This window comes from Scyliorhinus torazame, chromosome 15 (assembly GCF_047496885.1).
Source record: "Scyliorhinus torazame isolate Kashiwa2021f chromosome 15, sScyTor2.1, whole genome shotgun sequence".
In the NCBI taxonomy this organism is placed as follows: Eukaryota; Metazoa; Chordata; class Chondrichthyes; order Carcharhiniformes; family Scyliorhinidae; genus Scyliorhinus; species Scyliorhinus torazame.
Window position 1 is genome coordinate 118,879,444 of NC_092721.1, and position 114,130 is coordinate 118,993,573.

The 114,130-nt window shown below is 50.4% G+C and overlaps 1 protein-coding gene across 1 annotated transcript; it reads left to right on the plus strand.

The window, feature by feature from the left end:
* The first annotated feature begins 22,841 nt into the window (after positions 1 to 22,841).
* Positions 22,842 to 103,682, plus strand: LOC140391772 (interleukin-18 receptor accessory protein-like). The gene is made up of 10 exons (XM_072476634.1): positions 22,842 to 22,915; positions 32,347 to 32,596; positions 33,526 to 33,703; positions 46,657 to 46,831; positions 60,645 to 60,713; positions 69,517 to 69,643; positions 84,459 to 84,604; positions 91,703 to 91,852; positions 94,383 to 94,565; positions 101,932 to 103,682. The coding sequence occupies exons 1-10, from the start codon at positions 22,867 to 22,869 to the stop codon at positions 102,261 to 102,263; spliced, it is 1,659 nt and encodes a 552-aa protein (XP_072332735.1). The 5' UTR covers positions 22,842 to 22,866; the 3' UTR covers positions 102,264 to 103,682.
* The last annotated feature ends 10,448 nt before the right edge of the window (positions 103,683 to 114,130 follow it).

Below are 114,130 nucleotides of genomic sequence, written 5' to 3' on the forward strand. Positions count from 1 at the left end.
TCAATAGTTAGGGGAATAGATAGGAGATTCTGTGGTCGCGAGCGAGACTCCCGGAAGGTATGTTGCCTCCTGGGTGCCAGGGCCAGGAATGTCTCGGATCGTATCTTCAGGATCCTTAAGGGAGAGGGTGAGCAGCCAGAAGTCGTGGTGAACATTGGTACCAACGACGTAGGTAGGAAAAGGTGTGTGGAGGTAATAAACAAGTTTAGGGAGTTAGGCTGGAAGTTAAAAGCCAGGACAGACAGAGTTGTCATCCCTGGTTTGTTGCCGGTGCTACGTGATAGTGAGGCTAGGAATAGTGAGAGAGTGCAGCTGAACACGTGGCTGCAGGAATGGTGTAGGAGGGAGGGCTTCAGGTATTTGGATAATTGGAGCGCATTCTTGGCAAGGTGGGACCAGAACAAGCAGGACAGGTTGCATCTGAACCAGAGGGGCACCAATATCCTGGGAGGGAGGTTTTCTAGTACACTTCGGGAGGGTTTAAACTAATTTGCAGGGGACTGGGAACCGGATTTGTAGTCCAGCAACTAAGCTAGCCGATATTCAGGACGCCAAAGCGTGTAGTGAGGCAGTGGGGAAGGGAACACTGACAAAGGAGAGTACTTGCAGGCACGAAGGTGGGTTGAAATGTGTATACTTCAACGCAAGAAGCATCAGAATAAGGTGGGTGAACCTAAGGCGTGGATCGGTACTTGGGACTACGATGTGGTGGCCATCACGGAAACTTGGATAGAAGAGGGGCAGAAATGGTTGTTGGAGGTCCCTGGTTATAGATGTTTCAATAAGATTAGGGAGGGTGGTAAAAGAGGTGGGGGGGGGGGGGGGGGGGGCATTGTTAATTAGAGATAGTATAACAGCTGCAGAAAGGCAGTTCGAGGAGTATCTGCCTACTGAGGTAGTATGGGTTGAAGTCAGAAATAGGAAAGGAGCAGTCACCTTGTTAGGAGTTTTCTATAGGCCCCCCAATAGTAGCAGAGATGTGGAGGAACAGATTGGGAAACAGATTTTGGAAAGGTGCAGAAGTCACAGGGTAGTAGTCATGGGTGACTTTAACTTCCCAAACATTGAGTGGAAACTCTTTAGATCAAATAGTTTGGATGGGGTGGTGTTTGTGCAGTGTGTCCAGGAAGCTTTTCTAACACAGTATGTAGATTGTCTGACCAGAGGGGGGGCAATATTGGATTTGGTACTTGGTAATGAACCAGGGCAAGTGATAGATTTGTTAGTGGGGGAGCATTTTGGAGATAGTGAGCACAATTCTGTGACTTTCACTTTAGTAATGGAGAGGGATAGGTGTATGCAACAGGGCAAGGTTTACAATTGGGGGAAGGGTAAATACGATGTTGTCAGACAAGAATTGAAGTGCATAAGTTGGGAACATAGGCTGTCAGGGAAGGACAAGTGAAATGTGGAACTTGTTCAAGGAACAGGTACTACGTGTCCTTGATATGTCTGTCCCTGTCAGGCAGGGAAGAGATGGTCGAGTGAGGGAACCATGGTTGACAAGAGAGGTTGAATGTCTTGTTAAGAGTAAGAAGGAGACTTATGTAAGGCTGAGGAAACAAGGTTGAGACATGGCGCTGGAGGGATACAAGATAGCCAGGAGGGAACTGAAGAAAGGGATTAGGAGAGCTAAGAGAGGACATGAAAAATCTTTGGCGGGTAGGATCAAGGAAAACCCCAAGGCCTTTTACACATATGTGAGAAATATGAGAATGACTAGAGCGAGGGTAGGTCCGATCAAGGACAGTAGCGGGAGATTGTGTATTGAGTCTGAAGAGATAGGAGAGGTCTTGAACGAGTACTTTTCTTCTGTATTTACAAATGAGAGGGGCCATATTGTTGGAGAGGACAGTGTGAAACAGACTGGTAAGCTCGAGGAAATACTTGTTAGGAAGGAAGATGTGTTGGGCATTTTGAAAAACTTGAGGATAGACAAGTCCCCCGGGCCTGACGGGATATATCCAAGGATTCTATGGGAAGCAAGAGATGAAATTGCAGAGCCGTTGGCAATGATCTTTTCGTCCTCACTGCCAACAGGGGTGGTACCAGGGGATTGGAGAGTGGCAAATGTCGTGCCCCTACTCAAAAAGGGAATAGGGATAACCCTGGGAATTACAGGCCAGTTAGTCTTACTTCGGTGGTAGGCAAAGTAATGGAAAGGGTACTGAGGGATAGGATTTCTGAGCATCTGGAAAGACACTGCTTGATAGGGATAGTCAGCACGGATGTGTGAGGGGTAGGTCTTGCCTCACAAGTCTTATTGAATTCTTTGAGGAGGTGACCAAGCACATGGGTGAAGGTAAAGCAGTGGATGTAGTGTACATGGATTTTAGTAAGGCATTTGATAAGGTTCCCCATGGTAGGCTTATGCAGAAAGTAAGGAGGCATGGGATAGTGGGAAATTTGGCCAGTTGGATAACGAACTGGCTAACCGATAGAAGTCAGAGAGTGGTGGTGGATGGCAAATATTCAGCCTATAGCCTAGTTACCAGTGGTGTACCACAGGGATCAGTTCTGGGTCCTCTGCTGTTTGTAATTTTCATTAATGACTTGGATGAGGGAGTTGAAGGGTGGGTCAGTAAATTTGCAGATGATACGAAGATTGGTGGAGTTGTGGATAGTGAGGAGGGCTGTTGTCGGCTGCAAAGAGACATAGATAGGATGCAGAGCTGGGCTGAGAAGTGGCAGATGGAGTTTAATTCTGAAAAGTGTGAGGTTGTCCATTTTGGAAGGACAAATATGAATGCGGAATACAGGGTTAACGGTAGGGTTCTTGCCAATGTGGAGGAGCAGAGAGATCTTGGGGTCTATGTTCATAGATCTTTGAAAGTTGCCACTCAAGTGGATAGAGCTGTGAAGAAGGCCTATGGTGTGCTAGCGTTCATTAGCAGAGGGATTGAATTTAAGAGCCGTGAGGTGATGATGCAGCTGTACAAAACCTTGGTACTGCCACATTTGGAGTACTGTGTGCAGTCCTGGTCGCCTCATTTTAGGGAGGATGTGGAAGCTTTGGAAAAGGTGCAAAGGAGATTTACCAGGATGTTGCCTGGAATGGAGAGTAGGTCTTACGAGGAAAGGTTGAGGGTGCTAGGCCTTTTCTCATTAGAACCGAGAAGGACAAGGGGCGACTTGATAGAGGTTTATAAGATGATCAGGAGAATAGATAGAGTAGACAGTCGGAGACTTTTTCCCCGGGTGGAACAAACCATTACAAGGGGACATAACTTTGAGGTGAATGTTGGAAGATATAGGGGGGATGTCAGAGGTAGGTTCTTTACCCAGAGAGTAGTGGGGGCATGGAATGCACTGCCTGTGGAAGTAGTTGAGTCGGAAACATTAGGGACCTTCAAGAGGCTATTGGATAGGTACAGGGATTATGGTAGAATGATGGGGTGTAGATTAATTTGTTCTTAAACTAGGACAAAAGTTCGGCACAACATCGTGGGCCGAAGGGCCTGTTCTGTGCTGTATTTTTCTATGTTGTATATTCTATGTTTTTTCCAACACTTGTAGCGGCAGGGACAAACCTGCTATCAGACAGCACTTTGTTATTTTTCAGACCTCAGCAGGGAAGGTACCACCAATGCTGTAGTCAGTCGCATTTCCTGCACTGAGGAGCACCGTTTGCCCTGACGCGACCCCCGGATTCCCCCCAATGGCCAAACCACCACTGTTGGGGGTCCTTGAGCCCCCTTGCACCCCATCTCATACAGGTAGGGCACCCCCGGACCCGATCACCGGTGCGGGCAAAAGCCACCTGGGCATCTTGACACTGCCGGCCTGGCAGTGCACCTGCCGGCCTGGCAGTGCCACCTGGACACCTTGGCAGTGCCAGGTACCAACCCACCCTGGGGCCTCTGATTGACAGGGAAATTCCCCTCCCAAATGCTGTTCCACCTGACCCCATTTGTGGGGCCTGGCTGGAGTGTCTGTGGCGAGGCCGGGATCCTGGGGCCGGATAGATGTGGCATAGGCATAGTTAAGTGAGCAGTCAAGCTCACTTAACTATGCAAGCCTCGATCCCGTACATTGTGGGACTGATCCAAATTGCGATGTCTCGCGAGGTCGTCGGAAATCCCAGAAGAGGCCTCTCGCTGGATCTACTGACCGAGTCACATTCCGTTATTCGCGGGAGGCGGCCAGTAAATCGTGCCCCAAGTTCTTCAGTTAGCTCATCCCATTTCACTAGATTTCCAAGAAAATTGAAAGAGTAATCAAACCATTATCCTTCCAGGCTGGTACTGCTTTCACAGGGCTTCACTGAGAAGTCATAGAATCAACAGTACAGAAGGAGGCCATTCGGCCCATTGAGTCTGCACCAGCCCTTACAAAGAGCAACCTACTGAAGCCCACGTATCTACCCTATCCCCGTGACCCCCACTTAACATATTTTGGACACTAAGGGCAATTTAGCATGGCCAATCCACCTAACCCACACATCTTTGGACTGTGGGAGGAAACCGGAGCACCCGGAGGAAACCCACACAGACACAGGGAGAACGTGCAGACTCCACACAAACAGTAACCCAGCCGGGAATCGAACCTGGGACCCTGGAGCTGTGAAGCAACTGAGCTAACCACTATGCTACCGTGCTGCCCACGGTAGTCCTGAAGATGAAAATGGATTGTCATTTAGAGTCAAACAGATTTAACAGGAACAGAGTTTGCACATTCTCCCCATGTCTGCGTGGGTCTCACCCCCACAACCCAAAGATGTGCAGGGTAGGTAGACTGGCCACGCTAAATTATCCCTTAATTGGGAAAAAATAATTGGGTACTCTAAATTTATTTTTTAAATTAACAGGAACAGAGGAGTTAGTAAACGATGAACTATTTTTCTTGTTTCATTAAACAAGAAGCCCTTCAGCTTCTAGGTCACTCGAAACACAACAACTGAACTATAGCCTGATAAACATAGTCATGGTCTCAAGAATATGTGACTCCTTTCTAACAAAATTGTGGTTGATTCTTCCTTGCTTAATTGAGGTTCGATGACAAATAGTGGTCTGGCCAGTGACACCCGCACTCATACCCAGCACTATAACTTTAACACAACCCAATACTGTGCGGTTCAAAAAATGGTCAATTCGCCACACCTCTGAGGATTATGCCTCAGGCTGGCAGAGAGATCTGATCAAATTTATTTTCATCAATGTAACTGGAGAACAAACTGGGCAATTTATTTTGCAGTTGAACACTGTGACCCATCTGATTTTCCAACATTTGCTGTGCTCAAAAAGTCTTCTGTATAAGGGCACAGAAAACCTCCTTGCTCTGCCAAAGAATTTAACTACTTCATTGCTCAATTGTACAGCACAGTTGGGCTGAACCCTGCTGGTGCATTTAAATACTCCCCTAGCAAATATCTGCCAGTCTTTCTCTTAGAGCTGATTGCCAAGGGTTCAGACGTTTCACAGACAACAGGGTTTTTTTTTAAAAGGACGTTTTGCTATCAACTTTGATCATCTTTTTCTGAACGGAATACAGTGTAGGAAGTGCCAAAGCAAAAAGTCCTGGCATTTTTGGTCTGTTGATTGGTTTTCTGCCAGTTTTATCAGCCCTCTATGTCACCTTTACAAGTTGAACAGTAGCAGGAAACACACCTACACTGTCACTGATGTTTGAGAATGGAAAATCCCTGTTCTGATTGCAAACATTTTGTTGAAGCTCTTAAACCAAGAGGATAAAGGTGTTTACATTCTCAATGACATTAATCAAGGTGGGAATGGGAAAACAACGAAGAGGAATACAGATCGCGTTATTAGAGGAGTGGGAAACTAGAGAAATAAATGAGATGTCACTGGCATTAACATTAAGAAACTCTTAAGAGAGGTTTCATTGGGCAAATTATAATTGGGTAAGGGAATTTCACAGGCTTGTAGGGGTTGAGTAATATGGTTCGACATTTTAAAGAAATAACGACCGTGTGATAGCAGACTTCCTGTGAGGAAACATACTCACGGCATGTGCTAATTACAACAGGCTTAAAATCCAAGAAAACCTTTAAAAATTAAGAAGCTATTTTCAGAGTAGTGGACTAATGTTGCTATCGAAAATAAATCAAGTAATTAATAAGTTAATGATAGAATCTTACTACATTCATTCTAAACATATCAGTTTTCAGCTGAATTTGTAATATGAAGGCAAATGCAGACAAGGGATGATGGAGGGGTAAATAGGAAGAGACAAAATGGTATCAGCACATGTTATTGAGGTGAATTGTTATCTGTTTTGTTTTCTCTTCTGTTACTCTCATTCTCTAAACATGATTTGTCACAATGATGAAGTGCTACACATCTGGCAAATTAACATTTTTGCTGAAAATATTTCTTCACAATAAACATTTCTTGGTGCTTCCTCACATTGCATTGGTGGGCTGGGCATTAGCCTGAATCTCCCTGTTTGGGTTAGCAATTTGAGCAGCCAGTTAATTGGGGACATGGATTCCTGGCTCCCTCTCTCTCTTTGCCCTTGCTTTATGCCATCTGGGAGTATTTCTTTTTAAAGTGTGCCCACATTAGACCTTGTCCCCACAGGAAATTGAAAATCAAATGCAATGGGCGGAATTCTCTGTTTGCTGATGCCAAAATCACAAACCGCGATTGGGCGGAGAATAGGTTCTGATGCTTAAATCATGGCGGGCGCCGACTTTACGCCAAATTGCAATTCTCCATCACCTCGACAGCAGCATCAATGCAATCCGGAATGCATGTACAGTAAACATCGTTTGTATGTCATTCGTGGTCCTGACCCGGTATTCTCCGGGGCCTCCGCAATTCTCCGGCTCCGATGGGCCGAGTTCCCGACGGCAAGGTTCACTAGTGTTTCTTTAAATCGCGAAACCGGCATCGTGGCTGCTGAGGGAGAGAGAGGGGGCTACGGAAAGTGTCCAACATCACCTTGGTTTGCTGACAGTTGTGTCGCTGGCCAGGGGGTTTCTGCCAGGGCCGTGGGGAGTAGCTGGGGGTGGTCAGGAGGTGGACTGTGGGGTTGGGGTGGATGAGCATGGAACACCATTGCTGCAGCCAGCAAAACAGCCATGCAACTGCACACGCTGCTAACAGCCCACTGTGATCATGGGTCGTATAGATGTTCCCCAGGCCACCTCCCCAAGTGCCCTCTGGCCCAGCCGACCCATCAGCTGTATGGGCGCGCACCAGCACAACCAGTGTCATCTTGATGGCTGTGTGAGTGTGTGTGGGGATTGTAATGTGTATATGTGTCTGCAGCTTGTCAGCCTGCCGATGTCAATCACGGGCACGGCGAATCCCGCACTGTTTTTCATTGGAATCGATTGTGTTCCACGTGGCGCCGGTGCGTGATCCTCCACAGTTGCTGAATCGATCCAGGTCCGCCGCCAGTTTTGCTGTCGTGAAAGTCCACAAATTCTGCGTCGGCGTCAATACTAAGGGCAGGATTCTCCATTGCCCGACACTGATATCGTAATCACCAATTGGGCAGAGAAACCCTTTTGACGCCAAAATCAGGGGCGGCCTGTTTTCGGATACTTCGCCCTCTCCAAAACGGCATTATCAGGGAGTACGCGCACAGGGTTGGGACGACCTGAGGACGTCACCTGAAGACCCTCCCCAGATGCTCCACCCCCGATGGGCCGACTTCCCGAGGGCACAGGGCATGTCTGCTCTGGGTTTTCGTCAACCTCGCTTGGTGGCTGTGGACTGTGTCCAGCGCCGCCACAGTCGGGGGGGCGGGAGCCGTTCCGCTGGCCAAAGGGGAGGCTTCGGCGGGGGCTGGGGGGAGTGGTCAGGAGGTGGCAAGGGGGCTACAGGTGGGCACTATCAGGCAGGCCGGGTCTGCGCGCGGCTGGCGCCATGTTGGACGGCGCGACTGCTGCAGGTCATCGTCGTGCGCAGCCACGGACTAGGCAATTCTCCAGCCATTTATGTCGGGAACGCCGGGAGTTTTACGTTGCATGGCTGCTAGCCCCCCACCAGGCGGAGCGTCGGTGCGGGGGCGGTGCTGACTTTTTTATCGTAAGACGAGAAATTCCTCAGGACATAGCCTCAAAATCGGAGACTCCAGCCCTTAGTCTCGGAAACGGAGAATCCCACCCAATGGGCAGAATGGGGCTTTGTCTCCACACCCGTGAAAAAATGGGAGCGAATCACTCTGGACTTTCCTGGAGAAAGTCCAGAGTGATTCTCCATTTTAAAGAGGGCTTGCAGTGCCCCAGAGAGCTCCACGCAACTCCGGCTGCCGATACGGTGCCCTGCACTCCCGGCCGCGGGTCCCCGCATGCGCGCAGCGACCGCCAGTGGCGGCGGCCCCGCGCAACAGCAAGCCGGCCCCAACAATATAGGCCCCTCCCCCCGGGATCACACGCGCCCGCCGATTTGTGGCCCCTGATCGGAACCCAGGCCGTAATGGAGGGCCCCCCCAGTGACGGTTCCCCGCCCGCCCCCCACCAGAGCGGCCGCGGACTAGGTCTGCAGCCGCCACTTCGAGTGCCTGCCGGGTGGAACCATGAGTGAACCATGCCGGCGGGAACTTGGCCAGCTGCCGGTGGAGAATCACTGCAGGGGCCTCTTTCAATGGCCCCCGACCGGCGGTGCATTGCCCACGTGCGCGCGACTGGTGGCGATTCTCCAGTCCGTGGAAAATCACGGGAATGCGTTGGACCCGATCGCGGGTCTAACGCCCCATTTTCCGCCCCTCCGCTGAGCGCGATTTCGGTGCGGATGCTCTGAGAATGATCTCTACTTACCCATTCACCTGAAAACCTGGATTCTCTGCCCCGACCCGCCGGCGGGATTCTCGGTTACGCCAACTGGTCAATGGGGTTTCCCATTATGGGGCAGCCTCACGCCGTCAGGAAACCCCTGGGCGCCGGCAAAACTGAGCATCCCGCCAGCGGAGAATCCCACCCCCCTTCAGTTTTTTCTCATTCTGCTATCTTCAGGCTTTTAGAATTCATGCTTGGTGTCATTAAATTACTACTTCTGCATTTAATGTTTTTTGTTCCATTCTTTTCTAACCCATGGTTCCCTGCACTGTGAGACCCGACCCCTCACTGATGGTTTATCTTCCATTCGGATAAATGAGTGTTTTGTTATAAATTTAGAGTACCTAATTCATTTTTTTCCAATTAAGGGACAATTTAGCGTGGTCAATCCATCTACCCTGCACATCTTTGGGTTGTGGGGGTGAGACCCACGCAGACACGGGGAGAATGTGCAAACTCCACACTGACAGTGACCCGGGCCGGGATCGAACTCGGGTCCTCGGTGCCGTCAGACTGCGCCACCGTGCCACCCCTCCATTAGGATAAATGACTATTTTGTGGATGTGGAATATAAATAATAATAGACTCACAATGATACATTCATTTGCTGGAAATTTGCTCACAGATTCTCCGAATCAACTTCTTTCATGGGAATAGGCATTGCAGTCCGTAATTACTCTCGAACTGAGTGGCATTTTAAAGAGTCAACCACATTGCTGTGGATCTGGAGTCACACGTACCCCAGACCAGGTAAGGACAGCAGATTTCCTTCACTAAAGGACATCAGAAAACCAGATGGGTTTTTCCTAAAATGCTTTCATTGTCATCATTAGACTTTAAATTCTAGATGTTTTATTGACTTCAAAATTCACCATCTAGCATGGCACAATTCGAACCCAGGTCCCGAGAGCATTACCCTGGGTATCTGGATTAGTAGTCCAGCGACAATACCATTACACCACCCCTACTATAACTTTGACAGATTAACAATATAAATGCCAGCAGAAATATAAATAAGTAGAAGCAATAATTTGGCAGCTAACCCTTCATAACGCACTCTTAGTTATGAATATGTAAATCCGTGTTTGTGTGGGTTTTGCCCCCACAACCCAAAGATGTGCAGTGGATTGACCATGCTAAATTGCCCTTTAATTGGAAAAATGAATTGAGTACTCCAAATTTATTTTTAAAAATAAATATGTAAATCAAACACAGGAAATCCAGAAATTGTCTCCTGCTGCAGACGTCAGGTGCGATTTAATAGCCTTGTGGCACCCGACTTGGTGATGTGACAAAGCCGTTGAATCTCATGTGAGACTTCCACGAGATTAGTGATGCTCGAAACACAGCACAAGGTTTAACAAAATCATGCGACACGTCGCAATCTACAGTGCAGAAGGAGACCATTGAATATGCACCGACTCTGCTATAGGTTACCCCACCCAGGCTCACTCCCCCACCCTATCCCTGTAACCACACCTAATCTTGAGACACTAAGGGGCAATTTAGCATGGCCAACCCACAACCTGCACACCTTTGGAATGTGAGAGAAAACCAGAGCACCCCTAGAGGAAACCCACACACTCACGGGGAGAAAGTGCAAACTCCACACAGACTGTCACCCAAGGTCGGAATAGAACCGTGGTCCCTGGTGCTGTGATTCAGCAGTGCTAACCACTGTGCCACCATGCTGCTGGGCGTGATCCAGATTAATATATTTAAGTAAGCCATTAGGGGCCAGGAATTAAAGGCCTTGGACTAGATTCTCCGCTGTCGGGATTCTCCGTTGCGCCGGCAGCGTGCCCACGCCTGGAGATTTCCCGGTGGCGCGGGGCTGCCCACAATGGGAAGCCCCATTGACCACTGGTGAGATGGAAAATGCCGCCACCAGCGTGATGGAGATTCCCATCCCTTGTCTGGGAGACCTCGCCATGGTGCCATTTAGTACTGTGGACCAGATGTAATGGTACCTAGGGGGGGGGGGGGGGGTCTCACAGGCCGTTAGAGATGCCTGGGTGGTTGGGCTCTGGGCAGGGTGGTGCCCTCACACCCCTGCTGGCACCCTGGCACTGCCACCTTGGCAGTGATACCCCGGGTGCCCAGGCTGTACATCCTGGCATTTCACAGGTGCCCAGGTGGCATTGCTATGGTGCCAGGCTGGCTGTGCCAAGGTGCCCAGGTGTCAGGTTGTCCAGGTCAGGGATCTGGCCAGGGTGTGCCTTGCCCTTATTAGGTGGAGTGAGGGCGGCGGTTTGAGGGCCCTATAAGAGGTAAATTGGGAGCAGTGGGGGGGGGGGTTCTGGAGGAGCAATGGGGATCGAACGATTGGGGCAGCATTTATAAATGCAAATACTCTTCCTGCACTGGCGAGGGGGATGTTCCTCGCCGAGGCCAAAAAAAACAGCAAAGTTCATTAAACAGCATTGTAGATCTTGACACTGCAGGTGCCAAGAATCACCCTGTAAATGCGCCCAAAATGGGACTCTGTTTCTGTCCCATTAAATCATGCTCATCATCCCTGGAATTCTCCAAATTCTTCAAGCGCACAAATTCCCTGCTCCCACGGTCTCCATTTATAATTCCTTACAATTCATATTCATACAACAGGGCTGGTACAGGGTCTCTGGGCCTCCACTCCAAGGCTTTGAAATCCTGCAGTAAGAAACAGAAACATCTTGTGCGGAGTCTGCACGTTCTTCCCGTGTGTGCGTGGGTTTCCTCCGAAGGCTCCGGTTTCCTTCCACAGTCCAAAGATGTGAGGGTTAGGTGGATTGGCCATGCTAAATTGCCCTTAGTGTCCAAAAAGGTTAAGTGGGGTTACTGGGATAGGTGGAGGTGTGGGCTTGGGTAGGGTGCTCTTTCCGAGAGCCAGTGCAGACTCGATGGGCCGAATGGCCTCCTTCAGCACTGCAAATTCTATGAAGAAGGGGCCCTGAAGTGGGCACTGGATAAAAGCAAATTACTGCGGATGCTGGAATCTGAAACCAAAGAGAAAATGCTGGAAAATCTCAGCAGGTCTGGCAGCATCTGTAGGGAGAGAAAAGAGCTGACGTTTTGAGTCCAGGTGACCCTTTGTCAAAGCTAAAGACAGTGAAAGTGGGAAATATTTATACTGTTGAGTGAGAATGAAAGATGAGTCATAGCCACAGAAACCCTGGGAAACAGGGTGCTAATAGCCACAGAAACGAAGGGGAAAGAGTGCTAATGGCAGTCCCCAGAGAGAACAAAAGGTGTGTAAGGTCAAACTGCAGAGAAACTAGTATCAGAGGGTAAAAAAATGGTAAAAGACAGTTAAAATGAAATGGGGTGAAAACAAATGGGTTGACGTGGGGTAGTGCTGATCATCTGAAGTTGTTGAATTCGATGTTGAGACCGGAAGGCTGTAACGTGCCTAACCGGAAGTTGAGATGCTGTTCCTCCAGTTTGCATTGAGCTTCACTGGAACATTGCAGCAGGCCAAGAACAGACATGTGGACATGGGAGCAGGTTCTTGTGTTAAATTGGCAAGGTACGGGAAGGTCAAGGTCCTGAATGCACACAGACCGAAGATGCTCAGCAAAGCAATCACCCAGTCTGCGTTTGGTCTCTCCGATACAGAGGAGACCACATTGGGAGCAGCGAATGCAGTAGACCAAATTGGAAGAGATGCAAGTGAAACGCTGCTTAACCTGGAATGAGTGTTTTGGGCCTGGGATGTTAAGCATGGACGAGGTAAAGGGGCAGGTGTTACACCTTCTGCGTTTGCATGGGAAGGTCCCCTGGATGATGGGAGAGGTGTTGGGAGTGGTGGAGGAGTGGACTAGATTATCTCGGAGGGAACGGTCTCTGTGGAATGCTGACAGAGGGGGTGAAGGGAAGGTGTGTTTGGTAGTGATATCACGCTGGAGTTGGCGAAAATGGCGGAGGATTATGCTTTGCATACGGAGGCCGGTGGGATGAAATATGAGAACGAGGGGGACTCTAATCTTGTTCTGGGAGGGAGCGAGGGTAGTGGCGCGGGAGATGGACCGCACACTGTTGAGGGCCCGGTCAACAACTATAGGTGGGAAATCACGGTTGAGGAAGAAGGAACACATTTTCGATGCACCGTTTTGGAAAGTGGCATCAACAGAACAAATGCGATGGAGGTGAAGGAGTTGAGAGAAAAGGATGGAGTCCTTACAGGGTGTAGGGTGCAAAGAGCTGTAGTCCAGATAGCTGTGGGAGTCAATGGGCTTGTAGTGGATATTAGTAGATAGAGACAGAAAGATCAAGGAAGGGAAGTGGGCACTAATTAGCTGTTGAATTGTCCAAGGGTAGTGTAATGATCCACAGGAGGCAGGGGTTCTGTCACCACACCAGTATTTATTTGCAATAACTTATATACAAGAGCAGCTCCAAACAGTGCTGCTAGCATTCCAGTCAACCTAAGACTGGTTCACAAAGCCTACACAGGTGCTTATATGGGCCCCCTCAATGAGCTATCATTGAGGGAGCTCATACTCCAATTGGCCAACCAATAATGCCAATTGGAGGTCATTACACCCCTCCCCCCCCCCAAGGTCAGAGGAATTCCTGCCAGTTGGCATTCCTCTGAGCTTCTTCCTGCTCCTCCTGTCCGGGTCTGTCACCTGTGTCGTCCGCCGAGTCGTTCTCCGACGTGGGTGGGGTGTACCTTATAGGTGCCCGTCTTTTCCTGGAGGACCTCCTTGGAAGTTGTTCTTCCTCCTCGTCGGGGAGAGATGCGGCGGCCTCGTCGAACGTGTCCATCTCCGACTCTGACGACTAGATGATGGGGTCTGGCGAAATTGCTCGGGGCTGGGGTGTGGGTATCTTTCCCGTCTGAGCTATCCCAGCTTGAGGCTGTCCTGCTTCGACTGCCTCCAGGTGTGGTTCCGCTGCCCTTATTTGGTCTAGGTGTTTCTTCAGCACCTTACCTCCTATCAGAACTTTATATGATGTGGGCCCTGTTTGGGACTCTACCGTGCCTTTGACCCACGTTTGTCCATTCCCATAATTCTTGACCCAAACCGGTGCCTCCACCTGGAAATGTCTCTGCTGCCGACTATTATCATGCCCCCTGCGTTGGACCTACTGTTGTTTCTCCACTTTCCCCGTTAAATTTGGGAAAAGGAGACTCTGCCTCATTCGCAGCCGCCTGCCCATTAAGAGTTCAGCTGGCGGTATGCCCGTTGTGGAATGCGGTGTGGTCCTGTAATCAAACAGCCAGTGGGAGAGCTTTGTGCCCACTGAAGCTGCCGGCTGCTTCTAGAGTTCCACTTTTAGTGTCTGGACCGCTCTCTCTGCCAGGCCGTTGGACGCTGGATGGTAAGGGACCGTTTTGATGTGGCGGACTCCGTTTCCCTTTAGGAATTTTCCAAATTCCCCACTTGTGAATGCCGTTCCATTGTCCGACACCAATACCTCTGGAAGTCCATGTGTTACAAACGAGGTACTGAGCTTTTCAATTGTCAATGCTGTGCTTGCCGCGTTTACCCGGTGGACGTCCAACCATTTGGAGTGGGCGTCCACTATCACCAAAAACATTGAGCCCATGAAAAGGGCCGGCGTGGTCAATGTGCAGGCGGGTCCACGGTCTGCCTGGCCATTCCCACGGGTGCAATGGTGCAGCTGGTGGCACTCTTTGCCCCTGTTGGCACTCCTGGCACCGACGTACCAAGGCTGCTATGTCTGTGTCCAATCCTGGCCACCAAACGTAGCTTCGAGCTAGCATCTTCATTTTAGACACCCCTGGGTGTCCGTGATGTAACTCGGTTAAGATTGCCCGACGGCCCTGAACTGGCACTATTACCCGGGCTCCCCATAATAGGATACAGTCTTCTACGGTTATTTGGTCCCTTCTGCTCCAGTATGGGTGCATCTGGGGCTCCACTGGTCTCTCCAGTTCCCCTGTTAGCAGTAAATGCTTCATCTTGGCTAAAACTGGGTCTTTTTGCGTCCACAACCGAATATGTTGTGCGTCCACTGGTAGGGTGTCCAAAAAATTTAGTCATGACTGTCTCCTCTACTTTCGGTATTAGCGGTGGGGTGTCTGGGAGGGGAAGTCTGCTCAAAGAATCTGCATTTGCTACTCGCGTTCCCGGTCTGTGCTCCAGAATGTATCTATACGCCGCCAGTAGCAACGGCCAGCGTTGGATTCTAGCTGATGCAATCGGGGGTATTGACTTGTCTTCTTTTAATAACCCTAATAACGGCTTATGGTCCGTCACTATGGTGAATGTCCGCCTGTACAGATACTGGTGAAATTTTTTTGCTGCAAATATCACCGCCAGTCCTTCCTTCTCGATTTGGGCGTACTTTCTCTCAGCCATCTCCAAGGTCCTCTAAGCATAGGCTATTGGCCGTTCTTCCCCATTCCTTCCTCTATGGGCTAAGATGGCTCCTACCCCGTAAGGTGATGCATCACACGTGACCACCAACTCCTTCCTTGGGTCATAATGCTCCAGGACATTTTCGGATGACAGCTGTTACTTAAATGTCCCTAAATGCTCAGGTTTGGCGGGCGGACCATTTCCATTCTTGTCCCTTTTTTAGTAGCTGGTGGAGGGGTTCTAGGATGGATGCCCTATTTTCAATAAATTTGCCATAATATGTTACCAATCCTAGAAATGATTGTAGCTCCTGGACTGTGGTGGGAGCTGGAGCTTCTTTTATTGCCCTCACTCGGTCTTCCAATGGGTGTCAGCCCGACTAGTCTACTTTATATCCCAGGTACGTCACTTGTGGGGCCAGAAAAACACATTTTTCTCTTTACAGCCATACGCCTGCCTTTGCGAAACGCCTGAGCACTTCCTCCAGGTTCCTTAAGTGTTCTCGGTTTGTCCTACCCGGTGATTAAGACATCATCCAAATAAATCGCCACCTGCAGTAGTCCCTGCAGAATATTTTCCATCGTACGCTGGAGTATAGCGCAGGCTGATGACACTCCGAAGGGTAGCCTAGTATAACGAAAAAGTCCCTTCAGGGTGTTGATCGTAGCGAACTTCTGGGAGTCCTTGTCCAGTTTTAACTGCAGGTAGGCTTGGCTCATGTCCAGTTTCGTGAACAAAAGCCCACCTGCCAATTTGCCATATAGGTCGTCTATTTTCAGGATCGAGTATTTGTCCAGCAGTGCATATTTGTTTACCGTCTGTTTGAAATCTCCACAGAGACGTATCGCGCCACCTGGCTTCAAAATTGGTACCACCGGTGCTGCCCATTCCGAGAACTGTACTGGTCTGATAATGCCGTCGCGCCGTAACCTTTCTATTTCGACATCTACTTTCTTCCTTAAATGCAAAAGGTACCGGCCTGGCCTTACAAAATTTCGGAAGGGCTTCTGGGTCCACGTGCAAAGTTGCTTTGGCGCCTATAATTTCGCCCAAACCTTCTTGGAAGACCTCCGGGTATTTTTGGAATACTCCACTCAACTGCCCACTTCCACTCTGGAAAATCTTCATCCAATCTGAGTTTAGGTCTTTCAGCCAGTTCCGTCCTATCAAGTTCGGTCCGGAGCCCTCTACTATCGTCAATGGTAATCTGAGCAATTGTTTGTCATATTCCACAGGTACATGAGTCGTTCCTAGAACTTCCAGGGGTTCCCCCGTGTAGGTTTTAAGTTTCGTCGATGTTTCTGTTGAGCTCCAGCCACTAACCCTATCTTTGATTTTTTAAAAATGCTGCCACTCCCATTACGGATACGGCCGCACCCGTGTCTATTTCCATTATTGTCGGCCGACCGTTCACCCGTGGGGTAATCTTAATAGGTTCTGCTTTCTTCGTCGCAATATTATATAACTGTTCCCCTTCGGAGGAGGATGGGGCATCTAGGTTGTGTACTTCCCTGCGGGCCCACCTGCTATTCCTCTTTTGCCACCTCCTTTTAGGGTTTCTGTCGCTGTTACCCCACTCTGTCTGGTGCCAGAAACGGTCCTTCTCTGTTGGGGGAGCCTCAGCCGGTAGTTCCCTCTGTCTCCAGTTAGTCCTAGCAGACTTGGGGGCAGTTCTGGGGTTTTCCTTTGGCCCTCTGTTCCTCAGGCTTTTCCTGAGGGCGGCTATCTGGTAGCTGGACCCATTGTGGTAGTCCCTCTCCCAGGTATCTACCTCCATTGGCGTGCCCTGTGGTTCCTGCGCCCCACTTGCTGCCATTTCTAGGGACAGTGCGAGCTGTAATGCCTGCCTGCAGTCTAGCTGCGTTTCCGCCAACAGGCACTTCTGTATTTGGAGGTAATTTATGCCACACACTAACCGGTCCCGAAGCATTTCATTTAGCGTCAGGCCGAACTCACATTTTTCCGCCAGCCTTCTCAGGCGGGTCAAGAAATTCGTGACGGACTCTCTGTCTTCCCACTTCGTTGAGTAGAATCTGTACCTACGCAAAATGAGGGGTGGTTTTGGGTCATAGTGCTCTTCCACCAATTTCGTTAATTCTTGGAAAGGTATCGTGTCCGGCATATTGGGATAAGTTAGACTATGTATAATGGCGAAGGCTGAGGATCCGCACGCCATCAGCAGTATAACCCGTTTCCTTCCGTCCTCCGTTATCTCATTGGCCTGGAAAAAGTAACACATTCTCTCCACATACTGGGACCAGTCCTCAATAGTCAGGTCAAATGTATCCAACTTCCCAAAAAGAGGCATTTTTGAAATAGCAAGGCTTACCCTCCGAGTGCGGCAGTTGGTCTCTGCTAGGTTCTTTGTTTACCTCATCGCCATTGTAATAGTCCACAGGAGGCAGGGGTTCCGTCACCACACCACTATTTATTTGCAATAGCTTATATACAAGAGCAGCTCCAAACAGTGCTGCTAGCATTCCAGTCAACTTAAGACTCCTCATAAAGCCTACACAGGTGCTTATATGGGCCCCCTCAATGAGCTATCATTGGGGGAGCTCATACTCCAATTGGCCAACCAGTAATGCCAATTGGAGGTCATTACAGGTAGGTGGGGAATGAGCTCAAGGGTTGGTGGGGTGGTGCCCCAGCACACCTGCCAACACTCCTGCTGTAGATAAAATTGTGGTGGGGCTGGGATAAGTCAGCTAAGCAGGCACCGCCAAAGACAACTATATAATTCTGCCTATTTTATGCCCCACCCCCCCCCCTTATCCACCTCACAACCCATTCTGGGGAAATGTAAAATTCTGCCCCAAAATCATTGATGCTGAAAGATAGATACATAAAATGCTGCATGTTAGAAAACTGCTGCTAATTATTTGGCAAAGGAGGCCTTCTCACACCCTAAATGTGACAAATAATCCTTAATATCAAAGCCTAATTTTTCTCCTCAGTATCCCACACACTGTAATTTCCAGTTGTCAGATTCTAACACACCAAATAGAACAGAAACAACTTCAAAAATGTGAAAGAATGACAGAAGGAACCGAGTTCCAAATTTCTCACAAAATAAAACAATGATTTTCTTCCAGAGCCTATATACTATAGGCTAACAAATAAATGAAAAATAAATTTGAAGATGGTGTCTGTCTGCCTCATTTTCTTTTATTGCTGCATCAACTTTAGAACTAAAGCTGTAAAACATGTTTGGGGCTTTCTTATATAAAATGTGTAAAGTTACCACAGGAAACAGTAAATGTAACTTTTTTTTTCCCTCTTTGGGTGTTATTTTACAGAGGAAAATCACAAATATATCTTTTTTAAAATAAATTTAGAGTACCCAATTCATTTTTTCCAATTAAGGGGCAATTTAGCATGTCCTATCCACCTATCCTGCACATCCTTGGGTTGTGGGGGCGAAACCCACGCAAACACGGGGAGAATGTGCAAACTGCACATGGACAGTGACCCAGAGCCGGGATTGAACCTGGGACCTCAGCGCCGTGAGGCAGCAATGCAAACCACTGCGTCACCGTGCTGCCCTTTCACAAATATATCTTATCTTAATGCAGTGACTGATAAGGCATGAAAATTAAATGTGAAAAGATGTTGAAAAATGTACATTTCACTTGCTTTAGTTATTGTCACTACTTAGAAAAGGAGTCACATATCTAACAATGTTTTGTAGAAACTTTGGTTAATTCCCAGACCTTATTGTACTGATGAACAGGAAACCACACAAACTATTTTAAACCTTTGTGGCTTGGGGGCTGGCTCTGTAGTTCAAGGTTAGAGTCCACGTAAAGGAAACAGACTTAGATGAAAGTTTGAAACTGCCAGTGCTTCAGATGGAAAAACAGCTAAAGTAAGTATCCTCCATAATTTGAACATGCTTAAAATCTGTAGTTATTTAGCATTGCTGCCTCGCGGCGCTGAGGTCCCAGGTACGATCCCGGCTCTGGGTCACTGGCCGTGTGGAGTTTGCACATTCTCCCTGTGCTTGCGTGGGTTTCGCCCCCACAACCTAAAGATGTGCAGGGTAGGTGGATTGGCCATGCTAAATTGCCCTTTAAGTGGAAAAAATGAATTGGGTACACTACATTTATAAAAATAAATCTGTGGTTATTTGTTAATTGTTCTTTGGAAGCAAGATGATCAACTGAATCTAGAAAAACCCAAGACCCACAGATATTTTTCGCAGATTAAGTTTAGTTATTAGCTGTATCAATAAATTATCTTTTTTTGCTACTGAATTTGGAATGATTCTATTCACTGTTGTCAATTCAATTAATAACTTAGTAACTTACTTTTCTTGATTGCGTAACCATTTCAATAAAAGTCTCATTTTGGTAAGACCAGGTTAAAGATTTAAAGGGGTACTGTCGTTCAAGAGTAATCTTACTTGGCAAAACCATTCTTGTTTATAACAGCTACTTGAAATAGCATTTGAATGCATTGTAGTGTGACTGATCTGTGACAGTATTGTTCAAAAATGGTACATGGTATTCCAGCTATCCTCCCTCTCCACAAAAGATATTTTTTATCTTGATGATGACGTCCCTTTAAATTAAAAGTTGCTATGAAGTTGATAGATTTAGCTCTGGGACCAGAGCAAACTGAGAACTTGCCAAGCCTGCACTCCAGAATGATGACCTTGCCAGATAATGTGAGTTAATGGTGCCAAGCAGGTTATTATGCTTGGGAGCACCTTGGAAATTTAAGGTTGGTATGTCAGGTACCAGGTTTTATTTCTTAAGGTGGAAACCCCTTTGATGAATTACCCATCAGTCAGATGAAGCAGACTCAATGTTAGACCATCACATCAACGTATCATCCAGGTAAAAGTGTTATTTTGATATTTCAGGAATGAAATTGACCGCTGGTTTTTAACCCCACCTGACTTTCTTTTCTATTCAGAAAAAGTGAATCAAATTCCTGTCTTAGTTAACTTTCACAAAGAAACAAAGGTTAGGAATGTTGGGCACAATGCAGCGACCCTGTTGTAATGGGTAATTTGCGTGCGAGCCCCAAATCAGGCTCACCATTGGGCACCGGGCTAATCGCAAGTCACCCGACTCGCTCCTCTCCACACAATCTGGATCTCACCTTCGCGGGGCCATCTAAATACCCGGACATCGGATTCACCCGGTGCTAGGACTCAATAGCCGCGCCTGGGAGACCTCGCAAGCGCACCATTTAGTACTGGGCCACATGAACATGGACCAGTCGTAATGGCACATTGGCGTCACCCAGGCCATTGGAGAACCCTGGGTGCTCGGGGGCAGGGCAGGGTGGCACCCTGGCACTCCTCCTGGCACCTGGACATCTTGGCAGTGCCACCCTGGTAACCTGACACTCCGGCTTGAGCTCGCTAGCAGAAAATCCCTCTAATTGCAGCCTTGGTGGAGAGAATCTCTGCAAGGTCAAAAAAAAACAGCTAAGTGCCATTGGCTAGCGGAGCATTTTCAGCACTACAGCCAGCAATAAACAGCCCACTAAATGTGTCTTTCAGTGGGCTTTAACTTGCGTCTGCTGAATCGGGCCTGATATAACTGAAAACAACCTCATGAGCAAGTGTCAGTATCCATTAAAATTACATTTGTGTGAAACTTTCTTTCCATGACACAATTGATGAGCCCTTTGAAATTTAGAGGTTTTAAAAAAAAATTCCAGTTCTTTTCTGTTACTGCAATTAACAGTTCCCCTGGAAGTTTGAATTGTTTACTGCAAAAGTACATTATTATAGTTTACATTTTAACTTTCTTTGGGTTGGCTCCAAGTGTTTTGTAACGTTGGCGAAATCTGCCTCACTATTTATTTGCAACTGACTGTTTTCATGGAAGTAGCACATCCAATAAAAACCTACATTCAGACCTACAGCATTCTTGTCACTCGTTTCCCGTAAGTGGGTGAGTCTGAAACTAAAGGTCATCAATAAAAACTGTCACAAATATATCCAATAGAGAATGCAAGAGAAATCTATTTGTTCAGAGGGTGGTTAGACTGTGGAACATAATGCCATAAGGAGCGGTTGAGGTAAATAGCGTAGGTGTATTTTAGAGAAACTGGATTAGCCAGTGAGGAAGAAATAGAAGGGTTTGTTAATATGATTAGATGAGGATACGCCTGAGGAGGCTTTCAGGGAGAATAGATGAATTGGGCTGCATGATCTATTTCTTTGCTGTAAACCAATGGCACCTCCCATGCACTTATTCTGGATTATTCATGCTGTATCCATAAGAGGCTGTCTTTTCTTTTTGTTTTAAATGTATTTTATTCCAAACTTATTCAAAAAGTACAAAACATAAATAATCCTGGGAACACACTCCCCAACTCACAGTTTTACAGTCTGTACAAATTTTCCCCGTTTCATCCCCTCCCTCCCCCCGTGACGAAGAAATCTTCAAACATGGCCACGAACAGTCCCCACCTTGCCTCAAAGCCTCCGCTGAACTCCTCAGTTCAAACTTAATTTTCCCCCACCGGAGGAAGTCCTCCAGGTCCCCTAGCCAGGCCGCCACCCCCGATGGCGCTGCCAACTGGCAATCCAGTAAATTTCTTCACCGTTCAATCAGAGAGGTGAAGGCCACAGCATCGGCCTTCCTTGCCTCCATCAGCTCCGGCTTTTCTGATATCCCCAAAATCGCCACCATAGTGTCCGGTCCACCCTCCACCCCAACAACCTTTGGTAGCAACCCGAACACTCCCGCCTAGTGTCTCACTAGCTTCTCACCGCCCAAGGACATATGCATGCGGTTTGCTGGTTCTCGCCCACACCTCCCGCACTCATCTGCCATGCCCTGGAAGAACCCACTCATTCTCGCCCGCTCATTCTGTGCACTACCTTAAACTGTATTAACCTCATTCTCACACACGGAGAGGTCGCATTCACCCTGCGCATCGCCTCACTCCACACTCCCCAACCTATTTCCCCTCCCAACTTCTCCTCCCATTTCTCCTTGATCTTCACCAACTGCGTACCCACTTGGTCTCCCAGACACCCATATATGTCACCAATCCTCCCCTCCTCTTCCATGTCTGGAAGCAGTAACCGTTCCAAAAGGGCATATTTCGGCAGCCTAGGAAACCCTTTCCACACCTTCCGTGCAAAATCCCTTACTTGTAAACACCTAAATGCACTTCTCTTCGGGAGCTCTACCCTCTCCTTCAGCTCCTCTATGCTTGCGAACCTCTCTTCCAGATACAAATTCCTCGCCCCCACCAGCCCCACCTCTCTCCACTTTCTGTACATACCAACCGTCACCCCCAGCTTAAACCCACGGTTCTCACACAAAGGCGATAACACCAGCATCCCCTCCATCCTAAAATGTCTCCTCAGCCGGTTCCACACCTTTATTGTGGACAGTACTACCAGGCTCTCTCTATATCTCCTTGGTGTCAGTGACAGCGCCGTCATCACCATGGCCTTCAGGCTGGACCCCCTGTAGGACTCTTCCTCGAAGCTGTCTTTTCAATGGAGAAAAATAATGACTGTAGATTCCATAGAATCCCTGCAGTGCAGAAGGAGGCAATTCGGCCCATCGCATCTGCACCAACCCTCCGAAAGAGCACTCCACCTGGGCCCATTCCCCCCGTCCTATCCCTGTAACCCCACCTAACCGACACATCTTTGGACTCATCATTTTTAATGTGTCAAATGTACAATAACTATTCTGTCTAATATAATACATGCACTGGTTCTACCTTTTACAGCCAGTACTCGAGCTGCTGTTCTGCTTTTGTCTGAAATACAGGATGATTCGGAACGTTTGGATACTCATTTTTATCTACAACATATCAGAATTGATGAGTGGAAAACCTGTTACATATCCTTTGGATTCTTCAAATTATCCAGGTTAGATACTTTGATTATTTAATAACCTCTCATAAAACCCTTTAATGATAGAATTTACAAATGGAATCTTGACCAATAAGAGACTATTCGAGCACAATATTCAATATTCAATCCCTGAGAAAATTTCAGCCAGAGTGTCTTCTCCAGATTGCTCTACGATGCCCTCATTTCAAATTGCACATATGTGGAACTCAGGTTGCGGACATGATTGGAGTTGTGATGGCCTTGACATTCAAAGAACTGCCTTATACTCACTGGATTCTCACCTTACAAGGGCAATTCGGGATGGGCAATGAAAATGCTTGCCTAACCTTGGACATCTCCACAACTTGTGACAGAATTTTTAAGAGTCTAGACTCTAGTGTGAGGAATATTGGGTTGGATGAGGTGCTGGAGGGTGGCTGATTCTTATGGAACCAAATTCCAGTGTCAGTCAATTGGAGATGGGGGTGGAGCGGAGGTGCAGATGGATGGGGGGGGGGGGGGGGGGGGGTCAGCAAGAGGGGAGGTGTGTAAAGGCAGGGGAGGTGATAAAATCATTTCGGAAGGTGACTGGAGGTAAGGATGACATCTTTTTCCTATAACGAGATGTTTTCTGAAATATGAACAGAATGACCAATTAACAGCCATTTTATGATCCCAACCAATTTACCAGTGTCGGAACGGACCCCTGCCTTCCATTTGTGAGGGGTGAGCCAGATTCAATAAGCTAACTTCCCAGAGGGAGATGGTTGTGGGGGCCTTCCTTTCTGGATGCTTGATGGCCTACATAGAAGCCCCCAGTGGCAGTGGGCACCCATGCAATTCCATCAGTAGCGCTGGCCGGCTCACCCCTCCATTGCTGGGGCCTAGGATTGTTCCAGCACAGTAGGCGGTTAGTTATCCAGGCTGTTGGGCGGCATGATGGAGCAGTGGTTAGTACTGCTGCCTCACGGTGCTGAGGACTAGGGTTCCATCCCAGCCCCGGGTCACTGTCCATGTGGAGTTTGCACATCTCCCCGTGTCTGCGTGAGTCTCACCCCCGCATCCCAAAATGATGTGCAGGGTAGGTGGATTGGCCACGCTAAATTGCCCCTTAATTGGAAATAAAGAATTGGATACTCTGATTTTAAAAACAACAATGTTATCTAGGCGGTCGAGTCCACACCAATTTACTGCAAGAGCAAAACAGCACGGTAGCACAGTGTGTAGCACTTCACAGTGCCAGGGTCCCAGGTTCGATACCCGGTTTGGGCCACTGTCTGTTCGGAGTCTGCAAGTTCTCCCTGTGTCTGCGTGGGTTTCCTCCTGGTGCTCCGGTATCCTCCCACATGTCCCAAACGACGTGGGGCGGGATTCTCCGACCTCCCAGCGGGTCGGAGAATCGCCGGGGAGCGACTTATATCCCGCCCGGACTGCCCGCGATATTCCCCGGCCCCCCTAAAATCCCATCGACGTGAGTCGCGCCGCGCGCCTCGGAGAATGTCGAGGACCGGCACGACGCAACAGGCCCCGGGGCCGCCCCAATTCTCTGGGCCGGATGGGCCGAAGTCCCGCCGACGTGACCACGGGTCACACCGGCATAAATCAAACAACCTGTTTAACGGCGTCAACCAGTCCTGTTGGTTGACGCCGGCCAGCGCGGAGGTAGGGGTTGATGTAGGGCGGCCGCCGGAGAAGTAACGGCTAGGCCACAGGTGGTGGTGGGGGGGGGTTCGCAGGGTCCGTTGGAGTGTGCGTGCCGGGGGGCGGGGGCAGCAGCTGGGGCGGGGGGGGAGGGGCTGGGTGGGAGAGGGGGGGGATTGGGGAGGGTACGTGATGGAGAGGGTACGTGCCGGGGAGGAGGGGGGAGGGGGGTTGGTGGTCAGGGAGACCGAGTAATGGAGAGGGTGCGTGCCGGGGAGGAGAGGGGAGGGTTGGGGAGGATGTGTGCCGGGGAGGAGAGGGGAGGGTTGGGGAGGGTGCATGCCGGTGAGGAGAGGGGGGGGTTTGTAGAGGGTGCGTGCCGGGGAGGAGAGGGGAGGGTTGGGGAGGGTGCGTGCCGGGGCGGAGAGGGGAGGGTTGGGGAGGATGTGTGCCGGGGAGGAGAGGGGAGGGTTGGGGAGGGTGCATGCCGGTGAGGAGAGGGGGGGGTTTGTAGAGGGTGCGTGCCGGGGAGGAGAGGGGAGGGTTGGGGAGGATGTGTGCCGGGGAGGCGAGGGGAGGGTTGGGGAGGATGTGTGCCAGGGAGGAGAGGGGAGGGTTGGGGAGGGTGCGTGCCGGGGAGGAGAGGGGGGGTTTGGGGGGGTGCATGCCGGGTAGGAGAGGGGGGGTGTTGGGGAGGGAGCGTGCCGGTGAGGAGGGGGGGGGTTTGGAGATGGTGCGTGCCGGGGAGGAGAGGGGGGGGGGTGTTTGGGGACGGTGCGTGCCGTCAAGGTTACGGTGGCCCTGAACCTTTATGCCACAGGGTCATTCCAGGCACCGAGTGGGGACCTCTCCGGCATCTCGCAGGCATCGGTGCATCGGTGCATCCGGGCAGTGACAGACGTCCTATATGCCATTACGGATCGCTAAATCCAGTTCCCAGTGCTCCGGGCCAGCCAGGATGCCCAGGCAGCGGGCTTCGCTGCCATTGCAAGGATGCCCATGGTCCAGGGGGCAATCGATGGGATGCACGTCGCCGTGCAGCCACCTGCGGATAACAGGGCTGTGTTTACGAATAGGAAGGGGACCTATTCCATGAACGTGCAGGTGATCTGTGACCACCGCATGAGGATCCTGCACGTCTGCGCCCGGTACCCGGGCAGTGTACATGACTCATTCGTATTGGCGCAATCTTTCATCCCCACCATGTTCGAGGGACGTCCCCCCCCAGCTGAGGGGCTGGTTGCTGGGTGACAGGGGTTACCCGTTGTGGTCGTGGCTGATGACGCCTATACGGAGGCCACAGACTGAAGCGGAGAACAGCTACAACGATGCCCATGCAGCGACCAGGTGTGTGATAGAGAGGTGCTTTTGGCTGCTGAAGATGCGTTTCAGGTGCCTGGACCGCTCTGGAGGGGCCCTCCAGTACCCGTCAGGTAGGGTCGGCCGCATCGTTGTGGTGTGCTGCGTCCTGCACACACAGCCCAGCAGAGGGCCGATGTGCTGCTGGCAGAGGAGGGCGGAGTGGAGGAGCAGCAAGACGAGGTGCAGGCCTCCCCAGACGAGGAGGATGGGGGCAATGGTCAGGACAGACGGGCTGGACATGGCCGGGAGGTATCCCACCATTACCGGCTGGGCCAGCGGGCACGGGACAGGCTGATTGCCGCCCGGTTCATTGACTAGGGGGGGGCGTGGGAATCGCTGAGTATGGGCACAGACTGCACACCACGGCACCAGCCTACCACCCTCACCCCACCCACCCAACACCAACCACCCTCACCCCACCCACCCAACACCAACACCCTCACCCCACCACCCAACACCAGCCACCCGCATCCCACCCGCATGCACACCACCCCTCCATTGCACATTCACCTGCGGCACAACGGGCCGGGCTCACACAGTCGCCGGTGGAAGCGTGTCTATTGCAGGCCATGGAGGATGATGGCAACCTGCCCTGTGATGAGCTCTGGGCTCTACATGGTTGGACAATATCTGACCCATGACCACAGTACCACCCTCCACCTGGACCGTCCCTGCATGCGGCCGTGACACTGCAGCGCACGGTCCCGTCGGCGGATGGCGAGGGCGATTCAGGGGGAGGGGGGGACACGCTCACCTGAGACCGACGTTCTATCACCCCTCACACACCCACTGGCGCTCACCTCACACCACACCCCCGCACGCATCGGACAGAGCACAAAGGCAGCTTCTGTTGGTGTGGAAGTGATTTTAATAACAAACAGTTCATGCACGTGCCCTAGCCCCGTGCCAACTTACTCAGTGTCTAATTGTTTGGCCTTACGGGCCCTATGACTACATCTAGGTGGTTCCCCAGACGGTGCAGCAGAACTGGAGGCGGACTCCTGTGATTCCTGCCCTGTGACTAGAGAACCCTTTGGCGGCCGTTTCCTGGGGCGGGGCGGCCTAGATGGGCCAGGCTGCGGCTCAGGCGACTGGGATGGCAAGCTGCCAGCCTGTCATGCCCGTTGCACACAAGATGCACCTGGGACGGAAGTGGGGGGGGAATCCAAGGTGTTGCGGTGTTCCGGGCCCTCCCCTACAGGGAGATCTGGAACAGGCCCCAGCACCTCCTCCTCCCTCGGGGTGCCCAATGGCCCCCGGGCCTCTACATGGGTCCGGGATGCGAACGGACCGAGCTCCTGACGCCCCCCCCGACACCTGGAGCTGCCAGTCCTGGAGGCCCGCCCTGGTATCAACAAGGGTCTGCAGGTTTGCAGCCATGGACCTCAGGGAGTTGGCCATCCCTGTCTGTGTCTGGATGACGCTGGCCAGCACCTGGGCAATGGCGCCGATGCCCTCAGCGATGGCCAACTGAGACTGGGCCACTGCCTGCTGAGACTGGGCCACAGCGTTGAGCGCCCCTGCAATCTGCTGCTGGCTCTGGCTCATGACTTACTGTGAGAGGGCAGCCATGTCCTGGGCCATGGACGCCGCCTGCACGGAAAGCCCCACACCTTGCATACTGTGACCCATATCTGACATCGTCAAACCCATTGCCTCCACCGCGGATGCTGCCTGTGCGGTGTCAGCCTGGGTGGCACGCATGACCGGCACCACTCCCTGCTCCTGCTTGCGGGTGGTCTCCTCCACCTTCATCTGCAGCTGCCACAAGCCGGCCGTCACCCCCTTCGATCGTTCCTTGGTTCGTGACTGCATCGGGTCTATGGGTGGGTGTGGTAACTCCAGGAACCCAGGACCCGTCTAGGCGGCAGATGGTTGCTCGCGCTGGGATGCCCTACGACCGCCCGGCCCCTCGGCTGCTCCTGCCTCCACCTGCTGTACCGGGACGGCTGTGTTGTTCGCACCAGTTAGTGTCCCAGAAGCCTCATCGCTAAAGTGCCCAACCGAGGTGAGTGTCTCTGTGATGGTGGAGGGTGTAGGAGATAGCAGCGGCGTAATGGCGTGCTCCTCATCTGACCCAAAGTCCGGGGTCCCCTGGAGTGGTGATTCCTGTCCATCCGTCCGGTGTGTGTGGGTATCGTATGCGTCAGTGTCCTGTGCGTCAGTGTCCTGTGTGTTAGGGTCCTATGTTTTCGGGTCCTGTGTGTTAGGGTCCTGTGTGTCGGTGTCCTGTGCGTCGGTGTCCTGGGCGTCAGTGTCCTGTGTGTTAGGGTCCTGTGTGTCGGTGTCCTGTGTGTCGGTGTCCTGTGTGTCAGTGTCCTGTGTGTTAGGGTCTTGAGTGTTAGGGTCCTGTGTGTTAGTGTCCTGTGTGTCTGTGTCCTGTGCGTCGGTGTCCTGGGCGTCAGTGTCCTGTGTGTCGGTGTCCTGTGTGTCGGTGTCCTGTGTGTCAGTGTCCTGGGAGTCGGTGTCCTGTGTGTTAAGGTCCTGTGTGTCGGTGTCCTGTGCGTCAGTGTCCTGTGTGTCAGTGTCCTGTGTGTTAGGGTCTTGAGTGTTAGGGTCCTGTGTGTTAGTGTCCTGTGTGTCGGTGTCCTGTGTGTCGGTGTCCTGTGTGTCGGTGTCCTGTGTGTCGGTGTCCTGGGCGTCAGTGTCCTGTGTGTCGGTGTCCTGTGCGTCGGTGTCCTGGGCGTCAGTGTCCTGTGTGTTAGGGTCTTGGGTGTTAGGGTCCTGTGTGTTAGGGTCCTGTGTGTTAGGGTCCTGTGTGTCTGTGTCCTGTGTGCTGGTGTCCTGTGTGTTAGGGTCCTGTGTGTCGGTGTCCTGTGTGCTGGTGTCCTGTGTGTTAGGGTCCTGTGCGCCAGTGTCCTGTGTGTCAGTGTCCTGTGTGTCAATGTCCTGTGCGTCAGTGCCTTGTGCGCCAGGGTCCTGTGTATTAGGGTCCTGTGTGTTAGTTTCTTGTGTGTCAGTGTAACTGTATGTCGGTGTCCTGTGTGTCAGTGTCCTGTGCGTCAGTGTCCTGGGAGTCGGTGTCCTGTGTGTTAGGGTCCTGTGTGTTAGGGTCCTGTGCGTTAGGGTCCTGTGCGTCAGTGTCCTGTGCGTCAGTGTCCTGTGCGTCAGTGTCCTGTGCGTCAGTGTCCTGTGCGTCAGTGTCCTGTGTGTCGGTGTCCTGTGTGTAGGTGTCCTGTGCATCAGTGTCCTGTGTATTAGTATCCTGTGTGTTAGGGTCCTGTGCGTTAGGGTCCTGTGTGTCGGTGTAAATGTGTGTCGGTGTCCTGTGCGTCAGTGTCTTGTGTGTCAGTGTCCTGGGAGTTGGTGTTCTGTGTGTTAGGGTCCTGTGTGTCAGGGTCGTGTGTGTTAGGGTCCTGTGTGTCAGTGTTCTGTGCGTCAGTGTCCTGTGTGTCGGTGTCCTGTGTGTCGGTGTCCTGTGTGTCAGTGTCCTGTGTGTCAGTGTCCTGTGCGTCAGTGTCCTGTGCGTTGATGTTCTGTGTGTCGGTGTCCTGTGCGTCGGTGTCCTGTGCGTCGGTGTCCTGTGTGTCGGTGTCCTGTGTGTCGGTGTCCTGTGCGTCAGTGTCCTGTGCGTCGATGTCCTGTGTGTTAGGCTCCTGTGTGTTAGAGTCATGTGTGTTAGGGTCCTGTGTGTTAGGGTCCTGTGTGTCAGAGTTCTGTGCGTCAGTGTCCTGGTTCGGCTGCGACGGGGGCCTGTTGCTGTGGCTGCCCTCCTCGTCGCTGGGTCTGGTCCGACGTATCCCTCCTTATCCCCCCTTCCCCCATATCCCCATTTACCCCTATCCCCCTTCCCCATATCCCCCTTCCCCCATATCCCCCTTCCCCCTATCCCCCCTTCCCTCATATCTGGTGGGATCGGGGGAAGGGGGTATGGGGAAGGGGGATATGGGGGAAGGGGGAATATGGGTAAATGGGGATATGGGGGAAGGGGGATAAGGAGGGATACGGGGGAAGGGGGATATGGGGCAGGATATGGGGAAGGGGAGATATGGGGGGAAGGGGATATGGGGGATATGGGGAAAGGGGGATATGGGGGAAGGGGGGTATGGGGGATATGGGGAAGAGGGGTATTGGAGAAGGGGGGATATGGGGGAAGGGGATATGGGGAAGTATATGGGGAAGGGGGGATATGGGGGCAGGGGGATATGGGGAAGGGGGGATATGGGGGAAGGGGGTATAGGGGGATATGGGGAAGAGGGGTATTGGGGAAGGGGGGATATGGGGGAAGGGTGGTATGGGGGAAGGGGAGATATGGGGGAAGGGGGATATGGGGAAGGGAGGATATGGGGGATGTGGGGGAAGTGGGATATGGGGGAAGGGGGATATGGGGAAGGGGGATAAGGGGGAAAGGGGATCTGGGTGAAGGGGGATATGGGGAAGGAAATGGGGGAAAGGTGGATATGGGGGAAGAGAGATATGGGGGAAGGGTGGATATGGGGGATATGGGAAGGGGATATGGGGAAGGGGGGATATGGGGGATAGGGGATATGGGGAATGGGATATGGGGAAAGGGGGTATGGGGGATATGGGGAAGGGGGATATGGAGGAATGGGGGATATGGGGGAAGGGGGAAAGGGGGTATGGGGGGATATGGGAAGGGGATATGGGGGAAGGGGGGATATGGGGGAAGGGGGATATGGGGGAAGGGGGATATGGGGGGATATGGAGGGCAGGCAGTGGGCGGTCTCACTTGGCGCTGCACGGCGGGTGGGCATTTTGCCGGGTCTCCGGGGGGGGGGGGGCGTCTTTTATGTAGCGACGCCACGCGCATCCATGTCGGGTGACGCCGTCGCGAATGGCGTCACACCGCTACTTGCCAATTCCCGGCCAGAGAATTTGCGATGTTTTGGGGGGGCCCGACGCCCAAGTGATTCGCCCCGTTTTTGGCGCCGGGTTCGGGCCATCGCGCCGATTCATGGAGAATCTTTATTTGCCGATGGCGAAATCGCGTTTGGCGATTGGTGGGAGAATCAATGTTTCCGATCAAATCGGGGGCGGTGATGCTCCGCCACTTCCAAAGCCGCGCGGCGTATCGACGGCCTCAGGACATTGCCTGAGGCCCGCCCCCAATGCTCCGCACCGACTGGCCGAGTTCCCGACGGCGTGGGACTCTCATGGTCTCATCTGTCGGAAACTCGGTGTGGCGGCTGCAGACTTGGTCCAACGCAGCCACAGTCGGAGAGGGCCGATCCGCGGGCAGAGTTGACTTTTGAACCCACGCAGACATGGGGAGAATGTGCAGACTCCGCACAGTGACCCAAGCTGGGAATCGAAATTGGACCCTGGATCTGTGAAGCAGCTGTGCTAACCACTGTGCTACCATGCTGCCCTATAAGATTATTATTATTATTACTCCTTTATCCCCAACTTTCCCCGTGACTCTACAATTTTTTTTAAATTTTAGATTTCTACCCAATTTTCCTTTGAAAGTATGCAGATGTCCACCTGATAGATACAAAATTCAACAACGAATTTGCATACTCTGCAGCATATTTATAGAATTCTCAGAGGGGTTTGACAGAGTAGATGCTGAGAGGTTGCTTCCCCTTGCGGTCTAGCACCAGAGGGCATAATCACAGAGCCACTCATTTAAGACATCTTAGACAGAGGGTGGTGAATCTTTGTAATTCTTTACCACAGAGCGCTGTAGAGGCTGGGTCATTAAGTGTGTTCAGGGCTGAGATAGGCAGATGATTTAATCAGCGCCAGGGACCCGGGTTCAATTCCGGCCTTGGGTGACTGTCTGTGTGGAGTTTGCACATTCTCTCCGTGTCTGCGTGGGTTTCCTCCGGGTGCTCCAGTTTCCTCCCAAAGTTCAAAGATGTGAAGGCTAGGTGGATTGGCCATGCTAAATTGCCCCTTAGTGTCCAGGCGGTTGGGTGGGGTTCCTGGGTAGCAGGCATAGGGTGGAGGCATAGGGTGCTCTTTCTAAGGGCCGGTGCAGACTCGATGGGCTAAATGACTTCCTTCTGCACTGTAAATTCTATGATCTATGATCTATGAATCAAAGGTTGTGGGATAAAACTGGAAAGTGGAGTTGAGAATTACTACATCAGATTCGTCATGATCTAACTGAATGGTGGAGCAGACTCGATGGGCTGAATGGTTCCTAAGTCTTATGGCCTTATTGCTTTGCTTATTGTTTCTAGAGAATATCTGGACCAAAGAGGGCATATATGCTCTCCATAATGTAGCTGAGAAGGACTTGCAGAGTCCAGTCAGTGAAACAGAATGAATGAATTTGGCACACAAAAATATCATAAAATCCACAACTGAATTTGTGAACTCTTTATTGTTTCAATTGATTCAAGTGACTGTGCTGAACGTGTCAAAAGATAGAAACACCTCCATGAATTATTGTGCATACTTATTAAATGTTTATTGTTCTACACATTAAATGCAATGGTTGTTATAAATGTATGACTTCCCTAAACAGTAAACCCTTAATATTACTTTTTACACAGGTTGTTTCGCGAAAGCAGCACAGAGATATTACTATGCATTTGTCGGAAATCCTTTTGAATTGGCCTGTGAGCCAGATGCCTTCACCAATGACAATTCCATGCACAATGAATTATTATGGTACAGACAAAGCAAGGAAGGAAATTCTGAAAGAGTAAATGGCTGGAATGAAGTTGTTAGCCAGAGAGGAAGAAACTTCTCATTTACATCAATCAACAGTGCTGATACTGGCACTTATCTTTGTTTTCTCAGGTATGGGAATTAATCTTGAAGTTCAGATCAATGCTCATCAACCTATCAATGCTCATCAACCCATCAATACTTGCTCTGGGGACATGGGTTCGAACCCCACCAGGACAGATGGTGGATTGTCGGAAAAACCCAGCCGGTTCACTGATGTCCTTTAGGGAAGGAAATTTGTCATCCTCCTTACCCAGTCTGACCTACATGTGACTCCAGAACCATTGCAAAAATTCACTCAGGGATGCCAACTTTATGAAGTCAGCTCATCTGTTTTGTACTTCATTCTCCTTAGTGGCACTTCCCCATTGTCCCATGCCTTCACGATGGCATTAGTGCAGCTCCTGTGGAGGACACCACCCAGCCAGGTCTCTAACCCTCCCTGATGTGTGTGAGCTGGCACTGAGTGTGAGTATTGGCTGATCAGATGGTGAAGTGAGGAGGCCTCTTGAGAAGGAAGAATGAATGGAGCTGCAAGACCTATTAGTCTGAGGAGTTCTGATCAGGAGGATGCTCGGAAAGTGAGACTGTGGCTGTTGTGCCACTCCCTTTTCACATTCTGTCGAGATCCTGGCTCCTCTTGATTCACTGTCTCCATGATGAAGGGACCCTATTCCAGTTGCTAATTTACTTGGTTGTTTCCATGCACAGTTTTCTGTTTGGAAAGGCTGACCAGTTTCTCAGGATTTAGGGAAGTAGGTTATTTTCCTACAAGGAGCCTAGTTTCCAAATCAAGCAGTTGACAATTTGATTCTTCAAGTTTGATTCGAGAACTTTCATTAACAGACATGGGTTCCGCATGTGCAAACACTCAAATGAGTGAATGACTGATGAAAAATTAAAAAATTATTACTACTAATTAAGAATTATTTTTTTTAAATTCCAATAGACAGCACAATGCTTTGTCTCTTTGCTTAAATGTATTTGTGTTCAATCAACAGAACTACTGGCCTTTGCCTTAAGGTTTATATACTAGCTGTACAGACGGAGAACCAAACAAACTGTCAAGATGCAGGAAATTGTGAAGTTTTCCTAATTCAGAGCACTGCAGATATAATATCATGTCCAGAAATTCAACATTTCAATGTTTCAGCAAGCTTTCCTGTAAAATGGTACAAGGTAAGTAAGTATTTGCATCTGGAATATGTAAAAAATGCATGTAATGAATTCCAATTAGAAATGTGGGAGGATGAATTTAAATTAGGAAGCAGGATTTCAGAGAAATTAAAACACAAGCCCGATTAAACAAAACTAAAATATTTGGAACATTGACTAGAAAATAAAACAAAAATTAAAAGTATATTTGTTTGGCTCCAGTTGCTGAAAATAATGTAGGAAATTTAAACGGGAAGTTTGTTATTGATTAGTTTTGGAAAAAGAGATCTATGGTAATTAATAATCTCAGTTAGACTAAAAATGCTGCAGTATAATCGACCCTTCTGGATGAACAAAGGGAAAATGGTTTAAGCTGAATACTAGCCAGTGGCTTCTGCTGGAAAGTACTACACAAGATTAAAATCTGCTGTGATGGTTGCAAAACCTGGCACCATCCACTGCCAGGGTCTCACAATTTATTTGGAGTGTATGGAATGGCTTTTGATGCCGGTGGAATTATATTCGATTGTTCTCCCAAAATGAAGGGAGAAACGTAAGACAGGAAGAATGGGCTGGATTTTGGGGTTTGGGCCAGTACCCTGATGTCAGGATCAAATCGAGATCACGACCCTGAACAGTGTCGGGAACGGTCACCTGACAGCGATATTTACTGCGCTGACCAAATAATGGCCAGAGGGTTTGTTGGCCATCCAATTAAGGATGGTGCCTGGATTCTTGAAGGGAGAAACTTCTTCCTGCCATTGCAGATAAAGGACAGAGATCATGAGGTTGCCCTCACAGCAACTATTAAAACTTTTATCAAAAATGGCCGGAGCTGCTAAGCAACCATTGTGAAAGGAGTACCCCGTCACAGGACAGTGCACGACTGCAACTGTAGCCTTGCAGGTGGGCAGGGCCTCAAACATTGCCTTGAGAGCGGCCCCCAGCTGCCTATCCCCCATCTCACCAATTCCAGTCAGCTACTGGGAGGCTGTCTCCAGGCAGTTGGCTTAGTCCCTGAAGCCTCGAGTGTGTCGGCGGGACATTCCTACCGTTTCAGCCAACGGGATACTTTGGTCCTGCCAACGGCGACCCCCCCCCCCCCCCCCCCATGGCAGGTGCCCCGGTGGCGAAGGGTATGGACAATGGGAAACCTCGTTGACAGCGTTGGCACCAGAAAATCCTGCCGCCGGCCAATGGGGACTGTCTCTGTCACCGCAATACACGAGGGGGAGCGGAAAATCCTCCCAACTAATTGGAAAGAAAATACTAGTTGACCTCTGACAATTGGTCTTAATAGGCTGTTTACCCACATTAATTAGTCACACACCACTTGTGTGCACATAGTCCTGTAGCTGATCCAGGTAAATGGCCCAGGCGTAGGATGGTGCTGGAATACTGGCATGTCAAGCAGTGGTGAGATTTTAGCACCTGCCTGTCTCCACACATGCCTCCATGAAAATTCTGCCGTCACAACTCTCCGCTTTAACCTTTGTTATTTTGAATCCAGTGACTTTAATTACTTCTGCTGTGGCCAGGCAATACTCATGTCCGTGCATTTCACCTTGGAAGTAAATTAAAACAATGCCAGTCTTAATTAAACATCACGGGCGGGATTCTCCGACGGTCGATGCCAGAATCGGGAAATGGCGGAGAATCGGTTGTGATGCCAAAATCACGGCTGGCGCCGATTTGATGCCAAATCGCTATTCTCTGTAGAGTAAAGACCGTTTGCATATCATTGACGGGCCTGACCCAGTATTCTCCAGGGCCTCTGCGATTCTCCGCCTCCGATGGTCCGAGTTCCCGACGGCGCTGTTCACTTGTGCTTGTAAAAATTGTGAAACCGCGTCATGGCTGATGAGGGAGAGAGAGAGGAGGTAGGACACAGAGAGGTACAACTGTGGGCTGCTGGGCCGGGTTGGCGGGGGTAGGGGGAGTGGATGGGGGAAATGGGCCGAATGGCCGGGGTCACCCCCCACAGGACTGGGGCGGTGCCCAGGCATGGACCACCATTGCCGTAGCCAGCAAGGCACCCATCTTGTTGTGCACCAGACTGACCAGCCACCTTGGGATGCCCTGCGGCTGTACGAGCTGCAGCTGCTCAAGGAGGAGGAAGCTGCAGCAGCGGAACGTGCAGTAGTGGAGACTGCCCGAGAGGAACAGGAGGCAACCACCCAGGATGGAGAGCCAGCTGTCCAACAGGCCGAAGAGGAGGAGGTGCCAAGGAGGCACCCCATGAGGCCTCATGTGCACCGGCAGCACCTGTCATTCGAGGACCTGCTGGACCGGGCATGTAGTCGAAGACTCCAGCTCAGCAGGGAGACAGTGTGACATAACTGCCAGATGATGGCACACCTTGCACCGTGGGAGAATGGGGGAGGAGACCCACTCCCGGTGGTTGTCAAGGTGACTCTTGCCTTGAACCTTTACGCCACAGGGTCCTTCTAGGAGTCGAATGGGGCATGTCTGGGATATCACAGACTGTGGCGTATCTTTGCTGTCACGGAGGCCCTATATGCCCAGGTGACTCAATACATCCATTTCAATGTGGACTGAGCCCACCAGGACGCCCATGCAGCGAACAAGTGTGATCGAGCGGTGCTTCGGCCTACTGAAAATGTGGTTCAGTGCCTGGTCCACTCTGGAAGGGTCCTCCAGTATAACGCTGAGAGGGTTGTCCGCATCTTGGCAGCCTCCTGCATCCATCACAACATCGCACAGCAGAGGGGCGACATGCTAGAGGATGAAGGCCAGGCCTCCTCCAATGAGGGGGGGGGTCGACAGGACATGGGGTCCAGGCGGGGATGGGAGGACGCACAAGGTGTGCGCCAGGCCAACATGAATGTGATGCTCTGATTGCCTCCAGGTTCACTGACTTGGGAGGGGTGGGGGGAAACTGGCCAGGGGCACGGACACTGCATCCCACTACCACACACCCTCAACCCCCCGCCCCCCCCCCAGCCACCCCCTCACCTGCAACCCCCTCCGTGATACATAGCTGCCGCATTACAGGGTGCAGCCCCAGGGTTGGCAGTAATACCAGTTCTGGTCCATGGGATAGAGGATGATGATGACCCGCTATGCGATGAGCTCTGGTGCTCCACATGGTTGTCAAACTCCATCGTCCACCTGGGTGATCCCTGCATGCGAGCTGGTCATTCCATCACATGGTCCCATTGGATCCCTGGGGTGATGGTAGTGGGGGTGGGAGGGATGGTGCTGTCTGGGGGGGGGGAGAGGTTGGGGAGCCCAGGCAGCACCCACAATGTCCTCCACCATTCCCCCCGTCCCGTACCCCCTCTGTGGCCAACCAAGACCAACCCAGCCCTCACACCCACCTGACAGAGCACCGAGGCACGTTGTAACAGTGTGTTCAGGTGTTTAATGTGCACAAATATTTGCAGATACATGCCCTAGTCCCTATAACTAAACTGTGCCCTGCATCCGTGCCTACTTATTTCGTTTTTTTTTGTTTCATAAATTTAGAATGCCCAATTATTTTCTTTTCCAAGTCAGGGGCAATTTAACGTTGCCAATCCACCTAGCCTGCACATCTTTTGATTTGGTGGGGGTGAGACCCATGCACAGGGAGAATGTGCAAACTCCACACTGCCAGTTACCTGGGGCGGGATTGATCACCCATGCCAACTTAACTGGTATCTACCTTTCTGGCCTCACGGGCCCTAATGCTATGTCTAGGTGGATCCCCAGACAGTACATCAGGAGTGGAGGCAGCCTGCTGTGATACCCGCCCTGCGACCTGGGTCCCAGGGCGTGGATGGGCTCGGCTACTGCTCGGGTGTCCCAGGCGGAATGGTGCAATCCTGTTCTGCCCGCTACCCACGAGATGCACCAGGGAGAGGAGGGGCAGAGTCTGAGGTGCTGCGGTGTTCCAACACATCCCCTGCAGGAGTCACTGGCACAGGCCCCATCACCTTCTCCTCCCTCAGGGTGCCCAGTGACATCCGGCCTACCCCATTGGATGGGGGTGCGAGCGGAGCTATCCGATAAGGCTGCCCCACCACCTAGCGCTGCCAGTCCTGAAGGCCCACTCTGGTCTCGACCAGATTCTGCATGCTGGCGGCCATGGAGCTCAGCGAGTGGACCACTGCTGTCTGGCACTGCTCCACATCATCCATTGACTGTGCTCCCACCTTCTGGCTCTGTGTCACATAAGCCAGTGACTGCGCCATCTCCCTTTGGGACTGGGCCACCTTCCTCTGTGTCTGTGCCATGTTGGCCATCGCTTGGGCAATGCCACCGAATTCTCAGCCATGGCCTGCTGTAACTGGGCCACGCACAGAAGCACTGCTGCAATTTCCAGGTGGCTCTCACACATGGCTGCCTGTGAGGTGGCAACCCTGTCTTGGGCCTCGGCCAGCACCTGCACAGAATGCCCCAGTCCTTGGACATGCTGTTCCATAGCCATAACCCTCACCCCCAATGCCTCCACTGCGGATGCCACCTGTGTGGTGTTAGACTGTTTGGCATGCATGGGTTAGCCCTGCAGCCTCACGGCGCCGAGGTCCCAGGTTCGATCCCGGCTCTGGGTCACTGTCCGTGTGGAGTTTGCACATTCTCCCCGTGTTTGCGTGGGTTTCGCCCCCACAACTCAAAGATGTGCAGGGTAGGTGGATTGGTCACATTAAATTACCCCTTAATTGGAAAAAATGAATTGGGTACTCTAAATTTAAAAAAAATAATTAATTAATTTTAAAAATGGGAGGGCTCCAGCTGTGGCACTGGTTGGAGGCGGAGAACACCTGATGGACCTGCCCCATCACCAGCAGATCCTGCAAGACATAAGATATGATGCATGATTAGTACGCGGGCCGGGGGGTTGAGCGTGATATGGGGGTAAAGGTGATGCTGAGGGTGGTGTGGGGGTGAGGGTGGGAGTGATTGTGAGAGTGGTGAGGGGGTGGTGTTGGGGGGGCGGGGATCCGCAAATAAGCAGGGTCTCACTCCCTTGCCCAAGGCCGATCTCCACCCCGGTGACCTCCCTTTCCTCCAAGCTGTGGTGTTGGGTGCTCTGGTGCACAGATGAGCCAACACAGTTGTATGTGGTACAACTCTATTTTATTTTAACTCTTATAATACAGTTCATTCTGGATACTCTGCACGTGCTGTCTCCCTGAGTGTGTTTGGTAACAGATCTGTCCTGGTCCTCCTCTGCAGCTAATACTGACCACCGGGGGTCGTGTCTGTGCTTTCATATTTTACTGTCATTGGTTGTGGTGTTGTGTGTTCTGATTTGTCTGTTGGTGTGTCTATCATGATGTGTGTGTTTGAATATCATGACATCCCCCCTTTTTACAAAGATATGTGCCTACGTGGTTATAAATATAATTGTGTCGTGAGTGCATCTAAGAGTGTGTGTGTGTGTTGTGTACAGCGTGTGTATATGACGTAACTATTTACATGGGGCGATGTCGGGTGCGTCACACTAACAAGGTTGTACCATAACAAAACTTGGATGCGAGAGAAAAAAAAACTTGAACATTGGTCTGGTCAGACGATATCTGGAACAATAAACAACAACAGGTTATAATACAGAAGTGTTTGACTTTTTGAACGTATGAACAGCATTATAAGTCCAGTCTAATGGGTGACCGCCTCAAGAATAGGCTGGTCCTCAAGCCGGTTCAGCTGTGGAGATTTGGGGTCACACTGGTTCACCTTGGACTGTTGGAGGTGATGCTGTTGCCGAAGACTCTACTTTACCATTTGTTGTACTTCGTGCAGTGCTTGGTTTTTTCATTCGTGCAAATATAACATTCAACATCTTTGTTAGTGGTGCCTTGGCTGTGGTTTGGTTCTGGTGGCGATGGAAGGGGCATGATCCGTGGCATCTCCACGAAGTCATCCTTGGGAACCAGTGGAGGATCCGGCGTGTGCGTACGGTTCAGTTGTGAGCGTGGAAGGCGGCGCAAAGCTCGCTGATTGCGCCTACGCACCAATCCATCCGCCCTGCATGCCAGGAACAAGGTGGAGTCTTTTTCTTTTTATGTTTGTGGTGGACGGCATCTTGTAGCCGATGGGTCGTTGCCATCGAAGTAGCACCATCACTAATATCATGCAAGGCGATGACTGTGCCAGATGTGGAAGTTGGCCGAGACCGTGCACGCTGGTTCCGGCCACCTGCTGTGCCGGAAGGGCGACTCCGCAGAGAAACGTCGAAGCATGTCGCCTTGGAGAGAGAATTGTTGCTCGCATCAACGTCTGGCGATGGCGCGAATTGGTGTGTCCATCTTGGACCGCCGGTGCTGGTTGCCACTGCCGACCCAGTGGGACTGCCACGCGATCCATTCCCTGTCGCCGTGGCATCCGCCGTCACCCTGAGCGTGCCATCACCGAGGCCGCGACACCGCCCGTCCGGAGCAAGGTCTGGCGTGCGCAAATCAGAGTCGGCGCTTGGCTGCTCCCCATCTGGAGTCCGGTCTGCCTTCCGTCGATGCCCCCCGTCCGGAGTCCCAACAGGTTCACTGGAGGCAGCCGAGATTCCCTGAAGCTGCACTTCTGGAGTCGGAACATGCAGGAATGCACCAACCAGTGGAGAGGGTCGAGCCATCGAGGGTGGAAGCGGTGCGCCGCCACCGCAGTCGTCAGTGGTCCCACCGTGATCGTCGAGTGCCTCGGTACGCACTAGGCGAGGTCTGTCACCTTGCACCTTTTGCATGGGAAGTGGGATGCTGTCGTCACTCGTCTCACATCCCGTGGATAGATCCTCATTAGCAGCTTGCTGTTCACTAGGGTTGGGTAAATTGTCAGAGTTTTCATCTGGTGGTGCACACCATGTCGGTGGACTGTCATTGTCTTGCCGTTGTCCTTCATTTGGGCTTTTCTTCTTTGGAATTTTAAATCTTCCCCCAGACATTGCAGAACCTTGTTTATTACCCCCAAATTCTCCCATATGTATGGTCTCGAATATAGGATCCAATGTTTCTATCGACATTGTACTATTTTCCAAAGAACATTCCGTTTCACTTTTCTTCTCAGGTACCTCATATGTATCTTTGTCTAATGTACATGCCTTCATGGTCTCTGGGTCTGATTTTGCTGGGACTGGCATGGTCACAGTCTCTCTTTTACTGTTCTCAATTGCCCACATTATACTCCCCATACATAACTGCTTAATCACTGGGGTTAGTGTGGTACAATGGATAATCGGGTCGACCTTATCTGCATCTTCACCATTAGTGGAAAGCACACTTGGTTCACTTGAAACTGCTGTGGGTTTTAAATTCGTTATCTGGCTACTCGATGTCGGTGTCCTCAGGATTCTTGCTCCAATGTTCTGCTCAATAATCAGTGGAGTGTGTATAGGTTCAATGCAATTAATGTTCCCCTCAAGGTTTGAAGAGTCATTACTGACTAACTGCTGGTCTCCGAAGTTGAGATTTTGCGGCGTTGTGTTGAAGGGAGACATTTGTCCTGGACTGCCTGGTAATCGTACCTTTGCTGCCTCCTGAAGAACCTGAACCTTGTGAATATTTCTCTTGCCCTTGCACCGGCGATGGTGAGGAGAAATTCAATTTTTTCGCTATCATCCAGGTCTTGGAGTTCAGCTGCCACCAGGAACAATTCGAACACTTGCCGGAATCGCCGCCAGTTTTCGCGGAGATCGCCGTAGCACTGGAGCGGCTGCGGAACCGGGAGCTCTATCATTTTGCCTGGGCACTGCTGGTTGTCTCTGTACACTGAGGTATGCCGGCAGGTATCGATCCACTCCTGTACCATGTGGTGTTGGGTGCTCTGGTGCACAGATGAGCCAACACAGTTGTATGTGGTACAACTCTATTTTATTTTAACTCTTATAATACAGTTCGTTCTGGATACTCTGCACGTGCTGTCTCCCTGAGTGTGTTTGGTAACAGATCTGTCCTGGTCCTCCTCTGCAGCTAATACTGACCACCGGGGGTCGTGTCTGTGCTTTTATATCTTTCTGTCATTGGTTGTGGTGTTGTGTGTTCTGATTTGTCTGTTGGTGTGTCTATCATGATGTGTGTGTTTGAATATCATGACACAAGCTACTGACCACGTCCAGGGCCATTTGTTCTGCCACGATGAGGAGTCGCAGGTCCGGCGGTCCCCCTCCAGTTTTCACCCCCTCCTCGCAGTTATGGGCGGCATTCTCCTGGATGGGGTAGCAGGGGGGAAGCAGAAAATGACAGTGTCATAGGGCAGGGGATGGATAGCTGGTGGCTCCAGTGACCAGGACACCTGACCATGGCGGCCAGTATGGGTGCCAACATGTGGTGCAGGGTGGGGGTTCAGCTACCTCCTGGGTACGGGGGTGGGGGTCAGGTTGCGGGTGTGTGGGATGGGGGTTCGTGCCAGGGGCACAGTGCTGCCTACTTATACTGGCCGTCCTGAGCGCCCTGAGGAGTTTGTGCAGTTTGTTCCGGCACTGCTGTGTGGTCCAGACCGTGTTGCTCATGACGCTCACCGCCTCTGCCACCTGTGCCCAGGAACAGCGAATGGCAGCGGGTGGCAGCCTCCTTCCCAGGCTGGGGTACAGGGTTGACAGCCTCTCCTTCACCACGTGCAGGAGGGTCTCCAGCTCGGTGTCAGTGAATCTTGGGGCCGCTCCCCTTGCTGCCATACTGTTGGCGGGGATGGTGTGTGTGGGGAGCCAAGTGTATATATGCGGCTGCAGCTTGTCATCGTCCTTAGTGTCAATTGCGAATCCACGAATCCCACAGCATTTCTCATTGGAATGGATTGTGTTCCACGTGGCGCCGGTGCTCGCTGCTTAACAGTCGCCGAATCGGTCCAGGCGTGGCGCTAGTTTTGCTGTCGTGGAAGTCCACGGATCCTCCGCCAGCATCAACACTTGTCTCAGTAATGGAGAATCCAGCCCCACATGGCTGATGATGTGAGATTGAACTTGAGTACAAATCAAGGAAGATCAATATTTGGTTAAAGATGGGTGGCATGTGGCGCAGTGGTTAGCATCGCTGCCTACGGCGCTGAGGACCCGGGTTCGAATCCTGGCCCTGGGTCACTGTCCGTGTGGAGTTTGCACATTCTCCCCGTGTCTGCATGGGTTTCACCCCCACAACCCAAAGATGTGCAGGTTAGGTGGATTGGCCACGCTAAATTGCCCCTTAATTGGAAAAAAATAATAATTGGGTACTCTAAATTTATAAAGAAAAAGAAAAAATTTGATTAAAGACAGCAGAATGAATGCAGGAATCAAAATGATTGTTTGGGAATTAACACCACGGACAGCCAGAATTTGCGGTGTTTCGCCAAGTGGAGCATTTCAGGCCATGCAGCAGTCTGAGTAGCAAGACCATTGGGCTCCAATACTTGCCCCATCCCTGATTGCTGAGTAACACACCCCAGCCCTGATCGTGTCTCCGTACTCAGCTGTCCGCTACTCCCGATTGCTGCTCCAAACTGACGGGAACCAGCCCCGCTCCTTGCTTGTGCTCTGCACTGACCAGGCTGTGCATCTGGTTGGCTGTCAACTGGGAGACTGCAGCATTTCATTGAACTCGGCATTCCCAGTCTTGCCGGATTTTCTGCTTAAATTCTGCCTTCCTCCACATCCTTCCTGCCTTCCGGTTAGTATCGGGCCATTGTTTCAGTGACCAATTCAATCACTGCAAGAATAAAAGATCAAAAGTACATGTTGGTGGGGGCAGCATAGTGGCGCAGTGGTTAGCACTGCTGCCTCATGGTGCCAAGAACCCGGGTTCGATCCCAGCCTTTGGTCACTATCTGTGTGGAGTTTGCACATTCTCCCCGTGTCTGCGTGAGTCTTACCGCACAATCCAAAAAGATGTGCAGGGTAGGTGGATTGGCTAAATTACCCCTTAATTGGAAAAAAAAAAATCGGGTGCTCTAAATTTATCCTAAAAAATGTTGGTTGAGGGACATCCAACTGTTAGGAGCAGTATTTCTGTTTGTTGTCTATATAGGCCTGTTATGGGCGAGGTGTTTTCAGAACCCCAAAATGTATCATAGAGTTCAACCAACCTCTCCCTTTAATGTATTTGTTGCTTTTCCGAGCACACGGCTTTTTCCCTAGGTGTGGGATTACAATTATGGACACGTGGGTTTTTAAACACAAAACACTGTTTATTCCATGAACTCAACTTAACATCTTAAATAAACATTGGATCTCTTAACACCCCTTCAAAGATAACTCAGAAAATATTGCAACAGTAAATAATTCCTTAAAATGTTCCTACAAACCTCCAAGAGACTTAACACCTTTAAACAAAATCACATCAGGTTAAAGGCTTCACGATTATAAGTTTAAATCACCCAAATGATCCAGAGATAGTCTTTCATGGCAGAAATCCAGCTCACTGCAAACACTGACACACACTCAGCTCTTTTCCTCCAAACTGCAAAACCAAACTGCAAAATGGCTGACCTGATCTCAGCTCCACCCACTCTCTGACATCACTGTTTTCTTAAAGGTACATTGCTTAAACATCCATGTCTTAAAGGTACTCTCACATGACAGGCCATTGGATGCTCACAGTGAGCAATTCTGCTATATAATTTTGGACAGCATGCTTAAGCATCAGTGCCAAAATAATATCCCCTGTTCATGAGCTTTTCCACTTTTCGCAGAATATTTCTGGATGATAATTTAAGGTTTAACAGAGAATTTAAGCCCAAAGAATGCATGAACGTTCCAGCATAATGATTGTTAATTCTCGCGGCAACAAATCAATAAATATATTCATGTAAATGCTTTAAAGAAATGAACGTTTTTACTATGGATTATGTTCGCTCATCACTCTAAACCTTAGGAAAGCTGCTGAGAGCTCCCCCCCCCCCCCCCCCCCCCCCACAAACCCCGCTGACCCAAAGAGTTCCACGCTGGCCTGCCATTGCCATTTGCCAGTCAGGGATTTGTGAATGTAAGGAATGTCATCATCGCCATCAATGGTAGCTTTGATTAAAGAATTCAACTCTTTCAAGTTGCAGGTGGCAAGGGGTAATGCGTTTTATCTTCAAGTCTTTGGCAGATCTGCTGAAAATCCCATTCAACCACACCAATGGGACCATTTCACAAAATCAACTTGGTCCTGCCCACGGCAGCAAACATCTTTCCTGCAGCCACAGTGGCTTTGCAGCCTCTGACCATGCAACAGCCAACTCCTTGATGGCCCTGCTGCCACTCTCTGCCTCGCTTCTCCTGGCTTCTGGCTCCCTCCTCAACCCACACTCAGGGCTCCTGGCTTTGCCTCCAGAAGATGCTGCTCTCTCCACCAAAGGACTGATGAATTCCTATTCCTGATGCTCATCAGTACCTGCTGGTTGGGAACCAGTCGGCCATTGCCACACCAACTGTGGGGCCCAGTACGAGTCACAAAATCATAGAATTGTTACAGTTCAGAAATGGCCATTCTGAACAAGCATCATAATGCCTTTTTTAAAATAAATTTACTAATAATCACTTATTGTCACAAGTAGGCTTCAATGATGTTACTGTGAAAAGCCCCAAGACGCCACATCCCGGCGCCTGTTCGGGAAGGCCGGTACGGGGATTGAACCCACGCTGCTGGCATTGTTCTGCATACAAGCCAACTGTTTAGCCCACTGTGCTAAACCAGCCCCTGATTTAGAGTACCCTATTATTGTTTTCCAATTCAGGGGCAATTTAGCTTGGCCAATCCACCTACGCTGCACATCTTTGGGTTGTGGGGGTGAGACTGGGGCTGGGATCGAGCCCGGGTCCTCGGCGCCTTGAAGCAGCAGTGCTAACCACAGTACCACCTTGCAACCATCAAGCATCATCTCTGAATTTCCCCATATATCTGCAGAGTGTTTTTATTCAAGTAATCATGTAATGACCTCTTGAATGTCTCAACTGAACCTGCCTCAACCTCATTTCCAGGCGGTGCATTCCGGACCCAAACCACTCGTTACGTGAAAAGTTTTTTCTCACATCAGATTTGCTTCTTTTTGCAAATCACTTCAAATCTGTGTCCTTTCGAAGTTGATCCTTCTACGAGCGGGAACAGTTTCTTCCTATCTATTCTGCATCTCTATCCAATCTCCTCTTCATCTTCTTCTCTCCAAGGTGAACAGTCCCAACATCCCCAATCTATTCTTGGAGATGAAGTTTCTCTTCCCTGGAACCATTCTTTCAAACTTCTTCTGCATTCTCTCCAATAAATTCACAACCTTCCGATACACCCAGAACTGTACACAACACTCCAGCTGAGGTCTAACTAGTGTCTTGTATAAGTTTGGCATAACCTCCTTGCTCTTGTATTCCATGTCCCAATGAATAAAGTCCACAATACTAAAAGCTTTGTTAAATGCTCTCCCTACCTGTCCTATCACCTTCAATGATTTATGCACATATACACCCAGGGCCCTCTGCTTTAAGAATCTGGCCAAAATGTATCAAATGCATCACCTCACACTTCCCTGCATTGGACTTCATGTGCCACCTATTTGCCCACTCCACCAACTTGTCTATGCCCTTTTGAAGTTCTATGTTGCCCTCTTCACAGTTTACAATACTTCCTGTTTTGTGGCCTGAAATATATCAATTGACTATGACTCTTAGCTTCCTAATATTCAGCTAATTTTGCATCTTACTGAGTTGCTGCTGTCCCTGTCTGTTGCGTGACATTGGGGAGACATTGCAATCTTCACGTTGGGCAAAGGGAATTTTGTAGTAAATTTTGATTTCTAGAAAGCCAACTGAATCCAAAATAATTTTAGCGATGCCCCACCTCTCAACATGAAAACAATGCCTGTACTTTACAAGTATTTTTCTTGGTCGAAAAGCACTTTGGAATATCCTGTGAGGTTAAAAGGTGCTATATTAATGCAAGTTTTTTCTTCTTTCTTGCTGAGGTTTGAGTGTAGATCTCACAGTTAAAAGGCAGTGCACATGTCCAATTAGAATAATGATGATAATCGCAAAATAATATCTTAAAATCTATCGATGTAGCCTCCTGGAATTTACCGTCTGCTTCCATTCCCTCCAGAATAAGAAAATAGTTGAAGAATATACCGAACGACCTTCTCTCAAGATCAAAGGTGGTCAAATCCATTTAAACACAATATATGAATTGGATTCTGGCAATTATACATGCATCTTTAACTTCATTCAAAATCACATCACGTGGATTGTGAAAAGAACATTTACTGTGAGAGTTGTAGGTAAGTGAAACTGTACCAATAATCTTGATTTGTTATGTAATTTTTATGAACCACCAGTTCATTCGCTCAGATTCGATACCCATCGGGCATGATTTAATGGAAAGGTTTCTAGGGCGGCATGGTAGCACAGTGGTTAGCACTGTTGCTTCACAGCGGCCGAGTCCCAGATTCGATTCCTGGCTTGGGTCACTGTCTGTGTGGAGTCTGCACGTTCTCCCCGTGTCTCCTCGGGTTTCCTCTGGGTGCTCCGGTTTCCTCCCACAAGTCCCGAAAGACTTGTTGTTAGGTAATTTGGACATTCTGAATTCTCCCTCTATGTATCCAAACAGGCGCCGGAGTGTGGCGACTAGGGGCCTTTCACAGTAACTTCATTGCAGCCTTAATGGAAGCCTGCTTGTGACACTAATAAAAGATTATTAAAGTGTGGTAGTGAGCAGGAACTGCTGCGAGCTTCCGATGCTCGGCCCGGTGAGGCCGTTACCTCCAATATGATGATGATGATAATCTTTATTGTCACAAGTAATCTTCATTCTTCTTTCTTCAAACTGTAATGAAAACTCAAAGAAAAGGTAAATTCTCTATCAAATATATATGTAGTTAGTTTAAACTCTTCTGCAGCTTTTCCATTGCCCCAGAATCATCAGACTCCTGCTTGAACAATTGCTTTACAGCTTGGCCTGTTTCTCAACCTAATTCCAAAAAAAACAAGCAACTTTGAAATGTCTAACAAAAACAGACCATAGAGCGTTACCGCAGTAACACAGGCACTAGACAAACTCACAGACAAGGAACAATCACACACATGAACACACAAACAGCAATTTAACAAACACAAGGTGCTGCATTCTCCATTCCTGAGACTAAGTGTTGACGCCAGCGCAGGATTAGTGGACTTCCACAACAGCAAAACAGGCTCCGCACCTAGACCGATTCAGCAACTGTTAAGGGACTAACACCGGCGCCACGTGGAACACAATCTATTCCAATGAGAAACAATGCGGGATTCGCCGGATTCGCGATTGACACTCAGGAGGCTGACAAGCTGTAGCCACATATACACACTGCACCACACACACCAGCCCAGCCAATAAGACGGCTGTGAGGAGAGCAGCTCCATGATTTACGGACACTGATCTGGAGACCCTCCTGGACGCCATGGAGGAGAGGCGGGTGACCATATACCCAGGCCCTGGAAGGAGGCTATCAGCTGGCGCCATTCGCCATGCCTGATCGCAGGTGGCAGAGGCGGTCAGTGAACAATACCATCCGGACCAGCCTGCAGTGCCAAAAGAAACAGCACAACCCCCTCAGGGCGGCCAGGGTGAGTAGACAACACTGTGCCCCTGGCACTAACCCCGTCCCAGACACCCGGGACCTGGCACTCACACCGTCCCAAACACACGGGAACCCCCCCAACATCTGGAAGACAGCCGAACCACATGTCGACACTCTTACCGGCCGCCATGGCCAGGTGCCCTGACCACTGAGGCCACCAGCTACACACCCCTGGCCTGTATGCATCGGACTGTCTAACACTATCGTTTTCTATTTCCCACCCCCCAGGAGAAGGCCGCCCATAACCGCTGGGAATGGGAGAAGGCTAGAAGGGGACTGCCGGACATGCGGTCCCTCACCATGGCTGAGCAGAGGGCCATGGATGTGGTCAGCGGGCCTGAAGAAAGGGAAGTCGCCGAGGCTGCGGGCAAGGAAGTGAAACCCGGCTGAGTTGTGGTTCCCCATGACACGTGAGTCAACCCCTTCCAGTACCACACCACCACACCACCCTCACCACCCACACAACAACCTTCACCACCAGCTTCACCAGCACCCCACCATCACCCTCACCACCCCCCCACCATCACCCTCACCACCACCCCCACTCCCCACTTTCCCGCGGTCTAATCATGCGTCTTTTCTTGGGTCTTGCAAGACCTGCTGGTGATGGGGGTTCATCCGGTGTCCCCCACCCCCAGCCAGTGCCACAGCCGGAGCCCCCTCCATGAGCCGAGCAACAACAAGGAGAGCAGTTCAGACGGCAGCCCTCTGCCCCAGACGCAGGACACCCCAGAGCTCGAGTCAGAGGATGACACTGACTTCCCGTCACAGCTGTCTCCACCACCCTCCACCATCCCAGAGACACTCACTTTGGTAAGCACTTTAGTGAAGGGGCTCCTGGACACTATCCGATGCACACCACTCAGCTGATCCTGTACAGCAGGTGGATATAGGAACAACCAAGGGGGTGGACGGTCGGAGGGTGGGCCGACACCAGGGACTAGCTGCTGTCCAGATGGGTTTCAGGTTTCTGGAAAGGACAGTCCCATCAATTGTGGAGATGCAGTCGCAGAGTCAGGGACTACACGAGGGGTTGTCGGTAAGCATCCAGCACCTACAGGTGCAATTGGAGGAGTCCAACCACTGCCAACGTGGCGCAGACACAGAGGGAGGTGGCCCAGTCTGAGAGGGGGTTGGCACTGTCACTGGCTGATGTGACACAAACACAGAAGGTGGTGGCGCAGTCCCAGATGGTGATGTTCCACTCCCTGTGCTCCATGTTCGCGAACATGCAGATCCTGGTCGAGACCAGAGCGGGCCTCCAGGACTGACAGCGCCAGGTGGCGGAGGAGCCTCAGGGGATAGCTCCACTCACAACCCCGTCCCATGGAGTAGCCCGGGGGCCAATCAGGCACCCTGAGGGAGGAGGAGGTGATGGGGCCCATGCCAGTGAGTCCCGCAGGGGTTATGGTGGAACACCGCAGCACCTTAGACTCGCCCCTCCTGTCCCTGGTACATCTGGTGGGAAGCAGGCACCACGCCACCTGAGACACCCCACTGTCAAGGCCCGGTCGCCCCAAAAGATAGCTGCCAATGGGGACCCAGGACGCAGGGCAGGAGTCACAGCAGATGGGCTCCACTCCTGGGGCGTCATTCTCCGACCCCCCGCCGGGTCGGAGAATGGCCGTTGGTCGCCGTGAATCCCGCCCCCGCTGAAGTCTCCGGTACCGGAGATTGGGCAGGGGCGGGAATCGGGCCGCGCCGGTTGGCGGGACCCCCCGCTCAATTCTCCGGCCCGAATGAAGTCCCGCCCAGAAATTGCCTGTTCCGCCGGCGTAAATCAAAGCTGGTATTTACCGGCGGGACCAGGCGGCGTGGGCAGGCTCCGGGGTCCTGGGGCGATCTGACCCGAGGGATGCCCCCACAGTGGCCTGGCCCGCAATCGGGGCCCACCGATCCGCGGGCGGGCCTGTGCCGTGGGGGCACTCTTTCCCTTCCGCCTCCGCAACGGTCTCCACCATGGCGGAGGCGGAAGAGACTCTCCCCACTGCCCATGCGCCGGAAACTGTCGGCTGACGCTCCCGCGCATGCGCCGCATTTCCGCGCCAGCTGGCGGGGCAACAAAAGCCATTTCTGCCAGCTGGCGGGGCGGAAATCCCTCCGGCGCCGGCCTAGCCCCTCAATGTTGGGGCTCGGCACCCAAAGATGCGGAGCATTCCACACCTTTGGGCCGGCGCGATGCCCGTCTGATTGGCACCGTTTTTGGCGCCAGTTGGCGGACATCGCGCCATTGGGGGAGAATTTCGCCCCTGATGTCCCGTCTGGGGATCCATCTAGATGTACGTTAGGGTCCGTAAGATCAGTAAGTTAGACATCAGTTACATTGGCATGGGTGCAGGGCACAGCTTAGTGATAGAGGCTAGGGCACGTATCTATAAATATTTGAGCACATTAATCACATATTAGCACTGTTACAACCTGCCTCTGTGCTTTGTCAGATGGGTGGGCTAGTCTGGGCTGCCCAGAGGGGGTACGGGTGAGGGGGTTGGGGGGGGGGGGGGGTTAAGGTTTGGGCAGATGTTCTGTGTGGGATGGACTCCCCATCCTCATCCCCGAACGTCCCCACCATCGTCACCCCAGGGATCAAATGGGACCGTGTGATGGAATGACCATCTTGCACGCAGGGGTCACCCAGGTGTACAGTGGGAAGTACTACCGTGGGCACGTTGTCATACGACATGGAGCACCAGAGCTCATTGCAGAATGCATCCCACGGACCTGACCCAGTGATACTGTCAGCCCAGGGCCCGTACCCTGTAGTATCATGGAGGGGATTGCAGGCTGTGGGGTGGCCGGTGGGGGTGGGGGGTTGGGGCATGGTGTAGGGGTGAGAGGCGGTGATTGTGCCCCTGGCAGTCCCCCCTCCCCCAGTCGATGAACCTGGAGGCCATCAAAGCGTCCCATGCGCGTTGGCCCTGGTGCACACACTGTGCGGTCCTCCTGTACCTGCCTGGGCTCCATGTCCTGTCCATCCTCCCCCTCCCCCACATCGCCATCGGAGGAGGAGGCCTGGCATTCCTCCTCCTCCTCCAGTGCAAAGTTGTGGGGGATGCAGCAGGCCGCCACGATGCGGGCATCCCTCTCACCGCTCCTCCAGAGCAGTCCAGACACCTGAACTGCATCTTCAGGATGCCGAAGCACTGCTCGATTTGATCCCTGCGTTGGTCTGTGGTCTCTGGATAGGCATCATCAGCCTCAACTACAAAAATGTCAGGAACCCTCGAGTTTGCCAAAGGCATCGTGCACACTGCCCGGGTATTGGGTGTAGATGTGCATGATCACATACCAGCTGCGCATTTATCGAGTCGAACCCCTTTTGGTTTGTGTATAGCAGCCTGTCATCTACGGGTGCTCGTAGGGGACATGCATCCCGTTGATCACCCCGTGGACCCGGGGCATTTCGGCGATAGTGGCGAACCCCACTGCTCGGGCAGCCTGGTGGGCTCGGTCCACATTGAAATGGATGTATTGTGCTGACTGGTCATATAGTGACTCAGTGACGGCATGGATGTACCTGTTCACCGAGTTCTGTGAGATCCCGGACAAGTCCCCACTTGGCGCCCAGAAGGACCCCGTTGTAGTGATATTCAGATATCAATGTACATGATCAATGTGTGTAAATGTAGTACAGTCATTTCAACACTAGATGTCTCACAGTCAGATACTATAAGAACTGGATTCCCGCTCGTTTTAGTTAGTTGGAGAGTGTGATCCAGAACAGTGAACAAGCAAGACATAGAATAGCTAGCGTGAGAGAAGTTAGAACTAGTTTGTTATAATAGGTTATAGTTATATAGTTATCTGTATTGTACTTTATTTCTTTATAGTTAGTTTAGTATTGAGTAAAAGGACTCGCAGTTTATTATTTTATTACTCATTAAATAGTTAATCTGTCGACAAGAAGACTATTGGTCATTTTATCATCCTGGTGGATTCAAGAGTAATATATATTTTAGATAAATCATTATTTAAAATATAACACCCGTGGCGTAGAAGTTCAGGCTGACCGTCACCTTGATGGCCACCGGGAGCGGGTGTCCTTCCCCATTCCCCAGCTGTGCTAGGTGCACCATCATATGGCAGATATGCTGGAATGTCTCCCTGCTCAGCCAGAGTCTTTGACGGCATGCATGGTCTGGCTGGTCCTCGAATGACAGGCACTGCCGGTACACATGAGTATACATGTCGTGTCTCCTTGGCACCTCCTCCTCAGCCTGTCCTCTAACCTAGTCGGCTGCCTCCTGTTCCTCTGTGGCGCACTCCGCTGCTGCATGCTCTGCTGCTGCATGCTCCGCAGCTGCAGCTTCCTCCTCCTCGAGCAGCGTCAGCTCATGCAGCTTCAGGGTATCCCCAGGACTGCAGTGAGTAGCAAGAAGCCAACCATTGCTGGATGAATTCCAATATCCATTGTCTGCAGGGGGTGAAAGGCTGACATGTTAGCATGGATTGTACCCCTGTGCCCAACCAGGTCCAATGGGCTACACGGTGCTCCAGGTTGGCACTGCAGACCCTGCCCTTCATGTTCCCCCACACCCCCATCCCCGCACCTCTGGCCCCATCGGTGCCCGGCACCAAGGGGACCTCTGGCCCTGGTGCCCATCCCTGGTGCCAGGGATACCATCATCTGCTGCTGCCCTTGACAGCAGCATGCTCCACGATGCCCGCCCTGTGCCCCCATAGGGGCTACAGTGGGCATTTCCCTTGAGTGGGCCACGTGATGGCCGTTTGGGTGGTGGGGAGTGTGGCGGGGGTAGGCTGTGGTAGTGGGAGCTGGGATGCGGGGGTGGGGTATGGTGCACCTATACAGCCAGTGTCACTCTGCAGAACCAGTGCCAAGGTGGGTGGTCAGTGGGGTGCTCAGCAAGATGGCTGCCCTGCAGGCCGTGGTAAAGGCAGTCCGTGGATGGGCACCGCTCCAGTCCCTTGGGGGGTCACCCCGGCCACTCAGTCCGTTTCCTCATCACTAAACCCCCCCCCGGCCCTGGCATGTCCCCCCTCTCCCTAGCCAACCCGGCCAGTGTCGTGCCTCTCTGTGTCCTACATCCTCTCTCTCCCTCAGCAGCGCAAAGTCGGTTTCACTATTTTTTCAACACAAGTAAACCGCGCCGTCGGGATTCGATCCGTTGGAGGCGGAGAATTGCGGAGGCCCCGGAGAATACCGGGTCAGGCCTGCTAATGCTATGCAAATGGTGTTTACTGTACGTGTGTTCCGGTACGCATTGACGCCAGAGAATTGTAATTTGCTGTGAAATCGGCACCCGCCGTGATTTCCGCGTCGTAAACGATTCTCTGCCCAATCGCATTTTGCGATTCCGCCGTCAGCCGACGGAGAATCCCGCCCAAGTTCTCTTCTTTTCAGCTGCCACCAGCTCTGAATAAGTTGATTAAAGTCTGCAGACTAATTTTTAAACTTATATTGAATAAAACCAAGCACTTCCCCTATTTTTTTCAAATATGCAGTCAGAATATAATTCAAACCCTTTCCAAATTGTTAATTTAGCTCTGTTTTTGAAACGTAAAAGACACATCTCCCCAATCTATATCTCCGTTGTCGTTATCTATCGCTTGATGCCCAAAAGTGCACAACATGTCCCTTTGGACGGAGACTGGAGACTCTCCAGACAGAAGACACAAACATCTTTTTCCGAACATCTAACATCAAGGTGCTCCCAGAACAGCGATTTCCACACTGACTTCTAAAACTTCATAGACCAAGACTCACAAGTCTCTTTTTTTCCTCAGGATAATCCCTAACTATCCGGAGCACAAATTTCCATTTCCACATTGAATTCTTCTGAAACTCATATTTCCGCACTGACTTCTAAAATTCATATTTCCACACTGACTTGAGCACACATTTCTACACCGACTTTTAAAAATCATATTTTCACTCTGACTTCTTCTGAAAACTCCTATCCCCCCCCCCCTTTGACCAAAGGATCCCTCGAGGAGCCTTTTGTCACTGCCCACCTTCCACAAGGTGGTTCGAATATCCATTCCCTATTCCTGGACTTTGGGTCCGCGACCCTTGATGTTGGTTCACTTCTATTCTTTCACTCACTACTTATCAGTACAGATATGGAAAGCATGCCGGATTTGCATCAATACTAATGAACTTACCGACTTCAGGACGGTTAACATTATCAAACAGTACAGGAGGGGTGGCTAAACTAGCCACCACCCAGTGAGAGGAACGCAGATGCAACTGTGCTGCGCTTTTTAGCCTCAAGGGTCTGTACCATACTTATGGACTTTTGGGCCCCAGACCCTTTTTAATTACTGTGGTATGTGACCCACTTGGGTCACTTCTCACTCTGGGCACTCCATGCTTCTTGTTCTCTCTCTCTCTCCCTGGGGTGTGTCATGGGTGTGTGAGAATTGTCTGGGCTAGGGATCCTGCTTTCACTAAATTTCCTCGCACAGATTTTATCCAACTCCCTTGACTCTCCTAGATCTAAATACATAGGTTTTTTCACCTCGTCTTACAGGCACCTGGTTTATGGCCCAATGTACTGATCAAATCTGTATTGGTCCTTCACTCACTTAAGACTGTCCGTCACTTGGGGTATTTACCCTCTTAATTCAGGCTCAGACTGAGCGTTGGAGAATAAGGGGTGGATGAGTCTGACTTCGAAGCAACAAAGTTACTTTTTATCGAAGTCCCATCTGACAATGCCAAAATGTTGTACCTGTAAAACCTCAGATACTTCAGCCAGTGTATTAATCAAACATTTTACCCAGGTACCCCTATTTGTGAGCTGATCAAAGGACAAAACGGGTTCACGATTTAACGCAATTTGATTCACAATTCTCTCACTCAACAAAGTATGACTCAGACTCACAGCTGAGCTTTAGGTTTTACCCACACTTAGGGAAGGAGGCTGGCCAGGCTACAATCACTTGATGTGGATATCTTCTCTGGGCTTAGGAATCCAGGGTCCCGTCTTCTTGCGATGGTTGTGCCTGGGGGTCTCCCATGCTATCGCTAAGGATCTGTTCTGATGTTCCTTCCTTTATACTTGCCTGCTAGCACTGAGCCATAGGTTTACGCCCACAACTGGCTAGAGTTCCATTGTCCCATCCAGACGCCAACTGGTTAATGGGAAAGACAGGGTACTCCTGTTTATCCCGGGTGATTCATTCAAGACCCATTGTCCTCTGAAACACCCTCATCTGACCAGCTATCAGCTCATTCAGGAGTCTGATGGCTTCTTTTGTCTGTCCTTCGACCTGCTGCAAAGTTGATCACCTGTGTCTGGAAGTTAGTTACATATTAATGGTCTTGTTCTTTTGTGTAAACGTGAGTGGGTAATCACAGAGTCACAAAGCAATAACGAGTTTATGCGTTGACTTGAGTGCTCCTGCGGATGGCCAGTATCGATTCCAGCCAGGGCCTCATGTGACAGTTTCTGTTCCTGTCCTCTGTGCCTTGTCAGCCTGTTCCCAGTATGTGTGCAGTTTGCCAATCCCCAAACTCCTCTTAATGGGTCACCTCCAATCTGGTAAGAAGGCTTTTTTCTGCATTATTTATTTTTATGTGGACACGGCAGTTTTATGGTGTTTGATGCCGTTAAGAAACCATGGGCTGGATTCTCCGTTGCCCTACGCCAATATCATAATCGCCGATCGGGCGAAGAATGGGGTTCGACGGCCAAATCGGGACCGGCGCTGGTTTGATGATGGTCAGCCATGCTCTGCCCCTCTGAAATGGTGTCATCACGTTCTGCTCCGCGCGCCGTTGCAACGACATTGGCGCATCATCGCCAGGCCCTCCCGAGGTGCTCCGCCCCCGATGGACCGAGTTCCCGACGGCACGGGACACGTGTGGTCTCAGCAGACGGGAACCCGGCATGGTGGCTGCGGACTGTGTCCTGTGGCCGCCACACTCAGCCGGGATCCGTGCCGCTGGCCGGGGTGGCTTCCACGAGGGCTGGGGGGACTGGTGCAAGTGGCCAGGACGTGGCCACTGGGGTCGCTGATGGCGGGTCGGGTCCGCGCACGGCCAACGCCATGTTGTGCGGCGTGACCGCTGCAGGTCGTCACCGTGCACATGCGCAGCCGTTTTCGGCGCGGAAGCTGGGAGTTACATCTGGCGGCACTGCTAGCCCTTCACCGGTCCCGTGAGGATTCGTGAAACGGAGAATCCTGCCCCATGCATCATATCAAAAAATAGCCTTTTGAATTTACTGGCTGCAAACCCCCAATTTATTATTTAATAAAAGACTAAAGTGGCATTTCAATTTCAATGAGCATAGTCAAAGAAGGTTGGACATTTACATCACTTCTACATTCCAAAATTATTGAAATAGCCATGATTCTCCGATATCGCGGCCAAGTGTCAACGCTGGCGTCAAAACCGGCGCGAGCGACGCTGCTGTCAACGGGCCTCCGGGCGCAGTAAATTTCTTGTTCTTCGGGGACTAGAATGGCGCCGGAGTGCTGTGCGCTGCTCGGGCACCGAAAGACAGCCCTGCACAGCTGGCGCGGGTCCATATCCGCGCCGGCGCATGTGCGTGGTTGCTGTCTCCACGCCTGCTCCCGCGCAACATGGCGGAGCCCTACAGGGCCCAGCGTGGAGGAACATAGGCTCCCCCGGAATGAGCGCGTCTGCCAATCGGTAGCCTCCGATCGCGGGCCTGGCCACCGTGGAGGCCCCCCCCCGGAGTCGGATCCCCCCACCCCCCCCACCAGTGCGGCCCCCAGCAGCCAGAACGCCGAGGTCACGCCGGGTGGGACCATATGTAAACGACGCCGGCGGAACTAGGCGGAACTCGGCAGGCACTCGGCCTGTTGAGCGCGGCGACCGCACGTGCGCAATTGGCACCAATTCTCCGGTTGGTGGAGATTTGGCGGCCCGGCATCGGAGTGGCGTGGTGGGATTCTCGCGCCCTCCGGCCGATTCTCCGACCCAGAGCGGGCTCTGAGAATCCCGGCCGATGAATGGAATCTTTCAGGCCTGCCTGAAGTGAGAAGCTTGGTGGGCATCAGACAGGCCTGTGGCAATCTAGCAGCTAACAGATTCCAGGCAGAATAAGCTGCCAGTAGATATCATCCTTGATCATTTGATTTTTTTCCCCATACATTGAGAGTACCCAATTCATTTTTTCCAATTAAGGGGCAATTTAACGTGGCCAATCCACCTAGCCTGCACATCTTTGGGTTGTGGGGGTGAAACCCACGCAAACACGGGGAGAATGTGCAAACTCCACACTGACAGTGACTCAGAGCCGGGATCGAACCTGGGACCTCGGCGCCGTGAGGCAGCAGGGCTAACCCACTGCGCCATTGTGCTGCCCGATCATTTGATTTTTAATCCTCTGCTGCTAGAAGGTTGTATGCTCCTTATTTGTAACAAACATGATAATTACACCAACATACCTTGTTTATGATGACTGAATTAAATTGAACTAATTAACATCAGCCATGCTGGTTCTGTTACACTGTGCATGCATCAAACTGCAGATATACGACCCATGTGCCAAATGTGCACATCAGTACATACACAGCACTCTGTTCTCCCTCGACCTCAGCATCTGTAAGTAATAATTAATATTTTCCCAAGCCCACACAAAGTCTGTATACTTGGCACATTGAAAGCAAAATGAATTCTGATCTCAGGAGGAATGCACTCATGTAGCCCTCAAACTTGCTCCCAAACGGGGGTAGACCTTGCAGGGTGCTCTTTCAGGAGGAACCTGGTGAACTGCAAATATTGAATTGCATGACCAATGTCTCACACGCATAAATGAGAACCAGTACTTTAGCATCCTCATGTCTCGTATAAGTGTACATTTATTCTTTTGAGATAGATTGAATACTGGGATGTCAATAGGTAAGTTTCAAGGCATGAATCATCAGATGGAGGTACAGCTCACAACTCTCCCCACTTCGGGTCGGAGTCTACCAAAATGGCGAGGGCCTTTTCAAGTGTTGTACTGGAAATCTGGGAGAAATGGTCCTTAAATGTGCAGTTCCTGCATTTGCAATGACTTAGGCATCATGGCTTGAAACTAAACCACGTTATCTGAGGCTTTCTGCCCTTCCACTGTTTCTAAACAGACTGGGCGGGATTCTCTGTCGACTGCACCAAAATCGGGAAAGGCAATTGGGTGGAGAATCGGTCATGAGACCAAAATTGGGGCCGGCGCCAGGAGCCTGCCAGAATGCCACGCTCCGGTACCTCGAAAGCAGGGTCAATGTGTTCTACTCTGCACATACAGTAAACACCGTCCGCATATCATTAGCAGGCATGACCCTGTATTCTCCGGGGTCTCCACGATGTTCCACCTCCGCCAGGAGGAATTACCAATGGCGTGTTTTATTTGTGGTTTCAAAAATCGGGTAATAGGCGCCGTGGCCGATGAGGGGGAGAGAGGAGATAGGATATGCAGAGGCGCGGCCATGGGCTGCCGATCCTGCCTTGTCGGGGTGTCTTGGTGGCAATGTCATGATGACAGGGTCAGTGCCAAGGTGCCAGACTGGCAGCGCCAAGGTGCCCAAGTGCCAGGTTGCCCAAACCAGGGGTCAGGCCTGTGGGGCCTTGCCCATAAGAGGTATGTGGGGCTTGAGGACATGGAAGATGTAAGTTGGGTGACTTGGTGTCAGGACGAAGCCGTTGAATCTCGCGAGGGGTCTTCATCAAAAGTTGTGAAGCTCAAAACGTCTCGCCAGATTCAACGGAACCGCCCAGCACATCGCGATCTGGATCTCACTCGTGCTGTGCGAGGTCCAGGTGTGCATATTTAAATGATCCATTAGGCTCATTTAAATATCTGCTCATCAAGTTCACCCAGGGCCTGGGATTCACTGCCCTTGTCAGCAAGGCCTCAACCGGGTGCCATTTTGGTACTGGTGCACAAGGCCGCAAACCTGTGGTGGTGGCACCTTGGGGGTGGTCGGTGACTGGGTAGAGTGGCACCCTGGCAATCCCTTTGGCATCTGGGCATCTTGGCTCTACCAGCCTAGCACCTGGGCACCGCCAGTCTTACACCCTGACAGTGCCACACTGGCACTGTCGGGGTGTCTGAGTGGCACTGTCATGATGACAGGGTCAGTGCCAAGGTGCCAGACTAGCAGCGCCAAGGTGCCCAAGTGCCAGATTGCCCAAACCAGGGGTTAGGCCTGTGGGGGCCTTGCCCATAAGAGGTAGGGGAGGGGGAGGGGCTTGAGGACCACAGAAGGGGTAAGTTGGGTGGAGTTGGAGGAGTCCAGAGGCCATGATGGCCGTTGAGGGGGGGTCAAAATTTTGGCGTTGCCTTTAAAAATGGTGCTCCAGTCTGCGAGCAATGACTTAAAGAGTGTCTTTGACGCGGAGTTCTTCGCCGAGGCCAAAAAAACAACAAATTGTTTTGAATAGCAGGGTCTTTCTCGGCACTGCAGACACTGAGAAACATCCCACTAAACGCGCCGTTCAGCATACTTTAACTTGAGTCTGCTGAATTGTACCCAATATTTCACCTGCGGTCCATTCCAGCTGAGGTCTAACGTTTCTTGTATAAGTTTGACATAACCTCCTTGCACTTGTGCTTTATGCCCCTATGAATAAAGCCCCTGACATACTATGTGCTTAAATAACTGCTCTCCATCTGATCTGTCACCCTCAATGATCTATGCACATATACACCTAGATCGATCTGCTCCTGCACCCCTTTAAGAATTTTACTGCTTGTTTTACATTGTCTCTCCCTGTTCTTCTTACCAACATGCATCACCTCGCACTTCTCCGTATTGAACTTCATCCGCCACCTATCTGCCCAATCCATGGACTTGTCTCTGTCGTTTTGAAGTTCTGCACTGTCCTCCTCACAGTTTACAATACTTTGTAGTTTTGTATCATCCACAAGCTTTAACATTGTCCCCTGCACACCTGTAGCTAGATCATTTATATATATATCAGGGATCAGTTTATCACAAAGAAAGAAGGGTGCTGAAAAGAGGTAAATCTAAAAATACCTTATTTTCTGCAAGCAGCCGAAAAATATCTTCCGAAAGCGAACAACGTGGTTCCCCTCAAAGCTTTCCACTGCATTAGAGAGTTGCCCATTCTTCTGCTCACGCAGTTCAAATCCTTATCAAATAGATTGTTTACCTGTATTTTAAAAATGTGACTTTGCAGCATGCGTGCTGAACTTTAGGACAAGGACCTTTTATCTTTTACTTATATTAATTTGTGCGAAAGCCTAGAGAAATTGCTATCATGGGCTCTGGAGAGCTTTCTGTAGCTTGAAAATCTTAGAAAATCAGAAACAAATGTTCCAGCTTAGCAGGACTAAAAGTGACATATTGGAGAGAATCTCAACACTGACAATTTCCATCCGTTTTGATTTCCGGTATTTGGCATTTCATTTGGCACTGTTCTGATAAAATAACCTTCGGCATCTCCAATTGTAACGAAAGGTGTAAAATGTATGAACACTAAACAACCTGTTGAACCATGACATGTGACCATTTTACAAATGCAAACCTGTTTTTTTTTCAGTTGAGGACACAAAGAAAACTCCAACTGTTATTGTCCCTCATGGAGTGAAAACAATTGAAGCAGAGCTTGGTAAGTCGCAACAAATTTGCATCTGTATGGAAATAAATGTAATTAAATTCTGCAATCTGACATTGCCATTGTTGAGTGCTGTTCACATAGGGCACATCTCGTAGAACCAGTGAGTGCCCAGGATTTCCTGAACTGGCCTCCCGATGAGTGTTGCTCCCCACTGCCAAGGACAGATCACAGATTTCCCCTGATATATTTCAATACCAAGAGATTATGTGGGCTGATTCCTGAACATTGTCGTCCCAAGTTTCTACGGTGGTGCAAGTAATGCAGAGTCTGATTGGTACAGTTCAGTGGTCGGATCTCAGTCAATGGCTGTAAGCATCAAATTCATGACTCTATTTTCAAACTAGCAATTTTTAGCCAAAGCAAGAATGAGGCTTTATCACTGATATGTGCAAGCTTCCTTTAAATGAATGATTATTCAAATGTAGTCCCTCTCTGAAATTCCCCTGCAGATGAGCGACCTTCCAAGTTGTTGCTCAGCCATTTCATTTGGGGCCTTTCGGGATCCTGAAGCCTTTTCTGTTGAAATGAGCTCCTTCATGGTGGATGCATATTGTAGCTGATAGAGAAGCTAATGTTAACTTGACAGTGTCGCTGTCTTTGGCCCAATGCAATATTTTAGCAAACTTTTCTGGCAGTGGAGGATACAGATCAGGCAAAGCTCCGTGCATGTTGGCTGGATGCCTTCGCCACCAGAAAACACGCCACGGGGTGTCGGAAGATCCCTTTGCTCTGAACTCTGATGTTTCCGGCTTTGTTTTGTTTTTGTTAGCCTTTGCTTTCCTTTAACATTTTTAGTTGCTGTGACTATTCAAAAGGCACTGAAAAGGTGCTGTGCATTGGTATTCTGAGTCCAAAGATGTGCAGGTTAGGCCATGCTAATATCTCCCAAAAGGTTAGGTGGGGTTACGGGGATAGGAGCGGGAGATTGGGCCTAGGTAAGGTGCTCTATTGGAGCAAGTGCGGTACACACTCGATGGGCTGAATGGCCTCCTTCTTCATTGTAGGAATTCTATGATTCTATTGGTTCTGAAAATGTGCGATACTTTAAATAAGGAAGAGTTTTTGAGGAGCTAACAAATGCTACACTTGTATTAAGCAAATGATAGGTTTTTGCAAGCAGCAACAGTATCCCTTGAATAGACATCACCAATCTGACAGGGTATTAAAAAGAGCGTGCTAGAAATATTCAGCAGGTCTGGCTGCATCTATGGAGAGAGAAACAGGGTTGATGTTTTGAGTTGAAAATGACTCTTCAAAGAAAATATCCCTAGAGTCCCTTGTAGATCAAAAACCTGTCTAACTCAGCCATGAACCCAGCCTCCACTTCTCTCTAGGGAAGCAAATTCCACACACTAACAACCATCTGACAGAAGAAATTCCTCCGCATCTCAGTCTTAAATTGAGCCCCCTATTTTCAAACTGTGCCCTCTAGTTCTAGACTTTCCCCACAAAGGAAAACACCTCAGCGTTGGCCCTGTCAAGCCCCTCAGAATCATATATGTTTCAAGAAGGTCACCTCTCATTTTTCTAAACTCCTAGGATAGATAATAGGTCCAACCTGCCCAACCTTTCCTCATAAAACAACCCCATCATCCCAGAAATTAGCCAAGTGAATCTTTTCTGAACTGCTTCCAAAGCCAGTATATTCCACATTGAGCCAGGAGGCCCAAGCTGAGTCTCACCAATCCCCTGTGCAATTAGAGCCAGAAAGCTTTGAGGACAAACTAATTTAGAAAGCTTGGAAAGGTACTCTGCGGAGGATGTGTTAATTCCCAATTTAGTATCTGTTATATTTCACAAGAAATGTGTGCACCAGTAAACACTAGTTCCCTTTTCGTTTCCTCCAAATATCATTAAATCTCTTACTCATCTGCAGCAGGGTGCAAGAGACCTGGATGATTTCATAGGCTCAATCAGCACTATTCCTCAATGCAGCCTGCATTTATACTTTTAAAGGCCAGAAATATGGGGCATGATTCTCAGATCCTGAGGCTAAGTGTTGACGCCGTCGTAAACATGGCCCCAGGATCAGCAATTCTGACCCCTACAGGGGGCCAGCACGGCACTGGAGCGACCCACGCAGTTCCAGCTGCCGATCCCGGCATCAGATGGGCGCCGCAGGTCCGCGCATGCGCAGTGGGACCGGTGCCAATGCGCAAATGTGCAGTGGCTCCCTTCTCCACGCCGGTCCTGACGCAACATGGCCTAGGGCTACAGGGGCTGGCGCGGAACAAAAGAGGCCCCCAGCCCGAGAGGCCGGCCCGCCGATCGGTAGGCCCCGATCGCGGGCCACGCCACAGCAGAGGCCCCCCCCCGGGGTCGGGCCCCCCTCCACCCCCCCCCCCCCCCCACCAGGCCGCCCCCAGATGCATCTACACTGAGGTCCCGCCAGGTAAGAGCAAGTGTGGACGGTGCCGGCGGGACTCGGCTTTTTTAGCGGCTTGGCCCATCCCGGGTGGAGAATCGCCGGGGGGGCTCCGTAGAGCGGCCCCCGGCCAGTGCCGCGCCGACTGCGCCAGCGCCAATGGCGCCGATTCTCCACTCTCCAGAGAATCAGCGGACCGTCATCAGGGCGGAATGGCACGTTTCGCGCCGGTCCCGCCGATTTTCCGGCCGGCCTCCGGGGTGGGAGAATCCCGCCCATAAAGTCTCAGATTGGGACACATACCCTGCAACAGGATGTTTAACTATTCAGCATTAAAGGGAGTAGCCAAAGAGCCATTTTAATACAAGACCCTGCTCCCATGCCCACATGTCTGTCCTTGGCCTGCTGCAATGTTCCAGTGAAGCTCAACGTCTGGTTAGGCACACTGCAGCCTTCCGAAACATCGAATCCAACAACTTCAGATGATTAGCTCTACCCCACCTCGACCCATTTGTTTTCATCCCATTTCATTTTAACTGCCTTTTACCATTTATTTCTTTCTTGTCTTTCTTTATATATATTTACCCCCCACCTTATCCACCTTTCCTTGCCCTTTCTCCCTTCACTTCCCCCTTCCCCTCCCCCCACATCTACATCTGTCACAGTTTACCCTCTGATGTTAGTTTCTCTGCTGTTTGGCCTTTCACACCTTTTGTTCTCTCTGGGGACTGCCCAGAGGTACTCTTTCACCTTGGTTTTAAAGCTTTAAAGTGCTGGTGGGCAAGGATAAGAGTGGTCCTAGGGTGAATGTGCTAAATTGGGGGAAGGCTAATTATAACAATATTAAGCGGGAACTGAAGAACCTAGATTGGGGGCGGATGTTTGAGGATAAATCAACATCTGACATGTGGGAGGCTTTCAAATGTCAGTTGAAAGCCTGTGCAGAAGAAGGATAAATATGGCAATTTTCGGGAACCTTGGATAACGAGGGATAGTGTAGGCCTCATCAAAAAGAAAAAGGAGGCTTTTGTCAGGGCTAGAAGGCTGGGAACAGACGAAGCCTGTGTGGAATATAAGGAAAGTAGGAAGGAACTTAAACAAGGAGTCAGGAGGGCTAAAAGGGGTCACGAAATGCCATTGGCAAATAGGGTTAAAAAATATCCAAAGGCTTTTTACACGTACATAAAAAGCAAGAGGGTAGCCAGCGAAAGGGTTGGCCCACTGAAGGACAAACACGGGTATCTATGTGTGGAGCCAGAGGAAATGGGCGAGGTACTAAATGAATACTTTGCATCAGTATTCACCAAAGAGAAGGAATTGGTGGATGTTGAGTCTGGAGAAGTCCTGGGTCACATTGAGATCCAAAAAGACAAGGTGTTGGGTGTCTTGAAAAATATTAAGGTAGATAAGTCCCCAGGGCCTGATGGGATCTACCCCAGAATACTGAAGGAGGCTAGAGAGGAAATTGCTGAGGCCTTGACAGAAATCTTTGGATCCTCACTGTCTTCAGGTGATGTCCCGGAGGACTGGAGAATAGCCAATGTTGTTCCTTTGTTTAAGAAGGGTAGCAAGGATAATCCAGGGAACTACAGGCTGGTGAGCCTTACGTCAGTGGTAGGGAAATTACTGGAGAGAATTCTTCGAGACAGGATCTATTCCCATTTGGAAGCAAATGGACATATTAGCGAGAGGCAGCATGGTTTTGTGAAGGGAGGTCGTGTCTCACTAACTTGATAGAGTTTTTCGAGGAGGTCACAAAGATGATTGATGCAGGTAGGGCAGTGGATGTTGTCTCTATGGACTTCAGTAAGGCTTTTGACAAGGTCCCTCATGGCAGACTGGTACAAAAGGTGAAGTCACACGGGATCAGGGGTGAGCTGGCAAGATGGATACAGAACTGGCTAGGTCATAGAAGGCAGAGAGTAGCAATGGAAGGATGCTTTTCTGATTGGAGGGCTGTGACTAGTGGTGTTCCACAGGAATCAGTGTTGGGACCTTTGCTATTCATAGTATATATAAATGATTTGGAGGAAAATGTAACCGGTCTGATTAGTAAGTTTGCAGACAACACAAAGGTTGGTGGAATTGCGGATAGCGATGAGGACTGTCAGAGGATACAGCTAGGATTTAGATCGTTTGGAGACTTGAGTGGAGAGATGGCAGATGGAGTTTAATCCGGACAAATGTGAGGTAATACATTTTGGAAGGTCTAATGCAGGTAGGGAATATACAGTGAATGGTAGAACCCTCAAGGGTATTTTTAAAAAAAATTTAGAATACCCAATTATTCTTTATTTTTTTTACAATTAAGGAGCAATTTAGCATGGCCAATCCACCTAACCCGCACATCTTTGGGTTGTGGGGGTGAACCCCATGCAGACATGGGGAGAATGTGCAAACTCCACACCGACAGTGACCCAGGGCCGGCTCCTCAGCGCCTCAGTCCCAGTGCTATCCACTGCGCCACATGCCGCCCCCCCTCAAGAGTATTGACAGTCAGAAAGATCTAGGTGTACAGGTCCACAGGTCACTGACAGGGGCCACACAGGTGGAGAAGGTAGTCAAGAAGGCATACGGCATGCTTGCCTTCATTGGCCGGGGCATTGAGTATAATAATTGGCAAATCATGTTGCAGCTGTATAGAACCTTAGTTAGGCCACACTTGGAGTATAGTGTTCAATTCTGGTTGCCACACTACCAGAAGGATGTGGAGGCTTTAGAGTGGGTGCAGAAGAGATTTACCAGGCTGTTGCCTGGTATGGAGGGCATTAGCTATGAGGAGCGGTCAAATAAACTCGGTTTGTTCTCACTGAAACGATGGAAGTTGAGGGGCGACCTGATAGAGGTCTACAAAATTATGAGGGGCATAGGGTGGATCGTCAGAGGCTTTTTCCCAGGGTAGAGGGGTCAATTACTAGGGGGCATAGGTTTAAGGTGCAAGGGGCAAGGTATAGAGGAGATGTACGAGGCAAGTTTTTTACACAGAGGGTAGTGGGTGCCTGGAACTCGCTGCCGGAGGAGGTGGTGGAAGCAGAGACGATAGTGATATTTAAGGGGCATCTTGCCAAATACATGAATAGGATGGGAATAGAGGGATACGGATCCAGGAAGTGTAGAAGATTTTAGTTTAGATGGCAGCATGGTCGGCACAGGCTTGGAGGGCCGAAGGGCCTGTTCCTGTGCTGTACTTTACTTTGTTCTTTGTTTGTTTCTGTGGCTATTAGCACCCCGTTTCATAGAACATAGAACATAGAACAATACAGCGCAGTACAGGCCCTTCGGCCCACGATGTTGCACCGAAACAAAAGCCATCTAACCTACACTATGCCATTATCATCCATATGTTTATCCAATAAACTTTTAAATGCCCTCAATGTTGGCGAGTTCACTACTGTAGCAGGTAGGGCATTCCACGGCCTCACTACTCTTTGCGTAAAGAACCTACCTCTGACCTCTGTCCTATATCTATTACCCCTCAGTTTAAAGTTATGTCCCCTCGTGCCAGCCATATCCATCCGCGGGAGAAGGCTCTCACTGTCCACCCTATCCAACCCCCTGATCATTTTGTATGCCTCTATTAAGTCTCCTCTTAACCTTCTTCTCTCCAACGAAAACAACCTCAAGTCCGTCAGCCTTTCCTCATAAGATTTTCCCTCCATACCAGGCAACATCCTGGTAAATCTCCTCTGCACCCGCTCCAAAGCCTCCACGTCCTTCCTATAATGCGGTGACCAGAACTGTACGCAATACTCCAAATGCGGCCGGACCAGAGTTCTGTACAGCTGCAACATGACCTCCCGACTCCGGAACTCAATCCCTCTACCAATAAAGGCCAACACTCCATAGGCCTTCTTCACAACCCTATCAACCTGGGTGGCAACTTTCAGGGACACCTAGATCCCTCTGCTCATCCACACTTTCAAGAACTTTACCATTAGCCAAATATTCTGCATTCCTGTTATTCCTTCCAAAGTGAATCACCTCACACTTCTCTACATTAAACTCCATTTGCCACCTCTCAGCCCAGCTCTGCAGCTTATCTATATCCCTCTGTAACCTGCTACATCCTTCCACACTATCGACAACACCACCGACTTTAGTATCGTCTGCAAATTTACTCACCCACCCTTCTGCGCCTTCCTCTAGGTCATTGATAAAAATTACAAACAGCAACGGCCCCAGAACAGATCCTTGTGGTACTCCACTTGTGACTGTACTCCATTCTGAACATTTCCCATCAACCACCACCCTCTGTCTTCTTTCAGCTAGCCAATTTCTGATCCACATCTCTAAATCACCCTCAATCCCCAGCCTCCGTATTTTTTGCAATAGCCTACCGTGGGGAACCTTATCAAACGCTTTGCTGAAATCCATATACACCACATCAACTGCTCTACCCTCGTCTACCTGTTCAGTCACCTTCTCAAAGAACTCAATAAGGTTTGTGAGGCATGACCTACCCTTCACAAAGCCATGCTGACTATCCCTGATCATATTATTCCTATCTAGATGATTATAAATCTTGTCCCTTATAATCCCCTCCAAGACTTTACCCACTACAGACGTGAGGCTCACCGGTCTATAGTTGCCGGGGTTGTCCCTGCTCCCCTTTTTGAACAAAGGGACCACATTTGCTGTCCTCCAGTCCTCTGGCACTATTCCTGTAGCCAATGATGACATAAAAATCAAAGCCAAAGGTCCAGCAATCTCTTCCCTGGCCTCCCATAGAATCCTAGGATAAATCCCATCAGGTCCCGGGGACTTATCTATTTTCAGCCTGTCCAGAATTGCCAACACCTCTTCCCTACGTACCTCAATGCCATCTATTCTATTAGCCTGGGGCTCAGCATTCTCCTCCACAACATTATCTTTTTCCTGAGTGAATACTGACGAAAAATATTCATTTAGTATCTCGCCTATCTCTTCAGACTCCACACACAATTTCCCATCCCTGTCCTTGACTGGTCCTACTCTTTCCCTAGTCATTCGCTTATTCCTGACATACCTATAGAAAGCTTTTGGGTTTTCCTTGATCCTTCCTGCCAAATACTTCTCATGTCCCCTCCTTGCTCGTCTTAGCTCTCTCTTTAGATCCTTCCTCGCTACCTTGTAACTATCCATCGCCCCAACCGAAACTTCACACTTCATCTTCACATAGGCCTTATTCTTCCTCTTAACAAGAGATTCCACTTCCTTGGTAAACCACGGTTCCCTCGCTCGACGCCTTCCTTCCTGTCTGACCGGTACATACTTATCAAAAGTTTCCCTGAGTTTCTGTGGCTATGACTCATCTTTCAATTTCACTCCACAGTATAAATATTTCCCTTGTTCTCTGTCTATTAGCTTTGACAAAGGGTCATCTGGACTCGAAACGTTAGCTCTCTTCTTTCCCTACAGATGCTGCCAGACCTGCTGAGATTTTCCAGCATTTTCTCTTTGGTTTCAGATTCCCGCATCCGCAGTAATTTGCTTTTATAAAGGGAGTACCATTGTGCCCTCACCGCAGTTCTTCTTTTCGTGGCTGGAGGTAGCCCCTTAAGAGCTGTCTCCTTGTCAAATGTTGCAACGGGCGGCACGGTGGTGCAGTAGTTAGCACTGCTGCCTCACGGCGCCAAGGATCCGGGTTCGATCCCGGCCCCAGGTCACTATCCATGTGGAGTTTGCACATTCTCCCCGTGTCTGCATGGGTCCCACCCCCACAACCCAAAGATGTGCAGGTTGGTGGACAACGCTAAATTGTCCTTCAATTGGGGGGAAAAAGAATTGGGTAAGTTAAATTAAAAAAAGAACAAAAAACAAAACATTGTATTCCGCAGCCAAGTATGCTACAGGCCAAGCTCGTTTGGTAAGTTTTCACTGTGTACATAGTTGAGAGCGAGGGTTCCTCATTGAGTAAAGGAGGCAATCTTCCCCACTGCATTGCATGTCGGGGCAAGGCCGTGAGGCAGTTCAACACTGATTGAAAAAAATCAAGGTGGCTGGAGTCAATTTTGTATTTTTTGATGTGTTGAGTGCTTTGGATCCGTGGAACACATACAGGCTACCAACACTTAAAATAAAACAACACTATTTTGTTAAGTTAGAAACTGTTGAACATACTTTCACTGTGGGTTAACATGATGTTTGATTAAACTAAAGACCTATGGCTAACCTAACCAGTCTATGCACTCAGCACATGGTGAAGAGCTGTGCTGTAAGCTGTAAGCTCTGTCCTTCTGAGAGGCTGCGTCCCGAATGAGCGGGAAAACTGATGCCCTCTGTCTTTATAGTGAGTGTGCTCTAACTGGTGATTGGCTGCAGTGTTGTGTGTGTTGATTGGTCTTGCTGTGTGTCCATCAGTGTGTGTGTCTGCACCATGATATACTGGTGCATATTATGACATTTTTCACCACATACACCATTTCTAACAGTTTACGCATTTCACTTTAGGACAACCTGTACAGTTAACGTGCAAAGTTTATTTTGGTTACGAAAGAAAATTTGACCCTGTAATCAAATGGTTAATAAATGGCAAAGAAGAAGCAGAAAATATGAGACTCCAGCACGATGAAGTTCAGTAAGTATTGGCCACTGAGTCTCATGGTGTGTCTTTTAATCATTTATATCATAAGCTAATCGGTCAAAAACTGCTAAGAGAATAATTCTTAGCTTCTTCCATTCAATTTAGCTCTGTCAAGTCCAGAAACCGTGGAAGAAAATTTTGAGAAAGCCCGATGAAGTGTTAGGAGATTGAACCATGCAGTTTACCCATGCCCATTCCTTGTGATGCAGGCAGCTTGCAAACGTCGTGCTGCCTTCTCATTGTAATGACAGTAGCCCAGCATGAAATATGTTTTTGAGTGCCTGCATACCAGACTAATGGGCCCAAATTCGTGCGAAGTTCGCAGCACTTAAAACTAGCAGCACTACTGAAAGCTGGACCTCAGGGGCGAAATTCTCCGTTATCGGCGGAAACTCCGCCGATCGGCGCAAAAAACGGCGCAAATCCCACTTGCGTCACGTCATAAAAATGGGCCGATAGTCTGCGGCCCGAAATGGGCTAGCAGCGACGTAACGGGATCCGCGCTTGCGCAGTGGTTCACGCCGTGCAGCGTCATACGCGCTGCACGGCGTGACGGCTCATAAGGCCGCGCAGCTCCCCCCCCACCCGACCGGAACAGCCGACCGCAACACCCGACTTGATGGCTGGCCGTCGCTCAGCCCCGAGGTTCGAGTCACGCGATGTGGAGGCGCTCCTGGATGCGGTGGAGCAGAGGAGGGACGCCCTGTATCCCGGGCACGGCCGCAGAGTTGCCCCACGCCACAGCCGGCGTCTGTGGAGGGAGGTGGCAGAGGCCGTCACCGCTGTGGCCCTGACACCACGGACAGGCACCCAGTGCCACAAGAAGGTGAACGACCTCGTCAGAGCAGGCAGGGTGAGCGTCCCCCATATCCCCCATATCCCCTCTCCCCCAAATCCCCCCCTCCCCCATATCCCCCATATCCCCCCTCCCCCATATCCCCCATATTCCCCCCTCCCCCATATCCCCCCCTCCCCCATATCCCCCATATTCCCCCCTCCCCCATATCCCCATATCCCCCCTCCCCCATATCCCCCCTCCCCCATATCCCCCCCTCCCACATATCCACCCTCCCCCATATCCCCCCTCCCCCATATCCCCCATATCCCCCCTCCCCCATATCCCCCCCTCCCCCATATCCCCCCTCCCCCATATCCCCCATATTCCCCCCTCCCCCATATCCCCCCTCCCCCATATCCCCCCTCCCCCATATCCCCCATATCCCCCCTCCCCCATATCCCCCCTCCCACATATCCCCCATATCCCCCCTCCCCCATATCCCCCATATCCCCCCTCCCCCATATCCCCCCTCCCCCATATCCCCCCTCCCACATATCCCCCATATTCCCCCCTCCCCCATATCCCCCCTCCCCCATATCCCCCATATCCCCCCTCCCCCATATCCCCCATATCCCCCCTCCCCCATATCCCCCATATCCCCCCTCCCCCATATCCCCCCTCCCCCATATCCCCCATATCCCCAAGTGAATCCAGCCCTAACCTTAACCTCTGCAATGCACGCGCAACCGATGGCGTGCATTCATATACCTGCCTAACACTGTTGCCTTTTACCCCTGCCACCACCCCCCCCCCCCCCCCCCCCCAGGAGAAGCGCGCACACAACAATAGGGAGCATGTGAGGACTGGAGGAGGGCCCGCTGATGAGAGGCCACTGACCGTACACGAGGAAAGGGCCCTGGAACTGGCTGGCGGACCTGACGACCGGGAGGTTGCTGATGCAGAGGTCGGGGCCCCACGAGCAAGTGAGCCACCAACAGCCCGTCCCCATATCCCCCCTCCCCTATATCCCCCTCTCCCGTATCACCTGATCACTGCCTGATGTCTAACCATGCATGCTTCATTGTGTATCGCAGGACCAAACGTCCAGGCACCCATCCCCGCAGATGCAGACCGCCCGCAGGATGCCCCTCGGAGACCACGGGAGACGGAGAGACCCGAACCCTCCAGCATGCGACGCCCGCAGGATGCCCCTCGGAGACCACGGGAGACGGAGAGACCCGAACCCTCCAGCATGCGACGCCCGCAGGATGCCCCTCGGAGACCACGGGAGACGGAGAGACCCGAACCCTCCAGCATGCGACGCCCGCAGGATGCCCCTCGGAGACCACGGGAGACGGAGAGACCTGGAGCAACAGGGAGACGACACCCCCGTCACGTGCGGGAGCGACCACCCAGCGATGAGGGGGGCAGCCACAGGCCCCCGTCACATCCGAGCCAGGACACCACTACCCAGGACACCACTATCCAGGACACCCCTACCCGGGACACCACTACCCAGGACACCCCTACCCGGGACAGCACTACCCGGGACAGCACTACCCAGGACACCCCTACCCGGGAAGACGAAATACCGGACAGTGACTCAGAGTGGATGGGTGGAGACGAACCCCCACCCCAAAGTGCCATGGACTCAGAGTGGGACGAAGAGCACGACACAACGCCACTGCTGTCACCAACACCCTCCACCATCGCAGAAACACTCACCACGGTTGGGCACTTTAGTGATGAGGCGTCTGGTACACTCACTGGTGCGCACAACACAGCCGTCCCGGTACAGCAGGTGGAGGTAGGAGCAGCAGAGGGACCGGGCGGTCGGAGGGCAGCCCAGGCCAAGCGAACATCTGCCGCCCAGATGGATCCCGGGTTCCTGCAGTTACCACACCCACACATAGATCCGATGCAACCACCGACACGGAGACGAGCGAATAGGGTGACGGGTGGCTTGCGGCGGCTGCGGTCGCAGGTGGAGGAGTCCACCCGCGTCCAGGAGCTGGGAGTGGTCCCGGTCATGCGTGCCACCCAGGCTGACACCGCACGGGTGGCGTCCGCGGTGGAGGCAATGGGTGCGACGGTGTCAGACATGGGGAACGGTTTGCGAGGCCTGGGGCCTTCCGTGCAGGCGGCGTCTGTGGCCCAGGAAATGGCTGCCCTCTCACAGGAGGCCATGAGCCAGTGCCAGCGCCAGATGGCAGAGGCGCTCAACGCCATAGCCCAGTCTCAGCAGGCCATGGCCCAGTCTCAGCAGGCCATAGCCCAGTCTCTGCAGGCCATGGCCCAGTCTCTGCAGGCCATGGCCCAGTCTCAGCAGGCCATCGCTGAGGGCATCGGCGCCAGTGGCCATGTGCGAGCTGGCGTCGCACTGTCGCAGACAGGGTTCGACAACCCCCTGGGCTCCATGGCTGCAAACCTGCAGACCCCTGTCGATACCAGCACGGGCCTCCAGGACTGGCAGCGCCAGATGTCGGGGGCGCGTCGGATGGCCAGTCCGTTCGCATCCCCCACCCATGTAGAGGCCTGGGGGCCATCGGGCACCCCGAGGGAGGAGGAGGTGGTGTGGTCCATCCCGGCTCCCTCTGTAGGGGAGGTCCCGGTACACCGCGACACCTCGGACTCCCCCCCTTCCGTCCCAGGTGCATCGGGTGGGCAACGGGCAGGACAGGCTGGCAGCTCGCCATCCCAGTCGCCCGGGCCGCAGCCTGGCCCATCTAGGCCAGGACGCCCCAGGAAACGGCCGCCAAAGGGATCCAGTGTCAGAGGGCAGGAATCACAGGAGTCCACCTCCAGTTCTGCTGTACCGTCTGGGGAACCACGTAGACGTAGTCAAAGGGCCCGTAAGGCCAAACAATTAGACACTGAGTAAGTTGGCACGGGTGCAGGGCACAGATGAGTTTTAGGCGCTAGGGCACGTGCATGAACTCCTTTGGTTATTAAAGTCAATGTTACACCTACCGAAGCTGCCTTTATGCTCTGTCCAAAGTGTGCGGGGGTGTCATGTACGTTGAGCGCAAGTGTGTGTGTGAGGGGTGGTCTTACCTCAGCCCCAGGTGAGTCTGCCCCCTTCCCCCTGGGCCGCCATCAACATCCCCCGGGCAGAGGACGGGACCGTGCGCTGCAGTATCACAGCCGCATGCAGGGATGGTCCGGGTGGATGGTGGTACTGTGGCCATGGGTCAGACATAGTCCAACGATGTAGAGCCAGGAGCTCATCGGAGGCGGGCTGTCATCATTCTCCATGGCCTGCGATAGACACGCGTCCACCCGCAACTGGGTGAGCCCGGCCCGTTGTGCCGCCGGTGGATCGGCAATTGGGAGTGGGGGGGTGGTGTGCATGCGGGTGGGGTGTGTGGGGTTGGGGAGGGGGGTGATGGTGCTGGGTGGATGGATGGGTGGGGGGTGTGGGTGGTCGGCTGTTGTCATGGTGTGCGGTCTGTGGCCATACTACCCGATTCCCACGCCCATCTAGTCAGTGAAGCGGGCGTCTATCAGTCTGTCCCGTGCCCGCTGGGCCAGCCGGTAACGGTGGACAGCCACCCGTCTGTGTCTACCCCGTCTGCCCTGACCATTGCCCCCATCCCCCTCATCTGGGGAGGACTGGGCCTCTTCCTGCTGCTCCTCCACTCCGCCCTCCTCTGCCTGCGGCACATCGCCCCTCTGCTGGGCTATGTTGTGCAGGACGCAGCACACCACAATGATGCGGCCGACCCTATCTGACCGATACTGGAGGGCGCCCCCAGAGAGGTCCAGGCACCTGAAACGCATCTTCAGCACGCCAAAGCACCTCTCGATCACTCCCCTTGTCGCTACATGGGCATCATTGTAGCGGTTCTCCGCCTCATTGCGTGGCCTCCGTATAGGCGTCATCAGCCACGATCGCAATGGGTAGCCCCTGTCGCCCAGCAACCAGCCCCTCAGCCGGGGATGGCGTCCCTCGTACATGCCGGGGATGGATGACCGCGACAACACGAATGAGTCGTGTACACTGCCTGGGTAACGGGCGCAGACGTGCAGGATCATCATGCGGTGGTCGCAGACCACCTGTACGTTCATCGAATAGGTCCCCTTCCTATTAGTGAACACGGCCCTGTTATCTGCAGGTGGCCGCACGGCGACGTGCATCCCATCGATCGCGCCCTGGACCATGGGGAACCCGGCAATGGCAGAGAAGCCCACGGCCCGGGCATCTTGGCTGGCCCGGTCCACGGGGAAGCGGATGTAGCGGTGCGCCATGGCATAAAGGGCATCTGTCACTGCCCGGATGCACCGATGCACCGATGTCTGCGATATGCCGGACAGGTCCCCACTCGGTGCCTGGAATGACCCCGTTGCATAAAAGTTCAGGGCCACCGTAACCTTGACGGACACGGGGAGAGGGTGTCCCCCGCCAGTGCCACGCGGTGACAGGTGTGCCAGCAGGTGGCAGATGTGTGCCACGGTTTCCCGGCTCATCCGGAGTCTCCTCCTGCATTCCCGGTCCGTGAGGTCCTGGTATGACTGCCGGGGCCGGTACACACGGGGCGCCCTCGGGTGCCTCCGTTGCCGTGGGGCCGCGACGTCCTCCTCCCCCTCCTCGTCCTGTCGGTCAGGTGTCCCTCCAGCCTGGGCGGCTGCCGCCTGCCCCTCTGCGGCAGCCTGCGCCGCCTCTCTGGCACGCTCCTCCTCCTCCTCCTCCTCCTCCTCCTCCTCATCCAGGGCAACATAGACATGAGCGGCTGCCACCACGGCGGCCAACATCGCTGGATGATCTGAAAACATGACGACCTGGTGGGGGGGAGGGGAACGACGACATGTCATCATTGCCCATATCCCCTCCTCCCCCCAGCCAGGTGGCATGGACCGCATGGGTCCAACTGTTGGAGGCTGGCACCTGGCCAGGTGGACCAACTCATTTGCCCTCCCATCACCCACCCCGGCACGGACCCCCTCCACAACCCCCAACCTCCACCCCGGCACGGACCCCCTCCACAACCTCCACCCCGGCACGGACCCCCTCCACAACCCCCAACCTCCACCCCAGCACGGACCCCCCCCCCCCAACCTCCACCCCGGCACGGACCCCCTCCACAACCCCCAACCTCCACCCCAGCACGGACCCCCCCCCCCCAACCTCCACCCCGGCACGGACCCCCTCCACAACCCCCAACCTCCACCCCGGCACGGACCCCCTCCACAACCCCCAACCTCCACCCCGGCACGGACCCCCTCCACAACCCCCAACCTCCACCCCAGCACGGACCCCCCCCCCCCAACCTCCACCCCGGCACGGACCCCCTCCACAACCCCCAACCTCCACCCCAGCACGGACCCCCCCCCCCCAACCTCCACCCCGGCACGGACCCCCTCCACAACCCCCAACCTCCACCCCGGCACGGACCCCCTCCACAACCCCCAACCTCCACCCCGGCACGGACCCCCTCCACAACCTCCACCCCGGCACGGACCCCCTCCACAACCCCCAACCTCCACCCCGGCACGGACCCCCTCCACAACCTCCACCCCGGCACGGACCCCCTCCCGGCACTCCCCCGGAGCCCAGCCTACTCTAACCACCCCCCCCCCCCCCCGCCGCACACACACACAAGCCGAGACACACCTCTTCTCAGGCAATCAGTCTGCGGCCACGCCATTTCCTGCCCAGAGCCAACCCCCCAGGCCGTCACTCACCTCCTCGCTGGTCGGCGTGAGCCTGGAGCACCGGGTCACGCCGATGAAAAGGAGGTTTGATTGACGTCGACGTGAACGGTCATCACGTCGACGGGACTTCGGCCCATCCGGAAGGGAGAATATCGGCAGGCCGAAAATCGGCTGCCTTGCGCAGGCCCGTGACATTCTCCGCGGCAGCGGCGCCATTAACGCCCCGCCGACTTTTCTCCCTTCGGAGACTTCGGCGGGGGCGGGGGCGGGATTCACGGCGGCCAACGGCCATTCTCCGACCCGGCGGGGGGTCGGAGAATGACGCCCCAGATGTGCATTTAGGGTTAAGCAGGCATTGCAATTGGCTGGGGAAGAGATTATGAGTAATGCAAAACAGCGCAAATGGTGTAACCAGGGCAGAACACACACACCACAGCTCACTGATGCAATACTGGAAGTCTTGCTGCAGAAGGTGAACAGGAAGATAGAGTTCTTTTACCCATTTGATGGCTCTCCAGTTGAACTCTGAAAAGACAGCAGGAGCAGATAGCCATTGCTGCCAAAAACAGCAGTCAATCGCTGAGGACAGGTGTTTGGAAGATGTTCCTTCAATTGCCATGTCCATATTAATGAAGTGTTAACCTCATACACTGCTACATTCACCAGTTCACCCTTCATTCACACAACAATCTGTATAAATCAATGACTCACACCTCACATTCATTGTCTCAGCACACTATGTTGCAAGTTTCATACCTAAATCTCACAGTTTACATACACTGCCAGATAGTCAATCATGAAAGGTATATCACCCAAACACATTGCAGCACACTCGCTGACAAACCTCCCACTCTCTTGCAACACAAGGTTTTACATAATCAGAGGACAAACGTGTTTGCTTCTTCTTATTTATTGTGGAGACAGTGATCACCATCATTCGAGCAGCACAATTGAGTTTATAGCTAATCACCTTGTCACAATCGACTCCCCCCCCCCACCCTTTGCACAGTGACGTTTGATATGAAAACTGCAGATGGTGTAACCATACACCCTTCCCTCACCACAACCCAATGATTGTGCCGTTTCCCTTTAGATGCCCAAACATTGCTGGTGAACTCGTGAAGTGATGCATGAGGAGCAAGAGACTAATGACAAAGAAACATTGTCATTTGATCCCACACTTGCAACCACCAGCTCAGATATCATCATTTCACAAACTTTACAGGGTAGCATAGAGGCAGAATCTGCACATGGTGAGTACAATTTAATGGAAAAGTTTCCAAGTGTGGTAACGAAAAGGAACTGCCACAAGCTTCCGGACGCTCAACCGGACGAGGCCATCACCGGTTAAAAACATTAATTGGTTCACTTAACGAGGCCCCACGGGCTTCAGGCCGCAAATGATGGTCCCGCAGTGTAGGTGACCGCAGTGGAGAGCGTGGTGCAGGAGGTCAGAAGCATGAGTGGCGGTGTCCAAGGCATGACTCAGTCAGTGATGGCCATGACTGAACACCTTGAAAGTATGTCACAGTCACTGGGGGACATGTCCCAATCGCACATGGACCTTCTTGAGGCACTGCAGAGCATATCCCAGTCACTGGGAGCATCGCCGAAGGCGTCAATACCATGCTGCAGACATTGGGCAGCCACCAGCGCTGCCAGATGATGGAGAGGCAGTCACGGCTTGATCCAGCTGCCCTCCATCCAAAGGTGAGCCCAAGAGCCCTATGGCCACCGACCGGGAGGATGGGCGCTGGATGCCAACCCAGAGCCACCCTACGGAGTGGTGACAGTGGCCACCAGTTCCACACCTCTGACACTGCGTCTCGGAGTCAGTCCCCAAAACAGGGGGGGCACAGCAGGGCATATGCCTTTGGCAATTGTGATGTGGCCCTCCGGCCCCAGGGCCCCCAGACAAGGCAAGCCAGGGACATCGAAAGCCACGGGATGTGGTAGGCAGCAGGCTGCCTCCACCTCTGATGTGCATCCTGGGGACACAACTTGATGCAGCGATGGGGCACGGAAAGTGAAGCAGGTCGAGGATCACTGAGACGGCACTGGGGGGGGAAAGGGAGGGAGGTGGAGAGGGAGGGAGGAGGTGGTGAGATGATGTACGAGGCCATGTCCTATGTGAAGCGGGTAAGAATGAGGGCCTCCAGGGCCCTCCGGGCTTGCTGGACCCTCGCCACTGCTACCTGTCCTCCATCTCCAGCTGGTCCTGCAGGTCCTTCCCAGGCTCGTCCTCCGGCCCCTCCTAGTCTGGCACCTCCTCGTTTTCCTCCTCAGAACTGGCCACATGTTCCTTCCCCTCCACCTCCAGCATGTTGCCTCGCTGCTATGCCAGGTTGTGGAGGGCAGAGCAGACCACCACAAAGCAGGTGACCCTCTGGGAGGGTGTACTGCAGTGCATCACCAGAGTGATCGAGGCATCGGAACCGCTCAATGACAGACCAGGTGGCTGCATTGGTCTTGTTGCATCGGATCTCCGCGTCGGTCACCGGACTCCAGTCCGGACCATCATTAGCCACTTCCTCAGCGGGTACACCTTATCATCCATGTAATATCTGTAAGGAATTGGAGAGGGTGAGAGTCTGGCGACCAGCGGTGTCTTCCACCCCGGGACCATCCATTCCCCCATTGCCCCCCATCCCCCCTCCCCACATCCCCTACCAACTGACTCACCCTGCCCATGCACACCCGTCCGCAGCGAGGACACCTGGTCATCAGACCCTGTATCCCAGACACCCGCACTTAATGTTGCCTGGATCGGGTGCTGGTCTCATCACCGGTGCTCACACCCACCCTCTGGTCGCGGAGTTGTCTGGTCGCAGTGCTGCGGCCCAGTCCCTGGGTGTTCGGACGTTGTCTGCTGCGTCCATGGTATAGCTTTCTGCAGTACTCAGGCACAGTGTCCAGGCATCACAGTCTGATTGGGATGTTGGGCAATAATTCCCACATGCTACATGGCACGCCTACCCCCGGGAATCTACTTGGGAGGTGTGAAGTGCTCATTTAACAACGATTGCCAACTCTCGATTAGCAACAGCTTTCAGCCACGTGGCCAGAGGCCTCCACGGTCAATGGGAGTTATGGGTGGTCGGGGGGCATACAGGCAGAGGCTCCTGTAACGGGCTCACATGATCTAGGGGGTGGCACGGCGGACCCGCATGTGCTGAGACACCCACCAACCCCCCCAATTCAGGGACCCTCCCCCCACCCTGCCAGCCAAGGTCACCGATGGCGACACAGCCCGACTGAGGTTGGCCCCCCTGGGGGCTCCTACCATCCCTCAAATACCAGGGAGCAATCCCAGTGCTCCCGGGCTCATTACCTGGGAGCGAAGATGGCTGTTCACCCTCTCAGGTCACCGCAGCAGCCATTCCACCAGCTTCACGTTTTTAAAAAGGCTATATAATCATCACCCACGTGACAACTTGCTGGGGAGGCCATTAGATCGCAGGAGGCCATTAGATAGGGGTTTTCCCCATTAATTGTATGGAGATTGGCCTTAAGTTTTTATATTTTTTTAAATATAAATTTAGAGCAACCCAATTCATTTTTCCCAATTAAGGGGCAATTTAGCATGGCCAATCCACCTACCCTGCACATCTTTGTGTTGTGGGGGCAAAACACACGTAAACACAGGGAAAATGTGCAAACTCCACACGGACAGTGATCCAGGGCCGGGATCGAACCTGGGACCTCGGTGCCGTGAGACTGCAGTGCTATCCATTGCGCCACCGTGCTGCCCTAAGTGGTGATTATTTCACCAAAGGGGAGTGTGCCGGTTCGATCAAAAACTGCTCAACACCCGGTGGGGCCCTTGATTCTGGCCCCTCCAGTGTTCTAACGGCCGATTCGTGCTCTCGCCCATGCGCAATGCAGCCATTAAATCTCGCCCAGTGTGTCACTGGGCATGAGTGGCTTGCAGCCAAGACAGCAGGGAAGGATAGAATGTATGCAGCTACTCTGAGGGTGCGGTCACACAAGAGTTCTTCTGCAGAGGATTAGGGTTGGGACTTTGATTAGGCAGTGTACAGAAGGTGGCTGATGGGCGTACACAATGAAATGTTTTATGCATTGAGAAGCCAGTCAGAATGCCCCCAGTCACCATGAAGAAGCACTCTGGGACCAATTTGGTTCAAGGATTTGCACAGAGCTTGGACCCCATTTTTTCCAATGTGTAATTGGTAACCAACTCCATGAGAGCACACGTGGACCCCATCATGATGCACTGTGTGGGGCTGTTGTACAATGGGAATTTTGAGTTGTGCTCAGTGAAACCTTAGTTGACTGAGGCAATCACAGACAGTCTAACCCGCCTTCCTCCAGCTCCTAAGCTCTCATTGTTTACCTGGTGACAACAGCTGTCCTCTCATGATGCTCAAATTCTGTAAAAAAAAACAGCAATTCATTATAATTTGGGACACTCACTCTGGTGAATGCTGCAGGAATGCTCCTCCAGACTGGCCCAGGCAATGGAGCTTTTGCTTCAGCACCTCAATGGTCTGCACAGTGATGTATTGTGAGTCAGTGTTGCTGCATTGCACTTATGGTGGCCATATGTGGTTGGGTCGTGCAGCAGAGTCACGATCCAGGTAGTCAGTGAGAAGCCCATACTGCCTTGGAGCCACCCTCTTGTTTGATATGGTGGCTGAAAGACTGAGGGACCAACAGGCTGGTCCAAAGAAAATATTTAATATTTGCTACAGGGTAGCTTGATGTGCTGAGCTTGGTCACACATCGTAAGAGAAATGCTCTCAGAAGACCCTGGGTAGGTAGACCTCCTGTTGTGGTCTCTCCTGTCTCTGCACCTCCCTCTGTGAGCAGCTCATCCTGCTCTGTAATGCTTCTGCTCTATTTGACTCTCATTCTGCAGGGCAAGGTGGATGAAAACTCTTTTTCTTCCAGTACCATGCACTCGGGGGCTTTGGTGACCATGGGCTTGCATGTGTTGGCCTGTAGTTATCCTGGGCAAGGGACTACAGAGATTTGCCATTGCCGACTGTAGGTTCTAGCTGACCAGGAGACTCTCACTCTCTCTGCCTGCCGTAGATATATTGGAAAGATTTGCAGGCTGATAATCAACCTGTTTGGCTTTGCCATGAACGCAGGATAGAAACTACAACATCCATAACTACAATTAGGTAGTTCACCTGAAATCTAAACCAAGAACTTCTCCATATGTGGAAGTTTTGGAAAAGGTGCAAAGGAGATTTACCAGGATGTTGCCTGGAATGGAGAGTAGGTCTTACGAGGAAAGGTTGAGGGTGCGAGGCCTTTTCTCATTAGAACGGAGAAGGATGAGGGGCGACTTGATAGAGGTTTATAAGATGATCAGGGGAATAGATAGAGTAGACAGTCAGAGACTTTTTCCTCAGGTGGAACAAACAATTACAAGGGGACATAAATTTAAGGTGAAAGGTGGAAGATATAGGGGGGATGTCAGAGGTAGGTTCTTTACCAGAGAGTAGTGGGGGCATGGAATGCACTGCCTGTGGAAGTAGTTGAGTCGGAAACATTAGGAACCTTCAAACAGCTATTGGTACATGGATTACGGTAAAATGATATAGTGTAGATTTATTTGTTCTTAAGGGCAGCACGGTAGCATTGTGGATAGCACAATTGTTTCACAGCTCCAGGGTCCCAGGTTCGATTCCGACTTGGGTCACTGTCTGTGCGGAGTCTGCACATCCTCCCCGTGTCTGCGTGGGTTTCCTCCGGGTGCTCCGGTTTCCCCCCACAGTCCAAAGATGTGCAGGTTAGGTGGATTGGCCATGATAAATTGCCCTTCGTGTCCAAAATTGCCCTTAGTGTTGGGTCCTGGCATCACACTAGCGGTACGTGCTGATCTACCTAATCTGCATGCCTTCAATGCACACTCGTAATGCCCATGCTGCCGACCTCCCCAAAATGCTGTCCTTCGTGGGCTGCAATGCAAATCTGCATGCAAAGCATTTAACCAAAACAGTACCGCTGAAACCAAGGGCGCTATGGTGCCAAACGTTGCTGTCCTCATCTTTTCAGTTACCTAAAATGGATACATTTGTCACATGGCCCACTGATAAGACAAGCTTCTCACAGAAATATAACTCCAATTCTTAAAAATGTCAGTAGATGAGCATATTTCTCCTGATAATATTAGACCACGGTCCACCCATCCGTTTTGAATAGATAGTTAATTGTGACAATCTTTTTAAAAATAAATTTAGAGTACCCAATTATTTTTGTCCAATTGAGGAGCAGCTTAAAATGGCCATAGGTGGCACGGTGGCGCAGTGGTTAGCACTGCTGCCTCACGGCGCCGAGGATCCAGGTCAATCGCCGCCCCGGGTCACTGTCCATGTGGAGTGTGCACATTCTCCCCATGTCTGCGCCGATCTCACCCCCACAACCCAACGATGTACAGGGTAGGTGTCGGGGAGAGGGGCAGGAAGAGGGGGAAGGGGAGGGGAGAGGGGGAGGGGAGAGGGGGAGGGGAGGAGAGAGGGGGGAGGGGAGAGAGCTATGTGCTGGCTTTACTGCTGGTGGTTTGTTTAAAGGAACTGTTTGGGGTTGAACTGTGACCCCTCTTGGGAGGGGACAATTGTTCTCTCTCTCACACCGTGCTCCACATCTGTGTGTCACTTTCCGGTGGTCCTTGCTGCTCATTTGGGCACCTTTCCTGTTCTTAATTTAGAGTACCCAATTCTTTTTCTTCCCAATTCAGGGGCAATTTATTTATTTATGTTCTTCATTCCTTCATGGGATGTGGGCATCACCGGCGAGGCCTGCATTTGTTGCCCATTCCCTAATTTCCCTCGAAAACTGAATGGCATTTTCAGAATTAACAACATTGCTGTGGGTCTGGAGTCACATCTAGGCCAGATCAGGTTCCTTCCATAAAGGACGGTTTCATGGTCATCTTTAGATTTTTTATTCCAGCTGTTTTTTTAAATTGAATTCAAATGTCACCATCTGCCCTAGTAGGATTTGAACCCGGGTCCCCACAGCATTACCCTGGGTGTCTGGATTATTAGTCCAGTGACAATACCACTATGCCACCATCTCCCGTGGCCAATTCACCGACACTGCACATCTTTGGGTTGTGGGGGTGAGACCCACATAGGCACGGAGAGAATGTGCAAACTCTACATGGACAGTGACCCAGGGCCGGAATCAAACCTGGGTCCTGGGCGTTGTGTGCTGGTTTGAGAGCTGGTGATTTTGCTTTTGGTGTCTTCTAATATTTTTAGCAATTGCTGATTCTTTTGTATTCTAGAGTTTTCAATAAGCTCAAAATATCACATGAGCTGTGGATTAAGCTAGCCTTCCAACCGAATCAACCAACAAGCCAGAAACTAAACCTGACAGCATGACCTCGATAACCAATCGCCTTGAACTTCCATACAGCTCATGCCTTCTCACTTCACATAACTGCCTGACTGTAGAGAGCCATTCTCACCGCAGTCACCCTCCACACCGTGTGAGGGTCTTCAGGTGTCATGAGGCTGGGAAACGCACTTTCTCAGAGTTCCCCACTCTGCCCAGGCAGCCTCGCCGTACTGGGGCACCATGCATGAACCTCCCAGTCGTCCCCAGGTTTCACCCGATGGATTCACCAGCTTCCAGTCACTATCCAGCTGCCACTCTGGAAGGGAAATTCCTCAGCAGTGACATCGCCACAAGCCCAGCAAGGAGAACACCGGAAGTGCTGCCGCATAGCAGCCGCAAGACCTTTAAACATAGATGCTCACAGACATGAAGGGCCACTAAGACCTGCGAATGACCCCACCACCCGAGATACTGAGACCGAACCTAGCTCCGAGTTAAACTTATCTGGATCCCCACATCCACTCTACTGCCCCCTCTGTGAATGGCACCCTGGATGGTAATGCCGATCTGTGTGTTCAACTCCAGTATCTCCTTCCGAAGTGAAGTTGCTGTTGTAAATCGCGCTGGCATGACGTCAAACTGGCGCCTGATGAATATTCAATGAATGGGAAAGTCCCAGAGGAATAGCTCACTATGATATTATAATGTATTAAAATGAGATTCCCGGGCTTCCGTGGTGGATTTCTCATGACGCCACCGGAGCCTGGAAAATCAGAAATTGCAATTCCGGCCCTGGGTCACTGTCCGTGTGGAGTTTGCACATTCTCCCCGTGTCTGCCTGGGTTTCACCCCCACAACCCAAAGATGTGCAGGTGAGGTAGATTGGCCACGTTAAATTGCCCCTTAATTGGGAAAAAAAATAATTGAGTACTCTAAATTTTTTTTAAAGGATTTGCCAATTCTCACCAAATTTTCCACCCAGGTCAGCATTCTCATTGACTGCTAACGCAGGCTCATAATCATTCCTTGAAGCAAATTAAACTAATTCTCATTTAACCTCTTCAGGGAGACAAAAACAATCGAAGGATTTACATTAATTTGGAATGCACATCTGAGTAAAGTTACTGAGGAAGACTTTAGTACCAACTTCACATGTTTCTCCCAGAATTCCCAGGGAAATTCATCTGGTGAGCTCAGACTCAAAGAGAAAGGTAAGAAACTAACAGTGAATACTTGCAGTGTCAAGTATTTCAGAACACTACAACATTAGAATTTGTTATAGTTTCAGAGAAATCCCTCAATTACTGAAATAAGACAAGACAGGTCAGAGATTAAGAACATATATATATTTTTTTCCATAAATTTAGAGTACCCAATTCTTTTTTTCCCAATTAAGGGGCAATTTAGCGTGGCCATTCCACGCATTTTTTTAAATGAAAATTTTAGAGTACCCAATTCATTTTTTCCATTTAAGGGGCAATTTTAGCGTGGCCAATCCACCCACCCTGCACATTTTTGGGATGTGGGGCAAAACCCACGCAAACACGGGGAGAATGTGCAAACCCCACACGGTCAGTGACCCAGAGCCGGGATCGAACCTGGGATCTCGGCGCCGTGAAGCAGCAGCACTAACCACTGCGCCACCGTGCTGCCCGCCAATGCACACATGCATGAAAAAATACACACACACATATTCACACACTAATACACATACATAATTACACATACACTTAAACACACAGAACATATACACAAACACCCACACAAATACAATCACACACACATGTGCTTAAACACAAACACACTTACACACAACACACACACAGCTACACACACACAACACATACACACGTTACACACACAAAACACATACACACGTTACACACACACAACATATTCACACACAATTAACACACACATGCAGCACATATATACACAATTACATACACACATACACTTGAACGCATACACAAACAACACATACGCACTCATACACACAACACACTCACACAAACACAATTACATACACAAACAACACATACGCACTCATACACACAACACACTCACACAAACACAATTACATACACATACAACAGAGACACACAATTACACATACACACTTAAACGAAGCACAATATATATAATTACACATAATTTAGCCTCTAATGTTAGTTTCTCTGCTGTTTGGCCTTTCACACCTATTGCTCTCTCTGGGAACTGCCATTAGTACTCTTTTCCCTTGGTTTCTGTGGCTATGACTCATCTTTCATTCTCTCACCCCACAGTATAAATATTTCCCACTTTCTATGTCTTTTAACTTTGACAAAGGGTCATCTAGACTTAAAACATTAGCTCTTTTCTCTCCCTACAGATGCTGCCAGACCTGCTGAGATTTTCCTGCATTTTCTCTGGTTTCAGATTCCAGCATCCAGAATAATTTGCTTTCATATATAATTACACACACTAACATAGACACAAATGCACACACATGCATAGACACATACAATTACTTTTTTGATATAAATTTAGAGTGCACAATTATTTTTTTCCAATTATGGGGAAATTTAGCGTGGCCAGTCCACTTAACCTCCACATCTTTGGGTTGTGGGGATGAAACCCACACAGACAGGGGGAGAATGTGTAAGCTCCACACAGACAGTGACCTGGGGCTGGGATCGAACCCATGTCCTCAGTGCCATAGGCAGCAGTGCTAAGCACTGTGCCACCATGCCACCCAACACACACAATTTCACGTGCATCCAAATATACACGCACAATTGCACATACAGACACAACACATACGCACACTCACATAACCACAATTCCACACAAAACAACACATACACACACACACAATTGCACACTCACACAAACACAATTCCACACACACAATTACACACACAAACACAATTCCACATATACACACACGTACACACAAAACTACATACACACAACACACACTCACACAAACACAATTACATTACACACACACATACACAATTACACACACACAACATCCAGCCACACAAACACAATTACATACACACACAATTATACACACACAGCACACAGTCACACAAACGCAATTACATACACACACAATTACACACACACGCACTTAAATACATGCACAATATATATAATTACACATACACTAACATACACAAATGCACATACACAATTACACACATGCATAGATATACACACACTAACATGCACAGACACTGACACACACAACGTACACACAGACTAAGACACACATAATTGCACACACATAAATACACACACAAACAACACATAAACATAATTACACACACAACACATACACAATTACACACACACACACAATTACACACATGTGCACTTAAACACATGTGCAACATATATAATTACACATACACTAACATACACAAATGCACACACACAATTATACACACACATAGATATACACACACTAACACACACAAACACTGACACATACAACATACACACACTAAGACACACAATTACACACACACATAAACACACACACACATGTCCACACACACAATTACATACACACAAACAACACAAACACAGAAATGTATACTAACACACACACACACACAATTAAACACAGGGGAAATTTCCAACCACATTGCTCCTGGTGCACCTCCCGTTATTCCCAGAGCCCGTACGGGGGGTTCGCGGCAGGCGCTGAATGGAGCGCGGTTCTCCTGACCAGTGGGCGTGAACCAGACTGGCATAATTAAATGAGTTCTAAAACTCATTGAAATATGCACAGTCTGTTTCAGGCCAGAATCCCCTGGCATCCTTGCTTTGCTGGCCCCAATGGTGCAGCGGAAGCCGGTGCGAATCAGTAATGATTTTGAAAAACGGAAACTAGTTGTAATGACCACACCAGTGGGCTCAGAGGCCATTGGAGCACCCGAGTGGCCGGGGAGAGGGCAAGGCAATGCCAGGTTGGCACTACAGGGGTAGTGTCAGGGTGCCAGGCTGGCACTGCCAAGGTGCCCAGTTGCCATGGGGAGTGCCAGGGTGTCACCCTGCCCTGTCCCCGGGGCCTTCAATGGCCTACGAAATGCCACAGGTGCCATTACAACTGGTCCACATTTGTGTGGACCAGTATGAAAGGGCGACATGGTGAGCTCTCCCAAGCATGACCAGTGAGTCCTGGGCATTGGATGAATCTGGCATCCAGGTATTTAAATGAGCCATTGTGCGCATTTAAATATTCCCATCTGGGTCTTGCCTAGCAAAGCCGAGATCTAGATTGCGCAAGGCGGACAGAGCAAATCGGCTGACTCGGACAAGGTTTCACGGCAGTTGTGGAGCCCGATTTGCAGCTCATGCAGGATTCACCCATTGCGCCCAGATCCACACCGGACGCTGAATCGCCGCGCTGTGTGGGATATTTCAGTGAGAATCTCCCCAAGCTCCAGAAAAATGACTAATTGTGGGTGAATTGGGATCTGGATCGCGCCTATACACCCAGTGAAAATCACCCTGCGATTCACACCCATCATGACACATAGTCATTTTTCGGTCGAAAGGTGCCCACACACACACATGCAAATGCACAATTACACACGATTAAACACACATGCACATATACACACACGCTAACATGCACACATACACACAACACACACTCATACACACACATAGATAATAACAATTACACACACACATACACACAATAACACACATTCACATGCACAATTACACACACACAATTACACTAACACACACGTACAATTCCATGCACACACAGACTATTATACATATGTATACACACAATTACACACACATATACACACACAATTACACATACATGTAGACACACAATTACACACGTATGCACACATACAATAACACACATATAAAAAGGTGAAAAGGGTTTACAAATGGAGAAAGCAAGCACTTCGATTCTTTTAAAAAGTCCAGAATCTCACTGTCATACTAGAGTCTTTTGAGATTGAAGCTTGAAGCATTGCTGGTCTGATAATTCCCTTTTGGATGACTGAAGAAATGGAAGTTGGAAGTCTTTGTTGGTGAATTCATAGTGGGTTATCACTTGTAGCAGCAGGTTTCTGGATTTGCCCCAGTTGCGGTGCATTGGAGCCCCTGAGCTCTGACTTGGCTCTTCAAATTGGTCAATAAAATGCTGGCCCCACCTTGTTGTCCTCCCGGGCCCTCGGGAGGCCATATTCGGGTATTGGACCAACCAGCGTTGGAAACGGGCGTGGAGGCAGGTGTTGTAGCCTTCGCCTCATTGATTGCCTGAAGGCAGATCCTGATGGGATGGAGGGCAACCTCTCCACCCTGTGCACTGGCGTGGCGGGGGGACCTGCTGGAATTCTTCACTCTTGAGAAGGTTTAGTTTGAACTGAGGGGAAGGATGGAGGGATTCTACAATTCATGGACATTATTCATTGTGCACTTTCAAGAACTGGATAACATCGAACATTAGTTGGGGATGGGGGTTGGGAAGGTTGGGGGAGGGGGGGGGGGCGGTGTGTGTTGATGGTGACTATGGGTGATTCCTGATTCCTTTTTGCCATTTGTTTATGTGAACATGCGGGCTAATATTTAGGGCTTGGTGGGAGGATAGGATCGTTGTTATTGATACGGGGATTGACATATTCGTTACTAATTATTGTTTATTGTTGGTGGGTGCAAATTTGGGAGAAAATGTGAAAAAGGAGGAGAATAAAAATATTTTAAAAAAACATGACAGCCTTGGTACTTGACTGTTTTGTCTTGGCTCTATACACGCACCAGAGCCTCTGATATCCTGCAACCTGTAAATATGTTTATCTCCTAGTTCCCACACAATAAGCGGTCAATTTCTACACTTCTAGATTTCTGCTGAAGTTTACTTTCTTACCTTTGGTTCTTTCACACATTTCAGGCCAATAAAACATTTGGTCAATGAAAGACCAGATTACAATTTCACAATATGTCACCTTTCGAACGCTTTTACCCACGGTATATAACTATCAGGAATAAAATAGTTTTGTGTAAGATTAAGCATATCAATGAAATTAGAGAAAAGAACAGCCTGTCACAGTATTTCCTTAGTTTTCATTATATTCGGGATTTCCCAAGATTCTTATGCCTTTTTCTTCTGGAATATACACTTGGAAAGACAATGTGGGGAGATACACATCAATTCCTGCTGGAAGACCATTGACCTGGTGAAAGATGTTCTTTATAATGCCTGTATCTTGCTGGTCTTCTAATTGTTACAATACCGGCAGAGATTGTTTTCATTTAAAGAAAAATTTGAACACCCAGTGATCAACTGAAAGAGGTTATGACACAAGATTACACAATTTAAAACAAATGAATTTACGATAGGAGAAACAAGTAAAGCAAACACTACTAAATAAACACTATTTTAGGTGAACACTTACACTTTACATTGAAAAGCATAATAAAACACAATAACATATATGTTGGACTAAAATTCTCAACTGGACCTCCCCTTTTCTCTCAGAATGTCTTATCGCACTCTTGAAGGTTCCTTTACTTCCTTGGACCAAACCAAAGTGCCACCACTTTCTTTAGAGTACTCCTTATTCCTGACAGCCATTTTGCATCTGGTCCATGTACTTTTCAGCTATCAGCAGACTTTCTTTCGCTGCTTGCTGAACTCAGGGATTTCACCAACCAACTCGAGTGCTTTCAGCTCTGACCCCCAAAGAACATCTGGAAAAACCCATGGACAACTTCCCAGAATTCCAACTAAGGCGCCAAACTAAAATACTCATCTCTATGGCAAGAGAGGTTAGTTGAGATGCCAAGTCTCAAGCAGGGTGGCAGTGCCATGGTGCCAGGATGCCAGGTTAACAATGGCGCCCCGATCCATGAGTCATCCTCCTACACTGACGAGCTGAGCTCACCTGTGCAGGAAATGAGATAAGTGCAGACTCAGCTGGGTGTTCCTTACTGAGGCCCAAAAAATGGCAGAGTACCGTTAGATAGCGGGGTCATTCTCAGTAGCAGAGTCGTTCTCGTGCTGCAGGCGCGGAGAAACACCCCGCTTTATGCGCTCCAAACTGGATTACACGTGTTAAAGTGTGGCCTCGGTGGAGAGAAACTCCCTGGGGCCAATGAAAACATCAAAGTGCCGTTTAATAGCGCGATGTTTCTTGGCACTGCAGCCGTCGATAACACCCCACTAAATGCTTCCAAAGCTGTGCAGCACGGTGGCGCAGTGGTTAGCACTGCTGCCTCACGGTGCCGAGGACCCGGTTTGATCCCGGCCCGGGTCACTGTCCGTGTGGAGTTTGCACATTCTCCCCGTGTCTGTGTGGGTCTCACCCACACAACCCAAAGATGTGCAGGTTAGGTGGATTGGAGAGACTAAATGAAATGAAATGAAAATCGCTTATTGTCACAAGTAGGCTTCAAATGAAGTTACTGTGAAAAGCCCCTAGTCGCCACATTTCGGTGCCTGTTCGGGGAGGCTGTTACAGGGATCGAACCGTGCTGCTGGCCTGCCTTGGTCTGCTTTTAAAGCCAGCAATTTAGCCCTGTGCTAAACAGCCCCTTTGACCCTTAATTGGAAAAAAAGAATTGGGTACTCTAAATTTATAAAAACAAAATGCGCCCAAAACCGGACGTAGATTTTTTTTCCGGTTAAACCATCCCCTTTGCCTTTATGCCTCTGTTAATTGACAGTTAAACACACTTCTGGACAGCCTCCCACATTCCAGCCTCTGTAAACTTAAGGTCATCCAAATCATTGCTGTCTGTATTCAAATTGCTCCGTGACTTCGCCCAATACTATTTCTTTAAACTCCATATGTCTGCGCTTCCAGTCTGGCCTCTTGAACATCCTGGATTATAATTGCTCCACCTTTGGTGGCTGTGCCTTAGCTATCCGGTTCGAAGTTCTGGAATTTTCATCTCTACAACTCTCTACCTCGTTTTCCCCCTTTAATATGTTCCTTAAAATCTACAACTTTGACCAAGCTTTTGGTCATTTTACCTCATATTTCCTTATGTGGATTGCTGTCAAACTTTGCTTTATATTGCTCCTGTGAGGCATTTTGAAACATTTTATTATGTTAAAGGCACTGTAGAAATCTAAGTAATTGTTGGTGATTAATCACTTTGTATGAAGACAAACTCGGTCTTTGGTCCTGAATGTAAATTTCATTAATCTGTTCAAAAACGCTGAGGTATCATAACACCTTGCATTCAAATGTAAATAATGAAAAAAAGGTTTGTAAAATGAAATTGAACTACTATAAGCTAAAACATAATAATATTCTTCCTTTCTCATATTAATCTTTCAGAATCCAACATCTTTCAAATAAAAGTGATAACCATATCTACACTACTAATATTTGTGACTATTGTTTGTGGATGTGTTGGAGTCTATAAATTTTGGATTGAAATTGTTCTTATTTACCGACATTACTTCTCTAAGGATGAAACTGTTGGAGGTAAGATAAATTCTAGGTTACAAAATATTGATGGAATGCCCACTTTTTAAATTGTAAATCATCCTGTTCGTAATTTCTCCACAGATACAGTCTCATGGTCATTTAGGACCATTATATTGCAGCTCTATTGTATCTTGGCCGGAATTCTCCGACAGTTGCGATTCACTTTTCCCAAGGGCAGTGCTTCCCACCCATGGGTTTCCCGGTGATGCGGTCGGCTACAATCGGAAATCCCATTGAGAAATGGTGGGAAGACAGAATCCTGCCACCAGCGAATGACACGCTGCCAAGAAACATGTGACCAGGGGACCGGAGAATCCCGCCCCTTGTTTTAATTTTTTCCCGACACAGTATTAATTGAAAAAATGAGGACTGATTTTTTTACTGGTGGTGGTGTATTAATTTCACCTCCCCCACCACCCACACCCCCCGCTTAATGCCAGTACAAAAGTCAGTCACAAGCATGAAATTTCCCTCTAGGTTTCTACATTTTTTCAAAAGAATTTGAGAATATTCAGAAAAAAAGGATATTTTTGAATAATTAATTTGCTATCTTTTGTACTTCAGTATGCTAGCGATGTGCTACTTTGTAATTTCCAAAAGGTAATTACAAATCATTTGAAGAACACCCTTGCCATTTTGGAACACTAGGTTTATTGTTTCTGTTTTAAATATTTACTGAGCAACAAATGGGAAAATGACTTTAAACCTTGCCAAAGTGACCCTGGTAACCCAGGCGGAGATTGAGTATTGACAAAACAATCAGGAAAATTTTGAAAAAATTAAGGGATGCCTTTATAATTCACAGAAGATTGTTACCTTTCGGAAATTCTTCAACTGAATGAGTGATGATTGTGCAGTGTCAGTAATTAACAGACGGGCAGCACGGTGGCGCAGTGGTTTAGCCCTGCTGCCTCATGGCGCCGGGGTCTGAGGTTCAATCCCGGCTCTGGGTCACTGTCCATGTGAAATTTGCACATTCTCCCCGTGTTTCCGTGGGTTTCGCCCCCACAACCCAACGATGTGCACGATAGGTGGATTGGCCACGCTAAATTGCCCGGTAATTGGAAAAAATTAATTGGGTGCTCTAAATTTTTTGAGAAAGTAATTAAAACACTATTTAAATTTCCCCATTAACTCACACATGGATAAATTGGGATGCCTTGCACCTAATATTTTGAATGTAACCACTGGGATAGGGACAAAAAAAATCTTGGTTTGTGTTTGCATCCTAATAGGATGAAATTGGACATGGCTCTGGTGGCAAAACAGGTGGAATCGTATTTGCCAAGCATTAACATACCTAATATTAAAGTGTAAGGGTTGCATTTTCCAGTCCCCAGGTGACTGGCATGGGGCCAATGTAGCAGGAGCTGAAAAATTGTTTTCTTGCTGGTGTAAAATGATGGCGGGAACTTGCGAATCCTGCTTGTAATGGCGGGCCACCAATAGCGCCTGAGGCTGGCGTCAAACCATTTTGTTATCTGTTAATGAGATGCGGATGAAAACCTGGCCAGAATTGTTCCCCCACCATCCTATTTCCCGTGTTACCAGTGGGATGACATGGAACACGTTCGGACCAATGTGGCACTCACATCGGACTTACCTGCAAGAGGGCCTGGGGCAGATTGGAAGGGAGGATGGAGGCCTCCATTGACAGTGGAGCCTCAAACAACATATGCAAGCAGTGGGTGGGTGGAGCATCTACCCCAGGATCTTCTGGAGTTTCCTGGAGGTGGATCTTCTCTCTTCTTTAATATTCTCCTTCAGCGGTGGTGAAGTTTTTTTTTAAAATTTAGAGTACCCAATTCATTTTTTCCAACTAAGGAGCAATTTAGCGTGGCCAATTCACCTACCCTGCACATCTTTAGTTTGTGGGGCCGAAACCCACGCAAACACGGAGAGAATGTGCAAACTCTACATGGACAGTGACCCAGAGCCAGGATTGAACGTGGGACCTCGGCGCCGTGAGGCAGCAGCACTAACCACTGCGCCGCCTTGCTGCCTAGCGGTGGTGAAGTTGATGTCCAGGTGAGTTTTAAATGTGGTGCCTGGATATGATGGCAAGGAATGAGCCATCCAGCCTACTCCGCCACCCAAAGCATTGGGAAACTCCCGACTGCATAATTAATTGCACCAGGATCACGCAATATAGCGCAACCCCCCCCCCCCCCCCCCCCCCCCCCCCCCTGCCCCCCACACCCGGCATCTGTGGCAGGAGACAATTCCAGTTCCCATCCTGGCCAGAGGAATTTGTCCTGGCATGGGAAATTCCACCCAATGGAACTTAAGCTGAGCAGATTGTTTAACAGGCAGTAAAATGCCATGAGGCCTGTTGTTCACCCTCTGCTCATGTCCAATTTAACCTCTAATAGTTCTGAGATTACAAATGTGATTTTATACAAATGTACTCTTCCTTTGTTTGTAACAAAGAACTTTAGAACATTTCCAAAATGGCTGAAAGGCAGTAAACTCTATTTTTGTTGCTTTCTCTCACACCATCACCTCCTCGCAAATTGCTCGTGACCAGATGGTAAAGAATTTGATGCCTTTGTTTCGTATGCAAATACTTCTTCCTTGGGGGAGGATGATGAAAGCAATAATCATATTATTACAGAGGAGATGTTTGCTCTGGAGCTCCTTCCATTCGTGTTAGAAAAACAGTATGGATATAAACTGTGCCTTTTTGAGAGGGATGTACTGCCTGGAGGGGGTGAGTACTATTTGCTTTTGTTTTATTCATGCTGTATTTATTGTATACTGTGTATGTTGTGAGGATTGTCACAGGAATGCCTCTTTATTTTTTAAAATAAATTTAGAGTACCCAATTATTTTTTTTCCAATTAAGGGGCAATTTAGTGTGGACAATTCACCTACATTTTGGTTTGTGGGGGTGAGACCCAAGCAGACACAGGGAGAATGTGCAAACTCCACAAGGACAGTGACCCAGGGCCGGGATCAGACCCGGTGACATGAGGCAGCAGTGCTAACCACTGCGCCACTGTTCTATCTGAATGTCCCTTTATTATATAAAACTAAAAGATAGGAAGTGGTTGATTCTATATCTTTACATTCTCGTTCATTTCTACATGACCAACACTTCCATAAAAAATGAGCAAATTATTAGATTCACTTTAATGAATGTCAAAATCCCTACACTTCCAACAGTTCCAAAGTGTGAAATTCTTTGAAGCCTCACAGAAAATTCACTATTTACACACATGGGTATTGCACTGTGTTGAAGAATAATTGTACGAACATTTCTGACAGGAAAACCTTTAGTTTGTTGTTGTTTACTAAGGGTTCCCGCAGCTTTAAGGTTTCAGATCCCTTATTGAATACCAAATTCAGATGCATTATTACCATCATTGAGTGAGATAAAAGCAGTTTTGGTAAGGTCAATGGAGAGTCCACACACCTAGTAGGTCGAAACTTTATTTCACACTAATTATTACATGGAGCTACAGTAGTTCCCCAATGAGTCTTCTCTAGTCGGTGCCTTACTGGCCAACTCTATTTATACATCCAGAGATTGTTAATGGTCCCCGCCCCTTATTGGGGGAGCTTGTATTTTAATGGATCCACAGGGTAATTAATCATCCCTACCCCATTAGACCCGTGCGGGTTATAGCCTGTATTTGATGATGATACAGAGCAGTCGAAAGTGATGCCAGAACGTCCCTGTTTTAACCCGCTGCATTATTCATATAATTGTAAATAATGTTAGTAAAATACATCAAATATGATTAAAATGCTTGTTTTACTTTTAAATCATACCATATGAATTGCATTTGAACCATGTAATGTAACCAGGTGATCATATAATTTTTTTTTTTAATTTAGAGTACCCAATTCATTTTTTCCAATTAAGGGGCAATATAGCGTGGCCAATCCACCCACCCTGCACATCTTTGGGTTGTGGGGGCGAAACCCACACAAACATGGGAAGAATGTGCATGCTAAATTGCCCCTTAATTGGAAAAAATAAGAATTGGGAACTCTAAATTTATATAAACAAAAGAGTGCTGAGCACAACCACTTGAAAGTGGAAGACTCATACATGCATGAGGATATGGAGGCTGCCAGTTCTCTCTGCACCTAAGCTGGCTACCCACCCCCAACCCTGCACCATGCAGTGTCCCATGTCTACTGAAGGTGAAGGAGGCAAATGGTTCACTCCACTGCAGTGTGGATGCATTGAAATGGGGCTGTGAGGCAGGACATGCCATTGCACTGGTCCTTCGACTGTGACATTTTGGAGACTTTGTGGATCCTGTGACCATGACAAGACTTACCCTGGCTGAGTAAACAATGTTATTTATCCGCTTGTGGCCCTGGGCTGTTGACTCCCTGTGTGCCCCTGGGCACGTACGGCATCAGCCAGCTGCATCCATGCCACATTGGGCCTCCTCTTACCAATGGCTGGGTACAGAATGTCCCTCCAGCCTTGACATGGTCGAGGAGGATGCGGAGGGTGACATCACTAAACCTGCTGGCGAGGCATCAGGCCGTCCAGGGCCTTCGGCCCCTGTAGCCCCTACCGGGGGGAACCGGGCAGGAACCGCAGAGCATACTGCTGGCAGGGGCCCGCCAGCTGATGCTACCCCTGGCAGCAGGGACGAGAGCCAGGGCCAGAGTGCCATGGTGCCAGGCAGCGATGGGGTCAGGGGTGTGGAGATGTGGGGGGATATGTGGGGGCAGAGTCCGCAGTGCCAACTGGGGCACCGTCTAGCTGTTTTGGGCACGGAGGTACGCACCATGCTAACATGTTGGCCTTCCACCCCCTGCAGACAATGGATATTGGAATTCAACCAGCAATGGTGGCCTTCCTGCTAGTCGCTGCAGCCCTCGGAGATGCCCTGCGGCTGTATGAGCTGGGGTTGCTTGAGGAGGAGGAAGCTGTAGCAGCAGAGCGTGCAGCAGCGGAGCTTGCCCCAAAGAAATAGGAGGCACCGCCCAGAATGGAGAGCCAGTCGCCCAACAGGCCGAGGAGGAGGAAGTACAAAGGAGACGCCGCATGAGGCCTCGCGTGTACCGGCAGCGCCTGTCATTCGAGGGCCTGCAGGACTGTGCATGCCATCAAAGACTCCCCTGATCAGGGACACAGTGTGATATACCTGCCTGATCATGGCGTACCTGGCACTGCGAGGGAATTGGGGAGGACACCTCCTCCCGGTGGTAGTCAAGGTGATGGTCACCCTGAACCTTTAAGTCATCGGCTCCTTCCAGGCAGCAAGTGGGAACCTGTCCGGGATCTGACAGACCTCAGTGAATAGGTGCATTGGCATCATCACGGAGGCCCTGTATACCCTGTCGGCACAGTACATTCATTTCAATGTGGACCGAGCACATCAAGTTGCCCGGGCATCGGGGTTTGCCACCATCACCAACATGCCCCAGGGTCCAGGGAGTAATCGACGGGATGCATGTCCCCCTATGAGCATCTACAAATGACAGGTCGATGTACGTACAGCTGATATGTGACTTTCAGATGTGCATCATGCATGTCTGCACCAGGTACCCTGGCAGTGTGCACAACGCCTTCATCCTGGCACACTCGACGATTCCTGGCATGTTGAAAATGCTCCCCACTGGTTGGGAGGCTGGCTCCTGGGCAACAGGGATTATCCACTGTAGTCGTGGCTGATGAAGCCTATCTGGAGGCCACAGACCGACTTCGAGACCCGCTACAAAGACACCCATACACCGACCAGGGCTGTGATCGAGCAGTGCTTCGGCCTCCTGAAGATGCAGTTCAGGTGCCTGGACAGCTCTGGAGGGTCCCTCCAGTATGACGCTGAGAGGGTCGCCTGCATCGTGGCGGCCTGCTGCGTCGTCCACAACATCCCGCAGCAGTAGGGCGATGTGCTGGAGGAGGAGGATGAATGCCAGGCCTCGTCTGATGAGGAGGATGCGGGGGAGTGCGGGGATGGACAGGTTATGGGGCGCAGGCAGGTATGGAGGCCGCACGATGTGCCAACGCGCATGGGATGCTCTGATCGCTTTCACGTTCACTACCTGGGGACTGGCAAGAGGCACAGACAGCTCATCCCACTCCCACCCCCCAAACCCACCCCACCGCCTGCAACCACTTCCATGAAACAATGTGTTGGCAGTGACACTGGGTCTGGTCCATGGGATGGAGGATGATGACAACCCACTCTGCAATGAGCTCTCGTGCTCCGCATCAAATGACAATACCTGAGTCCTGCCAATGGTAGCACTTTCCACCGTCCATCTGGGTGATCCCTGTATGCGAGCTGGTCATTCCATCACCCGGTCCCATCGGATCCCTGGGGTGGCAGTGATGGGGACAGCTGGGGGAGGAGGAGGGGGGGAGGGGGGGAACCCAGACTACCACAATGTCCTCCCAGTCCCCCTCCCACCCCCCGGATCCCCTCTCTGGCCAGGCCAGACAAGCCCACCCCTCACGCCCATCTGACAAAGCACCAAGGCAGGTTGTAACGGTGTGAAAAGGTGTTTAATGTGCACAAGTACATACAGATATGTGCCCTAGCCCCTATAACTAAACTGTGCCCTGCAGCCATGACAACTTAACTGGTCACAGTAAGAAGTCTTACAACACCAGGTTAAAGTGGGATCACTAGCTTTCAGAGTACAGCTCCTTCATCAGGTGAATCACGACTAAGCGGGGCTCACTTCCTTGCCCGCGGCCAATTTCCACCCCGGTGAAATCCCTTTCCTCTGAGCCATCGACCAGAGGTGGGGGGGAGGGCAGTTGGATGCATGCAGCCCAGGGGGAGGGTGGCTGGTGGCCTCACAGGCCAGGGCACCGGGCCATGGTGGCAGTATGGATGCTGGCATGTGGTGCAGGATGGGGGTATGCCCACCCTCCGGCTGATGAGGGGGTCAGGTTATGGGTGCGTGGGACAAGGTTGGTGCTAGGGGCACAGTGTTGCCTACTCACCCTGACCGCCCTGAGGAGGTTCTGCAGTTTTTGTACAGTGGAAGGTATTGATGGTGGCGCTAACCGTCTCTGGCACAGTGAACGGCGATGGCTGGCAGCCTCCTTCCCAGGCTGGGGTACAGAGTGGCCTGCCTCTCCTCCACTGTGTCCAGGAGGGTCTCCAGCTCGGCATCCGTGAAACAGGGTGCCACTCTCCTCGCTGCCATCTTGTTGGCTGGGATGGTGTCTGTGGGGAGCGATGTATGAATATGCGGCTGCAGCTTGTTAGCCTCCTGAGTGTCAGTCATGAATCTAGTGAATCCCGCGCCGTTTCTTATTGGAATAGATTGTGTTCCACATGGCGCAGTGCTAGCCCCTCAACAGTCGCTGAATCGGTCCAGGTGCGGCGCCAGTTTTGCTGTCGTGGAACTTCACAAATCCTGCCCTGGTGTCAACACTTAGTCTCAGGAATGGGGAATCCTGCCGACGGTATGGTTTCTATTTGATCTCTGCAGGCGAACCACTCCTCACCCTCACCACACACCTTAGTCCCAGGGAGGAGAATTCTGCCCATACAGTCAGTGCATAATGTAGATTATGTTGTTGTAGATAGCAGTGTTTTTCCATTTAGTTTCACACTTTTCACCAGTATTTCCTCTTCCTATTTATGTGAATTAATGTTAAATAACCTTTTGCACATAAATCTAACTCTAGTGCATATTAAGTACGTTAAGTCACTTTTAATTATTCATATACATGTACATTTTAAAATGAATATTTGAAACATGCTAAATATGTGCAACAGGTTTTGTACCAGACCAAACATACAGTCCAATAAATTAAATCGTACATATATTTATCTAATAGAATCTTATGTGCCTCTTTGGTGGGTTGGGCTAGTTATTGATCTTTTGGGCATGAATTTCAACCTAAAAAGGTGAGATTACTGTTTCCTTTATTACACATGCTTTAAAATGTGTTTAATTTGCACCATATTGCATCCTGTTTTGGAAGGATTTACTTTACACCCTGTTATTTGAGAATGGGCAACCAGTTTTTGTCAGAGATGTTAGGCTGTACTATTGTTATGGAGAAATAATAAACCATTGCTTTAATCCTGCAGCAGAATTAGAATTTTCATGTATTTATTCAGCTCCTGGGTTCTGGGCATGTTTGCATGATGGAACCACTGTCATCATAAAGAGACCAGGACATTTGGAGGTGACACTGCTGCCTCACGGCACCGAGGATCCGGGTTCGATCCCTGGTCACTGTCCGTGTGTAGTTTGCACATTCTCCCCGTGTCTGCATGGGTCTCATCCCCACAGCCCAAAGATGTGCAGGGTAGGTGGATTGGCCACGCTAAATTGCTCCTTAATTGGAAAAAAAATGAATTGGGTACTTACATGTATCTCTTTGCTCAGCCTTCCAAAGTGACTTAGTTTTTACTCTATATTTGGCAGTGCATCACCCACCATGGTACCTCCATGCTGTGACCATTCCCACTGCCAAATTGGTTTAATTTCCCACCCTTCCCTCAGCATTAGCAAACCTCCCTGCAAGGATGTTAGCCCCATTCTGGTTCAGGTGCAACACGTCCAACTTGCACAGATCCCACCTCCCCAGAAACAGATCCAGTTATCCAGGAAACTAAAGCCCTCCCTCCTGCACCATCTATTCAGTGGTTCTTCATGAAATTGCAGAGAAGCCTGAGCAAAATCTTATCTTGGTAAAACCAACAGTGTCCAGCATGTTCTGAGAACATTTTGCCAATCTCTCATGGAAACTCTACACCCTTTCATTACTGTGATCACTATTGCCACTTCGACCATTCCAGAACTGTGCTGGAGGGTTCATTACCTTCGCACATTAAGAGTGATAACAGTTTACTGTTTCAATGAAGAAATTCTTCTGTTACTACATCCTTTTTTCATTATTCACTGGTGCCGTTCTGATCATCTTGATCAATGCTACAAAGTGCAACGTCACAGGAAATGTATATGATGAGGGAAGGAAATGCTTGAAATATTCAGCAGGACTGACAGCATCTGTGGAGAGAGAAACAAAGTTTAATGAAAAGACAAAGAGGAAGATCTAATCAAGTAGAGGGCAAGGTGGGGGCCGCACGGTGGCGCAATGGTTAGCACTGCTGCCTCACAGCGCTAAGGACCTGGGTTCAATCCCGGCCCCAAGCCACTGTCCGTGTGGAGTTTGCACATTCTCCCTGTGTCTGCGTGGGTCTCACCCCCACAACCCAAAGATGTGCAGGATAGGTGGATTGGCCACGCTAAATTACCCCTTAATTGGAAAAGAAAATAATTGGGTACTCTAAATTTATAAAAAAGGTAGAGGACAGGAAAGATTGAATGGTACAAGGGCTGATAGCGCAATGCAAAAGGAGATGCTACTAGGACTATTGGGAAACAAAAGATAAGCCCAGGGAAAGTGAACATGGCTACAGGAGCATTATACCCAGCTCCTTTCCTTCAGCAAAGGTGGGATTACAAAATATATGGTGAGAGCAACTTTCCAGTCCCCAATCTTAAACTATCATTTGAATGTGAGTTTTATCAACTCACAAATGATATTGTGTTATCTATATCATTTATACTATCTTGAAGTCACTATAGAACTGGCATTCACTGCGAACATGAATGAACATGATGTGGAGATGCCGGCATTGGACTGGGGTGAGCACAGTACGCAGTCTTACAACACCAGGTTAAAGTCCAACAGGTTTGTTTCGATGTCACTAGCTTCACTGATTCACCTGAGGAAGGAGCAGCGCTCCGAAAGCTAGTGACATCGAAACAAATCTGTTGGACTTTAACCTGGTGTTGTAAAACTGCGTTACATGAATGAAATAAGATGGGAGAAAATTCCAAATGGGAGCATCTCCTTGATTCTTCAACAAAAATATTCCGTGATAGAACTTAATTGTACAATTACTATTATTTGATATGCATAAACATAGTACAGAAAGTGGGAACATTGTGAAGACTAAACAACTTCTCATTTTAGTTGGCTTCACAAGAATTTAATTTTGGCTCCTGAAGTTAAAGGCTTAATAAAATAAGAACATGGGTTTATGTATTCAGTGCCAGCAATTGTGATAATTCATCTACATTTATACATATATACATTTATATGATTTTTCCTTCTCTTTGTGCAGTTTACACAGAAGATGTTATTTCAAGTATAAAAAGAAGTCGGAGAGTAATAATTGTCCTCAGCCCAAACTACATTGCACGGAATGGATCAAAGGTTTTCGAACTGCAGACAGGAGTCAGCAGCATGCTTGGCAATTATAAAACCAAGGTGATTTTGATCAAATTCAGATCTCTGCCTGACATGATGGACCTTCCACAAAATGTAAGAAAGGCAATCACAGTGCTACCAGAGATAATGTGGAAAGGAAACAAATCTTCTCCCCCAACCTCAAAATTCTGGAAGATGCTCAGATACCATATGCCAGTGAAGAAGAATGAGTGTGTGAGAAGTTAGAACTTCAGTTAAAAGCTGCAGTCACAGGGGCAGCGCGGTGGCGCAGTGGTTAGCACTGCTGCCTCACAGCACTGAGGACCTGGGTTTGATCCCAGCCCGGGTCACTGTCCATGTGGAGTTTGCACATTCTCCCCGTGTTTGAGTGGGTCGCACCCCCACAACCCAAAGGTGTGAAGGGTAGGTGGATTGGCCACACTAAATTGCCCCTTAATTGGCAAAAAAACATAATTGGGCACTCTAAATTTACTTTAAAAAATAAATAAATAAACGCTGCAATCTAAGGGACAAACCATCACCTTTCGGTATTGTAATTGATGTACATCTGTTATTTTTCCATTTAATTGTATTCTGTAGAGTATATTACCGAATGCGTGTGGAAATCGCAAACTCAGTCCTGTTTTTATTGTATAAAATACTAAGATGCCAGCTGTGATTCCGTTATGGTTATGATAATGAGGTAGTCATCTTATTGGTCTAATATTCCAGAGGTATGGACTAATGATTTGGAGACTTCAATTCACATCTCATCATGGGAGCGGGGGAATTGAAATTCAGTTAATTAAATAAAAATCTGGCATGAAGAACTAATATCTGTAACCATGAAACTACTGGACTGCAGTAAAATCTTATGTCCTATAAGGAAGGAAATCAGTTGTCCTTATTCGGTCTGGTTTATTTGTTCCTCCAGATCCAAAACAATTTGGTTCTCCCTTAACTGCTCTCTGAAGTGACCAAGCAAGTAGTTCATCTCCACCTTCTCAAATACAATTAGGGATGGACAATAAATGCTAGCCTTACCAGTGACCCCGCCCCAATCATGTGAATAAACTTTGGTTGCGCTGTTGTCTCTGAGTCAAAAGGTTGTGGGTTCAAGCTCCACTCCAAGTGTTGAGGACCAAACTCCAGCTAGGTTGACATTCCAGTGACGTAGTGAAAGAGTTCTGCACCTTCGGACATGCAGCCTTTTGTCTGCTCTGTCAGATATAACAAAAACATAGATCAAGTTACCCTCTGAGGTGCTTCTATACAATTGTGTTACATAATAATGTGAATCACACAGCCTGAGGGGGTTCTATACAATTCCCCTCCCCCTCAGTTCACTATAGCAGAAAGGTCTCAGACAGCGATCTTCCCCCATCGCCACTCTGTGGCGGCTGTCCCAGGTTTTAGTGCGTCCCTCAGCATGTAGTCCTGGGCTTTGGAATGTCCTAGTCTGCAACACTCAGTCAACAACAATTCTTTGTATTGGAAAATCAACAAGCTTCGGGCAGAACAAAGATCACCTTTCACAGAGTTGACGATCCTCCGGCAGTGAAGTACCTCAGAGTGCAACATGATCTATGTAGAAAACCTGAATATTATTACTTTGCGTGACGGCCATTTTGTTTGTAATGTTCTTTCAGTATTTTATGAATAAATTATATTTTTGCAACAAAAAAACTTTGTATCTAAAACATTCCAGACACTATTCAGAGAAGAACAGGAGAGTTATTCCTGGTGCACTGGAGTTTACCTGGTCAATTTCACATTGCTGTTTGTGGGAGCTTGCTGTGCATAATTAGTTATAATATAATATATAATCTTTATTAGTGTCACAAGTAGGCTTACATTAACACTGCAATGAAGTAACTGTGAAAATCCCCGAGTCGCCACATTCCGGTGCCTGTTTGGGTACACAGAGGAAGAATTCAAAATATCCAATTCACCTAACGTCTTTTGGGGCTTGTGGGAGGAAACTGGAGCACCCGGAGGAAACCCACGCAGACACGGGGAGAACGTGCAGCTTCCACACAGACAGTGACCCAAGCCGGCCAGATTAATCCCAAATTCTTACAAACTCGAGTGTGGAGTAATGACTCGTTCCGTGTCTTTATTCAACCCACTCTCTCCTGGTGGCAACAAAGGTTTAATGTTACTAGGTTCCCTTTCCCACTGATACCTTTTCCGGACCCAATAGTTAAGTTTAAAAAGGAACCAATTCAACCAAGCTTTCCTGAGTTAAGATAGAGTAAGTTTATTTACTACTAAAAGGTAAGGAGAAATGGCAAAACACATGCATCTACAGTCATGTGGATGAGAGCTAATATTTGAGTCCAATAGTAAGTAAATATTAAGAGAAGGTATACGGAAGAGTCCTTGAGTTGTGAGGGGTAAATGATGACATAATGCAGCTGTTACCATTGTTTTTGGCATCATTGGCTTCTGCTGGCAGATAGTTGATTCTTCAGTTCAGGTGTCCTACAGTTCAATAGTTTGGTATTTGGACATTTCAGTTCTTTTCCATCTGTGATCCTTCCGCTGGCTGATCGACTTCCACTGAAAGAAAAAGAGGTTTAGTTCTTTCTGCCGGGCCCCTGTCTCAGTTCTTGTATTCTCTTCAGTGTACCAAACTCTCAGTTGCTTTTCTCACAGCACACAAACCAACACAGCACAGGTTGGTCGAAATTAGGCTTTTAACCCAGAGAAGACCAGAATGTCCAAGCCTGTCTAGGCCATTATACCCAGGGTCTTGGAGATGAGAGGGCCACTCTAGTAGCAAGTCCCTATAAGGGGGTGAGCTTTCGAAAGGTCATGTGACGCAATCAGCCAATCGGGCCGTGTCTCGCGGAATCCAGCCGCTGAACGTGGACTTTCCCAGACAGAATCAATCCTGGAGCTGTAGAAGTCAGGAGCACATCACAGCACTTTGCTTATAGTTATAGTTATTCTAACAAATAGTTTGTTCTTGTTCAAACCTGGTGGTCACCAACCACTCAGCCACTATGTGTCTTTATCCTTGCCATAGATGGTGATCAGTCTTTGGATGGTTTTACAAGTACCTTGTCTGGAAGTACAGGGAGGGGTTCCATTATTCCTTCGAGAAACCCCTCTGTGGTGAATCATAGAAAAGAATCAAGGAATCCCTACAGTGCAGGACGAGGCCACTCGGCCCATTAAGTCTGCACCGATCCTCCGAAAGAACAAAGAAGAACAAAGAACAAAGAAAAGTACAGCAGAGGAACAGGCCCTCCGGCCCTCCAAGCCTGTGCCGACCATGCTGCCTGTCTAAACTAAAATCTTCCACACTTTCTGGGTCCGTATCTCTCTATTCCCATCCCATCCTACGGGCAGCACGGTAGCATGGTGGTTAGCACAATTGCTTCACAGCTCCAGGGTCCCAGGTTCAATTCCGGCTTGGGTCACTGTCTGTGTGGAGTCTGCACATCCTCCCCGTGTGTGCGTGGGTTTCCTCCGGGTGCACCGGTTTCCTCCCACAGCCCAAAGATGTGCAGGTTAGGTGTATTGGCCATGATAAATTGCCCTTAGTGTCCAAAATTGCCCTTAGTGTTGGGTGGGGTTACTGGATTATGGGGATAGGGTGGAGGTGTTGATCTTGGGTAGGGTGCTCTTTCCAAGAGCCGGTGCAGACTCGATGGGCCGAATGGCCTCCTTCTGCGCTGTAAATTCTATGATAATCTATTCATGTATTTGTCAAGATGCCCTTCAAATGTCACTATCGTCCCTGCTTCCACCACCTCCTCCGACATCGAGTTCCAGGCACCCACTACCCTCTGTGTAAAAAACCTGCCTCGTACATCTCCTCTAAATCTTGCCCCTCGCAGCTTAAACCTATGCCCCCTAGTAATTGACCCCTCAACCCTGGGAAAAAGCCTCTGACTATCCACTCTGTCTAGGCTCCTCATAGTTTTGTAGACCTCTATTAGGTCACCCCTCAACCTCCGGCATTCCAGTGAGAACAAACCGAGTTTATTCAATCACTCCTCATATCTAATGCCCTCCATACCAGGCAACATCCTGGTAAATCTCTTCTGCACCCACTCTAAAGCCTCCACATCCTTCTGATAGTGTGACGACCAGAATTAAACACTATACTCCAAGTGTGGCCTAACTAAGGTTCTATACAGCTGCAACATGACTTGCCAATTCTTGTACTCAATGCCCCGGCCAATGAAGGCAAGAATGCCATATGCCTTCTTGACTACCTTCTCCACCTGTGTTGCCCCTTTCAGTGACCTGTGGACCTAAGCAGAAATACTTATGGCTTAACTGTCTGGCTCCTGGGTCCACACTGCCTGGATCCTGTTCCCAGAGCTCTGTGCTTTTTCCCATTTGTCAGGGATTATGCACTCCTGCGTGATAGTCCCTGAGTTGGTCACATGGACCGAGTGTGCTTGCCCCTTAAAGTACTGCCAAGCCCCTGTGTCCATCTCTGTCAGTCGCTAGTTGCATATTCTCAGCCACCTTCAGCATCCATGTCCACTTTTTCAAATACGCAACTCAGGTCTTTTTTAAAGTCCAATATTTCTTGTATCATTACAAGGGATTTTCCCATCGAAATAACAAAATTTACTCCATTACATTTGGTAATTACATTTTACTTGAAGTTCAGCCGTAAACAGATCAACACTGTACTTATTCCCACAACTATCACACATCTATCCCATCAGCGAGGACATTCTCTTGACTTGTGCATTTGATGGGGGAATGCATCAAGTAAATAATGCCAGTGTGTACTTATGTACATGTTGCATCCTTTCACACACCCAAATCCCGAAGGGAGACTGTGTCCTCCCGCCCGTCATGGTGAGCCACGTAGGCATACAGGGGATTCGCATGGAGGAGAAGGACCCTCTCTACCAGAGGATCCGACTTATGAGTCCTCACATGTCGTCGGAGGAGGACGGACCCTGGAACCGTCAGCCAGGTCGGGAGCGAGACCCCCGAGGTGGACCTTCTGGGGAAGGCAAACATCCTCTCGTGGGGAGTCACATTAGTAGCGGTGCAGAGAAGCGACCGGATGGATTGGAGCGCATTGGGAAGGACCTCCTGCCAGCGGGAGACTGGGAGACCTCTAGACCATAGGGCAAGAAGGATGGCCTTCCAGACCGTCGCGTTCTCCCTCTCCATCAGTCCGTTCCCCCGGGGATTGTAGCTGGTAGTCCTGCTTGAGGCGATGCCCTTGCTAAGCAGGAACTGACGCAGCTCATCACTCATGAAGGAGGAACCCCAATCACTTATGGATGTAAATGGGGAAACCGAACAAGGTGAAGACACTGCTCAGGGCCTTGATGACTGTGGCAGAGGTCGTGTCTGGGCACGGGATGGCGAAAGGGAAATGTGAGTATTCGTCAAGGATGTTGAGGAAGTACACATTACGGTCAGTGGAGGGGAGGGGCCCTTTGAAATCAATGCTGAGGCGTTCAAAGGGGCGTGAGGCCTTTACCAGGCGTGCTCTGTCTGGCCGATAGAAGTGTGGTTTGCACTCCGCGCAGACCTGGCAGTCCCTGGTCATGGTCCTGACCTCCTCGATGGAGTAAGGCAGGTTGCAGGCCTTGATATAATGGAAAAGCTGGGTGACCCCCGGGTGAAAGAGGTCATTGTGGAGGGCCCGCAGTCGGTCTACTTATGCGCTGGCACAAGTACCATGGGAAAGGGCATCTGGGGGCTCATTAAGCTTCCCAGGGCGATACTGGATAGTTGTAGGTGGAGAGTTCGATCCTCCACCTCAGTATCTTATCGTTCTTGATCTTGCCCCGCTGTGTGTCACTGAACATGAAGGCAACTGACTGTTGGTCAGTGAGGAGAGTGAATCACCTGCTGGCCAGGTAATGCCTCCAATATCGCACAGCTTCCACAATGGCTTGGGCATCCTTTTCGACAGAGGAGTGCCGAATTTCGGAAGCCTGGAGGATACGGGAGAAGAAAGCCACGGGCCTTCCTGCCTGGTTGAGGGTAGCGGCCAGGGCAAAGCCAGACGCATTGCACTCTACCTGGAACGGGATGGATTCGTCTGCAGCATGCATCGTGGCCTTGGCAATATCCGCCTTGATGCAGTCGTAGGCCAGGCGAGCCTCAGCCGTCAGGGGAAAAACGGTGGATTTGATGAGTGGGCGGGCCTTGTCCACATAATTGGGGACCCACTGGGCATAGTACGAAAAGAACCCCAGGCATCTCTTCAGGGCCTTGGGACAGTGGGGGGAGGGGGGGGGGGGGGGTTTGCAGGAGTGAGCGCATGCAGTCAGGCACTAGGACTCTATTTTCCACGCCGGAGCCAAGGATGGCTAGTCGGGTTGTTCGGAAAACGCATTTCTCCTTATTATATGTCAGATTAACAAGCTGGGCAGCGTGGAGGAATTTCTTGTGGTTAGTGTCGTGGTCCAGCTGATCATGGCTGCAGATGGTGACATTATCCAGATACGGGAACTTGGCCCGCAGCCCGTACTGGTCAACCATTCGGTCCATCGCTCGCTGGAAGACCGAGACCCCATTGGTGACGCCGAAGGGAACCCGGAGAAAGTGGGAGAGGCGGCCAGCTGCCTCGAAGGCAGTGTCCTGGCGGTCCTCCAGGCGGATAGGGAGCTGGTGGTACGCAGACGTCAGGTCCACGGTGGAGAAGACCCGGTACTGCGCAATCTGATTGACCATGTCACATATGCCTGGGAGGGGGTACGCATTGAGCTGCGTGTACCGGTTGATGGTCTGACTGTAGTCGATGACCATCCGATGCTTCTCCCCAGTCTTGACGACCATCACTTGAGCTCTCCAGGGGCTGTACTGGCCTCTATGATCCCTTCCTGCAGGAGCCGCTGAATCTCCAACATGATGAAGATCATGTCCCAAGCACTGTGTTGTTTGCTCTTAGTGGGGACGGGCTTACAGTCTGGGGTGAGGTTGGCGAAGAGCGAGGGAGGGGCGACCTTAAGGGTTGAGAGGCGACAGAGGCTACAGACTGTGAGTGGGGGCAGGGGTCCATCGAACTTCAGGGTGATACTCTGGAGGTTACACTGGAAGTCGGGACCCAGAAGAACTTCCGCGCAGAGCTGTGGGAGGACGTAGAGCCTAAAATTTTTGATATCTACGCCCCTTACCGTGAGAGTCACGACACAGTACCCACGGATTTGCACGGTATGCGACCCAGAGGCCAGGCAGATTCTCTGAGCTGCGGGTAAAACGGGAAGGGAGTAGCACCATACCGTATCTGGGTGTATGAAGCTATCTGTGCTCACGGAGACAAAAAGGCAGGCCGTCTCGTGGCCGTTGATCCAGACTGCCATCATAGATTTTGCGAGGTGACGAGGCCGAGACTGGTCTAGCGTGATGGAGGCGACCTCGGGACGGCGGGCTGGCTTCGGACGGCGGGCGGGCTTCGGACAGCGGGCGGGCCGGTCGAGAGTAGCAGAGGCCAGCTGACGGCAGGGCGAGCCGGCGTTCCGGGAGGCAGTGGAGGACTTCGAAAATAGCGTCGGGGTTGCAGCGGTGGACTTCAAAAATGGCGCCGGAGATGCGGCGGTGGGCTTCAAAAATGGCGTCGAAGATGACGTCCACGAGGGTGCCGCATGGTCGGAGGCATAGGCACCCATGTTACGGAAGGCCACCTCCAGCGATTCAGCAAGCTGCACCGTTTCCCGGAGGTCGAGTGTCTCCCTCTCTAGCAGGTGCTGGTGAACACAGTGTGAGTCAATGCCAGCAACATAGGCGTCCCGGATCAGAAGTTTGGTGTGCTTAATAGCCGACACCGCCTCGCAGTTGCAGGCCCCGCCGAGCACCCGCAAAACACACAGAAATTCTGCCAGCGACTCTCCAGGGCGCTGACGCCGCGTGGCAAGGAGGTGCCTGGCGAACAGTCCGTTAACCCGTTTCACATACCGTCCTTTCAAGAGATGAATGGCTTCATCAAACGAGGCCGCATCCCGGAAGATGAGAAAAATTCGCGGGCTCACCCGGGAGATGAATGAAATGAATGAAAATCGTTTATTGTCACAAGTAGGCATCAATGAAGTGACTGTGAAAAGCCCCTAGTCGCCACATTCCGGCGCCTGTTCAGGGAGGCTGTTACGGGAATTGAACCGTGCTGCTGGCCTGCCTTGGTCTGCTTTCAAAGACAGCGATTTAGCCCAGTGCTAAACAGCCCCTATGATGAGGACTCGCAGCTTGTGCTCCTCGGTGACGGCGACGGCGGCAGAGTTGATTGAAGATTCTAGACAGCGTAGCCAGTGTGCGAAGATGACATCGGCGTTGGCTGATTGGGGGTCTATCTGTAGGCGGTCCGGTTTGAGGCCCAGATCAATGTTAAACAGCTCTTTAATTTAGTGTAAGTCAATTAAATTGATATGCCATCAATTAAGACGGAGAACGCAGAGTGAATTAACTATGGCTTCAATTGACTTACAACAGAGCTGGCACCGTGCCCCAGAATGAGGCAGTGTGAGAGGTCGGCAGCTTATATACCCAGGCCCTAGGGGGAGGAGCCACAGGCAGAGTCAAAACCATACAACATGTAATATAGTGGCAATACTGTACAACACGTAATACTGTGGCAGCACAATACAACACAGTGGTTTCACCACACACATGCAGCCATGGTGCAAGTCTCATGTGAGTTAACTGTCTCCTATCACAAAATGCCCCTGTGATGCACTAATGCCATCTCACTTCACTTGCAGGTGAATCAGTCGACCAGCCCGCACCATCCTCGAGCCCTCTGGAGCCCACAGACCACAACAGTTCTGAGGGAGACTTCTCAGAGTCGAGCATTGAGGAGATGTCACAGCTGTCACTTGCACCCTCCATCAGCACGGACACACATCACGGTGGGATTAACAAGTAGGTGGGCATACGGGTCACTGACTGGTGAGCACCTCACAGCTGAGATACACAATAAGTGGAGGAAGGAACGTCCCAGGGATCCGTCACGTGGAGGGGTGTCATAGTCCAGGACTCTGCTGAGTCCCAGGCCGATGATGTGCCTCTGGGTCCAGTTGTCCCAGAGCTGCTGGAGCTACGAAGGCAGAGTTGCAAGCATCAGGAAGGGATGACAGTAAGCCACGTTGGACTACAAGGCCAACTGAAGGAATTCCGTCACCTTCTGTCTGGAGAGATGGTGCCGCCACTCCTACACAATGAAGCCTGTACTACAAGGGTGGTGTCCACAGTGAAGACCTTGGTGCAGGATGCACACTCCATGACAGGGAATGTCCACTCTTCAGTTCATGACTTCCATGGCTGAGGGCATGAGCCCCATGGTACAGGGTTTCAACTGCATGGTGCAGGCACTGGTGAGGATCCACTTCTGGATCTCACTCCAGCTGCCCCTCTATCCCATGGAGATACCCAGGGCCCCCGGGCACTTGAAGGGAAGAGGGTCAGCAGGAGCGCAACCTGTGGCCCACCACTTAGTAGTCCCTGGGGGTATCCAGCTCATCTGACACCCGCCCTCCCTGTGAGCGACACCCCCGCAGTCCCGCACAGCGAGGAGGGCAGCACTGCAATAGCCATGCAGCGCGAAAGTGGGCAGAATCCCAGAATCCGTACAGTGCAGAAGGAGGCCATTCAGGCCATTGTGTCTGCACCGACCCTCCCAAAGAACATCCTGCCTGCCCTCACCCCCAGAACTCCACATAACCTTTTGCATTAAGTGGCAATTTATCATGGCCAACCCACCTCACTTGCACATCTTTGGGCTGTGGGAGGAAACCGGAGCACCCAGAGGAAACCCACCCAGCCACCCATGGAATGCCCGCCAAGGTCATCTCAGGCAGCAGGATGTGGTAGTCAGCAGGCTGCCTCAACCTCCACTGTGGATCCTAAGGATACACCCATACATAGCGGGAGGGTAAGGAAGAGTAAGAAATGATAGGCACCTCGTGGGCAAGGATCAACCGAGACACGCATCGAGATAAGTCACCATTGTAATAGGTGACTTGCATTAGAAATCAGTTTGTTCACCCGTACAGATGCTCAATGATGTCACGTCATGGCACGATGTTCCGCAAACCCTCGTGCAAACTCGGCAACTCAACCCTGTGCAGTGAGAGAATGGCAGCGCTGTGTCTCTCCCACCTCCCACACTGATGTCGGCGTTCTCCCAGCCCCACCCCAAATCCCCCACAATTCCCCATCCATGGATGTTTCACCTACCCCCCCCCCCCCCCCCCCCCCCCCCTACATGAATGCCCCTAGATTACCCCGTTCATTGGCAGGTTGTGTTCAGCTCTCTGTCAGACAGGAGTCAGACACTTCGCAGAGGATAATAGGAACATTGCATCCGGCCAATTTCTTAAACGCCCTGGAATGAATGCAGCCACCATCATTTTTTAAAATGTAAATTTACAGCACCCAATTCATTTTTGCCAATTAAGGGCCAATTTAGCGTGGCCAATCCACCTACCCTGCACATCTTTGGGTTGTGGGGGCGAGACCCACGCAAACATGGGGAGAATGTGCAAACTCCACACGGACAGTGACCCAGAGTTGGGATCGAACCTGGGACCTCGGCGCCATGAGGCAGCAGCGTTAACCACTGCACCACCGTGCTGCCCCTGTAGCTACCATCATGATGACCTCCCCCAGGCACCACAGGGGTGAACGAATGTCAGAATCCATGGTGGAAGAGCCTTGGTCATGCCCAAACTGAAAGCCTATGAGGGCGTCCCCAGTCTTCTGCCCCATGCGAGCTCTGGCCATTATGTGAGGTCCTTCCTTTGCCTCCTCTGCAGGTTGCCCCTTCACATCCTCCTCATCGGAGGAGATGTGATGCTCCTCCATCTCCTTCTGGTCCCACTGCTCTCCCCGCTGCAGTGCCAGTTTCTGCAGGGCGCTTCAGACCACAATGATGCGGGACACCCCAGGGGGCTGTATGGAGGTCTCCCCTGACTGGCTCAGGAACTGCATCTTGAGTAGACCAATCATTTGCTCGACCAACACACATGTTGATGCATAAGCCTCATTGGAGCGAGTCTCAGCAGCAGTTTATGGCCTCTGCACTAACATCATCATCCACCGTAGGGCAGCACTGTAGCATTGTGGGTAGCACAATTGCTTCACAGCTCCAGGGTCCCAGGTTCGATTCCCAGCTTGGGTCACTGTCTGTGCGGAGTCTGCACATCCTCCCCGTGTGTGCGTGGGTTTCCTCCGGGTGCTCCGGTTTCCTCCCACAGCCCAAAGATGTGCAGGTTAGGTGGATTGGCCATGATAAATTACCCTTAGTGCCCAAAATTGCCCTTAGTGTTGGGTGGGGTTACAGGGTTATGGGGATAGGCTGGAGGTGTTAACCTTGGGTAGGGTGCTCTTTCCAAGAGCCAGTGCAGACTCGATGGGCCGAATGGCCTCCTTCTGCACTGTAAATTCTATGATGAAACCTCCTGAGTGGGTACCCTTTGTCACTGAGGAGCCAGCCCTTCAGTCCCTCCAGTCGCTAGAATCCCTCAAAATCAGTTGGGGTCGAGGGCAGCATGGTGGCGCAGTGGTTAGCACTGCTGCCTCACGGCGCCGAAGTCCCAGGTTCGCTCCCGGCTCTGGGTCACTGTCCGTGTGGAGTTTGCACATTCTCCCTGTGCTTGCGTGGGTTTCGCCTCCACAACCCAAAAATGTGCAGGCTAGGTGGATTGGCCACGCTACATTGCCTGTCAATTGGAAAAAATGAATTGGGTGCTCTAAATTATTATTTTTTTAAATCAGCTGGTGTCTGCGAGCTGCTCAAGATGTAACTATCATGGATCCTCCCTGGCAAACGGGAACACACCTGCATGACACACATCACGGGGTTACAGACAATCTGGACATAGAGGGATTGGTTCTTTTTTTAAAGAAATTCTTCAAAAAGTGCCACATGCCACCATGGTGTGGACAGAGCCATGTTGGTGCGGTCGATGACACCCTGCACCTGGAGCATGCCTGCTATGTGGGTAAAACCCATGGCCCTGGCACCCTGACTCACCTGGTCCTGGTCCCAAATTGATGTACACGTGGGTCCTCGCAAATGGCGCGTTTGTGACCTCCCAGATGCACTTGTCTGCGGCTGACTGGGAGATGCCACATCGGCCATCCGTAAGCCCTGAAGCGAGCCGCTGGCATGGAAGCTCAGAGCG

Excerpts from the sequence above, each read along its gene's own strand:
- LOC140391772 (XM_072476634.1), top strand. The coding sequence starts at position 22,867 with ATGAGTGGAAAACCTGTTACATATCCTTTGGATTCTTCAAATTATCCA. Across the intron at positions 46,832-60,644 it reads ATTTACTGTGAGAGTTGTAG|TTGAGGACACAAAGAAAACT; the intron begins GTAAGTGAAACT and ends TTTTTTTTTCAG. Across the intron at positions 84,605-91,702 it reads GCTCAGACTCAAAGAGAAAG|AATCCAACATCTTTCAAATA; the intron begins GTAAGAAACTAA and ends TTAATCTTTCAG.